General features: G+C 51.8%; 12 protein-coding genes across 12 annotated transcripts in view; 3 read left to right on the plus strand and 9 right to left on the minus strand.

Annotated features, from left to right (window-relative positions):
* Window positions 1–1,185: 1,185 nt before the first annotated feature.
* On the plus strand, window positions 1,186–20,905 carry LOC100897616 (synaptosomal-associated protein 25). Its single transcript, XM_018641830.1, has 7 exons — window positions 1,186–1,423; window positions 10,387–10,428; window positions 13,647–13,695; window positions 17,092–17,209; window positions 18,256–18,384; window positions 18,812–18,956; window positions 19,996–20,905. The coding sequence occupies exons 1-7, from the start codon at window positions 1,292–1,294 to the stop codon at window positions 20,059–20,061; spliced, it is 681 nt and encodes a 226-aa protein (XP_018497346.1). The 5' UTR covers window positions 1,186–1,291; the 3' UTR covers window positions 20,062–20,905.
* Window positions 20,906–29,776: 8,871 nt separating this feature from the next.
* Window positions 29,777–36,537, minus strand: LOC100903635 (phosphatidylinositol-binding clathrin assembly protein LAP). Its single transcript, XM_029113119.1, is given in 14 exon segments — window positions 29,777–29,986; window positions 30,198–30,384; window positions 30,865–30,876; window positions 31,160–31,238; window positions 31,515–31,556; window positions 31,649–31,796; window positions 31,911–32,057; window positions 32,743–32,751; window positions 33,138–33,282; window positions 33,582–34,033; window positions 34,143–34,310; window positions 35,079–35,171; window positions 35,275–35,495; window positions 36,399–36,537. Coding segments are annotated over 14 exon segments (1,881 nt in total). The 3' UTR covers window positions 29,777–29,947.
* Window positions 36,538–39,360: 2,823 nt separating this feature from the next.
* LOC100903774 (lysine-specific demethylase 9) lies at window positions 39,361–42,293 on the plus strand. The gene is made up of 5 exons (XM_029113113.1): window positions 39,361–39,544; window positions 40,424–40,589; window positions 40,748–40,933; window positions 41,029–42,069; window positions 42,194–42,293. The coding sequence occupies exons 1-5, from the start codon at window positions 39,361–39,363 to the stop codon at window positions 42,285–42,287; spliced, it is 1,671 nt and encodes a 556-aa protein (XP_028968946.1). The 3' UTR covers window positions 42,288–42,293.
* Window positions 42,294–47,264: 4,971 nt separating this feature from the next.
* On the minus strand, window positions 47,265–51,455 carry LOC100903918 (pumilio homolog 2-like). Its single transcript, XM_029113114.1, has 6 exons — window positions 50,854–51,455; window positions 49,985–50,745; window positions 49,068–49,879; window positions 48,643–48,953; window positions 48,005–48,527; window positions 47,265–47,837 (listed from the first exon to the last, which is right to left on the minus strand). Exons 1-6 carry the CDS (start codon window positions 51,453–51,455, stop codon window positions 47,265–47,267), a joined length of 3,582 nt encoding a protein of 1,193 aa, XP_028968947.1.
* Window positions 51,456–55,096: 3,641 nt separating this feature from the next.
* On the minus strand, window positions 55,097–56,321 carry wbl (endoplasmic reticulum protein 29-like protein wbl). Its single transcript, XM_003738787.1, has 5 exons — window positions 56,211–56,321; window positions 55,980–56,118; window positions 55,655–55,822; window positions 55,363–55,559; window positions 55,097–55,285 (listed from the first exon to the last, which is right to left on the minus strand). The coding sequence occupies exons 1-5, from the start codon at window positions 56,319–56,321 to the stop codon at window positions 55,097–55,099; spliced, it is 804 nt and encodes a 267-aa protein (XP_003738835.1).
* Window positions 56,322–57,323: 1,002 nt separating this feature from the next.
* LOC100904209 (calcium-binding and coiled-coil domain-containing protein 2) lies at window positions 57,324–59,466 on the minus strand. The gene is made up of 9 exons (XM_003738788.1): window positions 59,388–59,466; window positions 59,107–59,252; window positions 58,786–58,959; window positions 58,507–58,664; window positions 58,292–58,373; window positions 58,102–58,191; window positions 57,901–57,978; window positions 57,609–57,782; window positions 57,324–57,475 (listed from the first exon to the last, which is right to left on the minus strand). Exons 1-9 carry the CDS (start codon window positions 59,464–59,466, stop codon window positions 57,368–57,370), a joined length of 1,089 nt encoding a protein of 362 aa, XP_003738836.1. The 3' UTR covers window positions 57,324–57,367.
* Window positions 59,467–61,361: 1,895 nt separating this feature from the next.
* On the minus strand, window positions 61,362–64,446 carry LOC100897761 (alpha-N-acetylgalactosaminidase). Its single transcript, XM_029113118.1, has 8 exons — window positions 64,376–64,446; window positions 64,053–64,300; window positions 63,377–63,551; window positions 62,962–63,136; window positions 62,624–62,877; window positions 62,284–62,481; window positions 61,973–62,089; window positions 61,362–61,799 (listed from the first exon to the last, which is right to left on the minus strand). The coding sequence occupies exons 2-8, from the start codon at window positions 64,229–64,231 to the stop codon at window positions 61,446–61,448; spliced, it is 1,452 nt and encodes a 483-aa protein (XP_028968951.1). The 5' UTR covers window positions 64,232–64,300; window positions 64,376–64,446; the 3' UTR covers window positions 61,362–61,445.
* Window positions 64,447–69,717: 5,271 nt separating this feature from the next.
* Window positions 69,718–114,383, minus strand: norpA (no receptor potential A). The gene is made up of 15 exons (XM_018641829.1): window positions 114,300–114,383; window positions 97,463–97,609; window positions 83,133–83,315; window positions 82,682–82,855; window positions 81,300–81,595; window positions 80,601–80,763; window positions 79,662–79,776; window positions 77,784–77,991; window positions 76,547–76,683; window positions 74,346–74,699; window positions 73,599–74,229; window positions 72,906–73,238; window positions 72,445–72,639; window positions 72,078–72,222; window positions 69,718–69,786 (listed from the first exon to the last, which is right to left on the minus strand). Exons 1-15 carry the CDS (start codon window positions 114,381–114,383, stop codon window positions 69,718–69,720), a joined length of 3,234 nt encoding a protein of 1,077 aa, XP_018497345.1.
* Window positions 114,384–127,945: 13,562 nt separating this feature from the next.
* LOC100904494 (uncharacterized) lies at window positions 127,946–132,728 on the plus strand. The gene is made up of 6 exons (XM_018641821.1): window positions 127,946–127,963; window positions 129,479–129,612; window positions 129,751–129,891; window positions 131,302–131,426; window positions 131,557–131,950; window positions 132,126–132,728. The coding sequence occupies exons 1-6, from the start codon at window positions 127,946–127,948 to the stop codon at window positions 132,385–132,387; spliced, it is 1,074 nt and encodes a 357-aa protein (XP_018497337.1). The 3' UTR covers window positions 132,388–132,728.
* Window positions 130,070–131,105, minus strand: vnc (GNAT family N-acetyltransferase vnc). Its single transcript, XM_003738750.2, has 3 exons — window positions 130,684–131,105; window positions 130,382–130,515; window positions 130,070–130,271 (listed from the first exon to the last, which is right to left on the minus strand). The coding sequence occupies exons 1-3, from the start codon at window positions 130,938–130,940 to the stop codon at window positions 130,087–130,089; spliced, it is 576 nt and encodes a 191-aa protein (XP_003738798.1). The 5' UTR covers window positions 130,941–131,105; the 3' UTR covers window positions 130,070–130,086.
* Window positions 132,679–134,244, minus strand: LOC100897909 (5'-AMP-activated protein kinase catalytic subunit alpha-2-like). Its single transcript, XM_003738749.2, has one exon. The coding sequence runs from the start codon at window positions 134,242–134,244 to the stop codon at window positions 132,763–132,765; it is 1,482 nt and encodes a 493-aa protein (XP_003738797.1). The 3' UTR covers window positions 132,679–132,762.
* A 3,683-nt stretch (window positions 134,245–137,927) lies between these two features.
* Window positions 137,928–139,129, minus strand: part of LOC100904639 (carboxypeptidase D) — a 9,058-nt gene continuing 7,856 nt past the window's right edge. Inside the window, exons 6-9 of the mRNA XM_003738791.2 lie at window positions 138,683–138,778; window positions 138,412–138,495; window positions 138,208–138,279; window positions 137,928–137,980 (exon numbers count right to left, since the gene is read on the minus strand). Of these exons, the coding sequence (XP_003738839.2) occupies window positions 137,928–137,980; window positions 138,208–138,279; window positions 138,412–138,495; window positions 138,683–138,778 (305 nt within the window). The remainder of the gene's footprint in view (window positions 137,981–138,207; window positions 138,280–138,411; window positions 138,496–138,682; window positions 138,779–139,129) is intronic.

Consider the following 139,129-nt stretch of genomic DNA (forward strand, 5'->3'; position numbering starts at 1 on the left):
CTCGCCCGTAGCAATCAAAGCCCAGCTACGACTTCAGGGCTCGCAGCTCACAATGATGGCACAGTCGATATAAAACTCTTTTGAATAATTGTCGGATGCTGTCAAGACACGTCATTGTGAAGCCCCAGCTGTTCGATCTGCCCTCTCTCGTACCCTCCCTCCATCCCTCCCCGCAATGTATATGTAATGTGGATCCGCGGCAAAACACAGAACCCACCCTCGACGTCGGTAACGACGTGCTTGCCGCGGATCTCAGCGAGCCAGCGGGCTAGCGAGCAAGCGAACTAGCCTTCGAGATGACCCGTGGCCTCGTCGCTCGTTGGCTGACGTCAAGTGCTCGAAGGCATCGAGATCGACAGTGAAATAATCCACGAGGTGTTCTCCCGGGCGCTCGAAGGATTCGCTGCCGCTGTTTCTTGTGCGTCGATAGCTCGTGGCACGAAGGCCTCAAATGTGAAAACTTTAGGCAGCGACGCTTCGCTTTCCGCTACGAATTACGGTGCTTGAAGCCTGTTGTAAAAGTCTCCGACGACAAGCGTCGTCGGCGACTGGCTTACTAGTGATTCATCATTATCATCATCAACTCTCTCCGCATTCCTCGGAATTCAATGAGAATTCTGCTCTGTAATAGTCGCGATCGCTAGACGTCGAACCACGACGCCAGACCGAATCGAGCTCTCGGAGCTTCAACGACAAACGCGGGGAAATTCCACCGCTAGAAAGGTGTACTCCCATCCATTCGACAGGAGCCGTCGCCTGAAGGTTCCGTTCTACGTCTGAAGGGACGTATCGAACACAAAGTCGATGAAGTTCTGAGGTCATTTATTCCGAGTGAACTCGAAAACGAAAACGTCTCACTTATTCATCTGTTTCATCGAGTACGAACTCCGGTTCGAACACTCACGATTCCACATAACCACAACATCCGCCGAGCTTGAGCATCGGTACTACTACACCCAATCGAGGTTGCATCTGTTTAACGAGCGAAGGTCTAAGAAGGAAACGAAGGCGGAAGAATAAAACGAACCGGAGAAAATCCGAAGTCTCACTGTTTATCGTCGCTCCAGCATTTTCTGCGACAAGCGAATTCACCTGAACGAGTGATATCCAAATCACGACGATCACTCTCGAGCAACGAACCCCGACCCTTGCACCGAGGGTAGGATCAGTTACCAGGGAGGTCTGTTTACTGAACGGGCTTATCGTTCGAGCCAAGTGTTGAGCATCAGCCCGTGGCTGAGTCATCAGCTTTAAAATTTGTGGTACATCAACGGCGGAATAAACCAGCAACATGTTTGGCGGTCTCGGTAAAAAAGAGCCGGAGCCAGAGCCGGAGGATGAGGCGACTCAGCTCCGGAACATGAAGCCGGATGACATGTCCGGAGAACAACTCCAACAACGCATAGCGAATGGAGCTCAAGACGTAAGTTCCTCTTGCCGTAGTGGAAAATTGCCTCAATCACGAGGGTGGTTCTCCGTCGCGTTTGAGGATCATTCCCTCATGTAGATGCCTCAGCATCGATAGAAGATTTTCAGAGAGTGAAGGCGCGACGCTCATCAAGAAAACCCAATGATGCTCAAGTTGCTTCATCTCTCGCGGCCGGCTCAGGACGGACTCAGACATAGAGAAACGAGGGAAACGAGACGAGCCGCTGTCTGAATCGGAGACACTTCGCGGTACTAGCTGAATGGAATGAGTGCGTGCATGGATGCGACTCGTTAATCGCGTCATCATGATGAGTGAGCCCCAGCTGCTTGAGGTGACCGTTCGCCAAGCTGAGTTATGAAACGTCCTCTGATTGAAGTGTTTGCAGGCCGGGCCGCGCCGAGATACTCTGCGAGATTGGTCCTCGCCGATATGGGGGTCATTAGCGATCCGTCGATGTCCTGTCATCAAAATGCATTCATGCTGCATAGATCGTGGGCAAACGAGCGAATCTTCGACGAGGAAGACATGGATTTCTCCGAAGAGAAAAGCGGGCAGGACTCAGAAAGAGAATAATCCAATCGCGACCGCGGTGAATTAGGTAATGGTCCAGACCGGCTGAGCTCGTAGGCTGGCCGGGGCAACGGACGAAATCCTTCATTAGAACACCGCCGCCAACGAAGGTCGTCGCGGAGCACACGTGCGGAGAAAATGCAAATGTTTTTCGCATAGCGCATTTGCCGAGCGAAGGGAAAGACAGCAAACGATGGAATCGTCGACGTCTGTCCCGACTGTTGTGGGAGACGTCCTCTGGCGTTGCTGTAGTCGGGCGCTTTCGTGAGAATCTCGGTCAGATAACAAAACCCATTTCCCTCGTATGCCCACTTAAATTCCGACAGATCTCTCCCAGAGCGTGCCTCGGATCCAAACCAGACCTGATTTTCTCATGGGTGGGATTTTCTTCGAATCTGAATAGTTCATACTGAATTCCACTGGTCACAGAGAAATGGGATGAGCGCTGAATATCTGCCCAGGACTCGGAGTCTATCCAAAAACCGGCCCAAACCTACGGAGGTGGGAACTTTTAGTCTGGTAAAGACTCCGTCCGAGCCAACCCCGATTGGGGGCACCGTGCTTCGGAAGTGGAGTCATCCTCCCAACGCTCGTAAACGGAGATCGCGAGGGCCTCGCAGAATTTCGACCGCGACCTCGAATACCTCCATCACTCGCGTCATCTCATGACCTCATGGGCTCTCCCGGCAACCTTCCGACTCAGGCCATGTCGAGCCTGAGACATCCTTACCTGTGGGAGTCTGCAGAGCCATGGCAGAGCCAGCCACAAAATAGCATCGTGCTTGCATCCCGTACGGTTGGAGGGAGGTATGATTAAAGTTTATACGGCTTCCACCCGGCAATGACGTGACGGTTATTACGTTGCCGCCAACTTCACGTCCAGGCCGCCAGCAGCCGACCGGTGGTCTGTGATTTTTCCGACAGAAGGAAATTGACTCTGTCTGGTCCATATTACCGACCCGTGATTCCTTTGAGTGAGACACAGACTATAAGTTCCATTGTATAAGTGAATACAATGATATCCAGCCTTTTCCTCAACCATCGTAGAGAGTGACAGTGTGGCAATTCATTGTCGGAAGCCAGGACCTTATAGACTTTTGGCATAAGGCATAAGGCCTTGATGCTCTGACAGATACCTTCATATGGATCTGAGTCCCTTATAGTAGAACGATACATGCATGGAGTCCAGAATGGCCTTCTTCTCGCGTCTTTAAATTATCGGAATGGACAGACGGGAAACTCCATCTCCTCTCTGTCACGGGGAGCTGTCACTAAATCTGGCGATCCGACAGCGAGGAGCGGACGTGTTTCATTACCGTCGCGTCATCCGGCAGACGGGAGCGGGGAGTTTTAGGGGAGAAATTCTTGGAACGGAAAAAGCGCTCTCCTCTCCGGAGATTTTTCTGCAGTACGTGCTCGATTGCTCTTGCAGATGCTTCCCCTGTGAGGATGCTCAGACCAGTGCCCGGGTCTCCTGAGACTCAGACAGATTAAGAAAATTATTTTCACACTCGCGGACCGGGTACACATCATGATTGGTTTCTCCGTTTGCGGTCCCGGTGCTTTTCCCTGGTCCCTGGAGCTTTTCAAGTTGTGACAAGCTTGCCCGCTATCATTCTCCTCAGCGAGTGGCTCTTCTAGTCTTTCTTCGACTCGAAGCAATTCTCTTTCGATGGACCTGGCTCACGCAATGTTGATCGGTAGCTACTTCGTACTTGGTGGGCTGTCCCGATCCTTTCTCGATGGATATATTTATCTTCAGGGAGCGAACCATGATTCACCGGGGAGGGCGAACTTGCTTTGAAAAATTCAGAGTTCGTCTTGTGAAACCTTCGATCCGGGGGAATCCGAGTTCAATGAGTTTATTATCTTCGAGATTTCAAGCGAGCTATGGATTCCCCGCCTGGGAGCCCGGTCGGACAGAAGGACTTGTGGATTCATTTATTTTTCGACGTTTCTGATTCAATGGAGACCGGCTCCGACTCGACTGCTCCCCTAATGACTCAGCAGCGGAGGCTCGCGCCTCGACCTGTTGGGTAGGGGACCGAGGAGGGAGTCCGCCGCGATTCGTGCTGTGCGTGATGAATGGAGACCTTCACATGCTATACTCTATTTCACCGTGGACCCGGATCGAGAAGTATTCGAGGTATCCCAGGATACAGAGACATTCGTCACACCCTCGGCTGGGTTCATTTGTCTTGGAGAAGCGGCGCTAGATGCATCGGAGGAATAGCATTCTCGTCTAAAGAGTTATTGTATTGGCTTCTCGTAGGCGTAGCAATCGATAGGATCAGACTGAATATTTCGATATCGTCACGAGCGTCGAGGTTGGAAGGGAATTCATCTCTCGGCCTCGCAAACATCGGCATCGATGGCCTCCTCCGAGGACAGGAGAGATTTCTCTCATGGTGATTAGTACCCTGCGAGTCGGAAACTCCCATGATCACGAAACATACAGGAAAATAACAGGATTCATGATTCCTGGCATTATTTCGGGCGAATTTCGGATACGCTCCGGCCAATCGTCCAGCCACTAGTACCTGGCATCCCTCGGTTTCTTTGAGCCGGTGTTTGCCGACTCAGTCGCTTCCTTCGAATAATATGGAGCCGCCCATTGAGTAGAATCATGCAATAGTTGTCAGTTTTTCGATCATCATCGCCATCATTGTCAGGAGAGCAATTAGCAGGCAGGGGTGGTCGCCCCAGAATACTCGCTCCGAGTTCTTCTCGCCGCTCGGACGGGAACTTCCCGGAAGTGTCAGCGGGAAAGATGGCATGATGATGCGACGACGAGGACGACGACTGACAATCAAGAGCAATCCTTTCTTCCTTCGCTGTGCCGGCAGGAGCGAAGCCCTCGACACACAGCGGCAGCTCCGGGAATAGAGAACCGTCATTTTTATCGCTCGACTAGAGAGCAAAGCTGAGCCCTTTTCCGCATGCAGAGCCGTCCGTACAGACTGTTGTACCACAGACCGTGCCACGCTCCGGTGGGAGGGTCAAGGTCAGTCTAGGAGACTGGCTCTCGGGGGTTGTCCAAAATGATTGCATGAAATCGCTCTTCAGAACTTTGTGCCCCTTTCGCGGACACGATGATCGCGATAAGACCAGCCCACTGTGGTGGTTGGATGGAGCCTCGAGAATCCTAACGCGCGGTAGTTCGCGATCGCTCCCGCGATCAAAATGATAGAAACGCAAAAATCTACCTCGATGGGGTCGAGGAATCGATCCGAGGTTCCCTACCGAGCGAGACGCCATGCGAGCGGACTCATGCTGCTGATTATTATCGAGCTCAGAGAGAAAAACTTACATTGGGCTCTCGCGTGAAAATCACAGCGAGATGAAACTCTGTGCGCGAGAACTCAGGCGGTAAACTCGGTCGAATCTGTCAATGGAAAATCCCCACGAACGTGGTTTCGACTATCGACGGGAACTACAGCAGCCTCCCACGAGCTCCTTCGAACAGCAACAGAATACGGAATCGATCGAAACCCGGCCGAACGCTCCGCTGCATCGACACAGCAAGCAAATTACTTTTAATATGAAGCCTCGTTCCGTAGGAATTCCTTCCGAAGTACCTTATTCCAGCCGGGTGCCGCCCAAATGAGGGCTTGCGCTACCCTCCTCGAGTGGAATTTTCCTCTCCCTCAAAAGTAACCCCTATCCCACGATGACCTTTCACGTCGGTGGTCCGTTTGGAAGAAAAGCCCCCGCTATTCTACTCTTGCATTCGCTGCGTGGCCTTGCCGCTTAGTTCGATGTGCTTTAGGAATCCCTCGGGGTTATCCGACGCAGGAGCTCCCCCTAGTGTTTTTCTATCAACACCGACTAGTGAGCTGGAACGCCTTGCTAACACTCAGGAATCCTCGTGGGAGTCGCCAGAATCCATTGGATAGATGCTGATGCTCCGAAGTGCCGAAGAGCTTCTCGTTCGCCCCGTTTACGGTAGTTTCCAGAACGATTGAATGATCAATGGCCCGAAAAACTCCGATCTCCGCACAGGGCTCAAAAGGGATTCTTCCGCTTGGACGGAGAGAATCTTCACCTTCATTCAGAGAAGTTTCCATCCATCTCCTCATTAGAATTGACGACCTGTCCTTCGGTATCCGGAGCTCGTCGCCCGAGATGTCATCCCGAACCCAAGCCGAAATAATACTCTCCAAGTGCGGTACTTTCTCACCTCCTACTGTTGAGGAGGCGACTCGAGAATAAATTCCTATCTAGACCCGGATTCTCGCGTCGGCGAATTTCGACCACAACGTGATCGGGCGAGATCAGTATCCATCCCATGCTGAAAGTTTCGGACGCTGGACTTGGAGATGGACTTCAAGGATGATAGTCAGAGAAACGAGTCGGAGGGAATACTTGCTATGGCATCCGGGCAGTAGGCATCCTCCGGACAAGCTTTGTCGGCCGAATCGACAGGCCGCCACGCTGAAGCACAGCCGACAATCGTGACCTCTTCCAAGGACAACTAAAAATAGGAGCTTCTAGCAGCCGGCTTGTAGACAGCTTTGAACCATTCGGATGAGTTTGTAAAATCGGGAAAGCGGAGAGCGAACTTCCTCCGGAGATTTTATCGGAAGGAACCATTACGAGCAAGTTCCTCGCACGTCTCAAGGTTCCCAACCTGCCTTAATTCCGACAAAGAGCGAGACCTCGAGACCCTTATATGTGCATATGTTCCGTGATTTCTCTTTGGTCGGATTGCCGTTCTGCGGAACATTGCCGAACGAGCTCCGCATGGAGAAGGTGGGGAGATTGGACAGAGACATTTTCGAGCGAGCATTCAAAAGGATCACCGCAAATCCAACTATGCTCAGGTCATTTGTAAGGAATAGGGAAAAATAAGGATGAGTCTCCTCTCCGGTCGAGAGTTCCGTTCTGAAGTCGACGACAGACGAGGGTTCGAGATCGATCCCAGAAAATTTTAGCATTGTAAGACCCGTATATCGTAATTTCCCAAAGCTCCCCCTCACGCTTTCCCCTCCCCCTCGAAGAGATAGTTCCCCTTGCGGCACTATATGTCTGAGCGCCTGTGGAGATCTTGTCCATCGACGGCACTCTCTTAGCCTCGAGGAGTGTTGCTCGGCAACCTGATAGAGCACCTTTGGATCGAGTGGAGGTTGGAAGTAATGACCCGACTTTTCCCATCATTATCACTTCGGCATCCATGTCCACAAAGTTCGCCGGCTCGTTGAGCCTCCGCCTCGAGGTGGACAAAGACCGATCGCTAGAAGGTCTGGATAAGTCGGAAGCTTCTCACTAATCGAAGCTAGAGAACCGTTCTCCGGGAGAATCGCCGCGATCGACCCGCGCCTTCCACTGTATACCGTTGTCCCATAGGATGCCCCTGCTGTAATCCAAGCCTTACGAGAATCTTGAATGGACAGCACGGTGCTGTCGTCGGACAGGGCTCCCCTCGACAGATGTATATGCTCTATCGATGGACAGTCCGACCTAGTTTTTTCGCTTCTTTCGTTGGATTGCACCCACAGGAGCAGTCGACTGGATGGCCGTTGAGGCTCGACACAGCTCTTTGATTGCTCTGAGATCGCTTCGGGCAGAAGAGAAGATGGGAGCTCCTCGATGAGCTCGCTCAAATTTCGATGTTCGAGGGAGCGAACTTTTATGTCGATACTGTGCTGGGAAATGTCTGGCCACGCGGATGCGGATGAAGCCTTGCGAGGGGGGGACATTCACCTTCATATGACAGGGATGAAGCGAGGGGCTAGAGCGTTACCCGTGAGCTTGACGAACGTCGGCAATCGGAGGGAAGCGAGTTTTTTCCTCTTTTGTCGGGCCCTCCCCTCTTGTACGGAACCAAGGAGTTGAGCAACGGAACCAGGACACGAGAGCTCATCATGATATATGATTGAATGACACAAAAGGAGTTTTTTAGTCTTTAAGAGTCCCGTGGCCGCGGATCCATGGAATTATCCCAAAGTTCCACTCAAGCTCCCGCTGCGTTCATGAAGTTTCAGAACCGCATCTTGCCGGAGCGATTGACAACGTGCGCCGCATGCATGGGATTTCGACCCACGGAGTCTGAAGCCGGACGTCGATTGGGCGCTCTAGAGGAAGTTGGGGAGAAAAGGACGGGCTAATATTCGAAGGGACTTGTGTTGGATCCCGTTGGGCAGGAGCAGGAAATGTCCTAAGCCCAGGGCAGCATAGAGTCCCGAGTCTTGATGCTAGACTCTTTGACGTCAGAGCTTTCTCATGTCTTCACTTAATTGGGTTGCTTGCTCACTCGCAGGCTAGGCCGCTTGATTTACAGTCTGGCTGTCAGGCTGCGGTGGTGACTGTTTTCTCAATGAGAGGCGTGAGACGTCATGCTATCAGGAGTGAGGACGCCTCCTAGGCTGGGTCAGAGCGAGGGTGAGGCACACTGGCCAAGAGACACAGAGCATGGAATTTCCCGAGCCTTTCTCTTCCCCTCATGGATGCCTAATACAATTTGGGAGATGAATACGGAGCGCCTTGGGGGAACGTGATCTCTCAAGTATCGTTCGGATGAGGGAACGAAGAGGGAAGCAATGATTCGAGCCCAATCGATGCGTCGCATGGCGATCGTTTCCGACTACGCAGAGCTCTTTCCCCCGGCCGTGCTCCCTCGAAACGAGAATGGATAGACATAGTGAGTGTTCTGCGGATTCGGTGGAAGCCAACGTGCTGGAATGGACCTGGCTTGTCAGCAATGGATGCACTGCTAACTTTCTCAGAGGGGGTTTTCTCAGACGGGCGCTCGGGAGGCGGAGGAAGCCGGGTGGGCACCCGCGAGTACCGACAAGCTCCGTCTCTCGTCCGAAGGCGTTTTCTGATCTGGGCTCAAACTTGTTGGACTCGAGAGCTCACCGTGTCAAAAAAATCGGTTTTCACATTGCGCATAGAAAGCTCGGCCCCGGGAACGCGGAGTTTTTCGAGCACGGGAGCAGCTGGATCCGCTAGAAAAAGACCGACACTGAGGTCGTGCAGACTTACAGACTCCCACAGAGAATGCATTCTCGAAAGTCGCGTCTCAAGAACGATCGGAATAATAAATCGCGGCTGGCGCGAACAGTCGTCATCACGTTCGAGAGGAGAATGTAGGTACTCGTTTTCTGTTCCGCACATCCGGTTCGTAGACTTGGGGATTCCCCCACGACTCCCCTGACGTTTTCGCTCCCCTTCCTCCAAGCTATAAGCTGGCGGCAAACTCTGCGGGAGCTTTCAATTCGGGATTACTCGGGGCCCCAGCAAAAGAAGTACCCAACTCCTATTCAGGTAGTCTCGTCGAGGTAGAATCCTTCCGATTCCATTGACTTGGAACAGAGACGCAAGCAGCTCTGCTCTGGAGCAATGCCAAGCGAGGCATGACGTTTCGAGTTTGCGGTTCCTATTCGAGTATATTTACTCGATCACCCTTCAGAGGTCTATCTCCGGCTGGAGAGAGCATTGCTGGTTTCCTGCTGAACGGAGCGATGCCTAAATTGACTTCTTCCTAATCATAGGAGGCAGAGCTCACGTTAGATTTCTCCTGCGAATCGATCTCTCGGCCGATTGGAAACTCCCCCGACTCACCGGGGCAATCGCTCCCATCGCCGTTCCGGGTCCCGTCTACCGTCTGGTGAAAAGAGAAGCGAAGAACAGACCCCTCAAAGAATTCCGGCATTGCGGATTACCGACGAGAAGCTCCCGCTGTCCTGCATGCTTTTTCAACCGAATTTCGGAAAGGGAAATTGGATCAGTTTCATCAGATGCTGCTCGAGGCAGTGTATTCTCCACCCGGTCTCCGGCTCGACGTTATCGGAGCGTATTCCTGGTCCTCGACAAGAGGACGCTGTATGTCAAAGTTTCGGAGTTTTTTGGCAACGGAACATCCACAGCCGGCTCCCCTCAAAAGAGCTTCACAATCGCGTGAAATGATCGGAGGAGCGGAATCGACATTCCATCCAATGTTTCGCACGTTCCTGGAGGGATTAGTTTTTGGAGCTGGGTTCGCCCTGCAAAATTTTCCTTAGCCGCATTAGCATTTCGATAACTTCTGAAAACAGTGTCGAAGGGAAGCTATCGACGATGGAATATCTGCATTGTAATATCCAAGGAGATGTTCACGACTGCGGATGGATCGGAGGGCGAATGGAATAGATATGGGTATACTTATCCGATATCTTCTCCCTGGACGATAGAACCAGACGCTGAGGATCTTCCGCAGACCGCACACTTCCGGTCATCTCAAGGGAACCACAGCTGCCCTTCTAGCGATCGCTCCCGAACGAATCTCGAGTGAAATAAGCGTCCGACGGAGAAACTCTGGCATTAGCTCGTACCCCAGATCTCAATCGACGAACTTTTCCGAGCCCGATCTCGTCATCCTGAGTCTAACTTCGTGTTTTTCTTTGCAGTCTCTCGAGTCGACACGGCGCATGCTCGCACTATGCGACGAGGTGAGTCTCGGAAAAATATCTAATCAATACAAGTCCTAATTAGTAGTTGCCCTCAGGGACATTAAGTAGTGGGGAAAAATCAGGGAAGATATTAGCTCTCGAAAGAAGCAGTTATTACAAGCTGCTGCTGCTGCCGCTGCTCCCTCTCCTTCACGAAGAGATTCTAGAGAAAGAGCAACAATCCAGCCCTATGCAGATTGCTCATTACGAAGATATCAGCCCTGCCAGACTCCACAATCGGAACGCGTTTAGATATTCCTGCTTCGGCTCATGAAATCGTCACGAGCTCCGATCTAAACGATGTCCATGCGAGGACAGCGTCGCTGACTAGTTATTCCAGGATCTACTCGAGAGAGCGGCATCTGATGCGGTCAGATTGGAACGAGTGCGGGATTTCGTTCGAGGACGCCTGATCGGGACTCCGACAATGATTATTCTGACCACACGTAAACTCGTTGCGTGGTCTCATCCGTTCGGCTGAAGTGCTCCCCCCGTATATTCAAGACTTGGCAGGCGGTCTCGCTCGGATTCGAAGTCCCATTGTTGGAGGGCTCCTTATACAAACGATTGCTGGACACGCTCGATCGAGGGGTGGTCGTAGTGAGGAAATGGTCGAGCGCCATCGAAATCCGCCGACATTTGAAACAGATCGAAGCTGTACGCTGGGGGAAGAAGTCCCGGGATTTCAAATCATGTTCGCCTCCGGACTAGAGCTATTGTTTCGCCCGCCTTAGACTGGCGCTCAGACTTCTGGATGAGTGAGGGAGTCGGGAGCTAGGCGGAGGGAATGGACCATTGACCGCTATGTCTGACTAGGAAATTCCGAAGGAAATCCCTGAATTGTTTGTGCTCTTTCGCACCTCTTGAATTCGTTTCCCCAGGACACATAGGAGGTACCCAGCCATACCCGAGAGCATTCCCCACCAGCAGTGAGCCACTCTTTGATGAGATGCTTCCCGAAGCTCATTTACATACCTCGGCTTCTGGGGCAAGCTCCATATCTCTCTCCGTTCGTCAGGCTTGAAAGCCTATTTATGCTGAATTTCTATCAGACTCCTTCTCGCTGCCACCAGCGTAAGCATCGTATCGTGTAGGATCCGAACTTTTTGCCGTAGCAACCGAGTGAGATCTCAGGGCTCTTCGCTGGGCGCAGATACAGGATTTGCAGCTGCGGAGAGTCCGCTCAGATAACTCTCACTCAGAGAGGATTCTCCAAAGATTTCCGATGCTAGAGGTTTTGGTTTTTTCCCGAGCGGATGATCGGAAACGAATTATTTCCCGGTGGCGCTTGGAAATCCCCCGGATGCCCGATCCATGGCGAATCGGAAATATGCTCCATGACATGAAGCCATGAGAGGTATCAGCCGGCGAACAAACGGGATGTGTGGGATCCAGGTTCCAGAAGCGGGGAAGCCTTAAAGCTGAAACTTTCCGTACTTACCGCTGGTCATGAATCCTTTAGCATCCGGTGCGGGCGGGAGCGCGAGCGCCCGGAGGAGGAGATTGCTTCGAATCGAAGGGGCATCTCCGATTCCCGAATTTCCGAAGACTGTGCTGAGATACAGCAGAACGTTTCGCTTGCCTCGACAAATAAGTCACAGGAGTACCGACTGTGGGAGACAAGATAATTTCTCCCAAATCGGATCTCGGAAAAACCGAGGTCCTGCTGATGGAACCTCGAGCCTCGGTGCGCTTCCCTGTCGAAAGTCATTCGAATGTGAGCTGGTCTCAGACAGCTCGAGAGCCTGCTGTCTGCGATAGTTGGGATTCCTTTATTTTGTGATAGATTATAATCTTAATAATTATTAAGAGATGCGCTCGGGGAGTCTTGCGTAGGATGAACGAATGACTCTGGTCATCAGATCTCTTTGTCAGATGGTCCTGACTTCGCTTAGCTTTATGCGAGTCGTTTACCTTGACCCATGGCCCCAATTTCCCCACTTTTCCTCTATATGGGTGTCGCGTGGAGTGAGTCTGACCAGATTAATCCTGTTGCTACGTTAGACGGGGAGCCGGGGGCGAACATGGTCAGGAAGGAGCCTTGATGCAATCGACCGCATAATAGGCGAACCCCTTCCTCGCACATACGATGGTCGAGCGGGAGCAAGGTTCTCAGCAGCGGCTTTCGTCGAATATTTCCGTCAGGGAGGGTTCGAACCTCGCTCCCGGCGAAAAGAGCAGGTCGCAGTCGTAATATGTACAGTCGGGCACTTCTATTAGCGGGATCTGTCCTCAGAGGCTCTTCCGCTTTTCCAATATCTCGGTGCATTTCTTTTGCTGAGTGCCGGGGACGTTGAAATTCGGCTGTGAGGCCGGTCCGAAAAGCAGAAGAATTCTTGAGCCATCTCGGCTCTATCGGAAAGAGACTCGAGTAAACTCTGGTTCTGCAAGGTGAGTCCTTGATGACCCATGATGAAATATTCCACTTCTCAACCGAGAACTTCCTGCAGATGCAGACCAAGAGCCTCTCCGAGCCTCATCGCTCATTGATGGCCGGGGGGTTATCGGGGAGGCTGTTCCAGCCCCTTGCGTTGGTGAGAGCGGCTATCACCCATTGTTTCGGGTCAGACTGGTCGATTTCTCCCGGATAATATCTTATGAACGAACATTGTCGATTCCTGGTTTCCGTGGTATTCCTCGAGAAGGCCTCGGATTCGGATAGTGATCCCTCAGCTTCCCCGAGGTTTCAAGGGGTAATTCTCGCCGAAATCTTCACCTGAGCCGGCATGGCGAGAATCGTCTTGCCCCGCCCAGCTCTATGCTCGCTTCGCTGGCTGTGATATCTCTTCATCTTTCCGTATTGTTTTCGTTCCATGTTGTAGCTCAGCGCTTCTCTTTAGCTCGTAAATCCATTAGGTTTTATGCTAGAGCAGCCATCGTCGCACTCCCTCCGGAATAGAGATGGGTGTCTGTGCGGAGCTCGACACCGGAAGAACTCCGAGTTCATCATGCAGCGACCCGGCAGTGTCGCGAAGCTCCTTTCCTTCGTGTCACCCATTGCCGAATTTTCGATCTCGAGGACACTGCCTGAATTCGGGACGTCAGAACCTCGGGGCAGTTTATCACATATACCTTTTAATTCAGATAGGGTTCTCGACGGAAGCATTCCGATGAATTCCTCAGCGGCCGTCTGCTCATCCGGTCGTGGATATGCTGGATTCTGACGAGAATTCCCGGAGAACTGTCTTGATACTAATCCTACCCTCACTAATTTCCAGAGCAAAGAAGCCGGCATTCGAACACTTGTGGCTCTCGACGAACAAGGAGGTGAGTTTGAGTTATTTCCAGGGAATTCAGAGGGAACTGCGGAAACATCCCGCTATGAGTCGTGACCGCGAGCAATTCTTCTAGTCTGACGCCGCGCCGCCGCTAGTGCCGTTTTCTCCATCTGGTGGCGGGGCGGATGTCAGGGTTTCCGTGACGGCTCCCTCCAGGAACGAATTCGCCTTACAACAAAGGAATACGAGCATCGACGGATTTCTCTTCCAGTCGAGAACGGTTCAATGACATCTGTTTTGCTCAGAGCCTGAGATTGGAACAACTCGCCAGAATTCCGCGCCTGACGTGGGAGGCCGTATGAGAGTGTTCCTGGAAACATGAAACTCGTGTCAGGTGTTCAAAGTACTTTCCCTTCGGATCCCTTCGGCTCCCGTTTTCGACGTGGGATCGAAGCTCTGGACCGCTTTCCTGGGGTTCTGTCATGAGCAGAACGACAGCCAATCCCGATTCGGCCTCAAGTTGGGGTCGCTCCTCTCATCGGTCACCAACAGTCCGCACAGGTCGACGCTGTGAGCTGTCGCGACCCGCTTATGGAAGCTCTGATTCTTCCACAATATTTAATCCGAGGAGAATGTGTTCGTATTCCGGAATAATTCACCGTGATCTGCTTTGATTCTGCATGCAGAACTCACCCGACAACGTAACTCGGACCTCCAACAGAGGCTTGCCACTAGAGCTTGAATTCTCGTGTTGGGACATAGGACATAGGCAATCCTTCAGAAGCGAGAAGTATTGGACCGAGACGAACGCGAAGCTCCACATGAGCAAAGAGTTGGAGCATCCCCGGAATCCTCGAATAGATCACTTTTTCGGATAGGATGCAGATCTCAGTCGTATCCTCGCACCGTGTTTCGAGGCTCCAAAATTTAGGACTTCCTCTCGCTTTCAGGCTCGGTAGGAGCTGAATAGAGTCGAAGATGAATTCCTGGTTTGAGCGAGGACAGACTTCACATTTGTTTCTACCTGACCGACGTGAGCGCCAGACATCCTCAGAATTTCAAAACTGACGGGACAACGACGGTTCCAATCGTTGACGGAAGTTTCGGCAAATTCTGGCTCATAAGACGCGACGCTTGCGCCGCGCCGTCGCTCGGACTGCCCATTGGTCTATATGGGAATGGTCCCACTCGAGAGATCACTCACTGATTTCTGACTTGTGTGCTCATAAATAGCTCGCTGCCGTTATCAAAGCAGCCCATTTGCACCTGAATGGGAATTTTCATTCACGGAGAATCCCGCACTCTGAGAACTACTCGTGGGCGGAACCATCTTCTGCGTGGGCAGGAGGTGATCTTGGTCCACAGAGAACGGCCTCCGACAGGCAGCTGAGTTTGCTCGTTTTTTCTCGAGGATCCGTGTACTTCAAACCTCGTTTGCAAGAGAGGGGATTGTGCAGCCGGATCCGAATTTCATGAGGATTTCCGGAGTTTTCCTCCCTCACGTTCGACTAACATCCGAGGCTATCTCCACTTGATAGGTATACATATTTCGGTTTAGGGGAGGGATTTTAGGCGCGAACCGTCCGCGCGAAACCGTCTACTGCTAGCGGCCCTGATTTGGGCGGATGCGTCGATCGCTGCTCTGATTCAGGCAGCTGCTTCTCTACGATTCGATTCGAGACGCTCTCGATCACCCAGCGTGGGTTATGGAAATTCTGTTGCAGGTACACGAAATACGCGTGAATCATTCTCGGCTCCGGAGCGGAGCAGCGAGGATAGGGGTCTCCATCCTCGTTCCGCGCGGCTCTGTGGTCGCCGTATGTTGTTCCGGGAGCTTCCGAGCCTTCACGCTTCATCTCGCGATGATTCCCCAGACCCATTTGTCTCGGTCACAGAGCTTGATTTGGAAAAAACAAGAAATACTCTGCAGCCATCATCCAAAGAACCTGTAGCAGCTCGATGCTGCCCACAAGAATTACTTTCCATTATTCACTAGGGATGATTTACGTCGCTCGAAGCCACGTCGGATGAATTCCGCAAATATGGGTCCAGCTGCGAAGTTCTCCCGGCATCACCGAGATTTCCTGTTCGGGCACCGAGCGCGCGGAGCTATGTCTTCGGGGAGGAAGCTTCTCATGATTCTTCAGCCGGACGTTCAGCCACGCGTTTGCGTGTCGCCGGTTCCAATTCCTCTCATCCAATGCGTGAGGCCATGCTGAGCGCCGACTCCGCGTGAGAACAGGTGTTGCGATACTTCATGTGGGCGAGGCTCCCGCGCTCCGGTAGGATTCGAATTTCGCAAGATTTGATTGCCACGCGGTCACAACGGGACCCGCTGGCAAGCGCGATACAGGAACAGATTGCTCACAGCAGCGACCATCCGCTCAAGGACGCCCGGGGGAGATTCTCCACTGATTGTCGCAATCAGGCTGATTATGAGCTTGACTTGCGTACCTCGAGCCGCCATGCAGGCAGCTCCCCTCGAGCTGCTCACTGCTCTCCTCATCGCGAGATGAGTCCTTAGATTTTTCATGAAACCCGAGTGAGCGAGGTCCGTGTCAGTGATCTGTTCAAACAGGACTGTTGAGTTTTCACCCGGGAAATAGCCGAGCAGGAATATCTTGCCAACAAAATTCGAAACATGGCCTCAGGCCGCTTGCTCGACCACGACTTTGGAAGCGGTGCATCTGGTCCGGCGACTTGAGGCAAGGGATGAGGTCCTCGGCGCTTCAATCATAGGGTTTGCTCGGGCCCCGTCGAGAACGTTCAGTTCCTGTGATCCACGGCTTCGCATCAGTCTCATTGCTTCTCTTGAGGGCGGGTGATACCGATCATGTTTCCTCTCGGTGGTCCAAGTCCGCGAGGACTTATCTGTCACAACTTTGACATTCACTCGAATACGTACGATTTCTGATTCTCCGACGGCAGCCCTGGCCGGAGGTTGAACCATAAATCCGTGGAACTCATTCCCGAGGACGGAATGTAGCGTTTGTTCCTCTCCTTCGGAGTAAGCTGTTCGGTGAACTTTTCCGATTGATCGTGTTTCTCCCGGAATTCTTCGATTTGGATTGCGGGCAAAACTCTATCCTCTTCAAGATCGGCTTCAGCCGCTCGAGAACCTTCGAGCAGGGAGGGAATTCTTCCAATAACTCCCGAGGCCCATTTCGAGCCACCCTAAGAATGAAAATGGTACTCGAAGTGATTCGGAGAGGCCCTTGGGACCGCCTCCACCTTATTGAACTGATGGAAGCTCCGTATAGAGGTATTACTCCAATCCATCAACGGGATTGTCAATGTGTCGAACACCGGAAGTGCGATGCGGAATTCTTTTGCGAGTATGACCTCGCCGGGGAATCGAACTGAAACGCAAATAATAAACTCGAGTTGCCGGCGTCCCTGGCAGGAGTAAGTACGGACAAATATGAAGAAATCGCCTTTCTTCCAGAGCAACTCGACCGGATCGAAGAAGATATGGACAAGATCAACGCCGACATGAAGGAAGCCGAGAAAAATTTGACTGGAATGGAAAAATGCTGTGGTATCTGTGTTTGCCCCTGTCAAAAGTGAGTTTGAATTCTTTCCTCTGATTAATCTTGCGGTGCACGTCAAGGTCAGACAAGTCAGCGGGGAGCGAGCGATGGATCGGGTGGGGGCGCAACGGAATCTCAGCGGTTCCGTTCTTCCCCCTCGCGTTCCCGCGGCTGCGATCATTTCGAGGATGAGGTTCATGCGGGAAAGCACGCGGACCTCTCGTGGATATTGTCGAGAAGAAGGATCTCGCCCGAGCTCTGGGTCGACAATGAACTTTCCCTGTCGACGATCGAGATATACCGTGAGACACGTTCCTCCGATTTGAGGCTCACTCAATGGAGTCGGACGCGAGCAACGGTAAAACCGAGCTCAGGACATTACGAGCGAGGAGCGTGCATGCCCGCAATTTCGTAGCGTCGAAAACACTTGGACGTTGCACCAGAGGATGAAAGAGATAGCATTTGCGAAACTTGCGGAGTTCCCCGAGAACGTCGGTCACAACTGAGCTGCCTGTTCTGCGAAACTTTCAGGGCGAACTTTATCATTCTTTGAGAGCAGGCACAGTTGGGAACTAGCTACATGCTTCACGAGAGATGTTCACCTGTGAGGGAATTCACAGACCATCTCTATTCTCCAACTCTGAATAGAACCGAGTGGAGCTCGAAAGCGATATTTTGCCTCGGGCCTCGCCTGTCGGACCGAGTCTAAAATTTGCTCGAAATCAATTGGTGGGGGAAGCTCGCCCGAATCGCAATACCTGCTGACCTTTACGCGAAGTTTTCGAAACGTCATCCGCCTTGTGAAAGAATTCCAGTATCACGAAGAGAATAAACCGTCGCGTCGTTTCGCTGCGACAAACTCCTCTTGAATGAGCGTCGGCTGCATACGTCCGGTTGGGTTTTTCGCAGGGCTTACTCAAATATTATGGCATTATATTTCTCCACACCATCCGAGCTCTGCTTGTGCTCTCGCGGAAGAGTCGGAAGCGGCGCGGTCCAAGACCATCCTATCGAAAGGACGACGGGTCTTTGCTGGTCGATCCCGGTGATTTCATGTGATCTGCATATCTCCTTCCCAGGGGTAAAGAGTTCAAGGAGGATGCCAGCACTTGGAATAAAAACGAGGACGGCAAGGTAGTGAACGGCCAGCCAGCCCGCGTCATGGACGACCGCAATGGAACGGGACCTACTTCAGGATACATCGCCAAGTGAGTGTATCTACGTCAGAAGGTGTTTTTATTCCCTGATTGCTCGGGAGTTCACGACTTAATTAGACGCGACCTTTCCGCCGGGACTCTCGGCGGCCAGGAGGGCTGAGGGGTGGGTTCTCAAGATTTTCAGCTTGTCCGAGAGGGGAGGCGCCGTCCCGCGCAGACTTTCACCTCGAAAGTCGCCGACCTTCGAGTGAACCTTATCGGGGGCTAGTTTGATGGAGGCTGGGTCCTTCAAAAAATGACCGAATCCTGGCTATTCCTAGGACAATCTCTGTTCGCGCACTGGATAAGCTCATGAAAGCGGGAACTACGAATAGATTTCGGATGTATTGATAATCTCGGGAGAAGTCCGAGCCGGGAAGCCGAGGGAGACGGAAAGGAACAATTACATCCTTTTGACGAGCTCTGATCGACCTTCCAGAATAACCAACGACGATAGAGAGAAAGAGATGGAGGATAACATGGGACAAGTGTCGACTATGATCGGCAATCTTCGCAATATGGCTATCGACATGGGAAGCGAGATTGAGTCGCAGAACCACCAGATTGATAGAATAAATCAAAAGGTAAGCGTGATCCCCATCAAAGAATCAGAGCAGGAATGTCGTCACTACGTGTCGTATCATTCACCGTGTCGACAAACCGAGACCTTTGCGTGTATCCTCGTCCTCCTCCCCGTCCGTGGTGCATCTGTATTCGCACACGTCGGCGTCTTCTACGTCGTGCCGTCATTCTCGAACGGAATTATCCGTCTATATGTTTGTCTGTGTACCCCTTCACTAAGCGTGTGTGTCTGTGAGTCCATTCATCCAACCGACCAACCAACTAACCCCAGTTGAAGTCCTCAATCGAATGCATAAGTTCACCTTTACCAGCAACGTATCCTACTACCACCAACAATCTTCTCAGGTGTGGTCTTTCCTCGATCAGAATGGAGCTTGTTCTTTTCACTCTCGCCTGTTTCTGATTATAAATCTCGCTTCGGTTATTCGGGGCTTGGGGTGTTCAAGGAGTTACTTTCCTTCTTCGCATGCTTCCGGTAATCATCGTCTGGCATCTTTCATTGCATGCTCTGACCTTCAACCGGACCGGCCCGTGTGAATGGAGGTTGAAGGTTCATCTATGGCGAAGCGCTTGGTTTTCATTTTGGAACCGAGTTGAAATAATTAGTGCGGTGAAGAGAACGGTGGGGGCCTCTGCTCGGTGTTCTTCCTGAGTTCACTTTCTTCCCATTCCTCCCCTCTGACTAACTCGATGGGACGACCAGCCTACCGTCCCTGAATGGCGTGTGGGTGCCCATTTCACACTCAGGTTGAGTGCATCATGACATCATGACTAATGCTACGGTGTGTCCCCAATGTTGATGTCGTCGTACCCCCGCATCGTACCATGGTCCGTTGGTCATGTGCCTGGAAGATCTGACCATCTTCGTCGGTTCTTCAGTGAGCCGTGCTCTCCGGAGCCTAGGGATCTAGACTTGAAAATCTCCGTAGAGGAATCTATGCTCTCACCTAGCTGTCTGTTCACTGAAAGCTCTGAATTGGAACAGGATCCGCGAGCCGTCGTCGAACCGAGCTAAGAAATATCTTCACTCTTTTTTCATAGGCGGACTCGGTCAATATGAGGGTCAAGGTGGCGCAGGAGAAGACCTCGAAGCTGCTGAGTTCTTAAAGACTCATCTGATATCTACAAGGCCCAAGACCCCTCCGAGACCTTACCCAAGAGAACTTCTTTTCGCAAATTGCCCCGAAACAGACTTGATTCGACCGCCCTCCGCGCAACGCTATATTCAGTTTGAGCTTTTTGGAATGGCATGGCGCAACACTGAAAATCTCACCAACTCAGGACTTGGAATTCCACGACACCGTCGGAAGACAGAAGGATTCGAAAGCGAATCGCTGCCTTGGCGTTCTATCATTGCTCTCCGCAGAGAAATTGAATGATCGGCTCAAGTCAGATATTTCATCAGCGCTCTCAGGGGAAAACCCTCGTTTCTAAATTACGCCCCGATTCGAGATGACCCAGGAGCATGTCTTCGGAATTTAGGGCTAATCTTTCATGGAGAAATTTTCGAGCTCCTCGCTCGCAGACCTCGCTGCAAATAAACTCCCCATTCCTTAATCCATTCGCACGCAGTGTACCGGAAATCGACGAAAAAATGAGAATACCGTGCTCATATTTCGAGTTCCCATCGGTGATCTTCGATCCATGAGACGCGGCATGATCAGAATTCCTGGCTATTCGCGTACCCGCCGCCGTTATACTCTACCCGAGAATTCGCCATTCGGGTGTAATTGTTGAGCTGTTTTTTTTCGGCTTCTTCCGCAAGCCTCAGGAAAGCAATGGGCACGTTCAGAGAGGAAATTATGCAGTTTTCTTAAAATATGCATGTTATCAGGCACCCGATTCGCAGCGTGTGCAGCAGCCGCAGCAGTTTTGAACAATTTCGAATAGCCGGTCGGACTAAGACGGATTTTGTTTCCATGTCGAAAATATTGCAGAGCACTTGGACATAGATTTACGATAGGTGATCCGTACTATACATGTAGCTCACAATCGGATCGTGAGGATTAGACCTAGGAAATACGAGGTGCCCAGTTCCTCCTCGAAATGACAGGGAGAAAAACATTCTGGGATGACAGGGAAAGATGACTTTTATTTTTACCAGCCAGCGATGCCACACGTGACGGTGTTTATGTATGCAGAGTATTGGGAGACAGCAAGAAATTGTTGGAACATATCGTTCTTCTACGAGTTCGTTAATCGAACTGTGCGAACCAACGGCTTTGGTCGCGGTTTCGCCGGGTGTTTTTGCCGGGTCGCTTAGTCGATAAGCTGTCGTCGTCATCGTCGTCGTACTATCGGTGAATACAACGTAGACGGGAAAATATATAGGACGGAGATGTGGGACTTCGGAGCACGCCGTGACCGGGACGCTCCCCCGTTGAGAGGTGCTGAGGGATTCGCTTAGCCAGTCGAGAATCGCAAAAGCTTCGCTGACCCTGATGCATGGTCTTCTGATGGCGGACGCGACGCCTGCGAAGACTGATTACGAACTCAATTATCGAAGCAATAATCTCCTTCTATCGAGAACTTTCTCGCGCATGGAAAGAGAAAACGTTGTCCTGTTTGTTGTGGCGCCCTGTGATGGAGTCCTGAAGTATTTCGGGTGGATTCGTCCTGTTCGTTCACGGCGATCGCGGCTTCTTTATTCCCTCTCTCAAATCATCGTCGTCGTCTCCCCTCGCGGCCTCTCTACGGAGGGTCTATTCGATGAGTTTCGCCAATTAGATAGGGAAAGCGTATGTATGTAGGAGGATAAATCGGGGACGACTACGACTTCGATCGAATATAGCATGAGCGGTTGCGTTCGACGCTGAGTCCCGACGTGTTCGTTTGTGATTTCACGTTGATCGGGTCCTAATTCGAAAATACTGACTGGGACCCTCTATCAAGTTTGAAGGGGAACTGATATTCCCTTTCAACTTATCGAGAATCCAGGCCGCGATCATCAGGCGGGGGAGGGGGTCTCATGGGAGTTCTACGAGCTTCCCGATGTCAGTACTTCTATATATATATTTATTTTTGTGAATTCGCTGTCATACACAGAGGAACCCTCTCAGATCATGGGTTTTCACCCTTTCTATTCGGTATGCTCCGGCTGTGCGCCGCAGAGCCTCGAGTGAAAACTAGGATATGGGACGGCCACCTAGTTTCGCTCGCTTCAAGCCAAAACCGAGACTTCTATCCTATTCGTTTCTCTTTTTGTACTTAACATATGATGCAGAAATAAGTCGGGACTCTTAGTTGACCTATCACTGAATATCAACGAATTTTCCCCCTCTTTTCTGTGATTTGGAATAAATCGCTTCTAACGTTACGTGATGAAGGACGTTGCTCGTTTTTTCTTCGACATCAGTCTTCGACAGTCTTCGCTTGGAATCCTCCATTCATCTGAGGGGCGAGTGTTCGTTCGCTCGACTTTCACATTCTATGCACACGACGACGTTCACTGCTTCGCTCAGATGATCGCATATTGAGTATTTTATGCCAAATATCACGATATCACTTATCAGCTAGCTACAAAAAGCTATTCAGGAAGGACCGGAGCACCGCTTCCACTGCATGCCGGGAGCTCCGCTTGATATTACCCTCCGAGATAATCGTAGATCGGAACACCGCAAATGAAAGTGAGTGCAGAGTGAGCGGACCCGCATCGAGATCATGATGCGGAGACTCAGACGCGGGAAGCAGGAGGAGAGTCTTCGGTGCGTTCAGGGATCGGACCCCGCCTTTTTGAACAATAATGATTGCGTCAGATACATGTATGTATGTATAAATGTATGATGACCGAATGAGAATGGCGACGGCGTTCCAATCAGAGGCGATGCTTTTTCGGCGCCGCTCTCACTAGGAGCACACGTCGTCATAGTTCTCTCTTCTACATCGCCCTCACAAGCATTCTCTTCAATATGTGCCGATCAGATCTCGGATTCAAAATACCCGAGAAAAAATATGATCACACGGAAGCAATCCCAAGACATGGAGGGTCCTCGTTTTTTGTGAGAATCGCGGAGAGGCTTGTGAAACTCGTGGCAGCGGCTGCGAGATAAGGCTCCTCGACGAAGCTCGACGCTGGCATGTGGAATTGGCAGCTTAGCAAGAATTAGTTTCCAGCAGCTTCCGCTGTTTCCATTTATTTTCCCCGACTTCATTCTGATTCAATCGGAGACCGCACTGCAGAAACTAAAGCAACATGTGAGACTCGGATCGAGGAATACAACGGGGAGCCCACCCGTTCCACCTAAATCCCTTAGCCGGGTCGAGTGATCCGTTCGTCCAGCTATTCTTGTCCCCTTCTTCATTCTTTAAGTCTAACCCTTTCTACTAACATCCCACCTTACCTCAGGGTACATCAAACGAGTCGAGGATCAGCGCTGCCAACCAGCGCGCCCAGAAGCTGCTCAAAGACTAGAAGCCAGAAACTTTTCCAAAACCACCGGAACATACAATCGTCAGGAAGAGGAACGGGGTGTCCACCACTGCGGCCGCACTTCGGCAGGATCCGAGTTCACTCCGGATCAGATACATCAGGACGCCAACGCAGCTTTAGGAAGAAAATCGGTAGTCTAAAAATCGAAAGAAAAGACCAAAAGCTGCCTTTGAAGTGTCTACACTGTTCTTCTTCCGACTCGACGGCTCACATATCTGGTGTAAAGACTACCTATTTCTTGTTGTACTATTTGTTGAAACAGAAAGAACGTAGCCAGCAGCAATAACTCCGATGAGATAGACTCGACCAAACAGATCGTTCATCGCCTCACTCGTATATCGTCATAATCATCATCACCCTAAGGACGATTTGTGAAAAGATGGATACCGGCAGAATGAAGTGATACTAATTCTTCTCTCCTATCGCAAGCTAAGCCTTACCGGAGACACGTACGATGCGCCTCTCTCTCCAGCTTCACTTCGTTTGATCTCTATTGTGATACTAAGACAATGAATCTTAGATTTTTCGAGAGGATCCTTCTCGGTTGAGTCATCTAGGAAGGATCGTTGCGCTCCTCGTTGATGAGGGTGCAAGTAATATTGTCCGACTCATATTTCGCTGATTGGCATCGCTACGCAAATGTCGCCGCGGAAAACGCAACTTCAGTACCGTCCGCTCGCCGGATGCCCTCAACTAGGCAAGCTTTCTTGCTCTCTCCTCGAGGAAACTCTTCACGGTCTCCTCGCTTCTTGAGCGCTGCCGTAACCACAATCAATAGCCAGCGAGGCAACCTGCTAGAGCTTGCGGAAGACGCAGCTTTCGCTGACTTCGGCTTTGGTGGCGGGGGCATAGTGCGTTTGAGATGGTTTTCTCGATATCTCGTCGCCGATGAATGCTTGTCAGTCGTGGACGCTCTATCGAACCGTCTTGAACAGTCGTTCCCGGGATTCGAGGACCGAGAATGGTTCCTCCGAATTGTGCCTTCGCTTACCGCCTCAATGAAAAAAAATTCTGATCACTTCCGAATGGCAGATTTGAATCGAGTTTCCCATGCCTACACACCAGGATGGCAAAATTACGTGAAAAGATGAACTACGAGGGATCACTATCCCTCCCCCAACATGCTGAATTCCTCCTCAGCGTTCTTTCGTTCCAACCCATCGTTTGATAAAGATCAGCTGACGATTGGCTTTCCTACTACATTTGTACTTCTGATACTACGGAAACCTGACCTTGTCGAAACCCACTGATGAAGTGGAGTCTTCTCAGCGAGGCGAAAGGTTACGCTGTCAATGGAAAAGAGGAATTTCGATCTGAGCCATCTTTGCGACATACGATTTGACGAGACCGGGGAGCGAAACGTCACATGCCTCAGAATGCAGAGTAATCAAGTTCTGACGAGACCTCCAGCGTGATTCTCTTACGAACCAGAAAGTGATCACGAGTTACAGTGACCCTCTGAAGAATCTGAGGCTCACCTGTCACAATGTTCCATGACCGCATCATCTCTGCGAGATTGGCTGATGGAGTTTCCGACCTTACCTTCCTCGAATGATGAAATCAAGATGCAACCGACAGATCTATCTCCTATATATTACGTTGAGCACTTCATCATTTCTAGAGAACCTCGCAGATAGAGTCGCGATTACACCACGAATTCAAGGCGGAATCGATTCCGAGCTTGAATGCCCTACGACCCTCATCTCATACAAATAATGTCGATAAACGATGAATAAAATTTTGAGATCGTAGGTGCTGTTACATCGAATAAATCCAAAAGTTACGAAAAATGATTCTGCGCACTCACTGGATAGTAGGGGGAAATCGCTTGACCACAAGCTCTACCTAGAACACGAGAAAGCCAGCATTCGCGTCTTCTGCGTGGGCATTCACCATCGAGCAGGGAGGCGAACCGCTGGTACGCGACAACGTGGACGTCGGAAATGCCGAACATCGAACTGAGTGATGTATGCGATCCTCCCTTGATCATTATCAATGATAAATTATTTGCTTAAATTTTATCATATTTGATTACGTGATAGGGAGGCCGCCCCTATTCGAGGTTGATGGAATCGCTACTCTTGGCTCTTGGGGAATGTCAATCCGCCGTCGAACGAATTCAGTGCCCGTCGCTCGTTCGCCGACTTCGCGAAGAGATTTTAGAGCTTCGAAGGACGCTGGAAACTGCTCTGCCTTCATAGTCGGCAAGTCGCGGTCCCGATTTGGCGAAGGTGCGCAAAAAAATTTACTTCAAATTTGGTCAGTTCCGGTTCCTGTCTGCCTGGCGGAGCTTGCGACTCATCACACAATTCTTCGATCAATACCATCTTAAAAGATTCAGGCGAAAACTGTAGAGAAGTCACCGGGGTCAGAGAATGGTCCTAAGGGTACTGCCCAAGGCCCATTCGGACCGCCCCATCGAGTCCGTATTGTCTCATTATTTTCTTCGTAGGACAGCATTCATATTTTCCTCTGCCGATGTGCCTTCTCTCGAAATCCTAAAAGCCCTTGAATGGAGGGATGTGTTCTATATTGAGGCCCCGGAAATCACCGACGAGCGATGAGGAACTGACTCCGACGACGAATCAAGGCCGAGAGCAGGCTGTTCCGGGGGGAATTTCGTGAACACATTCGACAGGCAGCAGGCGTCGAACCCACGCCATCTCTCGAGCGAACGGCGTCATACCAGGAATAAGAGTGGCTCTTCACGGAGCGCACACGTCTGCACGAGAGGCTGCAGACGTGCTGACCACTCGACCACGAGTCTGTCTTCAAACGATCCCATATAAACCCTCAATGACTGATAGTCCGAAGAGCGATGATCGAGCCTTCGCGAAGCATGACGTCTAGACTCGAGGAACATCGATCCCGAAACCGTGGAACGAACATTCGGCCCCAAGTCCGGAGGAGCAGCGGTTTTCGTTCCACACTTCCATCCTCACCCTGCGGTCTGGATGTTGGGGATGTCAAACAGGAAATTCGGGCTTCCCAGTGGAGATTCCACGAAAATTGCTCGCGCCCGCCGCTGTCGCATCATCGTGCCTCTGAGGATCACATTGACGGGAAATATTCGCGGTCTGGGCGATCCGATGCTCAGAATAAATGGAGTTTCTTAGCCTAGCTCGAAGCTGTACGTCCAGAGAGAGGAAGCCCCTGAGTACTCTCCAGAAGCCATTGGAATCGTTCGTAGTCGTCGGATTTGTGAAGACCATGGAACGAACATTCCGAGTCCGCCCTGATGGAATTCCTCCTGAAATGGAGCATAGACAAGATATATATTGCCATATTGCAGGCGGAACCCTTGAAATGCCGTAGAGTTGATGTGTACATACTGTTGATGACGGTGTCCTCCATTTCTGAATTCAAAGATCCAGCGGATACTCGGGCCGACGATCTGGTCGAGTGGCCAGCGCCTCGGTTGTCGGAATGTGAGCATTCGAGTCCGTGACTTGTCCTCGTGGAGAGACTCGGCTCGATCCGGGGCTACATTCCATGAAGGTTCCCCGTCAGGGTTCGCTCCCGGATGGCTCGGCTCCTGTAGCCCGCCGATTCCCCTGACAATGGAGGGCAGATCGTATTGAAGGTGCTCAACAGTGAATAACCGAGCTACGCGGTGAAGTTGCGACTTCCAGGTACCTACTCGAACCTTCCATCAAGTCGAGAGCAGCCGTGGAGGAGATCCGACCGATCCGCTCCGCGGCGAGGACTTCCGAGCGCGAGGGACGGCTACATCTTCCGGACATTCAGCCTCAAGTCGGGAGGAGCAACGATCTTTGTTCCATTTTGTTATTCTCGCCCCCAATCGGGATGTCAGAGATAAGAAGCTCGAAGGCCGATCTTTCCAGAAGAAATCCGATGGGAACGTAAGTTTCGCCTCTTTCGATCTTAGCCTCCGCGACTTCGGCGATGATTTGGTCCTCCGTGCACAGGGCCGAGCCGTAAGGACATCGGCCATACTTTCCGCCGGGATCCGAGATTATGGAATGATATCATGGAACTTTGTCTCTCCACTCCCAAGATCAGTGGAGGGCATTGAATCGAGGAGGCCAACCGAACGCTCTGTCGAAGGACGACACACCTAGTTATCGGCTCGTGGGCGAGTCGCTCGAGCCAGGGGTCCTCTCTTTCCCCCAGGTCTGGTCAAGATCCCATGCAAATAAGGAGGACCTATTCCTCCTCGATTTTGCATCTGAAGGGTGCTCGCCGGGAACTCATAAGCGACCTGGTCATGACTCATAGCGCGAATATATATTGCTGGAATCGTGCCTAAGATTCACACCATTTCGGGAGTCTTCAGCCTCCGAACATCGGGAAGCGCTACGGAACATCGCTATTTGAAAAACCAATGGAGCACCCTCGCCAATTGCCGCATCCTTTGTGGTAGCACCCTCATAGGACGAGCTCCCGCTGAGCTCAAACTCAACTTATTAGACATCGGTCCGCAACTCTTTTTCCGAAGTTCTACGTCGGGTGGATGCTCCCTCTCTCGTAGCAACCATTGCGTGAGCAACACGTTGCGACAATAAGGCCTGCCGGGAGCAGCTCATTACCCCCAGCATAGAAAGAAGAAAAAAGCTTATTCCGGTTCGCGTGAAATTTGCGTCCTTTATTCCGATGATGATATACTTCCAGATCCTTGATACGGGCTTCCCCACGAGATAGGCATTCGATTTCAGCAGATAACGCTGATAAATTTAGCTATTCGGCTAGACTTCGAGAAGACCGACGACTGGTCTAGGCTCGTCGTCGGCTCTTCGGTCATCGATTCGGTCAATCGTTCCTTAAACACATTGCACTTCATCCATAGTTAGTACACCTCTATCCGCTGACTGATTACACACTGTTCCAGTCCACACACAGTGATGTCACAGTGATAGATTTCAGAGCCCTGGCAAATTCTACGACGTAAACAGATGGGTCACGCTGTGTTTGTCTTTGCTTCGGTTCGCTCGCTACCAGCTTAGACCTAGGTGCAGCTCCCATGGCTGAAGATGGAGGAAGCGAGGTGTCTTTTCCCGCCGGCACGACGCGTCTACCACTGCTAAAAATCGCCAATAGCGGGCATGCTTTCGAATGTTGTCTACCCAAGTTTCCAAGCGCATTCAGGAATCGCAAACGGGGACTACCGTCGTCCACGGTTCGTGCTTATTATACTCGGTATTGCGGGTGTTGGAATGAGGGTGTCATTGGCAATGGTGCTAATGCAGGCACATCATTGGAACAAATGGTATTTGAACGATGTTTCTCAAATTCGAGGATTCCTCTAAGAATTTTGTCTGAGTCCGTCTATACCCCATTCTGGGTCGAAGGGAACAGATCGTCAACCGGAAGTCATCATCCACACTCTGGCGCTCTACGAGGTTCTCTGAATAGCTCTGGAACTTAAGCTCGGATCAGCCGATCAATCACCGCCAGAAAACCAAGGTCTGAAACATTCGTTCAAAGTAAGCCTCAGTGATCTGGGTGGTTTCTGAATTGACTTCCGAAGAGTCGACAATCATCCGTTGGTCTGAGCACCCGTGTGCCCGCCACGGTGCCTGCATCACTTCACCAATCAGAGAACGTGCGCCGTGCCGCGCAAGTACGACAAGAATGGCTCATGGCTTCGTCAATGATGCCGGACTCGGATTGCGGAGCATGCACAACATGCGGCACTATCCGTGATGATAAATAAATTCGGTTTCTCTCTCGAACTCTCGTGCCCGTATGAGCTCTCGAAGCAACGTCCACTGATGAGTGAGGTCAGTGGACGGGGTGCACGTTATAGTTAATATATCTTGCTGTCTATCGGCTTCCTACTCCACGAGGCGGCGATCGCCTACAGGCAGGAATACTGTCGACTTCGCTGCAGGCTTTTCTACTCGACTAATCGTACAACGGACCAATCTAATGTTCATGTGATCACTCAATCCAGTTTTGATAATAGTAATGATCATAATAATGCACACGTCGATAAAAAAATTGGTGACGGTTTAGAGAAAAAATTCTATAATGAACGTTCCCTTCTCGGTGCGCTGTACATCAACAAAGGCTTCGGATCGCTTGCGTCCAAAGTTCACTTCCTCCTTCTGTGAGTTCCTCAGACGCAAAGCGTCCGTGACTCCGCCCATCTACCGTTTCATTCGTGTCAGAGAGGAGAATCAATATATAATAATAACTTAGCATCGAAAACGATGAACCGATACTCGATATGAGAATGCTCTTGGTGGTGTTTGTGATCAACTTCGGTACGAGTCCCCTCGTGCCTTCTCCCATCGTCCAAACGGCATGCGACTCGTCAGTCGGTCGCTTGATGGGTCAATGTGAGCATTGATTCATCACAGGGCAAATTAGCCAGCCAACCAACGACCAATCAATCAATGACATCATCGATCAACTCTCGAACTTATCGGGTGTAGCCGAAAGAGGCACCGGTCAATCGAACTTGCATTCTTGACAGGGCTTGCGAGTTGCAATGAATGGTCATACGGGAGGGCGTTTGTTGATGGAAAACTAAATCATTTTCGGGGAAGGGTTTCTGCCCGACTTGCAATGCCATCTGCGGTCGCAGGAAGATGTCACAACCTACAGATTCCCGAAAGGGTCGTTGTTCAGCGGCCGGGCCTAAAGGGAAATGAATATCAATGATAAACAATAACCTCCAGAACACAAGGAAACCATTTGTACAGAAAAGCCTCAAAAATCGGGGGCTTGGATCAAGAGAAGCGGAACTAGAACGCTAAGCGGAACAGGCAAACCGAAAGTCAGACAGAAAATGTAGGAGGAGCTTGCCAAGCAGAAATCAAAGCTACTCAGTGGTTGACGGATTGCTCACAGGAACAGCCGTGTTGGTCGAGAACAAGTCCGGGAAAATCATCGCATCTCCCGCTCCGGGAGCTGCTGGTGCTGCTGGTTGCGGGTTTGCGGCCCCAGAGAAGTCGGGGCTCCAACCCGCACCCGTTCCCGCTGTCATCTGCTTAGCCGAAGACATTTGAGCCAATGTTGTCGTTTGTGGTTTGCTCCTGCAATTCGTTGCATTGTCAATTAAATCTCTTCGAGAACGCAAATGCGATTCAGAGAGGTCAGGTCTTGGTTCAAAGCATTATCGACATGAGGCGACGAGGAGCATTGGCATGCGAAAGCTTCTCCGAAACCGAAGCGGGACAGCCATGCACTTGAGATCGAATCGCTCGATACAAGAGGACAAGTCGGAGACTTCTTCGAACAGACGAGTCGCTCCTGGTTTTGTGCTTGAGAATGATTAGGGAGTACACTCATCGTTAGATTGAAAGACGGAGAAGGGGGAGGATTCAGGCAATTCAAGGGGGCGGAAGGATGCTCTTTGGGTTAAGTCAGCCCGACCCAGAAGTTGAAGGAGCCGAACGATGGTCAGCGGACAGTTAGAGAAATGGATAACCGAAATTATACTCTCTCTGGCAGTGCGATACGCTTATTTCGAGGAGTTTCGAGAAATGCTCGACATTCGAAAGAACATAACTTACGGAGTGCGGAATCTGTAAGTAAGAACAATGAGGCAGTGCTACTTTCGCGTGAACCAAATGTGCGGAGGATCTGATTTCAAATTATTATCTCTATAAATTTCGAGCAATTGAAAGAGTACTGGAGTGAAAGAGAATATCCGAGGAGCCGACTTGGACATTTTTCTGGATCTGGACCGCTTCCACGCGCTCCACCACGTATCCTTCAGAACGGACGGTGCGACAATCATGCTCGGTAGCGCTTCTGACAGCGCCCTAGTCTAGTGATAGCAGTGAGGGACCTTCTAAAGAAACTCACCTGTGAGCTGGGCTGATATCGAGGTTAGAGGCTAGGTTGGCGAGGGTCGAATCCAGATCTCCCTTGATGATAGAATCAGCTTCAGGGAAAATAAAGTGAACGTTAGATTGGGTGTATTTCCCCCGGGGAGAACAAAAAGACTCGATAATCCGGAGGAGACACGGCTCAACAAGAGGAGCAGGGAGGAGCTGGGGAATAGATTCTCCACAAAAGCTAGCTTTGTGAAGTCTGAGTGCAATGAAACATTCCCCTGATTTTCTAGAGTCGTGTTGGAACGCTCGTTGCTCGTTCCGGAGAGGGGAGAAAAGGCTGATAACATTTTCTGATAATACAGACGAGCCTCTGATATACTGACACTTCGCATTGTTAGATGCTTCATATCGAGTAACGACTGCACCTACAAAGGCGAACGCAACGAATTGGGTTAAGGCCGAAACCAAGTATGAGGGGGCGACTCAATAGGGAGGCGAACGCTCTACGGAGACGTACATGGAGCCGCAGGCTGAGCTGGAGCTGCTGAGGTTCCGAAAAGGTCGTTTGCCACCTGATTCACAGCGTTTGTCGGCGCGATACCCGTCGGTACGGAGAAGAGTCCCGGATCGCCGAATGGATTCAGGCCCATGAGATCATTTGCGCCCTGTAATGATTCGAAGCACGCGGCTCGGAGAATGTTCACGCGGCTCAAAATAAAGACGACGGTCGTCGTCGATATTCCAGAGATCAGGTCATCTCAGCACGGATATATCTTCACCATTGTCGGTGCGGGTGGCACCGGCGGAGGCTGTTGAGCCGGCAGAGGGGCATCGAAAAGGTTCATGATATCATCAGACTTCTTCGGTTCGGACGCCATGAAAGGATTCGATGCTTCGGCGGATGCACCTTGAGCGACATGCCGCTGCTGCAGAGGAACAATTCCGACTTAGCGAGAATTAGCGACAGCAATAAATACTGGTACGGAGAGGGCCCAGAGAGGATGCGATGCTTCAATCTGATACCAAAACGAATCGTGTCTCTATCCACTGGGATAACTCGGAACGTGCAGAAATGTCACGACATCGTAGAACATCACTATCCATGTGACATATCACCGTAAGCTTCAGAAAGAGCGGCGGGACCAACAACCAGTTCGACGACGACCACACGGAAAAATTCACGCCGTGAAGGACTGCACAGCCTTCTAAACGATACGGATGACGAGTATGAAAAATGCTAGGAGATATTTACGATTGCCGGCAAATAGGCGTCGAGCGGTTCGAAAAAGGGTTTCGAGTCGCTGGTGGTCGAATCTTCCTGTCGTGGAAGAATGTTCGAAAAACGAAATTGAGACAGCATATTGTATCATCATCAACCAATGAATATACAGATAAATACATAAGAATAATAAATCTCGTTATGAGTTTTCGTGTGGTATTTCGCAGAAATTATAGTTTCGGAGAAATCTTGCGTCGCGATGGGGCTCGTATAGAGGAGGCCGTGTCGTACGGAGAGAAAATGACTGTGAGGCTCGGGGTGTCTAGGAGGGAAGCTTCAACTATCGGGAGAAACTCGTGCAGAAATCGGGGGACTCCGATGGAGTGTCTTACCTCCTGTTCCTAGAGGAACGTCGATGAAATAGAAGGTGTAAAGAATTTAATGGATGAAAATTTAGTCTGTCGGGCTCTCATCCAGTCATCCGTTCATCTAATCGTCTCCCACATGCCATCTTGGATTCGAAGCCGATACGATTTCAAATCCGATCTCATGCCTCAATAAGCTCTATGAGCTATGGGCCCCAAACGATCGTAGGATTCCTCAGTCCGTACGATCCGAGAAGTCCCATGCTCCGCTCCGAGAGCAATTGTTACTCGCAGTAGTTCGAAAGAAAGGATCGTTTCGGTCAGAGGGGCGACGTGGCATGTCGCGTAGCGTTCAAGCTTGAACCGCCTCCCAGATAGGGGTGAATAATCCTATTAGAAGCTCGAAGTATCGCAGAACTCACCTTCAACTTGCTGAGAGCTTTCTCCTCTTCGAGAATTGCCTGCCTAAGAAACTCATCCTGTGAGAGGGTTTTCCCTAGTGCTGCCGACTGCGATGATAGGACGGAAACTGCATTCGCGAATCCATTCGGAGGGTTCGCGTTCCCGCTGATAAAAAAAGGGCGAAAAACAAAAAAGAACGAATAAACGAAATGACAGGGATGAACAGCGGTCCAAGGAAAATACAAAATCCAGACCCGAGGAAAATTAGCGGAGCAAAACCGAAATCGAAAATCCCCCTGACGGCTGACACTTGGCGATGGAAACCTCTCATGATCAGGCTCCGAATCGGCGAAAATCAGGAAACTCACTCGACAAAACCCATATCCCTCCCTCCAAAAGAAGATCGAAACAGAGCGAGGGTTTCCGCATGGCAATCAATCCGATTGGGTGCATCCGATACTCACTTGGGAGGTGCCGCAGAAGATGGAACATATTTCCTCCCCTCGAGCGTCGCCAGATGCTGCTCCAGAGCGTCCAGAAGACTCGACGGAGCCTGAGAATTGAAACATGTAATGAATTGAGGAAGGCGATAAATGCTGACCCGTGTTTTCCTCGCATCTTGCCTTCGAGCTGTGAATCTGGAAGGCTCCGATAAGCAAGGCCACCATGCAGCGGAAAGCCGTAGAGATGGTCGTCAGCGAGGGATCTGACTCACCTTCGTGAGGTCTGGTATATCCCCTTTGTCGATTCCGATATTCTCAGCGACCTTCAAGAACTCGGCCAGACGATCCATTCTGACCAAAAACTTCTTGTAACATTCGAGTGCCTCTCGGCATTGTTTCTTCTGCAGAGTGAAATACTTTCCGAGGATGTTGATGATGCCCTCGTTGTAGCAAGTAAATAACCTGATGAGGTCCTGGAATTCGAGAATTGCTCCTATCGAGACGTGATGGTGCAGGCCTCCTCGGAGCTGTTCTGCCGATCGCCTCTTCGCAATGCTCTTCTACGCAAACTCTCCTACTCACTTTGAAGAGCAACATGAATGCCGCAGTGATCACTGAGTTGCAGAGGTCAGACGGCGACGCATCGAATTCCAAGAGGTAGTCGAGCTGTTGTTGTAGAACAGGAATTGTTTTCAAGAGCTTATCCATGGCCATCGATCTCATCTCGCCAGGCTTCTCGCTGCGCTTCACCTATGAGTAAGAGGAGAGAAGCGTCATGGAAGCGCTTCCCAAGCAAGATACATCACTGACCTCATGGCGTATCTAAGTGAAAGCATTACGATTTTTCCGGTAATTTTCATGTTAGAGTATTTCACTCACGATCGACTGTGAATTCGAGATGAACGATTATTCGGAAGAGATACTACACATCCGAGAAGCTCTTCCCAACAGCCTTACCCAGGACAAAACCCCGCTCGAGCTAGGGTTAAGGATCCTGACCTTGGTCTTAAATCGGGATGAGCGCGACAGCATGGATTTGCGAGCCCAATGGCGCCCAGAATGGAACTTCCCATTCATAGAATAATTTCTCCCCCGCGAGCTTGGAGATGTTCCACCAAGAAAGATGAAAACAACATAGACGGCATGTTTGACCCTGCTGCGCGGGAAAGGTGTCTTGAGAAGTGCTGGCGGAGCGAACTGCCGTGAGACGCCGCCAATCGCTCGAAACGCCCAATAGACGAGCAGGGGATTGGATTTCCTCTGCCTAATCCAAGCTCGAACGGAGTTTTCAATGGCATCCGCTCCCTCTCACATCTCAGCGAAGCTGGACAGTCCGAAGTCGGATTTGATTTTCGAATTTGACCGTAGTTGAATACCGCGGAGTGCATGCTTCTCCGCAGGGGAGAAAGGATCCTCCTGTCGAGAAACTTTCCAGTCTCGAGCCCTCTAGTACTTAGTGCACGAATGTCGCGGCATCGCCCGACTTCCTCCAAGCGTCTGGTCTCGAGTATTGCTCACCTTGCAGAAATCAAACGCCACCATTCTGTATGAGAGGGCTTTCTCGTTAAGGTATTTAGAATGACGCCTGATGAACGTCGCCATCTCGGTGCCCTGCGGATTGAATGAGCATGTGAAATGAACGTCGATACGAAGCGGGTTCGGGCCTCCATAGAGCGATCGGTCCTCCGACGATGTGACCACACGGGAAACTTACCTGTGGCGTGCCCAGTCTGTCGTTGAAAGTCGCCAAATTGAATGTGCAATTTGACGAGGCGAGGTACTGGGTGAACCGTTCACTCCCATAGCACATCAGGTGATGCACCGTAACGAGCGATTTGAAAACCACTATCCAGGATCCGTTCTGTGTTCGCTCGATGAGAAGGTTCGCCAGTTGAGGAATCGAGACATTAGGCTCATTCGTGCAATGAAGCAAGTCTGAAAAGCACCGTGAAGATAGAGTCAGTTCGTTGCCACAGGCAAATGGCCAAACAATAGCCGGCTAGCGCTCCCGATGTATGCATAAGCTACTTTTGATGTTCGATGCATTGAAACAAATATCGACGAGGTCGTCGGACCGGGCGAGAATCATTCTATGGGATGGGCGAGTAAATAAAGACAAATATAGAGTTCCCGAAGCGACAGAACCTCCGAGGATAGTCCACAGTCGCTTGCGGAGGACATGCTGCTGGCATCGAATAGACTCCAACGGGGATCAGCATTCGACACATTTGGTCATTAACACAGGGACAAGATGCGTATTGTGTCGGGTTTTTTCAGCGCGTGACTTGATAAGCTGACTACCGAGCCGAAACATCTTCCGAAATAATATATCGAGCATCAAGTCACACTGCTGGACGCAGGTTACGACTCTTCGGAACCCTTCTTCCTAAATAACTAAACTCCCGTGAAATTGAGATATGTGGGACGACGTGATAATCTTCTGCCATGAAACTGAATCTGATTAGAGGAATGAATATTGTAGATCCGGGGGGAAATACTAGATATTCCGGAATCATCTCAAGAAAAAATGAATGATCACTAGGATGAAGTTAGTTTCGATCAGAGGGATTAGTTCGGCAGTCTACAGCTGTTTTCCCCGGGCGGATTATCACGTCATGCCAAACGGAACCGAAGACAGCCTGAGACCTTCGAGCGAAGAATCAAGCCCTATTTGAAGAACGAAGAGTCCCTTGTCATGATAGGGCCCTCTGCTTCCTCTCGCTGCATGTCGATGATTTAAGACTTCCACTTTCAACATATGCCTCTCTGACGCTCTTCGACAATCAACTCGGACGGAGCTTGGTCGGAAGTGTTTTGTAATGCTTTAAATGAACTCACAATCGAGATGCTTTTTCTTCGGAGCCATTAATTCCTCGGTCGTAGCTTTGCAAACTACCCTGGCGAGGCCTTGGCCCGCGAGAGTGTAGCGAGCAGCCGTGATCCGGTCATTGAGACTCTGTCCCGTAGGTCGATTCATCATGAAACCAAAGAGTTGTCGGTCCGAGTTGTCACTGAAACTGTTCTGCGTGGATGCTCTTGCAGTGGTCGAAGTTCGTTGTCGCTGCCGTGACAGCTAAGGAGCAGACAGCCTACCGGACAGCGACGACAAGCTGAGTTGACGTTACGCTCTCCGTACTCCGTATTCTCCTCAAGAGAAACAAAGGTACGGTCCTCGTTCGACGGCGATGATGGACCGTAATTCACTTTCTTCGCAAACCAGCAGCAGCGTGAGAGCGATTCAAGCACCACTCTCGAGCACGGCGAACTACCGCTGCTGATGGCCGAAACACTCGCGAAATACCTTCTCTCGGCCCGCCCGTGAGACTGACGTGACGACCGACTGCAGGACTTACTGACCGAACGACGGCTGGACCGACTGACTGACTTACTGACTGACACCACCAGCAGCAGCACCGTCTGTCTGTCTGTCTCTCTGCTGGGTGGACGACTGTCAGAGGATGGTGGCGTGAATGGAAAAGCGGGCGGGTGCAACATCAAGCCCTCGGCCGAGTGGCGGCAATTTCGAAATCTTGAGCCCTCTCGACTCGAGGAACCCTACATTCCTCTGATCGGAAGATCGCGCTCGCTCTATGCCTTCGATACAATCCCCAAGGTCCCCTGCCATCTTTGAGGAGGGAATTCGCGAGACGTCCCCCGGGAGCTCAGCGTGTGAAACCCTCGAAGGGCGGCATCCGGACAGCAATGGCAACCGAACGCTCCTCGCCTCCCGAATGCTGGCGCTCCACTGCGAAGGTCCTCGGCGCGACTGCGATCGCGGGCGGGTGCGACTAATTCTCCAGACCGCAAGCTGACCGAGAGCAGCAGATCGACAGAATTCCCTTCCAAGTCTCAATCGGCGAAAGCGATTCGGCGCTGAGTTTCGGCACTCTACCTACGACATACATGCTTCCAACGGATTCGAGTTCGAAGCAGAAAGCCTGATCACATCCCAGATTATCGACTCCATTCATGAGCAATGAATCATCTCACGGTCTTCTTTACCTCGTTCCGGCTCTCCCTAATTTCGCTTCACCGATTGATGAGTCAGACAAACTTGTGTTCTCTCTGAATGCGGTGGAATCCAATAACAGAGTCTGGGTCTCACCTACCTGAGTGTGATACTATAAGAAGAAATTATCCCAAAACATGCCCCCTCCCGAAGTTTCAGAGCTCGTCAAAATTTTTCTGGATGGCGAAATCTGGCCCCGAGAACATCGGTGAATTTCTCCTCGTTGAAACACGGAGACAGGAACGGTCCCGAGAGGGATATTTTATTTGGAAGCTCGTTTATTGCTATCTAACGAGATTGCTAAGGGGAGCGATTTCTCTCTACTCCTCGTTCCTGCTAGCTCTCTACTTGAGGATAAATCAATATCACTCCGATACGTGCAAGTCATCGATTGAGCGGATAAGCAAGTGGAGGGATGCTCTGTGCACGGGAAAAGTCGCTTCTTCCATCAGAGTTTGATTCTCTGTATAGAATATCCCATGTCCTGCGGAAGTCTTCCACATAGGTCGCAATCCAACTTTCTACAATTATTCTATCAACGTCGCGATTCCGCGATAGTTGGACACCGGTGTTCGGCGCACGGGGCTGTTGAATCGCCGAACGCAAGGCGATTTGTCGCGTAGGCATCTGTGAGTCGTGCTTCGAGAAACAGGCCAATCCGTCCCGCCGGCAGAAGGAACGGATCCCGAAGGAGCGCTTAGAGTGGGAGGAAGTAGGGAAGGGAGCGCCCGACTCGATCGAACTCTCAGCAAAGATCATCGACGGCATCGTCTAGTTCGTCTGTACTGTTCGAGCTCTGTCGTCGTCGATTCAGTGAAACTTTACATCGTAGTTCCCTTGTACGCATCTCTGAAGGACTTGACGTGCACGGAACCGAACGCTTCCTGGAGAATACGTTGAATCTCACTCAGATCAAGCCGTTCTCGCATATCAGCCGGATTTCATGGCCATCCGGGTGTATCGGTTGTTGTTTATGGTGGTCGTCGTCGCGGAGGGAAACCTAGAGGAGTGAGGAGAATCATCGACGTCCTACCGCCGCCGCCGCGGTCGTCGTCGTCATTGTTGTCGTTGCTGCCTTCCTTTCCCCTACTTCTAATTCGCACGTAGCGCTCGCCTCAGTAGGCTGCGTATGTGACGACTGGCTTCTTGCGAATTACTAGTACTATAACGCTGTTACGAGCGGTGCTGTGCACCTCAGCCAGCGTGGAGTGACAGTGTCAGCGTGAGAAACGTCGAGCATATCGTGATGAGGGCTCTCTAATGAGAAGAATGCAGGTCCCGGACGGGATAGTGCATCGGATGCTGAAGACCCGCCGAATTGGAACGATGTCATCCGTGTATTCGTCATCCTCGTCGTTAGCTCCGCCGCCGCCGAAGTTGCCTCCATCGTTCCTGTGGTCTCAGACTCGTTTAACTTCGACTACTTTCCGGAGTGATTGTTGTTGGCGGTAGCAGGAGTGGGACTCTCGTCTCCGCCCAAACCGCTCGATTACGTCGCCGCGGTCTCACCACAATCGACTCCGTCACAGTCGGCAGCAGAGTCGGGTGTACTCATCTCCGGTCCTCACTCCGTGGCCTCCTCGTCATCATCGTCATCACGACAATCAAGTCGGACACCTGAGAGGTGTCTTGAAATTGAACGGGCGAATCGAACAAACGACCAAAACTCCTAGCGTTGTCGTCGCCGTCGTTCGATGAGAGTGCTTGAGATCTGGGGAAGAGAGCTCTTGCGACTGAAGTAGATTTCGTCTACCGTCGAACTTTCACGCGACGTCTACTTCGGTGTCCATAATGGTCTCCATGGGAGAGCCAGGAGCCAACGGCATCGAGCGGCTCTCTTCAGCTACATCGACAGTCAACAACGCGTCGACCACGACCATCTCTCCAACATCTACGGCGACGAATAACGCCCAGTTGACGAGGAAACCTAACGAGGCGGCTTCGGATCAGAATGCGAGCGACAACTCCTCAGGAAGTAAGTGTGTCCATGTGCTAATGCCGAGCGTATATCGATCATTTCGTCGTCCACATTCGCGTTCGACACCCCTGACTGCGTTCAGAAGCTCCGAGGAAACTCTATGTAGAGACTCACCGAGGAAACGACCGCGTTTTCCGCCCAGCTTGCCCTCCAGACTTCATCGGGGCAGGGACTCCTACAAAGACTCGGAATCCTTCAATGCATCCGCGTTTCGCTAAAGCTTCGGCGGCGCGGTCGAAAACGCAGCGCAGTTTTTCCCCGGTGTGCCGATGATATGATGTTTTTGCGCTCTCTCGGCTGGCCGACTCTTACCGACGGAATTGTCGGCTCACCATGTGGTCAGTCTGGACAGCAGCTCAGTCTCAAATGTTTTTCATATCTCCATTCGAGTAGGCTCGCTCAGTATACATCGGTTCTGTCGGTTCAGGGCTCGGCGCGGCGTCATTCTTCCAAAGGGTATTGAGATTCGGAATTGCTTACGAAATCGAGAGCTCCAATCCTCATCTCATACCAATCGATCTCGGAGTAGAGCCAGAGCTCCACGAAAACAATCGCTAGAGATGTCTCTTCCTCCCGAAAACGCTCGAGCTAGGCCCCAGGTGTTTTTTCCAAGCCCCTTGTAAACCATGCACCAGACCACGCTCGTATGAATAGGGCATCGATCACGACGCAGAAGACTCTTTCGACAGGAGGAACAAGAGACGAACAATCGGTCACAAGTCGGAGAGGAGTTGTTAGAGATTGTACAAGAATCGGAAACATCGAAATCGAGCGGCAACCATCGAGTGGAGGCGTGTTCGAAGAGGCGTAGGGGAAATTTTCAGAACATGGTCACGCTTCAATTGTGGCCGTCTTTTCAATGACAATAATTTCCAGGACAGTACACCTCTCCGGTCTGCGGGTTGCAGCTCGATATAAAACCAGAAGTTTTGGCTGAGGTCAAAGTCGAGCAAGCCGAGGCTCAGTCCGAGAAGAGCCATCGGAAGCATTCTGAAAAAGCTCACCGCGAACGGCACAAAGATGAAAATCGACAGAAAGGCAGGTCTGTACGATTAGGATAATAATCTAAAAGAGGACGATGGGATATGCGATACATCATATTGTGGATATGTATATCAGTTTGGGTATAAACATCCTCCCGAAGAGTACTACGGACCTTATGTTTGAAGTCGGCCGGATTTATATTTCCATCTTGGATAGTTACAGGTCATCTAAGGATGGATCTTCCCGATGTTCTCGGTGTAAACGCCGACTGCAAAAAATGCGCAACTGTAGCATACAGTGCAAACGGGACCGGAGTACGCTGCCGCTGAAAATAGAACCCAAAGGTCTGCAGACGGCGCGCTTCCCGGAAACCCTGGAATACGATCATTACAAGTTCGGAAGGTGAGTTGAGGATCAAGCGGCTGTACCGGAGAACGAAATCCTGCTCCTTCTCTCACTCAGTAGGTCTCACGCCGGATTTCCCTCACTCCCCGCAGGTTCTTCCGACGGGAGCGTCATTCGAACGGCGGCGCAGACATCCTGCATCTTTATTTCGATGAAATCCAACACCTGAACCCGGAAGAGATGCAACGACTTGTGAAGGAGTACCTGAAAGAGACTTTCCGTGAATCGACGCAAGGCTGCGCAAAATACGTAGTGTCGGTGGTCCACAACGGAGCATCGTACATGCCAGACCTCGTCGACTATTTCGCTGCGACACATCCTCAAATGAAAGTCAAATGCGGAATACTTGGCAGACAAAGTGACATCGAGACAACCACCATGCGCGAATTCAAGGATCTCGTAGAACGCACGTACAGTTGCGGTACTTATCGCGCCGGACCCCTGCATCAGATCTCTGTGGTGGGAACAGCCCAGGAGGAGACGGGGGGCTTCTTTCCCGATTTCCTGAAAATGTTGGAGCAGAGCCCCTTCTTGAAACCGACAATGCCGTGGGGCTCGTTATCTGTCGAACAATTCGACCCCCGGCACAGCAATGACGGTCCAATTGTTTGGGTCCGCCCGGGTGAACAAATGGTTCCGACAGCCGAAGTCAAAGGATCTCCGATGAAACCGACTCGCAAAGAACTCAAGAACCTTTATTACCAACCTCTGCGTTCGACGGAGCCCCGTGAGATATTTTTCGAGGACCGAACGAAGGCGCACGCGGACCAGGTTGGTCAGGGTCTTGACAGAATGACGACGGCTGCCGTGGGGATCCTCAAAGCTGTCAACGGGGAGAGATGGTGCAATCGTGTTACCAAGGATGTGGTGGCGTTCCATGCTAGCGACTATTTGTCTCTGGTGGAGAAATTGCAGCTGGACCTGCACGAGCCTCCTGTCTCTCAGTGCATACAGTGGGTTGAAGACGCCAAACTCAATCAACTACGCAGAGAAGGGGTTCGCTATGCAAGAGTGAATCTCTGTGACAATGATATTTATTTCCTTCCTCGCAATATCATCCACCAGTTCCGCACGGTGACCGCCGTGGCCAGCATAGCCTGGCATCTTCGCCTCCGGCACTACTACCCCTCAGCGTAAGTTGCTAGTCGCTTGCTCGAGAACGTCTAAAGACCACTGGCTGGCGAGCGATTTTTTCTCATTCCGAGCGACGGAGCTCGATGCCTCGTTTATTACATTCCTCGATTTCGGAATTTGCAGGGAAACCGCACCGCTGACGGCGAAGACCACGTCGAGCTCATCAGCCGAGTCGAAGGACTCCGAGGAAACTCCGATGGAAATCGAGGTCAAATAGCGTGGTGGCAGAACTGCGAACAGGTGTATAGGTTAAATAGGATTACGGAGTCGAGTCCTCCGACGGGCTTTCCGTGCGCAAATTCTGATATAATATACAAAAAGCGATAGCGTGTTGCGGTATATTGCGGCTTTCCCCGTGGAGTGAAACCGCGTAGTGATCGCGACTATCAGCAATTCATCGTATTTTAGCAGAACGTAACTTATTTTCATCAATAGCGATAAGCAGCATATATTCTTCAGAACCTTATCTTTTACGGACTGGTCGAAGTATTTTTTCGTCCGTTTTGAGTGAGCTTTCTCGGCGATCCCCGTTCCCAGGGAATCAATCCAGAGATTAAAGGCATTATCTGCGCTTCCCTCGAATTCCCGGAACCTCACGCCTCTCCGGGAGTGCCCGGAAGTAGCTCTTCATGTAATTTCCTTGACGCCGGTTTGGATCGGATAAGTTCATTGATGGAGGACCCAAGGCTGCCGCGGGAAGGATCTACGAATGGGCTCGAATTCCGATCGGGACGGGTCAGATCGATCCTCGGTAGATAAGTGCAAGACTCCGTCCGCAGCATATGCGATACGCATCGAGGCGCAGAACTAGTCGCATCGTCACTGAGATCTCCCCTCGGGAACCCGGAGCTCTGATAGGCGCTTTCACTCGGACACCCGCAGGGGCCACTACCGGAGCCGTCGCGTCGTCCCGATCAAGCAGTCAGCAATCATTGTCCAAACCTCGCTAATAACTAGTTGTTGTCCCGCCTACTGGTGGAGACTATTCGAATTCGCGCTTGTGCTTGAGATTGAAGCCAGGAAGGCTCGATTGTATTGAGTGAGTTCATGACCGCAGCCCTGTCTGCGGAAGCGCCCTCTCCTCCGGCGAGTCAGATCATGAGGCGACCTGGGACCGCGTCGGGGAAAATCGCCAATGACGAGCTAGATCTGTATTAAGATGTAAATAAGGCCCGAATGCCCATACAAACTCTGTTATACTGTACACTCGAATGAGATCTTCCGACTTCTGTGGAAGAGCTCGACCCTTCTAAATGCAATGCGGAAGTCCCCGGGGTAGGGGTTCCCCCCCTCATCAGAAACGAACCCACGCGACAAAATAATGTATGTATAATGAAGAAGATCTTGCAAAAGAGATAATAAATGCCTATCTAAAGAAAATCGTCTTCTTCTTCACGCTCTCCCCAACATGAGCTCCCCTTTCGAAAGGGGCATTCGGAGGGGCGCAACGATCCAATAGAAGAAGCAAGCGTCGAGGAAGTCGGGAACGAGGACACGGAGATATGACTCTTGCATTCGAATTTATTTCCATGATGATGAGCTAATATAGAATTGTATAACTTTACAATATGTTTACAATGTTCTTACACAAACCATCAAGCCGAATATTTAGATCCTGTGGTTGGTATTCTTGTCGTTGCGAGAGTCCATTTAGATTTAAGGCCCACTGTCTCTCTATTCCATGACATTAACGGTGTGAACAGTAGGGATTCTAAGCTACGAAAGAGTAGTCATCGATCAAAAGCGCCGATTTTAGCTGCGTTTCTCCCTCATTCGTTTTGGAGCGTCCCCTGCGCACCGGAATGGTCCGACGAGGAACAACTTCGCAACGAACATGCTCGTTTGACGTTCCTTCGTTCTACTTCCGACCGAGATTCGGCCAGAGACGCAGTCGTGCAGAACGAACGAGTCGCCAGGAGTTTCCCGTGGCAGCGATCGTTTCCAGAATGACATACGTTCGAATGACGTTCATCTTCCGTTCAATTGTTACTTCATATCTATAGAGATAAGGCGGGCAACCTCGTCTTCATGGCGTACCGCAATTAGATTTTTCAAAGTTGTTACATAACTCCGTTTGACTTCAGTCAAATTTCCGTCGTCTTCTCCTCACGTTCATCTATCATACCTCAATACAGTCGTATCCGATTGCCGGAAAGAGGAAAAACGCCCAATCACTCAAGTAAGCGCTTTCGTGGTAGCTGTTCAATATCCGTGGTGAGACGAGTCGGCGAAGTCCTTTCAAGGTATCACATACGAAGAAGAAAATTCTGATGATGATATCAGTTTTTTCGGTTCTGTGCTCGTTTGTCTTTCTTCCGGGAGCGTTGTTCCTGTTCAATTTTGGGTTGTTTGATCTATCTACAAATGTACACGGCCCGCTGTTGAAGGTGTCGCGTCTGCGCTCGGCTAGTTATTTTGCTTGCTCCACGGTGCTCGTCAACTGGGTCCGATCAACGAAGATCTTCCAAAGCTCCCCATTGTGTCACGGTTAGATACTTTCACCACTGACCATGAGAAGAATTCCAATCAGAACCAGTACAGTCCGAGTCGGGTCAATGTGGTTGAACCCCGATCGGCACCGCTCGCTCGGAGTCCGCGATTGCTCGGAGAGCAAATAATCTCGGCTTCGACGCCAGAGCCTGGAAACTTGATGTTTCGGATTCAGATCACTGACGAGACTCACCGTCGAATATTATTTGTTCCTTCGGCGCGGGACCGAAATTCCACGCGAGTTCGAATCGGAATCGAACGGAGTCGGAATAGATTTGAAGCGTCCGGCGGTCGGACGCACTCCTTTTCTGTACACTCAGTGGAGAACAATTGAGAACATTGAACATCTGCCCGATGGAGATGTCGCGAAGCAGTATGACCAGAAATTAAATCAAGGCCGAAGAGACATAGCACAGACTCGAAACAATCTCATCAGACACTTTACGAATGAAGTGAGAAAGCGTCGCTATATAATGCCAGCATTGAAACGCCGGTCCCAGTCGCAGTGATTTCTGCGTGTTTTTTCCTCTTCTGTCTCTTCACGCTCTCTGACGTGTTGTCGATGTGACTAAAAGATTAGGCCGCTCAAATGCGTCGATGTTGTCTCAGTAGAAGTTGGTTGAAAAACCTCTGGTTCTCTTTCCGTATCTCTTGTGATTCTCGACGATATATGCATCTTCACATTGCTAGGTATATGGTACACAAACATACAAATTTTACAAAAAATCCCCAACTGTCAGCTCGGAGGAGGCTAATAACAGTTGTCAACTCGACTGTTCTGTTCGAATCCGGACAGAATCGTTCGTCTCCGACGGAGTTCCCTCGCCGAGACGCGTTCTGCCGGTAGACTCAGTCGTAAAGGTTCAAAAGCGGGATCCCAGAGAATCAATCCTCTCCAAAAAAATTGCTGTGGTCCTACTCAGAATAGACCTCGGAGTTTGTTCCGACCGCCTTCCGAAATCACAGCACCTAATGTTCCGACTCCCTAGCCTCTTCTTACAGCAGCAAACAAAAAACAGCACCTTCACAGCGACCAGTATATCTACATCTGGCTCCTTCGTCTTTCGGCGAGTCTGCCGGTATTCGCTCCCACCACGGCCACCAAGACAACGGAGATGAAACAACTGAAACATCTCTTGCATTATTAGTAATGTATGGGACATCGCCGTCTTGATAGGAATAATAATTATAGTATCAATCCTGTTATCTTTCGGGTATCGTCTGTGGTAGTAGTAGTTGTAGTAGTAGTGGTGATAGTAGTGGTAATTGTTGATGTTGTTGTTGTGTCTTTTTTTGATGCGGTTTCCTCTTGCTGCTGTTGTCGTGATACACAGGACCATAAAATCACTCGAGTTAACTAATAAATATCGGGAGCATATGTTTCCTACATTCTCAATCTGTACGACGTCCCAGAAACGTTCATCAGCTTCGCGACTTTTACGCCGTCAGGGGTATGTGGGATGGGTCGTCTTTTTTTTGTGGTTTTCCCTTTAAATATTTCACATGGGGAATATGCGGTACACATAAGAATCAATCCTGCGCTCGTATACCCGGCTGTTGACTCAGTCATCTAACAGAGCGCTCATCAAGCGGAATCTCCACTATGTCAACTCCGACCCCTAACGTGCTCATGCCTATCCCGAAAGGATGGATCGCATCATGAACACCTCGGGGGTCGTATCGAGTACGGGATCCACGTAATCTCCATAGTGTCCTATTCCATGTCAGCGACTTGCGCAAATGTATCGTTCAGTGCTCGAGATACAGCACCGACTCCAGTCCTGGGAGCGATGCAGCATCCGGCTGGATGATTCCGCGCCAGAGAAGCGTGGATAAATGTAAGAAGTCTCTTATGGGGTTTCAGAGTCGCTTGGCTCGGCGCACGACAGAACGTTTACCGAACTTCAGCGGGATTCCGAGAGCGCTGTCTCCGGGTGTACGAGGAGTTCCAGGTGAAACAGACAGCCATATCATGTCCGAACTCACGGGAAATCGACATAGTCTGCTCCGCCCGCCGCTGACGTTCCACGTGAAACTCGTATGCTTTCGGGTTTTGGATCTGGCCGCTCGTTCTTCGCCAAGACAAAAAAGCTCCGGCTCCGGATCTCGGAAGTCCCCCTCGAGAGGGATGAGACCCCCAAATTCGATCCGCTTGAAGCTCGACGCAACGCTTATCCAAGTTCCCGCTCTTGTATGGGTGTGTATGTTTGTCTGCTCGTTCCTCCGTTTCTGTCACAATTGATCCATTCCATGTATCCATGTTGTATGAACGATGTTTTCTCTTCGGACTTCGAATTTCAAAGCTACCCAGATATTCGAAACCTTTCTTTTTTCATGAAGCCGTGTAGAGGGGCAAAGCTGATTCCTCTCAGCGTTCCAAAATTGAAGTCAAATTGATTCCTAAGCAGAGTCAAGTTAGATCTGGAGTTCATCGGTGTTCCATGACTTTCGTTAAATGGGTTTGACAATGGGAGCGTCTCAGTACCACCGCGTCGAAGGATAAATTTGATGGACAGACACATGATTCCAGATGATGTGGTGAAGGCGGCACTGGTCATGGGGAAGATTCTTCAAAGGAAACGCACTCAAAAATTGTTGTCCGAATGGAAGCGATCGATTGAGCGAGCTCTGGTTTGGGCTCGAAGCTGCTCGTCTCATCGCTGCTCGTCTACCAATCTTATGGACCGTCCATGTTACGGTTCGCTTAAGGCGCCGCGTGGGGATCTAAGGCGAGATTACCACCTTGCGCTGCACCCTTCATGAGATATTTCTCTAGTTTGCCTAAGATGTGTTTTCCGTAGGTGTACTTGCGTAGAGAGGCCATATGAGGTCGGATCTTCTGCAGGAGCAATTTACGTTGCGGTGGCTCGGCGACCTCGATCATGCGTTGCACGACGTAATTGGCATACTGATCCTTAATCATTGTGTAGAGAGCACTTCCGTCAAGGAAAGAACAAACCTCTTCGATAAGCAAAATGCGATCTGGGCGAGAGGCGTGAGTCACACATTTTTCGACGACGTTCGAGGCGAATTTATGCTGCGATAAGGCGAGCACTTTCCCTCTGGTGGCAGCCACGATCTGATTCTTGTCGTCGGTTCGACCGTGCTCCAGCACGTGTTGGATCACGTAGTTTCCGTATTGGTCTTGCACAAGTTGCTCGGTGTGCTGATGGAGTTCTTCAAGAATAGGGGACGTCTGCTCGGACGTGCAGTGTTCCAGAATTCTTTGGATGACACGACAGCCGTACGGATGCGTGGATAATGCGAAAACCTGGCCCTGGAGAACACGATGTGGATTTCAGAAAATCATCCTCGGTTTCTCCCGCTGGTTTCGCCGGGCAAGGGGAATGAGTTCCCCTTGAAATGACCGGAGGATAGGCTCAGGACCCCTACAGGGAGGTCCGACAGGATACCACGAAAAAAGGAAAAGGAGAGAGGTCCTACCTGGAAGGCATCAATGATGAACTGCAATGCGAGGGGGTCGACGCACTCGATGCACTTTTGTACGACGTGATTTCCGTTCTGATCCTTGACGCATTTGAGAACGTGGCCGTCGAGCTCCCTGACGATCTCCTTCTGTTGTTCGGATGGTATACTTTCAAGAGCTTTTTGAATCACTCGACAGCCATACATCTGCAGAGCCAAAGGAAGCACGTGCCCCTTGACACGCGCAGCCAGCGCCTGCTTTTGCTCAGGAGTTCCGAATTCGAAGAATTTCTGGATGACGTAGTTTCCGAAGACGTCCGTCATGAGAGAGTAAGCTGAATTAATGATTTCGTTGAACACCAATTGTTTCTCGGCCAACGTCGCGCGTTCGAGCTTCTGTTGAATGAAGCGCGAACCGTGTTGATCCTGAGAGAACTCCACAATGTGATTCAGGAGATCGCGGAGCTGGAGGTTGGGGTAGCGGTTGTTCCGAAACTCCTCAAGGAGACGGGACCGACCACTATTTTTCTCAAGCACGCCACTGCAAAGACAATGAGCTTTAGACCGAAGGTCCGAATTCGATTTTTTTTCAATATTTGAAATCGCAAGGGCGGCAGACCCGTCCTCGATCAGTGGATGCATGGGATCGGACTCACTTCCTCGGCATGTTGACGGGATTACTGTTCTGCGAGGCAAATAGAGACGACCCGCCAGCCTGCCCGAAACCGGCCATTCCCAACCCGCCATTTCGCACGAGCGGGAACTTGGAGTCAGGCTGACCACCCGACACCAGTCTAGAGGTCAGCGTTGCACCCAAATTCAAGTTCGACGTAGAGCTATTCAGCCCCGGTAGAGGAGGAGTCAGGCTCTGAGTTGGAGGGACAATACCAAGCGGGTTGTAGTACTGATTTTTTCCAGGAGGGCCAAAAGGCTCAGCGAATGAACGTTGGCCCTGGAAAAGCAGCGACTGTCGGTTCGGTTAGTTTCGACGAAGTCATCGGTATTGGATCAGTCGATTCCCTGTCGTATGAAGCTCCATCTCATAAGCTCGGGATATTCTCATCGAGGAATCACAGCTCACCTGATTGCCGAAATCCCTTCTGTCGAAAGACTCCCTGCGTCCTGGATGTTGAGAATCTAATCCCGTTCCAATAGGTCCCATCGGAGTTGTTCCGATTGGTCCCAGACCAGCCATCGAGGTATTCTGGCCTCCACTGTTGGACCCAAAGTTGCCAAACGAATTCAAGCTGTTGGCACCGTTCAGTGCGTTCCCTCCCAGTCCTGAGGGAGCTGCTCCCTGACCTTGAGAGAAAAGGTTGCTCGACGATTGACCCGAACCGCTGATGCTGCCGTCGGCATTGTTCTGCGGATTAAGCTGCATCTGCTGACCCTGCGGATGGTTCATGAGCATGTGACCAGCAGGTGGCTGAAGCAGTCTAACCCCTGCCTGGGGATGCGGATGGGGGCCCCGACCAGCGCCGGGATGTGGGGCTCCCGGATGGGCCCCTGGATGTGCCCCCGGATGACCCATCATCATGTTGTCGTAGTAGCCTCCTGGCGGGCCTCCCATCATCGAGAACTGGCTGCCAGGTGGACCTTGACCGCTGTCCCCATTCACGGCACTGGGCGTGATTGGCCTCTGGGTCATTTGTGGATGCGGTCCCCCTGGATTAGGTGTTCCCGCAGGGTTGGGGAACATGCCCCACGGCGGCATACCGTAGTATTGCGCAGGTAAGGGCATCGCGGCTGGGGACAACAGACCCATCGCAGCGTAGGGATCTTGGTTCATAGCAGCTGCGAGATACGGATTCTGATGATGAGCTTGGTACTGTTGTGGGTGCGGGTGGGCTTGTTGAGTTGCCATCATGTGGTGGGCGAGCATGTGACCCGAGCCTGCGAACGAAAGAACATAATTTCATCGATGGGGAAAAACCTTCAATTATCTTCGAAAAGGTCCTCAATAAGGCTCTCGTGTCCAGAAGCCCGGCGCACACCGACCTTGAGGAGGTTGCTGTCGTTGCTGGTTGCTCCCGGGCGGATACGCCATTGTCTGTTGGCTGGTGCTCAATGTCGGATTACCAGGATAGTCAGGAAGCATCGAGCCAGTGGCGTCGAGCGAGCCGATGAGACCGTTGGCCCCATCGGGTCCGGCATGACCCGAGTAGTCGAAGCCGATCGATGGCTGAGCACCCATATCGAATGTTTGAACGATGACGTTCTTCTTATCGAGAACTTCTTCCGCTCCGGCGACTTGGGCTGCATACTCATCGGCCATGACGCCGTTGCTCATGTGGCTCGCTTGCGCATGCTTCTTGACATCCTTGGTCAACGACTTCTTGAGACCCAGAGTGGTAGGGCTGGATCCTCCCAGGACGTACTCGACAACTTTTTCGGAAAGTCGACTATGACCTTCGGCGGGAACCTGCTGCGTGTAACCCCCGCTCCAAGTGGAATCTCTCCACTGGTCAACGAAAATGCCTTTATTCGCATCGTCTTGCATTTGTTTCTGTCCCATGGCTACTCCTGCTATTTGGCTCGGAGACATCGGATCCAGAGACCAGAGTTTCTTCGCAGAGCTGGGGGGCATCATTTGCGAGTGTGAGCCCCCAGTCTCGAGGGCGAGCGCTTGAAACTCGCTTTCGAGCTCTGCAGCAGTGTTGTCTGCCGCTCCTCCAATGCTATCAGTGCCATCGCCAATAACCCATCGAGAGTGTTTCGTGTAGCTTTGGAGATCTGAATCAGGCCGCTGAAAGAAATAGCTGGAAAGACAAAGCAGTTCTCGATGATTCGATCCGATCCGATTTAGACAGAAAAAAAAACCGTGGACGGAGTCGGGCGGTTCACAAGGACTAGCGTGTCACCCTCACCTAACCATGGCGTCGTCCTGACTGCGATGTGGACCTCCTGCCGGTGCAACCATCGGCGTCGACGCGACCGATTGGCTATTGAGACCAGCAGCATGGTTGTTGTTGTTGCTGCCGGTGCCGCCATTGTTGTTGATGTTGTTACTGCTGTTGTTGCTCCTGCTGGTACTGCTGGTCAGAGTGCTGGTGCAGGCAGAACTGCTGTTGCCAGTGCCAACATTAGTACTGCTATCGCCGGTGCAACTGCTTGCGCTACTGTCCGTGGGGCTGCTGCCGGTGTTCTGATTGCTATTGCCTACCACTCCAACTGTATTGCTCTCGTTATCAGCACCGCCGCTGTTGTTGTTTATGCTGCTGATGCTATTGCCGCCACCGACGGGACCGCCACTGCAGGCAGAATCGTTCATGTTTCCACTGTTGTTGTTGTCCTGGTTGATTTCGGTGTTGTTGCTACCGCTGCCACAGCCGATGTCGTGGCTGTTGTTGTTGTTGTTCCCGCCGCCGTTATTCGCCACTGTTTGGGGGGCAGCAACGGTCCCATTGGACGCCCTCTGAGGAGCGCCAGACCCGCGCGACGCCTCTGCGGCCCCGTTCATCATCTCCATCCCGACTGCTGACGCCCACGAACTGCCCTCTGTTCTGCAGTATCTGATTTCTCAACAGTTCTGGGACTGAATCGGGTTGTACGACGCTCGTCGATCTTCCACCCGTCGCCCGGATGGATCGGCGGACAGTGATTTTTGATTGTTGTCGATTAAAGTATTCGTCGTCAGATGGATTGATGAATGAATTCACTCTCGTTGTGTTCTGATGGGGACGCCAGTTGTTCTTCGGTGTTGGTTGCCGTTGATGTTATCAGCTCCTGCGGAAGAAAATCTGTTTTTCGCATTGTGTCACAAGAGCCCCATCAGTGCGCGAGGGAGAGGCTCCACGGTGATTAGTTCTCGCTCGTCACGGAACAATTCTTCTTCGATGCCTCCTTCTTTTCTTCATTTTACCCAGAGTTCTCACAGTGAGCAGCCGTATAATGGTGGAAATATTGTTCGATCCTTGGGAGCCGCGGCTACTGGGGACCCGAGCTGATGGAAGGAAGAAATTCTTCTGGTCATAACGAAAGAAGGCCCCGACGGAAACACGCGAATCATTGTAGTCAGAAGAGTATCCATCGTGTAGCCTTGAGGATGACATTCAGATCTGTTCCATCGGAGCGAGAAGAACTCACAACGACTCATCGCGATGTCGTCCTCATAACACGTTACTCGAAGCCAAAGAACTCGATTGAATCTTATGGACATGCTTATCATGACGCTTGATTGTTGGACGGTAGACGAATTCTCGAATTGTCCCCAATATGTAAGTGTTGCGAATCGGACCGCTTCCCTATTGCGTTCAATAGCTGAGTTTATCGCATCCGTAACTGCTCTTCTCTCAGATCCCTCCATCCATGAGCAATAGGAACCAGCGGCATGGTATAAAAATTCAGAAGATCGCTGTTCCGTACGGAGCTGGAGACTTCGTCTCAGCTGGATGCGGATCAGACCCATACCGACTGACGGAAGGGTGGAGGAGAGAGCGAAAATAATCTGAAAAACATCCGCTACCGGAATTTCCGAAGAAGGTTCGAAGAAGCACACTCGCTCATTTGTCCTTTTGCCAAGCTGGCGACCATCGCCCATTCATCTATTCTCGATCTACGGAGATCTGCTCGAGACCCCGAGAGGGCCTATGAATGACCTCATCCGAAGTCCCATGACCTAAGTATGCCTACTCGAATTCCACCGCTCGTCGATGCGACTCGTTCGATCGCGCCGTCTCTTCAGAATTCCACCAAACTCGAACATTCGGCACCCGAAAAGGTTTGACGGGGATGACCTTCGCTCAATCTGCCTGCTTTGCGAACCCATGAAATATAGACCTACACCGCTGCAATCGAGCGAGCGAGAGAGCTCTTCGGTTCCGAGAACGCAACATGACATCAACGCCATGAGAGTGTTTGTCTGATCCGCTCGGAAATCCCTACTCTCGGATCGAATATTTTCCGAGCGTTGTTTCTAGCAGCTTCGAGATCCCGAGATAGATGTTACGGGAAAACAAAACGGTTTCTGGTTGTTGGAGTCACAGAAACGACTGGAGCCCAGAAGATTCAGAAGATATAGGTCTGCAGCTCGCGAAAACATCAACAAGCGAGGGATCGAATAATAATACCGATGAGTAGTATTTTCTTCGAGGGCGACGAATACCCACAACGAAGAAGCATCTGGACTCGATGACGTCATCGAACGTCTCGATGAGGCTCTGTGCGATGAAAATCGTGATGCGAGAGTCGCGGAATCGGATTTCCGCGATCTTCCGAAAAACGGATACCTCGATCAGAGAGGTCGCAGATGTTTCCTCAATGGGAGGATACAGAAGAACCGCTCATTCATTCATGGACGCTAGGAACAAGTTGCGCTGAACGCGTTGCCAGCAGGAACTGCGACGGTGCTCCGACCTTTAAAGAGACCCGAAAATGGAATCAACACTCATGACACTCAAGCAGCGGCTAAGCGGCGAAACTTGGGCAGACGGGCCTTGAATCGAGGAGCATGGAGCGGCGAGCAAAGTTTCTGCTTGACAGAGAATGGTATTTTGAGGTAATCGAAACCGTACCAGCCCAGAGACCGATACACGCTCGCAGGCGATCACGTCTGCAGCTCCCAGAAGATGTTTACGGACGGGATACCCGTCAGAAGATCCCCAAGGAAAAGGAAGGAGTCGAGAATGTAGCGACTCCATGACTGCTCGAGCTCTCGTCGAAGTTCTCTGCAGGAGAACGATTTTCACTGCACATACACATTGGCAGACGCCTTCGAGAGACCATAATGGATAGGGTCCCCACAGTAGTAGCTAACCAGCTAGCTGGTCACTGAAACCGGCTAGGCTTGACGTCTGAGGTAGACGATTCCGACGGGAGACGGAACCGAATTTACGTGGGATGTCACCAGAGGCTGAAGAGACTTAGAAAGCGTACTCCAGGAGGCAAAGGGTGGAGTATCGTGAGTAATGGGGACGAATGCCCTCGGACCCAAGCAGCGCTCTGCGCAACTGATGACAAAACGATGAGCATCCATCAGCGATTGAACACTTGTGTCACGTACCTGAGGCGTGCCCGGGTGCCGCAAGGGTTGCACTATTTACAAGTATTTACACCTGGCTATGTACACCGCACATACGCTATATACACAACATGGCCTTTGAGGCTTGGCCAGAGTTGATCGCTAGTCGAACTTCTTCTTCGTCGTCGTCGTCGCGCCAGCCAGGGGTCACCTGACGGGCGGATGCACAGCTGAGTTAGGCGCCATTTTTGAAAATGTCGCTGCCCGCGAGATTGGAAGGGCGCTTCCTATACAGAGTCGAATCGATGCTCTGACTCGACCAAGTGCCGTGAGAGGCCCATCTGTCGTCTCCGTTTCCCTCTCTTTCCGCTGGATTTTTCCCTTGACATGTACTCTGATAATTCGAATTTTGAAGCGCTTTCAGGAAGCCTCCAGAATCACCAGCGTTGCTTGCACGAGCTGCCGGGAAAGCTCTAGATCTCCAAGTGTTACGGCTCACCAGATACTATATGCCGATCTGGGATCGGTGAACAGACCTGCTGATGGAAATGTCCGATAGACCCGTTGACTGAGGACCAACGTCCATTCTCAGGAACGAAGCGCCGTCGTTCATGCAACTCTGCGAGAGCAGAGGGACTCCATCCAAATCCTGCCGGAGCAACATGGAGGCCAGGATTTCGCTCAAATTCTTTCCCCTTCTAGACCCAACGCACATTGGAGTTTGGGTCCGGAAGATGAAGCGGCAGTCCCAGAGCTTAAGACGATTCTCTTTACGAATGTTTTTCGGGGGAAATCTACGCGGCGGTGTGCCCGAGTTCGCGAGCGCAGAGTGTCATCATGACAATCTGATGATGAGGTGCTTGGTTTCACGGATACCATGGGTTTAAATATTTCCGTGAACTCCCCAAGTGCCCCCCGTGTTGTTGGCTGCGACTCGCAGCCTGCGAGTCACCGATTTAGCACACGGTAGCTGACCTACAGAAAAATTCGACTTTATTGGACACGTGGGTAGCATATCATCCTAATGTTGGCATATGCGGTCTTCGCTGGCGATGAAAGTGTAACATTGCGGAACAGCCGCTTTTCCTTCTTTTCTATTCTGCTAGAGCGTAAGGATTTGATCAGGCTCCCTCGAACGAGCTCTGTTCAGATCATAGTTCGTCTCTTTCATCCTGTGCTGACCCATCGGCAATTTCCTCTTCCTGGAAGCTCCACAGATTACCTCCGAATGAATAGTAAAGGATGTCCACGCGTTCTTTCAGCAGGACTTTCTTCGCCTTCGGGAGTTTCATCTGAAGAAGTCTCACGACTCGTTGAGATTCTTTCGCGACTGCGGGTTGCTGGAAACGGGAAAAACCGGAGAAATTCTAGGACCGCTCATCTCAGAAACTTCGACCCCATCGGCAAACGCACTCACCCCCAAGTCTAAGATTCTTTCCATGAGTTTCAGATAATAATCAGCTGTGGTGCTCCTCTTATCGGTACGTGGGAGACTGGCGATGAAGATCTTCGTCTGCAACACCATTTGCTCTGCCAGCAGAGTCCTGTCGAACAGATGGGCTTTCACTAGCCGATCCAGTTCAAGAATGCAAGCCGGACAGCTCCATTGTACCTCTGAATCACGAGAATCGTGTCGCTACGAGGCCTCCGAATCCATCGGAAATATTTCGGCATCTCCCGGGAGTAGGGATCATGATGAGAATACCCACCGGAATTCTGGTTGACGAAGTTTCGGAGTCTGTTCAAGCTGAAGAAGCCCTGATACTTCGCTGCCCACGACATTGTGTCCCGCGCGAAAATGAACAATACCGGCCAGTGTTCTTTCCGCGGAACATTTAGAAATTCAGCCAGATCGGTGTTCTCTTTTTCGCCGAATTCTGATTGTCGCGGGGCGTGCGAACATTAGCGTTAATGATGTACCTCCCTCTCGAGAACAAAATGGAGAACTTATCCCGCTCATGTCCAGACATCCTGGGGAACGCGCGTTCCGAATCCGCCCGCAGAGCCCAGTGTCAGACATTCCGGCGCCCTCACCTTGCACCCCGATTTCCGCGACGATCGTGTGCTTGTCCTGCGACAGCAACCCGACGAGTTTCTCGAACTGGGTCTGATTGCGACCGTGGGGATAATCCTTGTCCACTTTGACGATTGCACACGGAAAATGTGGAATTATCTGGAAAACTTTGAGACTGATCCAAGCGCTTCGAGCCTTAACGATTCATAGGCTACAGATTGGAAAGTTCCGACTACTTGTAACAAACATACTTTTTTGAAAGTTGACATGTCCAGTTGTATGCTGCCTTTCGCGTAACCAGCCTGTCCGCTGCGGATGGAGCACAACAATAGAATCGACGGGAACGTTCTGGCCAAAATCATGGGGACGAGCTCACGGAAAGGATCTGTTCACTTCGAGGAAGACGGCGAGCCTCTGGACACTGAGACGCGAGACATTCTGAGTGACCGGCTTACCGCCTCAGCCGAGGAGAAACCCGTCGAAGAAGCCAGCGAACCCGACCGAGACCGAGCTGTTTTTATGCCGTCGACAGACGAAGTCGGGAACATTTACCCGAGCAACAGAAATCGCCCAAATCCCAGACCCTGAACCTCGACAAATAACACGCTGGATAGCTCGGAGCTCTCGAAGGTATCCCGTGAAGGAAGCAAGCATATCTGAGTCGGGGATTCCTGTTCTCACCGGATCCCAATTATTATTGACGTGAAAGAGGAGAACGGGGGAATACTGAATCCGACAGGCCGCTATCGGTGACCTCTGACCGATTCGGTGGTCATGCCGTGCTCGACCCTGAGCTGAAGAAGACTCCGAAGGGAGACTGAGCCCCCCCAACGGAGGCGGCCACAAAGGCTCGCGCAAGGGAAGGGGGCACTGCTCGAGGCCTCCGAAAATCCAGGAGGCTTGCTCTCAATATGCTAATTCTCTCTTATTCGGGTTTGACACTCGAGAAAGTTCGGCGGCCAGAGCTGATTGGGTCAGATGTCACAACAGAACGAGAACGGCTACGATGAAGCCGATCCAGTCGACTCGTGGCTCCCGACCCCATCGTCGAAGCTTGGTGACGCCATATAGACGATCTCCTCCTCCTCGCTATTTCGGCTCGATCGGCTCTGGAGTCGAATGCAACATTTTTGTTCTATGGCCATTAAATTCATTTTTGGTGTTAATATATCTATATGTCACAGTTTATTTTTATGGTTCAGTAATATTAATTTTCGAAATGAGAGTGGCGCGAGATGCTGACGTGATGAAGGCACATTCGCTGACGGAAGAAAAGCAGAAGTGCATTTTCGGCGGCGCGAATATTTTGGAAAAGTAGCCATTGAGTTCCCGACGTTCCGGAGACTTCAAACGATATCGTTCCGAGCCCACTCCACTTTATGAACGGGCTTGTACTCGCTACACCATCTCATTGCTGGGAATCTTCCAGGGATAACTTCTCAATCCCACTCAGGGTCTCTTCGGATTCGCCTCCCTCACTCTCGGATCCGAGGGCGAGGTCCAATTGTTGCCGCACCTAGGAACGGACGAGAAAATTAAGGATTGTGCGGAGTCGTACTCGAACAAATACAGGAAACTCGTGGTCAGAACCACAATACAAGCATTGACGGCGGGTAAATGCCCGGTCTGAAAAAAGACGGCTCTTTTACCTGCGCACTCTTATATGACGATCTTGAATGGATTTGGTTCAATGTCTGCACGAACGTCGAGTATAACTCGTCACGCTCCTCCGCGGCTTTCTTGAAGTACTCTTCTGCGAGAAGTACTTCTGACTTCAATAGACGATTCTCCCCGGCCAGCTTGTATGTTTCTTCCCGCAATTGCTAGAAGGAGGGATATTCCGATTGGGATGGGTTCAACTTCCCCATGATCTGAGCACCCATCATGTTGGATAGCCTGGGATGCAGGATGAAAAAAACGACCTGCTCGATCGAAACCTACATCGAACTTGCTCCGGTTGCCTCTAATCTTCTCCAGTTTTTGACTCAGCTGTCTATTTTCAGTCAGGAGTTGTTGAACCTTAATGAGACCGGAGAGCGGAATGTTAAAGGATTCAGATAGGTCGGTAATGCGAGGAGCGTCTTACGTGGAGAATGCTCGAGTCAGCGACAGCGCCGGCTTACTATATGAATAGCTACGTACCTTTTGCGTTGCGAATTTCAGTTGACGTTTCAGCAATTGATTCTGCTCGTCTAGGTGATCACAACGCGAACGCGTAGAGTTCTGTTCGGCCTGTGGACGACAAGATACAGACTACACGAGGGGAAAAAACGGAAGAGAATCGCTGGGAGCGCGGGAAATAAAACTTTCGAAATAAAACTTCCGAACTAACCTGTAGTTTCTCTATATAGGCCACGTTCACTTTGAGAATGTGTTCGCAATTCTCTTTGGCGTCTTCCAGGGTTCTCTCCAATCTGCGGAAGGATCCCCATGTTTCAAGAGTTTCGAGAGCGATGCAGAAAGCCCTCGACGGCATCTCGGTCTGAGAGATCCTCCTACCCCTCGAGATCTTGAGGATGTTCCCGGGACAATTTGCAGTGACTCTACCTGTTCTGTTCACCGTTGACAAGCTTCTCGAGATCCTGTCTGTATCTCTCCCTAATTTTCTGTATTTCATCCAGTTTCTCCTGCTCAGCTGTCAAGCGAGCTTGTTCGATACGGTTCTCCGCTTCGAGCCGCAGGGTTTCGAATTGCATCTCATACCGCTGAAAAACTTCCACTCGTAACTTGAGCGGATCGAGATCCTGCCTTCCTGGCGTAGAGTCATCCGAAATGACTACCTATAGGTTCGAAAGTCACAGGACTATCCATACGGGAACTCCATACTTGGACTAGATGATTCATGTGGGTCTTGTGCTCCTTGGTGAGGTGTTCGTGCAACTGCCTCATTCTCTCCTGGAGCGCCTCCTCCGCGAGTCTGCGCCGTCGCTCTGCGTCTTCATCCCTTCGCTTCACGGCTCTGTTCTGACCCTCGATCAGTTCTGCCACCACATCCACGAGCTGGAATGATAGGGTCGAGTCTCGGATCAAATTCAGAGAAACCGATGCACCCGAGCAGTTTTGGTGCTCAGTTCGCTCAAGGTGTATTGGATGTGGACTATTAGGCCTTGAATGAAGATTCTTGTGGAATGAAATAAACCCGCCGACCTGAGATCGAGTCATTTTCGAAGCAGCGATACCGTCAACGAGTACCGTCGTATCGAAGCGGCTCTTCGGACTCGCTTTTTCTCGTAATTTGTCCCTTTCTTTCCTCACCCTCATGAGAGTCACTAGAGGCAACACTTTCGGGCGGTCTGGAAATATTCCGAAGATTTTCATGATTAGATAATAGCAGAGTTTCAGAAAAACAAGAAACTATAATCCATTTCATCAGCGATCCCGCGCTCCCTCCGGCAGAGCGTGAATCCATGCACCGATTCAAGTCTCACGTCTCGTCGTCCGAGAGTTGCGTCTGACAAAGAAACCTCCCAAATACGTTTTACCGGATAGATCACATGCCGTTATCATTACGAAGTTTCGAGTGAAAAAATCTAATGGATCATCCTCTACCGGAGACGATAGATCCCGCAAAAGTCAGTCCGGCTCTCGAATGAAGAGCGTCCAATTTCCTCAAATGAGGTTCTGTATCCTGCCCTGGCACCTGTGGGCTCTGTCCGTCTACATCATCATCTGGCAGCGCGAGTGAAATCGCAGGAAGTATTGCTAGCGACGAGACGGGCTGTCACGGCCACTACGGCGGGAGCGTCAGCGGCGCCGGCGTTGGGTATGGACGATACGGTGGTGACGGCGGCGGCAGCGACGACGACGACCAGAAGGCTCATTGGCCGAAAAGCAATGAGAGTGACCAGATGCCGTCCGGCGACGAGGTTTAAAAAGTGGGGGCTCCTCAGTCAGTGGCTTTCCGTGGGAAGAACGCATCAGTGAGCACGACAACTTACTGCTGCCGTGTTGTCGGCTCTGTGACTACCGTGGAGTCGGTCGCCTAGGTTTGCCCGCGTGCAGAGCATATGCCTCGCTCAGGAGGACTTGCTCCAGCGATTCTGTCCTACAAATATGCTACCCGTGCACCGTGCTGGGTTTGCGAATGAGGTATCCAGTCGTCGACGGCGATACGTCTCTTTCCGCGCACGTGTCCAACTCTCAACCGCGGATGAGTCGAAGATTTTGCTCCCTGAAGATCAACACATTTTCTCAAGCCGTACTCCGCGCATGTCAGGGCTCGCTCTCGCGGGCTGCGCTTCTACGGAACGTCGATCCGGGCAAGAGACCGCCGGAGCCTTTGGGGAGAGACATTGACAGTCCTAATTTACTGCCCGATTATCGTAACAAGGATCAAAGTTATGGACCGACCGCAGTGACGGAAAGCCCAATGGGCCAGGCTCTCGTTATTTCCTACGATTAGGTTCGCACGAATACTCTGAATAATTTCAAAGGTCACTTGCTCCAGGAACGAGAGCTACGGGACTGGGCGTCACTCAGCCGCAGTCGACCTTGCACCGAATACTTCGTTTGACCCGGGTTTCGTCAGGTGTCCCTCCTTGACAGTACATGAGGATATAAAAACCGAATAATGGTAGTGCGGGATGCGAATGACCGTACCTGAAGGCAAAAGGTGAATCTCCGGAGCCTGACTGGCGAAAATCCCGACGGACACTCCGAGGCGAGGAATGAGTCGAGATCGAGAGGAGCCAACCGGTGGACGGTCTGAACCTACCGGACAGCGCGATCCGGCTGCGGACGGCAGGACTCGATCGATGGATAAATCCAACGTTTACGCCGCCAACACTCTGAGAGATCCGAGGGAATACGTACGATGGGAACACGTTCACACTATCGGTGTCATTTGTTTTACATGCACGAAATGTTTTGCCTGGAGGCCACTCGAGTTGCCTGGATACAGTGGACAGACACCCCACTACGGAAGGTGAGGGCAGGCTAGCAGACCGGCGAGGGTTGTTCGTTGACCGGATACTCTGCACCGTGCACGCTATCCGATGGGGTGGTTCCCGTTCGTTGGAGCGACGTCGCATGCGAGCTTCCCAGTTTTGTTTCTGTTTTCAATAAACGAGACAAAACACTCGCGACGACATCGACGTAATGTAGACATAAGCGGCTCCAGAGGCAGATTAAGAGAGCATGCCAGCATTATCGGCGCGGCTCGCTCGGTGTTCACATCCATCGCCGCCACAACCACCACCTGGGTGGAGCATTTCAGGTGACTCATTCACTCGACGGAAGAGAGCTGTGTCGAGAATGGTTCCTTACATAAACTCGTTGTGCGTGCCATCGGGTCAGAACTTTCTGTAAGGCATGAGTGGGTCTTTCCGTGGAGAATTCCGCGAGAAGGAGGAGCCATTCAGCGCTCGAGTGGACGGCAGGCGTTTGAATACAAGAGTTTCGGATCGACATGCATTTATTCGGAGGATTCTATGGACCACGATCGTAAGAAAATGATCCGGCATAGGGAATATACGGTATCGTCAGTTTCACTCGGTTTCCCGTCCGGATGGATGTCCTCCCGATTCGCTGAGGGTCTCTCGACTCGGAGGATCTTCTGTGTGTATTTCAGGACCACCTTCCGTTTGCGACATTTGATAGCCTTGACTTCCGGAATTCGAGTGACGATCTCCTTTCCTCGAGCGATTACGTACGTTCTTTGGCGCCGGCGTTGATTGTGCCGCTTCATTGACCGTCGCTTTGAGCAACACCACACCACTCGGGTTCACGCGCACCGCCAAGTAGTCGTCAGGGGTCATGGTTTTATTAACGATCGTCTTGTCGTAGAGATCAGTGAAATTGTAGCCACGCTCGAAGTTCAATCCAATCGAACTGAGGGATATCTGTGAATGAATTATTCGTCACTTGCTTCCTTGAATTATGTCTCTCATTCGTCGAGTTCCCAGACGAGCTCCGCGGAACGACCGTGTCGTAACTGGATCGCCTCATTTTCTGACCTTCCGGTGTTTGCGCATCACGGGAGCCCGACTTATTCCGCTCCAAACATTGGACTTACGTTGACAAGCCTCGCACCACCCATGTCATTCCTGTTGTGTATTGCCAGGGCAGCCGACATTGAGCCATCAGAAGCCCTCGGTCCGACGGGACGGATCCAGATTTGAATAGATTTGTCCTAATTAAGGGGATCATATTCATTTAGTTGATGGAGAATCACAAGACAAGATCTCAGGATGGCTCTGCTTGCCGAGTCCCCGCTCCTAAATCGAGTTAGGCTCATCCCGACGGAAGTGCTATCAAGAAATTGCTCCCATAGGACTGGAGGAGGCGTCCAGTGTAAGCTGAAAAATCCCTCGATCGAAGACGCACGTTGAAGATTCGTCGACCCATTCGGCCATATTCGTCCTGATCTACAGCGATCACGTCCCTGTTGAGGAGAATATCCTTGAATTTGGGATCCATTTTTCGAAGATCTGCGGACATGAAAAGTGGCGCAGCCAAGATCGACCAGATCGCCATCTGAGTTTTAGCTTGATCGATGCTCAGACCGAAGTCACCGATGATGAGCTGAAACGCGCAATGAATTACAAGAATTTTCCATTTTAGGCCATCCGATTCCCTTGGACGATCCGATCCTCATCGTACAAAGTTCCGAGATCATACGTATCGCATCAGGAGATCGCGGCTGAGGACTTTGAACATCACTGACCATGTCGGGGTCGCTCCAAGCGCCGGGACCACTGTAGGGGATCAGATCGTCCTGGACTTTGGCGTAGTAGTCCATTATTTTCGTGACGCTTTGCCAAGAATCAGCGATATCGTCGAAATTACGCCACAGGTTGCAGTGTTTCGAGATGCTATTGTAATCTGGCTTCCGTTTGTCGAATTGGTAAGCTGGCCAAGAGCAGGAGTACACCATCGACCGACCCGAATCGTGCAGTGCTTGTGTCATTTGAGGGTAGACTGAAAACGTCATGCCGTCTAAGGGGCTGCGGCAAACAGCAACTCGTCCCAAAGAGAAACCCATCTCTAGAATTCGTTACTAACTCTCGTCCATTTTGTTCGGATCCGCGTAGCAACCGTCGAGCTTCAGCATGTCCACCCCCCACGCAGCGTACGTGTTCGCGTCCTTCTTGAAAAATCCTTCGCTTCCAGGGTAACCGCCGCAGGTCTTGGTGCCACAATCTTGGTAGATTCCCATTTTGAGGCCGCGGGCGTGCATCTGTTGGAGCGAAATAAATTTCACGGAGCACGTCTAGCGTTCCACATCAGAAGAAACATTTCGGCTCATGGAATTTCGACGTGGTTCGAGTTGGAATCTCTACGAGCGTGATTGAGCGAAATCGGCCACTTTTTGCAGAGTTCGGAACGAAGTTGAGGGTCCGAAATTTTTTAGGTAAGGGATAAGCTGATGACCACCCGCTCGGAGGTGGAACAGGCTATCGTATTGTGGCTCACGTACATAGTCTGCCAGCCATTTGATGCCATGCGGGAAACGTGAGTAATTCGCCTGGAGCGTTCCGTCGAAATCTCTCTGTGAAGACATCCAGCAATCGTCGATATTGACGTACTCGTAACCCGCGTCTCGGTAACCTTCCTCCGTCATCACGTCGGCCATTTGGGTGTACAACTTTTCGCTGTGGATATGAATCGTTCGAGTTAGGCGCAGGATCGTTTGAGCTCTTTTAGGGTTCCGGCGATCCGCGACACCGAGCTCCAAGAAGTGAATTCCCTCGAAGCTCCTTCTTATACAGAATCAATCTCGTCTGATTGTCCGCAGTGAATCGCCATCGCATCGTCGAATCGTTGGGCTCCTATCTTCGACTCGGGAACTGATCCTGAGGATATTGAGGGAATTCCATGTGATCGGCACCCGACTTGGCTGGGGCGCGAATCTTTATCAAATAGCCGTTCGACCAGCACGGGGCGTGCATTTATTCTCGTGTGTCACAAAGCCGCACAGTCTTCAGAAAGAGAAACTGTCGTGGAAAGGTGAAGGTTGCCACAGAGAGATTGAAATTTTGGCCTTTGAATCCGAAGCGCGTGGGATTCCCTGCGATCTGCAATATGCTGGTGGAGCGCTCCGACATGAGTGAATTTTCAATGTCTCGAGTCACTCCCTCGCGATTGGAGCTCACCTTATACATGAGTCGGGATACTTCTTACAATCGACCTCGCAGAGGAAGCGTTCCCACGAGAGCCAACCCATTGGCGGAGTCTTGGCCAAACCATTGCGCCACGCACTCCCCTCTTGGACAGGGCCGAAGACGGCAAGCATCAGAGCCGGCACGGAGGCGCTGAGATGCCACGAGCGCATCTTGCCGAGAGCTGGGCAGATATGATTCGTTTGGAAGCGATGCACGTCAATCACGAACCGAATATCGACCTAGACGGTAAGGGTGATCTCGGAGTTGGATTCTGCAGATTCAGTCACTTCTCGAGTACGCAGGAAATAACTCACGAATCTTCCCTGTCGCTCTCGCGTGATGCGCGACTTTTGAGTTTTTGGATGGTGGAGGCGGCGGGCGCCGTTTTGAGCAAAGACGCTCGCAAGACACTCGTCAACAGCGTCGAAAAGGAGAGAAGCACGACAGCGATGATAAATAGAGAGAGAGCGTGGAGATGTACAAGAGGCAGCACGCCAAATCGCCTCAACGGCGACGGTCATTCACCGTCGTCGTCGTCCAGTCTGCAAACAAACTGACGTACCGTCGTCGTCCGTGACTCTCGTCGCGAGAGACTCGCGCGCTTTGAATCGAACGGAGGCGCTCCAGAAGTGAGTTCAAGTTCGCTCGCACAAGAACGAGCCATTGTCAAACAAAGTTCAAGACTTCATTAGTCGAGGGAAAACCTCCGAATCTGAATCAGAGCGGGAACGAGTGCTCTTAAGAGATTACTCCATCGCCAACGACCAGATTATTCGTAGCCTCGTGACGGCGCTTCTCGCGCGCGAGCATGAAAACCTAGCTTGATTGGGTCGCGCTGCGTCCAAAAATGCGGGAGTGAGCACGGCTAGGCTCGATAGCTCGGAAAATTCTCTGGATTACAGTGGGTTGGAGCGAAACATTTGTTTACGTAAAAATTTCGAAACCTCGGGAAGAGGATCGAGTTACCTCACCGACTCGATCCTCGAGCTTGATGAGGATTCCTCCGCTCCCTGAATCCCTCGAATTACGAGGTCTCTCATGAAGCATAGTAGCTGCAGGGGTCGCCTGAAGTAGGAGTTAGTTTTCTACTGCCATTATTCTTGGCAGCGAGTAGCGGAGAGATTGAAGGAAGATTCAAGGCCACGTATGCTCTATGAATACTTTATTCAAGATAAATACTTGAAGTGCAAGAAGATCTTGCGGATTACCTACTCAATAGGTATGAATCACTAGTTGGAGGCCCACGGATATGCAGTGGAGCCTTAAGTATATTCTTTATCATCTTCATCATCATAATAATTTTCCACGACTTTTACAAGTTCAGCCGAACATGTCTCCATGATCATCATGTTCATTGTCACCTTTTGTTTCTCAATGCTCGCTCTCTCAGTCTTTCTCATTATCATTTTTACATTTCAACGATACTTAAAATTTTATTCGGCACCAACAGACAGCGTCGACTTGTCTTAAGCATATTCAGCGTCTTCCAAGTATGTCCACTCTATTCACAGATAAACAGAACAATCTCTCCATCGGACGATCAATCGCAACTTTCTCGTATCCTCTCTCCATTATCATCATCGACTGTTTTCATGAATAATAACTAAATGCATGAAACGTAATACCGACATCGAATAGTTCGGAAATCCCGCCGAATAATTATACTCCCAGGTTCGGAGTCTTCATAGGTGAAACACCGACTCAATGGCCTTGTGGAGTGTTTCTGGCAGACGAGCCGCGGAAAACGAATGCGGAGAACGCTGTCAAGGCTCATTTCAACGCATACATATTGGATGGACTCCGTCGCGACCACCGAATTCGACAGCAGCGGCTCGCCCGAGCTGTTCGTTTCCACAGACATCAGTGAATTGAATGAGGAATACGATAACGGACATTGTTCTCATCGTAGTCGGTAGGAGATTTTTCATAACTTAAGCTCATTTGCTTCCCCTCCTTCTTCGTCAGCTCAGATCGGTGGTGAGATGCACAACAACTACTGCATCGAAGTGGTTCGAAGTACGTCAAATGCGTCATTCCACGCGAGCAGTCGTAGAATCGAAGGCTCATTTCGGCCGAATTCCAGGTGAGGCAAACGCCTTTTATTCTTTAATCGATGCGCATCATCCAAGCACCAAGCGCGCTAATGTTGGAAAAGTACGCCGGCGTTGAAAAATCATCATAATAGTAATAGTAATGGACGGTAATATTCCTGCGGCGGCAGTTCTATATCGCGGTAAGAGATTATCCAGCGAAGTTTGTAGACATAGGCAGATCGGTTCGAGACAGTGGCATGACTAGGCCGAGTGGAATTCCCCCGATGAGCTGGGGTGTTCAGAACTCGCAAAGCTTCCCCCGCAAGTTTATGCTCAAATCTTCGTTCCTCTTCGACGACGGAGTCGATAGTGGCGCCTGCCCCCTCTTGGTTACGCAACAGGTTCGAGCGCTCAAATTTAGGTGAATGGGTAAGAGTCGTCCTCCGACTTCTCTAGCTCAGCAAAGTATCAGCGGCGAGAAACTTTCGGTGCGAAACCAGTGTCTGCGAGACTCATCGACGGAGGAAAGGTAAGCCCGCTTGGAAGAGAATTATTTCAAACATCATCCGCTCGTGGTTTCTTTTTTCGTAGTATGATACTTTGGCCGATCCGACCGAAACCATTCAAGTCTAAGGACCTCTGGTTTGGAACACGGTGTCGAATAAACGGAGGGTGCGGATGAAACGATGCCAAGGATAATTTCGGCGGCCCTCTATGCGGATGGAAGGCTCTAGTGCCAGATTAGATCTTCCGGTGTATTCCGGATACCAACGCTAGTCCCGGGAAGTACTTTAAATGGGTGATTTTGGCTCCAGTGCCTAGCTACGTGTATGCCGTCATGATGAAGCTTTTTCTCGCTCGCTCGCTCAAACACTCGTTCATTCACTCTGTCAGTCTGCTTGCCGTTCGTACATGCATGATTCGATTGCTCAATCCTAGCGATTCCGACCGGCAGCGGCGAATTGCTTGCGACAACGACCCCACAAGAGGGCTGGCACGTTTGATCGCGTACACGATGAGAAAACATCCGCGGGCCGCAAACTGTTCGCCTCATCATCGTTTCGGTTTAGGCTCTGAGAACGACGAACGATTATGATATCGACGACGACAAAACATCCAGACGTCACTTTTCTGCAGTTCTAAACACGGACACAAATATCACGTCACGATTTGAAACGGAGTGAAGACGCAGTTTTTCAGGAAGCATCGGGCTGTTAGAATGGGACGAGCTTTTTGGCCTGAGGGTCAAAGAGGGCGATGCGGATCGTCGAGGGTCAGCGGAGAGGAACTCCGTGACCCCGTGTACCAGGGAAGAAATCAATTGGAAGACGCGAAAAACATCTGTTTTTTTCCGTGAATTAATTATTATCGGTGTCTTAGTCGTCCGGACGGTCCGGACTTATGCTTGTCTTGAATCCAGTTAAGTTATCTCGTTTCATTCGGTCGTCTTTCTCTTGGAATTCATTTCGCTTTGAATTTTCAATCGCTTGGACACCATTCTCGTTCTTTCGAAACGTCTCACAGCCCGAGATCGCTGTCCCGGTTTCGCGAACATCAACTGGACACTTAGTTTACGCGGTGCGCGGCGCTCCTGGTTCGTTCTCTTCGATGCTTGGCGACAGCGTCAGCTCGATTCTATCCTCCGGCTTCCTAATTCGACGATTCCTCATGAGCACAGAGAACATGACAACGATAATCGAAGAAGATAAGAACTAGCTCCGCTAAGATTAGGAGGAGGATAATGATGATAGTCTGGTCATCACTTCACCAATCTGTTCTGATAAGATTCTCTTCCATTTTCGTCCCTTCCCTCTCTCTCCTTCTAATGCCGGATGGGTCGCACGCACCCATCGTCAACTTGTATGCTGTACCTTCCTAACTTTCATATCTTAGTATCTACATACTTACTCGGTCAGCCAACAACACGTTTTTTGTTTCACATTCGTCTTAATAATACTAGTATCTCTGCTATACGTACTCGGTAATATCAATGTTATCATTCATTGTTCGTATCACCTTATGATCCAACAATATTTCATCAGTCATTCCCGCTGCTTGATTCCAGCCGCATCATGGACCTATCTAAAAATCTGTCTATTGATCTAATAATCTACAAATTTGCTCATCTGTCGATGTCAATAACCACCAATCATCGTTCTCCTGGAGTCTCTGACCTCTGTCGGCAACATTCTCGATTACGTCACCTCCGTTCATCGACATGACCATCCTCTAGTCATAATATTCATCATTCGCTCGTACATTTCGTCGAACGCCCATATCCGAGCGCCTAGGGGAACGACTACATAGTAGGTATTTATGGTTAATTTGAGTATGGATAGAGATTCACTTTAGTTCGTTGAATCGAACGCCTTGAAACCCGGATACCCATTTCAGGTGGAAGATAGGAACATAGAGTCGCGGAGTTCCCCCTCAAGCCCCGCGGCATGTGATTCGATTAGAGGTGGTAGGGCACTCGGTTGGTTTCACATACAAGAATTTTCTTCCCGCGATCACTAGACATGTTGAGGATTATTTGGTGACGAGATCGAACTATCCGTCAGATGTTCATCAATGCTCTATCGTTCTACCTACCGACATTGGCGATGGAAATTGAGTGCGCGATGGACTCAACCGCCATCGAGCTGAAGGATGGTCTTGAATCGAGTTTCATTCAATTCGGCCGTGGAATCCCAAAGAGAATTCACGCTCCGGACCAGGACTTGTGATATGATTACGAATTCCGCGGAGTACCGCTTCGTCTACCGAGACGAATGTCTCGTCGATATAGAGATAGAGGACAGAAAAGTTCTGGAGCAGTTTTTTGTGTCGATGTCCTACGCTAACGCGTCCATGATAATCTTCCGTGGAGACGTCATTAGCATAGGCTCGCAAAGATCAGCCTGAGTCCAGGGGTGGCATGATTTACTCAATCAACCCCTCCCTCCCCCGGCCCAACCAATGCACCTCCTTCGCGGATGTACCTCTCATGTTGCCGGAGAATTTTCAAACTTTGGATGCTCGGAAAAGTTGTGTGCGAAACCGGAAAGACCAGTGCCCCGCCTCTCGCTCCCCGTATCGATGCTCCTAGAGTTCCGTATCATCAACAGAGACTGTGTGATGCCTTAACGGTGATTCTGTAGACTCGTTCTTCCAGGAATGTTGATCTTGTTCAGTGAGTGGTCCGCTGACGTTGCGGGACCGTTAATGAGTGAATGTCACCCGCTCTCAGAGACGTTACCCGCAATGATTATTATTAGTTCATCTATTCGATTGATGGCTCAGTGGATGGACAGATTGATTGATCCATCAGCCCTTTGACTGCCCAATCGACAAATCTGTGAGCCGAGCGATCGATCGATCGAACGGTCGAAACCCTGCCAGACTAATTGACGGATCGGTAGGCAATGCAATATCTGGGAGGACGGATCCGCCGCCGCCCACTGAATCCGTCGGCGTCAGTCGCGGGATCGACTGGTCTATCAACCGATGGATCAACCGATTGAATCGATGAATCGATTCTTTGAATCGATGAGTGGGAATTCATGTGGTCGGATCGGTTTGATTGATTCGATGTCAGTTCTTTTCGGCCTGATCGGAGGAATTACGCCTTCCTACCTCATCTTCTAGACGTAGCATTCTTTTTTAGCATTGAGGAGAATTTCGGTCTCTGTGGCGTTGTAGCGTTCCAGGCTCTGAAAATTCCAAAAAGAAACATGGTTGTTGCTGATGTTGGATTGAGATGTTCCCATACCCCGGGCGTGGGGCCTTCGAGTGCTGCGTACACACAGGAATATTGCTCTCGAATTTTCGCGCTCGATCGGTGAGAATTCGGACAGTGAGAGTGACCCGGCACGCACCCAATCCCGGGAGACTCGAGTCGAAAACTTTCAAGAACCACGAAAGCATTCTCCTGTCGATCATAGTCATCGAACTTATTCCCACTTACTCGCCGCTTTATTTGCATTTCTCTTCCTCTGCTCATTCTCTACAATTGATTGGATCGTCTCAAACAAAAACAACTTAAGCATTGGCATACGACACATGCTTCTGTCGTGACGCGAACGAGGGTTCCTGCTTATGCTCCGCGAACGATCCAAGAACCTCGACCATAGGGTCGAAGATGATTGAACACTCCAGATCACGATTTATTACAAGTGAATGATACTATCCTAATCATAAGCAGTGAATACGCAGAACACACACAAAAAGACACACAATCGGAAAAGAATAATCACCGTTCGATGATTAAATCTGGAAGATCTGCTCTCTCGTCGGTCGCTCAGCATGCAGAGAAATAAAGGGTTTTCAGCTTGGGAATTGGGAGCCGTTCCGCGGGTCCAGGTCGGAGGCTCGTGTGAACAAGGGCATCCCTCCTGGATAATCTGCGTTCCCTCCGGTCGTCTTCATGCATGCAGTTCGCTCGTTCCAGCCGCGGTGGGATCCCCCGTGTACGAATTATGTGCTGTTGTAGTCTGCTAAGCGTTTACGAATGGGACGATTCCCAGTGTTTGTATGAGGCTTTACGAGGTTCGTTTTGGGATGGCTTCCTAGGTAAGTAGTACACTATTCAAACTTCCCCGCCCAAGATCCGTGTATCCATCGTCTGTGTGCTTTGCGGGACGGAGCGACGTAGTCTCTTTATAACAAAGGATTACTCTAATACTCGGTATTTGCCCTACACTCAGGCACGAGTAATAATCGAGTCGGTGGACGCTCGTAAGATACGTTCCCATGGGCTTCCCCCCATAAATATTCGGCACATATGGACCGTTTGAACAAAACCCGGAACGACCCGAACGGGCGTTTCGGAGATTCGCAAGTAGGGCACCCGTGGAATGATATCGCAACTTTTTCTCGTGTCGGTTTCAATCAGTGAAGTTTTCGACGTATTCGAAATGATCGGTATGGTGTAGATACATTTTCATCTTCCTCGATCGGAAGCGATTTCATCTGGGAAGAATGAGCTATCCAAAAATTAAGTACTGCTCGATGACTCCAATGCTCCGAGTGACGACCTCGGACATTATTCAAGGTGATGCGTCCAAGTCTCTCACAGATAACGAGAGGCTCTGGAACACGATATTCTACTGACAACGACAATAATAAGAATAAGATTCAACTATAAGATCGGTGTGCGTCCTATTCACCCTCCTCATTCTCCGAAAAAAGGTGCATTATTATTGTTATTATTATTCAGGGACGATTGGGGTGAAACCTTCGAGCGGGTCCTGACGCGCCCTTGATCGGGACCCTTCTACACTCTCTGTTGGTCGAGGAAGCTGAATCGATCTTGCACAAGTATCAGACCGCCATATGTACGGGTGTACTCGCGAAGGCGCAAAAGAAAATACTGTCGCCGTCTTCATTCTGTTTGTCTGTTCCCCAATGTCAATGTCGGGTTGTCCTTGTCATTGGACTGGTGGGATACGGCACTGAGGGGATCGGGTTGGAACAGAGCCAGGTTGAGATCGAGCTCTATGTCCGACGTATACGTAGACGTCAACTCGTTAGAGATACAACTCATTCGGTCGGGAAGTACTACCGATGTGTTGCTGCTCAATTCCTGCAAGTTCTGTAGAGGGCAATAATGAAACAGTTAGAGCAGGGAAGCCATGCAACGCAATTCGTAGCCAACCTAGGGGAGCGCAATCTGCTTCCGACTATAACTCAAAACACTACACCAAGTCTGATATCTCGGGAAGATATTACGTTCAGCCAAGAGAGAGAGGAAAGCGGAATATCTACGACAACATGAGCACATCGCCAGAGGGTAGATGGAGGCAATAATTGGGGAAGATAAATATACGGCAATTGGGTTGGAGATCGAAAACGAATAGCGATATGATGGCTGATGAGGTCTACGCTGATGGACGGGTCTCTGCGAAGAAGCTCGTGGGGCGATCGCATCGAGTCGTCTTGTACACCGTTGGCTCGAGAGAACTCCTTATCATATCGTTGTTCTCGATGACGGCTCTCTACTCACATTGTCTATCTCTCGCAGGAGATCGTTGAGCTGCTTTTCGTGAACCTTCCTAACCTTTTCACGCTCTCGGTTCTGTTTGAAGGCAGCACTTTTCCTTTCCTCTATGAATTTTTTGGTGTTGTTCGAGTTTTTCTCACGTAAACGCCTGCGTAAACAGGAAATTTAACTAGTCTGTGTCTCATGAAACGCTCCCATACCGGAGCCCTCAGGACCAGAACTCGGGTCGCTTGCATGCGAGGCGATTTTACGATCTCTGAACTGGAGTTCCGGCTCTTGATCCTAGCGCCGTCCCAGTAGGCTCCGACGCGTTGAACCCTTCATTCCCTTTTTATCGCGTAAAATAATCCTCTGGAACAGAGCAATTCACCTCTCGCGTTCGGCCTTGTTGCGAAGGGTCTTGTCACCGGAGACCTCGCGAGCGGTCTCCACTGAGACCCGGGCCTGTTTGGTCTTCATTGCTTTGTTTTCAGTTTCAAAACGGCTGTCGAGCGCTTTCATCTGTCTCTGCTGCGCCCGAACCAAAAGGGCTTTCAACACCACTCCCTGCTGCTCCGTGTGGTCCCTGGAATTTTAATGAACAGCTCATGATCCTCTGAACTCTGCTCGACTGTCGGAGAAGGGCTCTGACGCACCACTGGGAGCGAGTTAGGCAGAGAGCCCGAGCTCAAAGAAGGATGGGACGTAAAAAGTGAAGCATTCCAACGGACCGTCGCGTCGTCGAGGACGGCTGCGCCCGACGCGGGATCGATCGTCGTCTTACGAGGCTATCCCTTACGAGACTTTCCGCTAATGTCGAGGGGATTTTGAGCTGCGGCTGTCGATACGAACCTCAACAATTTGAAATAGTCCTTCGCGTGTTTTTCCTTGAGAGCGCTCCATTGGTCAGCATGGTCCCCCACGAGACTCTGAACGGCGTCGTCATTGGCACTGAGTTTGTTGGCAGATTGTTTAATCATTTTCTCTATGGAACTCGTCTGATGCTTCTGGATGGAGTGCTTCTCTTTCGACTGTTTCTTTGTCAAGGAATCCAACTCTTTCTGTTGTTTACGCTTGAGTTTGACAAATTCCTTCGAAGCTTTCAGTTGGTCCAACGTGATCGGTTCGAGCTTCGGCGCGTCGTTTTGTTTGTCTTGGTCCCTGGTGGATAAGAATGAAGTCCTGCTCAGACGTCATCGATGTTCTTAATTCGACCATCCGGCGAAATCAAAGTCTGAACGGAACCAAATCCTGCATGCGAGGGATTCCCTCTACGTGGTTGGCTCGACTCGACGGAAAAGCAAGGCCCGGAGAAGAAGGCACCCCCCGCGGGCGGGAAGCGGAGGGGGGGCGGCGGGCGATTGATTATTCACTTCGAGAGTATATTGGATGTTCTGGGCGGTGACCGGGAGGTGAGGAATTCCAATCTACCTAATCCGTATGCCTTTGCCGATGGGATACTCTGCGAGCTTGCGAACGAACCTTTTTGCGCCGGCTGAACCGCCACCTGAAGGTGGACCGGTGAGACCGGAGTCACCTCCAGACGAAGCCACAAGGTCGGCATCTTCAACTCCCATAGCTCTCATCTGGACCAGTCGTTTCTCCTGGGCACTGAGGAAGGCCCGGGGATCGCTTAACGCATCCATTAGATCGCCCAGGCCATCAGGTACATAGATTTTCAATTCGATGCAGATGAACAACATTGCCAATGACATAGGAAAATTTCCCTCGGTTCGGAGTGACACGTGCCGATAGCCCGCCTGTAGACCATCCATAGGCAGGATCCGTTGGCCGAGCATTTTTCCGTTCTCGTCGTACACGGCTATCCGGATCACGGCGAGGTCGGGCAGGACCACTTTGCGGAAGACGAAGGGTTCCTCGTTGTAGACCGGGTTCAAACCATTGTTTGGCACGATGCGCGTGCGACACTCTTTCCGGATCGTGTCCGTTGGAAGTCCATACATGTCTACTTCGACGTAGGTACCGACTTTTTTGTCCGAGAGGAATTGGCCGGAGATCACGCGAACGCTGCACTGCGCCGCGATCACCCCGTCCACCGGCGATTCCGCAAACGGATCGAAGGTCCTGTCAGGCCGCCGCATGAAATCGGGCTTCAGCAAGTAGCCACAACCCCCGTTGTATTCGAACTTGCCTTGATTGAGCTGCATTGGAAGATCTGCGACGGGAGGGACGAAGCGGAAATTCGGTTAGCGTCCCGTCAGGGGGTCAAAGGAACTGAGCGCCCGACTGGTCTTTCGGTTTTTTTGAGAGCTGCGCTCGCGAGACACTCACCTGGTGTTTGGAAATTTAGAGCAACCATCTGACAACCGGCGTTCCAAAATATCTGTGGCAAAAAATTGGACGAATCTGCACGCGTTCCCTTCGGATAGATGCGGGACAACTGGCGTTTGTTATAGTTTACAAACTCAATCGCCTGCGACTTCAAGTAGCCGAGAGCATTGTTCTCGGCAAACGAGCTCATGCAGTGATGCACGTTTTTCTCCTCGGCCACATCGAAGCCTTGGAACTTGACTGGCTGCGCGTAGTTAACCAGAGATGATAGGAACGGGTGCACGTGAGTTGTCGCTCCCGTGTAACGATAGTGGGCCATGGCCTCTTCCACCGGAAGGGCTTCGGCCTTCTTCTCTGCAACGACAATTGAACGGGAAAATCAGTGTCCTCCCCCGTATTCTCCGGCAGTCAGATGATGATGTCACGAATTGTGGCGTGTTCGAAACAATTGGTATGTGAGTTCTACTGTGATCGTGGCGTGTGCACGCCCTCGAGATCGAGAGTTTGTCTGGCTCGCTGTCAGAGTTCTCTATAATGCGGGGTGCTTCGATTTCTCTCAAGATTTCCTACCGCGCGAGAACGGTCGCTATGACAGTATTTTTCTTCCTCTCCAGCTTGGTCATTATAACGTCCAGCTAGCGAATGCATCTACATATCTGCTCTTCCCGGGGCCGGAGAGGAATAATTGAGTCTCAACGGACTTTTGAATAGCGGGCACAATAGCGAGTCTAGCCCCACCACACCGATATGAATACCCATAACAACGACACCGAGAGCGTACGGCACAATCAAAGACGGTGACAGGAAATACAACAGAAGGAAAGGAAGAGATTTTCAGCTAGACACTCTTGCACGGTATTTTCGAGTGACTACGACACACATACGGAACAAGGGAAGAAGCTTGTACTTCCTAGCGAGTTCTAACCAACACTTACATATGTAGTGGTTTTATGCCTAAAAACGTAAGCTACGCTAAATTTTGCTCGTCATTCATCTAGCACACGGCGTAGAGCGAATTTCTAGCCTTTCAGTTCCCTCGAAAACTATGCCAAAAAACACCGAAGAATGTTAGGAGCAACCGGAGGCGGTAGTTGTAGTAGAGCAGAAAGTAGCAGTGGTGGGAGTGGTGGTAGTCTTGGTAGGTGCAGCTGTTGTAACACTCGGAGTAGTTTCCGAAGAAGTAGTTGGTCGCCACAATCCTCACGAAGGTCCGCAGCCACCCGCGGCATGGTTGTGGCAGTTCACACCGACGGATGCGGACAGAAAAATCGGAGTCTGGCAATTCTACGCCAATAGAACACACACGGAGAAAGCCCGAAGAGAATAAAGATCGCTGTTGCTCTTAGCGCGGGACGGATTTTTTTTTCACCCTCAGCGAATGACTGATGGTGCGTTTCTAGTCAACGTTCACGCAGGACAGAGACAGGAGGAAGTGAGTGAGTGAGTCAGTCAGAGTGAGTGGGAGAGTTAGTAAGCTAAATGAACGTGGTGCATCCTCACTTTTCGTAGATCCACTCGAGCTGTTTGTGGGAGACCATTGCGTGGCAGGGGCGTTCCCCGAGCTTGCTGCTGCAGCTGCTGTCGCTAATGCTGTGACTGTTGCGGCGGCGACGGCTGGAGCGGCAGGGGTTACGGCAGCCGCTGTACTTGGAGCGGTGCTAGTGTTGGAGGCCGCAGCGGAATCAGACTTGGCGTCGTGCGCTTTCGACACTGTCGTCGAAGCGCTTGCCGTGGGAGAAGCGGGCGTCGTCACTTCTTCTCCTTCTTTGTTGCTCTCGGTGACGGTCGCAATACCCGAATCTCCATCTAATTTGTACAGTGAGTGACACGAGTTCAGTTGGGTTGTATAATATTTCGTGTTCGAAGAGGATTTTCGTCATCCCTCTTCGGTCGAACACTCGTTCCCGACTACCCATGAATACAACGACAAATGATGTACAATATGTGTCGGGGTATCCCGATCTAATGCCGAACAACGAGAACGCTCTACCCCTCACTCCGCCGAAAGTTCCAGGCTCTTGGAAACCTATCTGTTCAATATTCTGAATATCTGACTGGTCTAGGATCAGTATCCGGTAATGTATGTAGATTGTAAATGTGCCAACTGAACACTACCCAGGATCGTTTGCACGGCACTCCTTGGTGGCATCTCAGAATTCACGGTAGCTTACGACGTCGGTTCGCGCTAACGCTCTCTTTACCTGTGACGTTAATGGAGGCGTCATGTTCCTCGGCTTCTCCGTCGCTCTCCTCATTCTGAAGCTGGCCCTTCAGCCACAGGTCCATCTCGCGTCTCTCATCGTCGGGCCTGAGCCGCTTATTCTTGATAAGGATTTTCCTGCAACGCGAAACAACGGGTGAATGGTTTCCGACAAGATCGCAAGGGTCCCGTAACATTCATGCGCAAAAGCCTCGAATCTAATTAGTGTTCCCTTTAACGGAAATAAAACATTCTGCCCGAAGAAGACTCAGCACTTCGGATGGGGGGATATAAGAGATGCCTCGCCAGGCAATCTTCCGCCTAGACTCGTTGAATGCATGACCTTTTCGCGGACCTGGGTACGCAACAGAGGAGGGTCTGCCGTCTGGAACTTTCGGGTCAGTCTGTGCACGTGGCTGATCCGAATCAATTCGTCGCACAATTTTCTGCGTCCCGAACGTATTAGGTTTCCCTATTCGCCTCGGTCGTTGGAAATCGGGAATTCGAATGCCGACAGCTGACCGGTAGGCTTTCCGGAGGTTCTCCGAGGCTCTAGTGGGATTTGGCTACGATAAGGATTCACAGATCAGAGAAAGACGAGAGGAAGCCAATCCAGTCGGAGAGATGAGCGTAACGGAGAACACCGAAATAACCAGGATTGAGGAGGAGGGAGGAAGGGAACGGAGGTCACCAGTGGGAGCAGGGAAAACAGAACAGGAGAAATGCGTTGTCAATATCTGACGGCGAACACTTCAACAATAGAAGCAAACGATTCGACCGAAGACAGTTCGCCATGGCCGACGTTGAGCCAACGGCGTACCGAGGAAACAACGAGAAGCGAAGCAAACACGACAGCGGCGGAAGAAGGGCTCCGTTGTTCCTCGGATGACTCTCTTCAATTTCTAAACTCGGAACGATGAAACAAATGACGCAAGCATTCAGAAGTCGTCGTTCAGCTCGACTCCGCGAGACACAGCAATTTTCTAGCCTCTGGTTCAACGAGAATTCCCCTCGCCCGCGTATCCCGAGCGGCTGCCGGCGAATGAGCGAGACTGGAAACGAGGGAGACGTTTTTCGCTCGACGGAGCCGATGCCGTGTCATCAATTCTGCGCAGCGTCTTCTTCGACAAATCGAGGGAGAAGGGGAATTCCAAACAACAGGACGGGACTCTCCTCCTGCGTCAAGTCGTGCAGGTTTTCCAATCAAAAAGTATCTAAAGCTCTTCTGACTTACTCACCTTTTCAAATCGTTAGGGCTCGGAAGAGGCGCTCCGGGCACCAGTGGGTGGGTTACCAAGGGCTCAGTCAGCAGGAGCTCCCCAAAAATATCGTAACAATACTTGGCCAGCTTATATTGCTGCCTCTTGGAGCAATGATTCTCGAACGACAGAATCACCGGGTAGTCGCTTGTCAAGAAGGCGCAGTCTCTGATTGCGTAAATGACATCTGCGGAGAAGGATGGGGAAAAAATTGTGAACGCCTCCTCGTAGGAATCGTTCGCTAGCTTTCGACAGAGTCGAGGCCGTTTCGACAGCCGTCTCGAGCCCTGCCGGGACTCCATTCTCTTCCGAAGACCCCCACTCTGATGCAGAGTCGCCAACAAGCCTATCGTGTACAGTCGATTCCGATCGCGCGATTGCGGAGAGAGATTTATTTCGAGGATCCTGATCGTCCTTTCTAGGGACTGCGCAGATCCGAGGAACGCGGAATTGTGACGAATGATCCTCTGGCGAAAAGCACTCTGCTCGGATGCGCCTGATTTTTAGGAGCTCATCATTCACTAGAGCTCTTGTACTATAAAAATAATTTTCAAGATACAGATTAGGTAGATGTACGAAGCTCTCTCGAGCGCTCGGAGATAAGTGCTCGCTCCGAGAGGCTGTGGCAGTGAGCAGAGTTTAACTCGGTGAGTAACGAGGGCGACGCGAGAAGATTACTGACTGAGGGAGAACAATGAGGAAAGAGGAGTTTGTCCGGGGAAGGAAGATTTAGGAGGGAAAAATCCTCCAATGGTCGATAAGAAGTCTGGACGCGTGCGGCTTGTGTGCGCTTTCATATGAGTCGTTTCCTGGAAACGATCTCACTGTTTCGGTTTGTATACTCGGCTCTCATGAGCCGCTGTTTCCGAAAGACTTCGCGGACACGCCCCGACATTATGCGCCATCCCATGAATCGGCCCTCAGGCTCGAGTCACACCTAGCGCGGATCATGACTCGCGGACAGAGAGACGTGTTGCACAGCCGCGCAGTAGCGTTTCTCTCAATATCATCGAGGCCGAGGACAGCGACCGCGAGTATTTACGGGCGCTTCGAGACCTGGCTCGAATAACATGGGACGCTCGATTCGGGAAAAAAATGTGATCGATTGCTTTCATCGGTGGCTCGCAGAGGCGAAACAGATCCCGTGATTCATCCGCACTCTAGAGGAACCTTTCCCGCCACCCGCTATCCCTTCGAGAGCTGAGCGAACTCGAGTTTCACACCTCGGTCTGTTTTTGGGGAGGTTCAACGAAGTTCTATCTGTGTTACGTCCACAGATCGATTCCGCGCATCCCTCATCCTTGTCCACTGCGCCATCGAGAGCATGGCGCCTCAGGACGAAAGAATTAATCAAGTCGACTCGCTTGTGGTCGAAGTATTCAGCTACGGACCACTTAAGGGGTTCACTCTCCCCTGCCCGCTCCTCTCTCAGTGTCGCTGGTTTCGAGTGCGGATTGCGAAATTCCGCTCAATCCAATCTACACTTGAACCACTTCGATGAGATGAATGAGAATGGATCTCTGACGGCTTTGCGGCAGACATTGTGCATTCAGCACAAGCGAGCCCACTCCTCATCGAGGAAGGGTTCTCGAGCAAATTGAGGAACACACAATGGTGCCAAGATTTCTTCAACTGACGCCAAAGATCCGAGGATCGATCGGGCCGAAATTGAACACCTGTATCGTGATCGATTCCCGCCGGCGGCTGCGTATCGAGTCGGCCGTCGCAAACAATCCAATCATCGGATCATCTGGAACGCAGAGCCAACCAAGCAAGATATCGTCGAGCAGCTCCCAGGCTAGCGATCCTACGAACCTCCTACGCGGATAAACACTAAAGAATAAAATCTTGACGTACCTCTGAAAAGAATGTCGGTACACATAGCTTTCCCATGGGTAATGATAGGCTCTTCGTCTTCTCCTTTGCCGTCCCAACAGTCGAGTTCGACGCATCGGCATCCCGCTATCAATACCTGCAAAATAGGGTTTTTTCCTCTTTTAGGAAGACGACGTTTGTTCTCCTCGCGGAAAACCTCGACGAGAATAAAGCTCCACGCTACACGGCATCGTCGCCACTTATCGCGCCCTCTCAGCGAATAATGCATATGTATAATATACGGTGTCTGATGGACTTTTGTCCGCGCCGCCGCCTGCTCTACGTTGATCGGATGCGACCTTGTATTCTCTCAAGCGAAACTTCTTATGTGCGTGGCGATGGCCATCGATCTGCTTGTGTTGACCCCATTAGTGAGCTAATTCCGGATATTCCCTCATAGGTTTTCCCAGCAGTCCAGGAAGCCGATTCTGCTCCTTAGTCGTATCCTGCGGGCGCCTATTATTGCTTGGCTTTCTTGCTTATGAGGTCGTAGCGATGCCACTACGGCTGCTGCCCCCTGCCCCATGGGCAACTAACGCCATACGGCCAAGCGAAACAGAAGAGCCGCCAAGGGCGCCAGGTTTTCACTCGGGAGCGGCAGCAGCTGTAGTGGCGGCGGGAGCATCAAGTATAAGATAAATAGCTGAGGGCCAGAGACCACTTGCCGATAGAACGTACGTACGTACGGGAGCGTAAATATGACCGATCGAATCATCTTATCGGAGACTGAATCGAGGCTCCTATGAGAGTTTCGAAAGCAAGGGATGTTAAGTCAGCGGACCGGTCGACTGGCCAAAGAATGGGAGAAGCAGAAATGCAAGACACACTAACAAGCGGACGGACTCTCGGAAGATCAGGTCGCGAGGGCTTAGCATGCCCAACTGAGCGCTGTACTAAGTAAGAGCTGTTGCGGGTACTCACTTGTCTGTACATCTCAACAGAGGATTTACCTCCAAACTGTCTTCCAGTCAGGTACGTGTTATGAGACGAGTTGATGTAATAGTGCGAAAGAGGCTGGTCCATGTCCATATAGATGTCGAGCCGGTCCAGGAACACGGGTGCGTTCTCGTCCGACATTAGATACCTTGCGGGACAGAGTTCCGTTAGGTTCAATATCCGACGGAGCTAGGGTGGATTACGGATCGTGCATTTTTTATCGCGATGTCGGCGTATGCGGAGTTATCGTGGGAATATTCTCGAGATCCGGTTCCATACGAGTTTTCGGCAGACTCTACCCGAACGAACCTCCCTCTCCAAAAGCGTATCATTCCTTCTTCTATGTATAGATACAATAAATTTCATGTCTTTATACGTTTCTATAGTGAAGATTGAAAGAAAATAAAGAATGTAGATTTAATTATAATAAAAGCCCTCAATATCGACGATAAATCCGAATATGCCGAGATATCGAGCAGGGAGGACTCTTATCCCCTTCACGGAGGGGTTCTGGGTATTATGTGAACGTCATTGCCGTTTCCCGAATGATTAGTATCCCTCGATAATAAGCTCCGGCGATACACGGAAGCATATGGCAGGCGTCAGCCTCGACCCTGAGAGAATGCTCGCCATCTCATCTCGATGGTTCGACTGCTTCGGCGGGATGTTTCCGAATGAACTCACCTGCAGAGGCCCTGTTGACTTAACTTGTGCTCGGCAACGAACTCCGGATTGGTTTCATAACGGGAAATGATTTCGTTGGCTCGGCGTTCATCGTAAAACGGATAAAGAATTTCATTAAGCCGAGGATCCCGTTGCTTGTCGTTGAGAAAGTTCACCAACTGCTTCGTCGTGATGAAATCCTGCTTGTCCTGAGTTATCTGTTCAAAAAGTTCTTCGATGTCGTTGCGAGGACAGACGCGCAGGTAGAGCTCTTCAAACTTTTCCACAGGAAATTCTGCCGGATCGATCACGTCCGTCTGTAAGGAAAAGTTGATTTTGTTCTGTTACTTCCGCCGGATATAGAGCGAACGCCTCCGTATCCGAGATTTGAGGCTCTCCCAGATTCGCCGAACAGAAAACAATATCAAGTTTTCCGTCCCCCGGCAGAGCTCAGAAGTTCGAAGTCTATTTCGGTCGGCAGCCGATATCCTCGACGCGCGACGATTCTCTGGTTAGAGCACACTGACGCCTCGATCTTTCGGGAGAGGATATCCCTCAATCTCGCTCAGGCTTTTCTTGAGATTCCTCACTGACAATCTGTTCTATCGGAGTGCAGGCTCGACCGAGAACTGCGCCCGCAACCCCCGAGCCGCAGCACCATACTTAGATCCGTCAAATGAAGACACAGACATAGATGAGAGGGAAGACGGTAGCTGGAGTCAGGCCAAAACAAACTTCAGGATCACGAGGCGAGTCGTCGAATATGTCAACCACGGGCCGATGAGCCGTAGGGCTCGAGTATAGTCGCCGACCCTTCCTAGGACGGACTCAAACGTATTTCCCTATTCCGACGAGCGGTCCTAAGGGAAATTTCCTCTGATCACAGTTCCGGTCCCGTCGGCGATGGCCGCTGCTCTTACGAAGCCAGAAGAAGTAGACCGGACGAATTCCGCTTCGATACTCCATCCGGCATTATCGGCACTTCATGATCAATATGGGACCGTGAGAGACGGCGTTGGTGGGGTTTCTTCTCGTGTCCGGCAGGAAGAGAACACACTGTAAGGATTCGGCCGACGAAGCTCCCATTGGTCGCAGACTCATTCCTGCCAGAGCCGTGACGGTCAACTCCGGACCCGTGCTCGTTGACGTTGGCGTTTTGACCTCCTAAACCTAAGTGACAACTACTTGCTTCGAGCGGATCCCGAATGCTGTCGGCCGATACCGAGAGGAAATTCCTCCGAGCCCTCGTAGGCTCATGGACAGCGAAGTGTTCGCGAGCTCTGCTCGAATTGGCGCGTCGGCATTCGTAGCCCCGAATTCGATCCTGAGCGTGGAAGTGAGTTTTGCTGCCGGAGCGATTCCAACATGGATCGCGGGGGCGACGGCTCCTCTCGACAACTCACCTTCCCATTTGGCAATCCGACTTCTCCGATGCACTGGTATACCAGCTTCTCTGTTTTGCCAGACGCAAACGTCTGGGCTATTCTTCGCACTGGAAGTTTGCCGTCCGGATCCACTTGGAGCCCTAACTTAATCCAGTGCTTCATTAGGCACACCGAGGGGCAAAGGTTGTTTGCCTGAAAGAGTTGCCATCGCACAGCATTAGTTCCGCTGTCGCTAATTTCCTGTCGGACGGAAAAAAACACGATGAAACTCGGGCAAGCAGTGGAAATATGTTCTACGCCATGGGTCGAGGCATTACCGTCCGATTTCATTTTGTCGTCGTGTCGCAACCAAAACTCATTCAATCGGCGATTAGAATCCTCGTCTAGCGGGGTGTTGTTCTTTGAAAATCACTCAAGTTGCATCCGGAGCGAGCAATAATCCGATTGGTCGATCTTCCATGGGCTTTACCTTTATGTTGTTCGTCACTCGGCGGAGTCCTGCCTGCCACGTGATCGCTGTTTCAGGATCGGGGCAGACGATATGTGTGTAATTGATGTTCACCATATCCGCACCCGAGCAGATAGTTAAGGAAATATCCTCCAAGTTGTGAGAACCGTATTTAGCAAGCAACTCCTGTAGAAGTCGTGGATCCTGCAAAGCGAAACCCAGGAGATTAGTTGAGCGCGTAGAGTCGACTGTGTCCCAAAAATCACATCGAAAGGACGGACAGGCCTCACTGAATCGAGCGAACGTCGGCGTCGTTCTCGTGCGATATGACGGCCGTCTAATCGAATCATAATTCGCGATTCATGGCGTAATTGGCGTCCGCATGAATGTTTGCATTACATAGAGAGCTCCGTGGTTCGCGTATTCTAGGCGAATCTTCTCGTGGAGCGGTGGAGCGCGCTGTGTACGGAACCCGATCACGATTCTCAGAATACACGGAGGAACCGGATTCAGAGCAACCGAATGCAGAGCAAGATTTCGATTATTTTCTCCCTCATCGCGACTACTACACCGTGCTGCGGGCGCTCGCTCCGCGCTGATTCCGAGCATCCACTCTTCGGCAGAACTCCCTTCCGTGAAAATACACTCGGAGAAAATTCCCTCGCCCCATGACGGAAAGCCAACGTGGAGCCAGGACAGCTGCGGGAGGCTCAAGATGGCGCGGTATCACGTCGGCGGAGCCGTTTCAAGACCCATCGATAATTCAACAGTAGCGCAGCAGCACGCCTCTCGTAGGCTTCTCTATCGGAGATTCCCGGCTTGCTTTGTCCGCCGTCAGTGCGTTTGTTTATCAGTCTGCTCGCAAAACACTCTTGCCAGCTAAGCAATTCCGACGACCTGGGCGAGTGAGAGCCGGATCTTGAATCGAAACCGACTCGCTTGAACGACAATCAAGCGTGGCGCCGAGCAAGGGCCTTCGATTGCTCTTCGTAATGAATATAGATTGAATTACTTTGCGGAAGAGGTGTATCTTTATATTCGCACGGCGATCGCCTACCACTCCGAATCAGCTCACGCCGAGCGATCCGGATGGTCAGCCGCCGAGGAGGGCTCGAGGACTATATCGGACGCCTGCCTTTCAGCTCCGGAGCGATCTCGGAAAATCCCTCCTTCAAGATACTCGATCCTGCGCGAGAAACAAGGCCCTGGCGAGCCGCCTATGGGATTGATGCCTGTTTTTCATATTCCGGATCGCGGGCAGCTGAGTCCATCCTCGAAACGCCCAGGATAATTCGCAGAACAGCCACGCGAGCTCATTCTCTTCCGTGTTGGGTTTTCTGAGCGCCTTCCCACAGTCACGTTTCCACGCAAGTTCCGGGCGCCTTACAAACTCTGCTGAATCACGTCCGTGCACTCATATATCGGAGGAACTTATCTCTGCGTTCTTCGTTTTCACATCCACGATACGATCAAGTCACCGACTCGTTTCCACGATCTCAGCGGGGCGTTGAAATCATCGGGGTGCCTGATTTTTCTGAGTTTTCGCATTACTATTACTAGTCGACAGTGACACATGGACTGGCTCGTATGCAGATCGGTCTTCGCATGACCTTCAAAGCAGGAGCTTTCTCCTCGGGTGCGGCGGATGTTCGAAAGAGGAAATATGGGAGCGACCGAGAGCTGCGGTCAAACCTTGTCCTGATCATACCCGGCGACACGATTGCATTCAAAAAGACCCGCCAGTCGGAACTCGGCTCGCCGCGGCGTCTTTGTTCTGGAATCGACGCGAATGTCATCTAGTTCATCAGGGGCGAACGGAGCGAACTCGTTTGACTTCGATTCGAACAGTGGATTCTTTCGCGTCTTCTTTTCGGGGGCTAGCGTGCTCCCAAGGAAAGACGTTCGGCTCGAGATTGCGAAGCGTCTATTCAGAGAAAGTTCTGGAAGCAACAAGAATTCCCTCTCGTTCGGTTCGGGAGTGGGTTCTCAACGAGGCACAGGGGGAATCTCTATCCAAGAAGCGGTCCGCCATGTGCGAATCCAGGAAGTTGACTCGGATATTTTTCAGCGTATGCGCACGTCTTTGTTCGCCAACAGAAGTCAGGCCGGCACCGCCTATTCTCAGACTCGAGAAACAGAGGAAAACATCGATTGATTGAACTCGTAATTTCCTAGTGTTAGCCCACACAGCTCTCCAGGAGTGTCCCGTTCGGACATTCTGAGCATGGACCTGAGGAGAAGGTCGTAAGCTTTGTGGATTGTGGCGTCGCGGTACGGCACCCGAGGGGTCGAGGCTCCCCTTTGAAGTTTATACAGAAACGCCCGGCCGGATCGCCCTCCGGCGAGCCAAAACGTCCCTACGACGACAAGCAGCCTTCAGAAGGGAATGCAAGCAAACACGCGCCGGTTAGGGGGGGCAGAGGATTTTGAAGGGAGGCGGACGGAGCGCCCGAGAGCTGCAGGAAAAGTCAATCAAATTCCTCGTCGACTATCAGGCAGCTGGTCGGGCGGTGAGCCATTCGCTCCGTCGCGTCGTTCTCCTTAATCGATATTCTCCTCCTTGCGTTCCAATTCATTCCATCGTCTTATTCGTTTTTTCCTCCCCGAATTCGCCGTCGGAACCAATGACGCACTAGATCGCTCAAGTTCCTCCTTTTCCGGGCCGGGGACCGAGCACTCGTCGCAGCAAGAGATGGCGACATCGGAGAGGGAGGGAGAGATACCGTGAGCTGCAGGGCTGAGAGCGTCGAACACGACACGAACAGGATGCTAAAATGGTTACTCCTTCCTTTCGGCTCTCCCGTTACTTCTCCTGAGCGTCGAGGTCGTTCCTGCTGCTCTTGGCAAAGGAGTCTTCTCGCCAGCCCGGATCTACGGACATCCGCAGTCATACTCTGTTTTCACTTCATAGTCTGCATGTCAGTCCAAAAGGAATCGTCGACGCGATACGCGGCCACTCGTCGCAAAGCCTGGCGGAGACGTCTTCAATATATTACACCCACGCTACAACAGGCTCCCTCGGACCGTACCCATGAGCTGGCATGCCCGCCTCCTGTTCCTTCTCCTCGAAAGCTGCTCTCCTGTGACGTCAGTTAAGAAGTTGAAATTTTCACCAGGCGTTCCTGGGATACTCAGTCGTTTGGGCCGAAACTTCTGAAGGGATTGCTGGGATCGGACTGACTGACCGACCGACCGACTGCCCGCTGCCTCCTCTTCCGCGAGCCGGGGCTCGAGTGCAGGTGGCGGAGAAAAACTGACATGACGTGAAGGCAGCTCCACTCAACAAGAAGAGCCACTTCGGAGGGAGATTTCACGACGCTCCTCGGAATGTGAGAAATTCTCGTACATGAAGACCGCTGGCTACCCAGTCGAAACCCATGGAAGGGGGGTGGGGTTCGATTCCCGATGCATCGACTTTCGATTCCAGCGAGCTCCGGAGCGTTTTCGGTCGATGGAGGAAATTTTCCCCGGTGGACCATGGAACGAGAAATGAATTCTGAGCCAGACGCCGCGCCGACAGTAAAATCTAACTCTCCGGACCTCCGGGGATTCTCCCTCAACTTCGCGGAAGAACGCGGAAGCCTCAAGCTCCCGGGTGCGAGAGAGGATTCCGGAGCTTATTATTTATCCCCCTTCCCGGACGCCCCCACATGAACATTCACAGCCCATGAATATGAGGAGCATTTCCCCCGATAAGCTTTCGATCAGCTCCCAACAAACCATTGCTCGTGTTTGTCGCCTAGTTTCCGAGGGTCCTCTTGTCGTCTCGGAACACCGAGCCCGCCGAGTCAGTCAGTCAGAAGAGAGAGCAAATTACAAGACAGAACAAATTACTGTATGACTTTTCTGGGCACTTGTCTCCCTGGATGAATTTTCACGCGGCCTCAACCAGCGCTGATATACTCGGTATGTGGTTCATTGATTGGATGAGGCGCGCGATCCATCCGGTTTGTCGTGCTTCGTCCGTTTTGCGAAAAACCGCTCAATGGCTGGAATTATCCGCTGTGATCATCATAAGTAGGTGCTGTGGTCCGAGGCTTCGCTCACAGGGATCGTCAGACTCAACGTATGCATGGCTTCCTCGAGGACACGCTGCGCAATGTTCTCGGAAATACTGCTTATTCGGGCCTCAATGATGCGAAAAAAATAAAATTAAAAAAAAATATTTTCATCCCCGCCGACGTCTCCATTCAAGCCAGCAGCGACGGGGATTTGCGGTACGGCGACGCCGACGATTCTTTCTTCCTATGCTCCGTTTTCGATTCTCGGCAGAATGAATCGGGTTTCATAAAGCCTCGCCACGGGCCATTGCGACACATGCGCCCTTCGCGGAATATACGGAAGGAGAATTACGGGAACGAGCCCTTCAGCGGCGTTGCTAGGCTTCGGGAGAGGTCGACCGCGATTCGTGGCGAGACCTGCAACCACCGACCGCCAGCACGATTAAGTTTAGCGATAGTCCGAAGCGGAACCGGCCGCATCTGATGGCGTGCGGTCCTTTTTCCTGACTGAGAGGTCGAGAAATATTTTGAAAGAAGATGACGAGTCGGCCGGCGTTCTGGGAATTGCGGCTCTTCAAGCCAATATTAGCACAGACGATTCCGTGGACCGCCAAGTCTGACTCTACTTTGGCCGAGGTTCCCCGTGCGGGACGGGCAGCGAATAGACGAGCTTCCTCGATAGGCTCGATTTGGAGGAGACTCGGGGCGAACCTTTGCTCACGTCTACCACTCGCATATTCCGTTCTGGTCCTCGTTTTTTTTACGTTACTCCCTCACCTCATGCCTCGAGAAGAGGACTTGAAACGGCTGGGGATGCTTATTGAGTGGATGTCCGATTGGTTCACGCTCGTGTTGCTCCGATTCCAATCGTCGAGCGGCCGTTCGAGGGCTTTCGGTCTTGTGTAGACAGACATTCGTTTGATCGGGTTGGCAGACTCTCTACCTCCGAACCGGTCGCGTACAACATGGTCGGATACATTCACAGCTGGAAGAGGGGAATCGGCTCGAGCTGTACTCTATTGCTCTTTGATGATCGTCGGGATGATCATAGAGATATCGCTCTCTCCATTCATGGTGTCGAGTCTTCTGCGGTGGTCTCCGCGCACCCGGAGACTTCGCGAAATGGCCAGCTGACGGTACTCCGTATTCCATTTGTTCGGCTGTCCGAAAATCTCGCTTTCAAGAGGAGACGAGAGCTCCGCATGAATGGAGAGAAATCATCGAGAGAAAGACCAAATCGACATCCCGGTGGGATGTTACATGTCCCGGAGGAATCGCGACGGGACTCAAGGGGAAGCTTCCCGGGCGGTCGCCACAACTCACGGAATCGACAGATAGCCGAATGCTCCGACCTATGGCTACTGTTGAGTTTCGCTTCTCGATCGACCTCAGGCCCGAGGAACAAGCGGCCGCCACGCATGGCCTCACACGAGACTTCATGACCGCGGGCATTTTAATCAGGACAACGATGATATACTCGCGAGCGAAACTCGTTCTGAGACAACGGAAACGAGGGATGATCCGAGGAACCAACAGGGGTTAATTGGACGTTCAGCCGGCGCCAGCGGAGCTGCAGGAGTCCTAGCGGCCGTGGTGCTTGTCGCAAGGACAGGGATCGTTGGCAGCCGATTAGGTGGGACTACGCACAAAACGCTCGAGAAAATGCTTCATGGGGCTGATGGAAGATGATTTTTCTCTTTCTCGCCATCCACTGTTGAGCCACGCCGTCCATTGCGTGGATTCTCGAAGAGGACGAAAACTTTTAATAATGTCTCTCGAAAAAATAAGTTCCCATGCCGCACGCAAACTCGGCCTGAGAACATGCTCGCCGCACTTCGCTTTCAAAGCTCTCAGTCAGAGATAATCATCCGCCTTCGAGTCTCCGCTTCCCCTGAGGGGAGAAAATTTAGTTTCTCCGCTGGGTTTTCGACGGAGGTGTACGAAGTCCTCAGCTGCATCATTTGAGAATCGCCTGTTCAGGGCAGGTATGGGAGCTAGCCAGCCAGGAGGAGCGATTTCTCCTCAGGGAGCGATGTCCCTCTCGATCAGTCAACCTCAAATTATTCGCGTCTCAGTGTGATTTCATGGTTTTCTTGAGAACCCCGCGAGGGCAGAGGTCTCGAGGAGAGTCCGACTCGTGCAGCTTCGCATCAAACGCTAATCAAGGGACAGGAATCCGACATGAGGGGGCTGAACCCTCGGGAAAGGGTGGAGGCGGGAGGTCTCCGTGCCTCCCCAGGTCGGCAGTGGAGTGGCATGGACTGAGCGGATAATCACGTCACGTAAAACTGATCAATCAGAGCCAAGTGGGAGTAGAAAGATCCACGACGACGTGCCGACTGATTCATGACAACTGAATAGATTCGATGGCCTGCGACAGATTATTCGTCCCGTCCGCGAACTCTTCCATCATCCGGATGGCGAGTCTAGAATCATAATTACCGAGCCGGCCGGTCTTTTCTGAGTCGGCAGACGAGCCATATTTCACTTACGGAGGTTCAAATGGAAGGTCTCTCGCTCTCGAGACTTAGGCGGCCGATTCCTCGGAAGGAGGAAATTTCGTCGCACAGAACTTTCTGCCGGGCGAGCCCTACGGAAAAAGCGAGGAGCCTTCTTTCAGTTTCTGAATCGTTTGGGGTACGATCTCGTACCCCAAACGGGCCCGGAGGTGCCTGCGAAGTTTCTACGAATAGCCCGAAAATAAGCGAGAGACGGCGAGAGCTACACGACCGTTGTGGTTTCGACATGCATCGCACAAAGTAATTGCTTCTTCCCTCATGCTTTACGTAAGCCGCAACAATGACCGGGCGTCTACGGCGGTGACGACTCTGTCTTTCCCCACGGGTCGCTTTCGTCCTCCCGTTAAAATAGGGATTCGCTCCGGAACGACTTTTCGCCGGCCGAGTATCTCCCTGGGAAAAGGAGTCATTCTGCTGACCAGGCCAGCCGCTGGATTCGTCCAGCAATCTGTCATGGTTCCGCAGGGGAACACACGCATGAATATCCCAAAGATGAATTCAGCGAGGCTTGTCGAACACCTCATTGGAACTCCGGGACAGGTCCGAAACCTGCAGAAATGAGGAGCGGCCGGGACCGCGGCAAGCGTTATCGTCGTTGTCGGAACGGCTCACGGCGACGGAGGGTGAACGGCAGTGTGAACAAAGCTTCGGCAGCTACTCGGACGGGATATTTGCGATATGAACTCGATTGTGTCAAAAGTCAGTCACCGAGTCCCGTGAATTCGTTTGACAGCATGGAGGCGCTAGCGTCATTCGCTGCTATCGTCGTCACGCCAAGCGCTAACAAGAACCGCGTGTCCAGGTCTGCTGCCGTAAAGGGAGACAAAGGCCGGGACGACGACGACGCGACGAAGCGACGTGGATCCGGCACATATCCCGAAGGCTGATATCTTTAAGGACTGGTTGGTTGGTTGGTCGGGCGGTCGGCTGACTGGCTCGGTGCTTGACATGCTCCCTCGCTCGCCAGCGAGGCCAACGTGCGGAGAACTGCGCTCCGAAAAGACGATCTGACCGACTAACAGAGCAACCAGCAATTGAACGAACCATCGGTGTATCTGTCGGCTTCAAGGAAGCAAAGGAACTAGCTGGGACCAAGGCCACGTCGGCGTGGCCGTCGATTCCTCTTACGTCAATGAATGTCTAGTGCCAACCCGTCACAGAAACTGGCCGGGACCGCTGGGGCCTGGAATTTGATCTGACTCGTTTGCTCTCCGATCGTCGTCGATCGAGGTCCCTTAGCGTGGTCGAACTATCACGATCAGCTGTGGCACCATTAGAGGGGTAGCCTTTCGCTACCCCTACCTATACGTGGATGATGCTGCTCTCTCTCACCAGAATCAATGATTCTGCGCCGGAGCTTCACACCTCTTGTGCGGCGTCGGCCATCGAATTCGAACCTCGATGAGCCGAAATTCCCTCAGCCCACATCGACGGTCCCCTCATCCCGCATCGGAGATTTCCTCTTCTCTCTCTCCGTCTCATCATACATATCACACTGTCTTCGTATCTCTATCTCCTCGTTCGGGGACGGATGATATCAAAAGACGAGCGGCAGGAAGGCCGTAAGAACGAACGCGAGACGAGCCGGAGCGCGGAACCCGAGTAATAATGACAGCCTAAGGCGGAGAACGAGGATAGGCGAGACGAAACAAGGCACGCCACGTGGTGAGGGGTTTTATCCACTCTCAAGTGGGACTACCATTAGTCTTCTGACAATAGGTTGCTCGGTGACAGGATTTGCAGCTCAACCTACCGGCTCACCGGTTGAAGGGTGAAGGGCCGCCACCCGTTGTGCAGGCGCACGGGAGGCTCATAGAAAGAGCCCACGATGGGAACCTATGAGTGGATACCAAGGGAAACAAAGGGAAAGATCCGTTGTGACCCATGAGAACGAAGGAGGGAAAACAAACGCCAGTCACTTGCACTGTCAGCCCTAATAGGGTGCGAACAATCGACCATGCGGTCCTGAGTCGGGCAGCGTCTTCGTGAGAGAAACATTTCCTCGCAGACCGGGCATCCCAGATCGATGACGCGAGCTCCTGGGTCTCATGCCCTCCTTCATGCCTCCGCGTCTGCGACCGCGTAATTTGCGTCGAGAGAGAAAACGTGTGCATGGACGTCGGAGGCAGAAAGCGCTGTTGAGCCTCAGTTGTGAAGAATGACAGGCTGGATCTCCCGCGCACCCATTCCCGGAGTTACGTGCCGCTCTCGCGTGCTGACACGCCGGAGGCGGCACGGAGATACGAAATATCGCAGGGAGCTCCTCGCTTGCGAAAGAAACAAAAAGAGAAACAAGAAGAAGGAAATAGCGCGAGGATGAGAAGAAATGCTTTGCGGTGCTGGTCACTGACGCTCACAAACAGCAACGAATTGCCGAATGGGGAGCCATAACGTCTAACTTGCTCGGTCTCGCGGAGGAGCCGACCGGCCACACAGCGAATGTCCAGCTCTATGAGCGGAGTACGAGTAAGTTTGAGCACAGTGGAAACGGCCGGCTGACCGACCGACCGTCCTACGAAACAAACAAACAAACAGACACTCAATCAATCCGCTAAGCAGTTGACCGTTCTGCGAAGAGTCGGGGTGCTTCGCCGGAAGCTTCTCACCGAAACACTGCGAGAGCGAGGATCGATCCACCGAAGACGGAACGCCAGAAAGAATTCGCCCCAACCCCTTTCCACTCTCTGGAAGACGCCGGCCTCAAACCAGCGGTCCTTCCATTCGGCGACGCTTCCGTTGACTCCGAGAGCTGTTTTGAATGTGAGGAGGTCTCCTCGGCTTTTCCGTGCGCAGCCTCCCTCGCCAGCGCTGCGGCATCGCCGTCGGCCGACTGATGCAAGCGAGCCAGACGGTGGAAGGAAGATATGGCCGATGGAGCAGAGAGGAAGACGGAAGGGAGCCGAAAGTCGTCTGTCCCCTCATGGGCCGCATGTAAGAAAAGTCACTTGTTTGGTGGTATTCTTGCCTCCCCTCCAGAACGCAAGGGAGCGAGCAAAGCGGCCCGCCGGCCTGTGAGGGTAAGTCAACCAGCCAGTCCGTCTACCCGCTCGCCAGTCAACGGAGCCGGCGAGTGCAGTTAGGGGAGCATTTCCGTTTCCTCCAAACTCCTTCCTTCCGCCAGCTGCAAGGCGGCGTGCAGCAGTTTGCCCTTTAAAAGCAAATGATAATCAAACCCTGGTCGACTTCTCCCGGAGAGACTCTAGTTAACTATGTACCAGAACGGGCGGAGGTTTAGCCTTACCGATTAGAATCGCGAGGGTCGTTTAATTCCCCTGAAATCTAATCTCTCGCATCGCTCACAAGGAGACTTCAAAAAGCCCCTCATCGAATTCCGCTTCCTAATTTCGATTTTTCTTCTTCTGACTCCGACGGTCACTGCTCTTAAATTGACGGGAGATCGCGACTGACCGAAGGCCCGGGACCAACGACGGAGCGCGGACCGTGTCGCCATCATCAACCGCCGCCGATATATTTTTCAGGGAACGTCGAGACCTTGTGAGCTCCTGTCGGATCGAGTCTCGAGTATCGCGCACAGGAGACGAAGTGGAGAGAAAGTTTAAATTTACCCGATCGTCGGTCGACGTCATACGACGGACGATGATCATAAAGAGAGCGGCGGAATACGATGGGTCCGGACAATATTTACGGCGATAGGGGAAAAACAAAAACAACAACAACGACTCCATATCCAAGGTTGGCTCCCCGCGCCGATGCTCGGCCGGTGCTCAGTTCCCACTCAGCCTCCGAAGGGCCGTCTCACGGTACACAAGAGCGGCTCCATCATCCATCTTGGAAGAAGCCGAGCCTGCCGCCAGCAATCCGGCCGGACTTGTCGACGTTGTGGGGCAGCTCACCGACTGGTCAATCGGTCGGTCGGTCGCTCGGTCGTTCAATCTGTCCGTCCGTCCGTCTCCTCGCCCGTCCAGCGTCCTAACAAAGCGAGATAGTAGCGAGAGCTCGGTCGACGACTACGTCTCGGAGCTCGTCGGCAGCGGCCTTCCGGCCCGAAGAAACCGAAGCGACCGAAGCGAGCGACGAAGGGCGAGTTTAGCGTTTTATTGACCGTTGTTATCGTTGATAAGGTTGTTGAAGTCGAAGCTTCTTGCGTCTCCATCACCGCCTTCATCATCACCACTGCTGCCGCCGCCGCCGTCGTTGTCGTCTCCGTTTCTGAAGTCTTCGATAGAAGAGCAGGAGCAGCGTACCTCAGACATATTGGCGCCGATAGGCACGACACAGGAGATCGGATCGTCGCAGTGGCGGACTGGCTGACCGGCCGGATACAATAAACCTAGATGAATGGCATCCAAGGACACCATTTGTGCAACAGCCGGACTTTCCTCTTTTACGCTCATTCTCTTCGGCGGTAGCCCTTCTGCTCGCAGCCTCCGTCCTTCTCGTTTTCTCCCCCGTCTCAACTGAACTCAGTCGGAATCGGCAAGAGTCACTTAGTGATGCGACGATTATACACACGGCTTCTCCTCGCACTCATTGTCCTCGCATCCCGTATTTTCTCTCTCCTCCGCACCGAGACCCTCCTGTTTTCCCGGAGCCAGCTCTCTCAGCTCGGGACCCTCCTATCGAGCCAGACGGACGCGTCGGGAAACGGACACCTCGACCTTGCTCGGCGCTTCGCTAATAGTCAACCCCTGCATTGTCGGCTCGCTTTCCCTTGGCGATCACACGTAAATCATCGCCGGCTAGGCGGCCGCAATGCCAGTCGATCCTTCTCCGATGAGAGCCGTTTCGCCACAAGTAGATCGTCGCCATTCTGCTCGAACGGCCCGCTTCATCGGTAGCGGAACGAATTGCCTGGCAGATTCTAAAAGGCCATGATTCCATCCACTCACTCAGTCAGTCAGTCTCGAGGGAGCAGACTACCAGGCGTTTCGATGCTCACAATTGGAATGGGAAATCTCCGTTGCTGGAACCATGCACGGGAAAAAAACAGGCTGATCCTGATATAGTGAGAGAGACCGAATTCCGGGAACACTGTCCTCCTCTGTTTTCCTTTTCGGGAGACCCAATGATTGTCTCGGGGGGTGGGCTTCGCTGGAAACGACGGCTTGGGACTCGTCCCGATAATCTGAGAGACGGCGAATTCAGACGGATCTCAGAACCCTCTCTCTCTCTCTCTCTCTTTCTCTGTCGTGTGCAATGCCCTCGGTGACACTCAAGTCGTGAACGTTGCCGTCGTCACTTCGGCTCGCAAAGCTCCTCTATTATCCCAGTCAGCCAGCCGGGCGGCTAGTCGACCAGAGGCCAGAGGAGTGTAGCGGCCGACGCAGAGCACAAGGAATTTCAGAAGGACGAAGTGACCGAGCGGCCCTGCGAGCGGCTGGACCACCAGCGAACCTAAGTCACAAGAGCAGAAGAGCTGTCTCATGGCCCGAGAAGCGTCCGCTCCGGAGTGATGATTATCATGTGGAGAATATGAAGCCGAAAACCAAGCATTCCGACAGAAGGCAACGACGCTTCTCATCTGACCAGATTGTCGAGTGGTCTGCGCGTCCAGCTCCTCGAGAGCGGAACTCGCGGAACTGCCGCTCCGAGGAGAGGCGGCGTTTCAGGCGTTAGTTTTTGGTCAGGGTTTTTCTCCAAGAGGCTCTTCAACAGTGTTTCAACAGCTTTTCCGCCGAGTTCCCAATGCCGTTTTCCATCAAGTTTCCGCCCCGCTTCCCGTCAGCTGTGCCTTCTGGGGCCCTTTGCTCACTCAGTAAGTCCGTGAAGGCGAACTAGCCCAGGTGATACCGTGGACGTGGAAGTTCAGCTTCTCAGTCAGATCCGAGGGGTCCGGTGCGGGGAAAATGATGACGGCGGGCACGCTCAGCCAAGTGGGTGATTTGACCGCTCCATGTTACCGCCAACATGTCATCAGCAACCGGAGTTGGGCCTGGTGGATACAAAGACGAGGGCGAGACTTATCGGATAGCATTCTTTTTGACGTTTTCCATTCAAGCGTTCTGGTGCCATGTTATGTGAGTATGCGTTGACTCCACTTTTGAATGAATTCCCGCGAGAGTGAGCGCATATTCATATATCATCGGTCAATAGAAACGCAGACTTGACAGCAGCCCTCAAAACCTTGATGACGGGAATGATGTCAGAGTCGGAGTCATTACCATTGGACTCATTCCAAAATCTCAACGTTTCAACCGTTTTTGCGTGCGTTCCGAGCAGGCAACTCTCGTCAGGCTTTTTCGGTACTGTCAGGATCGGAGGGAGCTCCGTCGCGCTCGAACTTGTCGCAAGCATGTGCGCACGGTTCGACCTCTCGCTGGGGACCGACACGAGGCACGAGTGAGTGAGAGGCACGAGATTGTTTCAGATTGTTCGCATTCAACGTCAAAAAAGCCCAGTCACCGAGGGCGCGCGACGGAGACTACTCCATCGAATGGAACGCTCTCATTTAGGAAAAGACGAAGACGCGGTTGATACCATCCGAGAGTTTGATGGAAAGGAATACCGATCGACAGAGGAGAAAGGAGTTCGACCGGATCTGTTACGATCCCGACAGCAGGATGCGCATCAGGCAGCTTTTCCAGGAACCATCTGGGCAGACAATGGTCGCATCGAGACCGACCGAAATGGAAATTCGAACATTGACCGGAGGGATCGGACGACTAATCGAGGCATTGAATGAGGGCTCGAAATCAGGGGACTGGCGGCTCGGCGGATAGCTCAATCTAGAAACTAACAATCTAATAAATGTTGCTTCCCACCGGCTCGCCTCTCTGCCTCCTAGTTCGCGGCGAGGGAGAGACAGCACCAGCAGCAGCCGCCGAAGTGGCCACTTCGGCCCGACTAATTCCATTACTCAGACACAAGACAAGCGGTTGCAAGCGGGGCGCCATTCAGCCAACCGCTTCCGTGGTGCCCCGTGGTCGTAAGCACCGCATCGGCGCGAGCCCCCATCATCCAGTTCGTTAGACGCTTGACTGCACGAAGAAACACTCACTCTTTCAGAAGCTCGCCCAGGAGTAATAGAGCGACTGACCGACCGACCGTCAGACAGGCAGAGAGCAGCACACATAATGCGTATTCACGGAGGAGTTGGGTCTCGTGGAAAAAATACAGCGCACAGGAAATATCCCCACGGACGAAGTCGATTGAGCAGAGGTCAATCGTCGCCTCCGATCCTCATTCGCTGCTCGTTTCCCTTTCATTGACGCGGATTGGGTTTCCTTGTTCGTCGTCGTCATCGTCGCGGTCGACGACTCAGTCCGCCGGCCAGTCCTATCCGCGAAATCGAGCCGCTGCGTAAATGCGGAGCATGCCCGAGCACAATGATCCCCAAGTCTTCCTCCCTTTCCTCCATCAGGACTACCCAAGCACTGGGCTTCAGGAAATCCGCATGGACGCGACAGAACACGAAAACTACGCGTCTTACGGACGTCGAGATCAGGCCTCCCTCTAAGCATTGGTTCAGATTTCGAAGGATCGCCAAGAGGTCCAGGAGGACCGGACAACGACGTTCGCTTCCTCGTGACGCCATTTTCGATCCTTGAGCGACGGAGTCACCCGTCATCAATACAGACGAGTTTGCAAACCCCTCAAGCCTCAAGCCGCTCACAGTCTTCAGCGGCGACCCGCACGAACGATCTATTTTAGACTTGCATCAACGTCAAACACAATGGTCCACAGCCGACATTCGTGGTCGGAACAATCATCGTCCGAGTTCGTAAGGTTGCCCATTTCTCCCGACACGTCTCGAAGATTGAATCTTCGCCCTTGCGCTCAATACGACCCCGCAGTGCACGATAACATAACACGTACACGCGGGCTGGAAATTCCTGTGAAAAATTGAAACCCACCGCACGGGACAACTTACCTTCGGCACGCCTCCCCGTCGGATATCGTTCACCTGAGACAGCTCGAGTACGGAACCGTCTTTTCCGTCGCTTTTCCAGAATATGAAAAAGCCACAGTCGTCGACTTTGAACAGCGCGTTCTGCTCCACAACGATCTGCTCCTTCTCCTGCAACAATCGAATTAGGAACAGTTAGTCCGACAGGCGACCACTTCATTGATCCGCACCGACAAGGAGCGGCAGCTCTCGAATCGATTTGTTTCGCGACCCGATTCGTCCGAGACGCACCGAGTCCCGTTTTTCTCATGGCACTGATGGGGGAGGGAGTAGATGAGAAAGTCCCGATATGACGACACCAGATCCCAGTATGGAGAAGATATTGGGAAACTATTTTTTTTCTGTCTCGCGCTCCGGTGTTGTGGTCTCAGCGAATACTTGTAGCAGTAATACGTAGTAGCAGTAGCAGCACCGAAGCGGCCGCTCGTGTTTGGAAATATATAAGCATGCATGTCATGGAATGCCCCGCAATTCCTAAGAGGCATAGCGTGCCGCTTTTCATCCGTCGCTGGTGTTAACGACATAAGAGGTATGCCCGCACATCTGAGCGAGCGTGTCTGGCGGGCTCCTGTCGACCCGCCGGCCAGTTTGGCTTACTTAAGGATTCCGCTCGCTCCACCCGCGTACACGGTAGCTCGTCCTTGCTCCATCATTGGAGCAGCGGAGGCAGCTCCTCAGACAGTCCGCCAGTCACGCAGTCGGTCTCTCCGTCCGTCCGTCCAGCTCTCCGTGAGAGTCTTCTTGACGGTGACTGCGGGGAGATCCCCTGGAAAAGTTCGCTGTCCGAATCTCCCTGGGGTATCCATTTCCCTGCGAACATCGACCTTATCTTTCCTTTCTTCGAACGTAGCTCGGGAGACGAGGGCTCGCGTCGCAGTCGACAGTACGCCTTTTCTGGACTCAGGCCGCAGGTCGATGTTGCTTCTGAGCAACGTCGAACTCAACACCCGTCGCGGTCGGTCTCGTCGACCAAGCGGGCGTTGATAGCACCCATCGGGACGCACCACAGCGGAATTCCATCCTAACTAGAAAGCGGGGAGTTCTGGGGCGGTTGGGAAAGGAAATTCTACGGGAACCGGTGCGCTAACGAGAGTAAGGGAGCAGGTCTACTCATCGCCCAGTGCCCTGTCGATTCTGTGAGCCGAGCGCTGCATCGGGTTGCCTCCGGATGAGGGACTCTCGACGGGAGGACGCTCCCAAGGTCACCGGAATTCAAAGGTCAGATGTCTCCCGTCCTACATGTCGGCGGAAAGGCCCGACGAGCTGGTTGGGAGATGAGAGAGAAAACGAGGTTGGAAGGCTTGGACTTCGCCCGTAGGAGTATTCCAGCGCGAAATCGAATTCTGGACTTCTGAAAAATGGAAGAGGGGCCGCTGCTAGCGGGAGCAATCCACCCGAGCCCTCTCAATAATAATAATACACACTGCCTGTGATTCGCTGTGGAGAATACTCGCATGAGACGAAAAAGACGCACTTGGGAGCGGTATCCGACCATGAATTTCATCCGTGGAGCAAATCCTCCGTCGGAAAGCCTAGGTGGCGCCCAAATGAACATGTTCTTTCTCGTAGAGCGGACAAGATTCTGACTTAATGTGGTCGGGGACAGCTGATTCAGCGGAAGGTTTGAGTGACGGACCGAGGCTGGAAATTGTGCTGTCCCAGCAAGATGATTGCAGGTGGCCGGACAGCCCGCAGACCTCGAAGCTTGGACAAAACGCAGTCCAGGATGAAAATCGGGAGGCGAATGCAACCGATGAACGGACGAGCAAGCGGCCGGACGACTGGCTGGCTGGCTGGCAGGCACGGATAACTCCCTATAAGGAGCGCACGGAAAAGGCTTTCTACGCCTCGCGTCCAAGTGCCTCCCTTAAGTGGCTGTGTAATCCAATCAGCCCCCGTGAGCGAGCAGGGTAGAAAATTTCCCCTCCGAGCACAAGCGCCAGACAGGAAAGAGCTCCAGGATAATGTCAACGGTGCAGTCGCACGTCCAAGCAACAATTTGCCAGTGGAGTCCTCAGAGCAACAATGACATGCTTTTTCGAAAAAAAAAAGAAGGAGAAGTTTGCCGGTAGACGGCCAATCAGTCGGGCTGGGCTTATTTCTGCACCATGACCTTGTCCAGAGACAGTCGAAGGAAACCAGAGGAGTTCAGTTTTGGTACAAAGAAAAATCGAAACTGCGCACGGAACAATGTTCGGACGAACGGGGACGAGGGGGAAAATTGATTCAGCCGACTTCAGGCGCAATAATAACAAATCTATAAAATCGATATGTACACTCGTAAACCCGAGAGGTCGAGCCCGCGCACCCGGAAAGCAAACTCGAGCGTGTGAGCATAGGTGATTCCGGACCCGTAAGTCGATGCCGAGTCCGCTAAGTCAGAGCAAATGAGTCGGAAGCAGACTGGAAAAGAGACTGGGAAACATCTTAGAGCCCGAAGGGCTCGGCACCGAAAGGTCAGGAGGTCGACGGAGAAGCCCGGGAGTTTGGATTTCGAAGACCCGAGCGAGGGACTGGAGGATATCGGAAGGGTCCGTAGCTCAGAGAGCCGGGCTTGCAACGCGGGGCTCAAGGAGTTAGGGCCCCGGATAGCGGAGGAGATGGAATCGGAGATTGTCGAAGTTTGAGGGAACTAAGGTCTCGGAGAAGTGCCCGTGCAGGATGAGCGGTCGAGAGCACGCGAGCCCGAGTTTCGAACTTGAAAAACTCGTGGATCGCCGCTTCCCGAGCCCGAAATTTCCAAGGCTCAGATTCTCAGTGCTGAGCCTCCAGAATAGATATACGGGCTATCGGAGGCTCCCGTGCCTTAAGTGCTGAGAGTATTAGGAGTTTGAGAAAGTGAGGGATATAAGAGCGCGGGCTCTGAACCGTCTAAGGAGAGGGGGGGGAGTAAATCATGGGGCGGGTGAGCGATGCGGCAGCGCGAGCCCAGTATGCCTCAGCTAAGGGGAGGATTCCGAGAAAAGAAAGGAGTACGAAGACGACGACGCGGCAGATGGGAGATGTTGAGCAAGCGGGGAATTCTTCTTTCCTCTTGTTCGATGATTAAATTCATCGTTATGGCGTGCATAGAGAAAAGGTGGAACATCGGGGACGACGAAGAAACGAGAGAGGGCCGCGAGAGGAAGGGAGTGGAAACGAAAATTACGCCGCCAGGGAGAGACCAGCGAAAAAATAATGAAGCAAATCGGAGTGGAGAACGATGGCGAAGGTCAGAAAGAGTTCGCACAATTATAGGGAGGAATAGAGCGAACGGACGACGATTGAGACCTGCGTAGTGATCTGATCAAACACTACAGCCCTTTGAGTCACCGAGGTAACGCAATCGTCTGACATACGAATTCCCCTCCAATACGCGCTTTTCCGATCCATGACTATGCCCTTGCCCCTTTGCTCGACCTCCTACTCTCATCTGAAAAGATCCCGTATCTACTTCAAATCCACGTACCTCCATCGTGAACATCGCCGATTACGGAACAAACGTAATCCAACGATTGAGGGGAGGGAGAGATTTCCAGCTTCAAACCGGAAGGTCGCGCTTGCTATAATTCATTCCATTGCTCGACATCAAGACGCTCGAAGCAAAGGGTTCGAGACTCTGAATGACGAGCCGGAGGGCGGCTCAGACCGGGTGTCAAACGAAAATTCGGCTTCCTGCCAACAGCCACGGCTTTCCAGGGCGAACCGCAAGACAAATTAACGCCATATCCAGCGATTTTGGTAAGTTCGCCGCAGACGCAATTGGCGAGGCTTGGCGCCTTTCGCCCGACCAAGGATCTATCGCGGTTCCCGTCGCTTCCTCTGCGCCAGTAGCGGCCGTGACAGCGACGCGACGCAGTCGGGAGCCGCGATGTTGAAGAGCAGGAACGTCGAGGACGTCGCCGTGTACTCGATGACAAGAAAGCTCTCGCCCCCCCGCCTCCCCGAGATCGGTGCGCCCCCCGGAATCCGAACAATATAAATGATTCGAGTTTGAGCTGAATGACGACGGGTCCACCCGGCAGGAAGCGTCAGTTTCTGTGAGCGATCTCCAACAGAATTCCTCTTGAGCGCGTTGTCGTGCCGCCAATGTGTCATGTGCGCGAGGTCGGGAAAGAATTGTGACGTTCTTGGAAAAACATTCGAGAAACACGAATAGAGGGCGATTTCAGCCGTCGCGGTCTCTCCTCGAGCAATGCGGCACGAGCACACTATCTCGATCGAGCACGATTGTACCGACGGCGGTCTCGGCACGCACAAACGACAAGAACAACAACAAGTCGAGGTAATTCCGCGGAGCGCGGCAGCAATGCTGCCCTGACTTGCTCGGAGGCATTTATCCAGACGAGCATAGTCCCCGATGGGATTGCTTCGCGAGTTTCTCGATTCAATGCGGACGATTGTCCCGCATCGTAAAAAAACGAAAATTCCATGCCGGAGCTCTTCAAATTTCAAACTTCAGACGAGACCGAACAAGCCTTGGCCGTTCAATGGGAGGGCCCAGCGCCGGGCCTGGCGGGGGGGATTTCCCCCGAAGGCTTCGTTCGACGACGTCGAAGCGACGCAGAGGTAGTCGTGTCCGCTCTATCCTGCCGAGAAGAGCAAAGTGTTCTCTCCCCATGCTGTCCTCGTCTACAAGCGGTACCGGGCGCCGAAAGCTTCCGTTCGTCCCCCGGGATCCGGCTGGGTGATGTACTAGCCGGCCTACGTAGAACAGTAATTAGGCCTCAGTTTTCTCACTCCGATAGTGTCTTTCCCGTGAACAGACGGGCAACGCCGAGTTCGCTCCAGCGCATCTCCTCGTTCGTACGCTCTGGCTCCGCTTCTACCGCAGCATCGGCACGGGAGTGCACCCTCAACTTTTTCGGGCTGATCCACACAGCAAAGGTTTAACGTCCCGGGTACTGTTGTTCACATTGCTTCCGAGGACGGATCCATAGAGCAAATGTACCCAGGAGGATCAAGGCCGAGTACGTGCGCTTCCGAAAGGAATATTTTTCCGGTAGCAGGGATCGGACCCACACCGCCCCCCGCGCGAGCGGCGTCGTTGCGGCATTTCACGAAGTGAAACGCACGCTTGCACGAGTAGTGACAAACGCGCTAACCACTCGACCACCTGTCGGTACGGGAGTGCACCCTGCGAGTTCTGAATAACACTCCGGGCTTCGAACTCCGGGCTGAAAAGCGGAGTGGCAGAGATCCCGGAACAGTCTGAAGGAGTTTTTCTAGTGACCGATTGACAGTTGTATACTCTGATCTAAATCACCGCAGCGACATCACGAGGCTCGATCTCAGTGTTGACGATGTCCGTCGCGTTTTCCTGCGAGGTTACCAGCGGCGGATCGACCTTCAGGGATTGCTCGACTCGAGCCGTTTGATGATAGGCTCGATGCCAGACATGAGCGTTGTTCGGGGTTCCCATCCGCCACAGATGATGCTTCGACGGAGGGCGCTTGAAAACGAGGACAACCTTGGAAGGCTCGACGGAGAAAAGCCTGTCTCAGTAGATGGATAGATGGATGAGGGGGATGAGGGGTGACAGTGAGGAACCTGAGTTCCCGACGTCGAGGGCCTCCAAGGTCACCGCTGCCGTGCATGGCCAACGCGGCACAAAAACCTTTCAGGGCGTCACGCCCCCTGCCGATAATAGTCTTCGGTAAATCGTTGTTCTGTTCAGTTATTTACGAGCCAAAGCATCTCCCACGGCCTACGAAGAAATTCCACCCTGTACACCGGAAGGAACCCAAAACTTGTTTATCCCCTCCATCATTTATTCTCTTCGTTATCGATGCGGAATACTATCCCCGCCTCTACGGTTCAATCAAGAGCGAGGCGAAGTCACGAGTAGCGCCAAGCTCGTTTTCACAACGGCGACTTCTTTTTACGAGAGGAGAACGGGGAAGAGAGAGAAGGAACAAGAAATTCCACACAATGGGGAGGGGTGGGGAAAAGCGTATTCCAGATAGGCGAGCAAGGGAAACGGAAACCGGTGCAGTTCGAGAGACTGACGAGTTTTTCCCTCTTGTAGGGTGGTCGAGCTGACAATCAGCCAACGAACGGTCTGCACGACTCGCTTTTATATGCTCAGGCAAGCCCGAACAATACCACTTCCCTTGACGATCTTTTTGATATTCGTGTGACTCGGAGTGGAGGGGCCGACGTTCGTAAAGATAATGACAGACGTATAAACAGTGGACATAGAAGCCTTTGATCGAGTAGAGTAGATCCACGGCAGTCCTCTCGCTGCGGACGAAGCATACTCACAGTCGGAACACCAACTGAATGGGCGACGTACGCGCGCTGAAGATATGTGTTCGGCTCAATATCAGCCTCCGCGATGAGACCCGGTCGTCTTGGTATGTTTTTCATAAGCCGCTGATCGATATCTCTCGTAGACGGCTCCTCATGAATAATGAACATTAAAGCTTAACGAGGTTCTTAATCCGCCGACTACGAGTTTCGTGACAGGCAGCATTAATCGCCACGAATAGACGGATGCTCTGCAGGAGCCTCGTTCTCGGCGGGAAATGGAAGCGGGCCACCTCGGACCTTAGAGTTCCTCGGCGGTCCGACCAGCCGGGACGGCCCAAGCGTGGATTGGAGCAAATACGGAGAAGGGTTACAGCGAACGAAGAGGCTTCTTCCTCGAGTTTCCAGCGCCGGGCTTCATTCAGAAAGATTTATTCCAGATGCATCGTTCTTGGGGTCTCTATTCATTCAAACATCTTCCGGCCGGGGCATTCCTCGTCTTCGGGTTTGACCGGACGGTGGATGAGCTCTGCCTCGGATGGCTTCATTTTTCTCGAGAAAACCCATTTTTCCACGAACAGACATCGGAAGGGTGCTCGCCGGCAAGAGACGTTCGCCGCAGTAAGCGGAACGACTAACCTCCGGAGCAAGCATCGGCAGCTAGAAAGGCCTTGGCCGATCGTCACGACACAGGGGAACAGGACGGTGGAGAGAGCGGAAAGAGGAACAACAACCATCGGGTCGAACGTCGGGATTCAGGATCCCTTCCCGAAAATTGAGTTCCATCCCGGACCTGGAGCCCCGTCGACTCGCGGAACCTGTCCACGGGTTTGCGACGATTTCGGTTTGACTCGTTCCGCGAATCTAGACGAAGGACCGCTTGAGCGGAGCCGATTCGACGACACTTCCTGAGGCTTGCTCGCACCGAAGTTCCCTCGCAGCCGCGGGGCTTCAGTCCTTGAATTCTCGCCGGGAGTCGCTCGGAAGAGTCGGGAAATTCCTCTCTGTACCAACAGCTTTCCCTACTATCCGGAATCGCTCCCTGGATCCGTGTCTGTTGCTCACGGGGGAAATCGGGTCTCGCTTCCGGTTACGGAAGCGCGCCAACTTTTTCGTAGATCGGAAACCTTCGCCTCCGGCTGGTGCGTCCAACCCGCTCGCCAATACATACATATGTATTTGGATAACGCTTTTTATGGCGTACCGGTTCCATATGAGAGATGCAGATCCGCCGTTTTTCTTGATGTCACTGGAGCATACTGGCGGCGCAACAATCTTTACCGGTCGGGTTAGACGCGCGCAGCCGCTCCGACGAACCACTATATTTCATCTCGCTGTCATTTCGCATTGAAAGACTCGATCCATGGAACGTTGCTCGTGGGCCTGCCGCATCAGGCCGATATTAATTCAGCTTAAGGTGACGAATTATGGGGAAAAACTTCGTCATCGGCGAGGATCGAACACTCAGATACGTGAATGAGGTGATATCCGGCGACGCGGTTCACCCCATGGCATCCGCGGCCAAATGGGCGCTCTTTGCGGAACCCGAAGCGATATCCATCAAGGGAAAATGAACAGTCGGCTACCTCGGTCGCGGCTTGGCGCTCGTCCCGTATGGGCGCCCGTCTGCGCCGTAGACCAATCGAGAACGTGCGCTGTGTTCCTGTCGTGCTCTTCCTGCTGTTACCGTGGCAACTACACAAGACAGTACAAAAACTTTCCCGGGCAAAGCTCATCGTCATCCGCTTCTTTGTGCCATCCGATATCACAGACAAACTCCGTATACATGTGATCCTGTCTACGTGATACCCATCGGCGTCTCAGTTCGTACCGCGTCGGCTCTCACGATGCAGGGCACATGTCGGTCCGTCGTTAAATCGATCAGATCAAAGCAGTCGAGCTTAATTCAAATTGGAAGAGCCGAGCATGGTGTAATTGAAGTTTCAAAAACAAGGGACAGACGTGGGCCGTTCGTCCTTGTTCGATCGACGGGGAACGAAAGTCTCCCCAGAACGCCCGCCATGTCCATCTTTTTTTTTCGATAAGTCGATCGGTCGACTGCGCACAGGAAGATCCAATATGTTATTCGTATAAAGTCCCCATTGATGATTGGCCCAGCAGCAATGATAAGATCGACTCATCCCAATTAAGACATCGATGGATCTGGGACGGAGTAAAGGTCGAACGTACGAGGGCATACGTTTTCCCCGGTTTTTCTGCTCCTCCGGCCGAATATCCGATCGTCAGTCCGCCCGTGCGCTCGTGTCGCAACTTTTTCCGCCGCGGACGGCGGCTAGGGGTCCGGCTGGAGGGACTCGTGCCGCGGGCATGATCACGAAAATCGTTGACACATTATCAGTGCAGATTCAACGAAGCAGCCGGGATCCACTGTTTGCGCCTCGTAGATTCCACGAGTTTTTACGAGGTTCCAGCCTGCTGTCTGCCGTCGTCGCGGACGACGTGGAAAACGTCCGTCGGCCGTCGAGTATGCGTTGCAATCGATCGAATGCTCGAGAGCGTAGTCGGCGGGAAGAAGAACCACAACCACAACCGGGAAGGAGGGAGAACAGGGTTTTGCAACACGGTGGGAATACTACAAGAGGACCGAACATGGCTGGGGCTGCTGCTCAACGGAATCCGGTTTCGACTTATCGGACAAACAAGGGGCGTCAAGGCTTTCTTCACACGGAGCTTGTTGAAGCCCTTGGGACGCGGATAAGTTTTTGTTCGCGAACAATCGCCGATTCGGGCCCTTTTCCGCACCGATTTGGCTCATTGAGTACAGATTAAGCCCATTCTGTTAATCGCTGTTTCCTTAAGCGGCTAGGACGCGCCCCAATCGACATGCTCCACGAGTCGGAGCTCTGAGCTCCGGAGCGGCCGATATCGTCGAGCACATATCCAAAGGAAATAACGCGTTTTCTGCACGGAAGGCGCCCGGGCCGCCAGTAGCGTCCGGTATCCTTCGCCAAGTAATACCGACGATTATGATGAACGAGCTTTGCAATTATAATAATTCCCTCCTAATTTCAATGTCACGAACGCTCGAACAATGGCGACAAACGACCTAACGCCCCCGGAGCGCTCTCGAAGGGGGAACAAAGAGAGTACTCGACGAGTGAGGGTTCCCTCTCGGCGCCGTACACGTACTCTCTTCCCGTTCGACGGTGTCGCGTTCGCACGATTCCGAGCGAAATTTCCGCTCGCAAACGTCCAACCCTTCTCGACACGTAAACGCGATGCATGCGAAAATAACTTTAGATAGTGCCCTAAGAGAGGAAGTCGACCATCTCTAGATGTCCCGTACATATACATACATACACTCGGATGGTGGCAAACTCCCAGGCGAGCATGAGGGGCATTATGTTAAACCAGGAGCAAAATGAAAGGAATCTCGTGTTTTAGTAATGTCGAGCTTCGGGAAGACAGCGACAAAGACTCAATGGAGCTCACTTCCGACTTCCATTCCTCCAGCTCTTTGCTCGCCTCTTTTCGCTGTCGACCGCTCGCTGAAGAATAGATCGTACGGAACAGTGTCTGGAGTTCAGATCGCGACCTTCCGGCAGAGTCGCTCGCCTAAGCGAAGCCAATTTTGCCACGATTACCCTGCGTTTTGTCGATTTGTTCCTTCTGACGAGCGGGCGGGAGAGTCACGAAAATGACTGGAAGTACGTTGCTTGCGTGCCGGGAATCAGACATAAATTCAGAGTCCTGAAAGCCGTCGTTGCTCTTCCTAGATCCAGCGGCTCTGTCTCGAGCGCCGAGCTCGTAATGCTTACGGCTGTCTGACTTGCAAGTCGCTTGCCGGCATGTCTGCTCCTTTGACCGCCTGCCCCGCCGACCGGTGGGCCGGCCGGTTGGTCTTTCGGCTCACTGACTGACTGAGTGAGGCTCAGGACGGCCCGCGGGTTTAATATCACTTTAAACTCTATGGAGCTACGCCAGCAGAGACGGAGGAGCCCGAGAGGAAGAAACGCTGCTATGAGGAGACGCAGCGTTTTATGAAGCGGGCCCGTCAGCAATTTTATCTTGCATTCAGATAGGAGAGAGCTTGAGCGGATAGACGGGGCGATACCGCGCTCATGTTCCTCAGACTCCTCCCGGAGAGAACATCTAGTCCCGATTAACGATCGGATTGCCATGAAAATAGTTCCTCTCATGCGAGGAGATCAGCATGGAAATGCCTACTGAGAGGCGAGACGCTCGACTTCGTATCCGAGCGGCAGTGCCCGCAGGGCCCTCCCTCCCTGGAGTGCCTGTAGCCTAGAATTGTCATTATAACCTAGACAGGGAATTGCAGGATCACATGCGAGGCGCGAGGCAAAAAGTACGGCGACCTAATTTGAAGCAGAACACAATGTTTTTCCTCAACCGCGGCCGCTTTGTCCTTTCCAACCGCACCTATGGTCTCCCGACGAAGACCGACCCAGCTGATTGAAGGTCCGATATTTTCAATGGAGAGCGGAATAGGAGAATTTTCGGATAAACAGAATGTTCCGGGGGCTTCGATCCTCCCTAGTCGACTATGTAGACAGATCTCTCCTTCGACAGGAACGATGTTGATTGGGGAGGGCCAGAAGTGCTTTTGATGGAGCAACAGTAGTAGGCAAGAGAGTATACATCGGTGTCCACGTCAGGGCACGACTCACGACCCGAATTTTCCTCCTCCCCGATTTCCGGGATGCTGCGCCGGTCTAAGTACTGACATGGATCTCTCGGTGGAGCGAGTGGACAGCCGTTCGCTCAGCGGTCTCGAGTTCGTATGATTGACCGACTGACCGACACGCAATTGGCCACGACAACGACTTCGGACGCTGGTGCGCAGCCCTCATCTTCGGGCACGGTCTGGACTGTGGCCAACCGATATCGAGGTGAAATGCTTTTTCTCCCCCGATCCGACCGAACAATAGCTACTGCTCGGCTGCCGCTGTGTGTTCATAACTCTTCGCGGCAGAGTAAGCAAATCCTCGTTTGGCGCACGATCTGCTCGAGCCATCGCGTCGTCCTCCATCGTGCACTGCATGGAGACACCAACAACGAGTATGTGTCATTGTCTTTTCATGCCATTAGCATGACTGACGACAACGTCCCAGCCGGCGGACTCGCATTGCAGATTCCAGTCAGTCGCTGCTGCCGCCGCCCAAGAGACACAAGGATCCACCCTTTGGGCCCTTTGTCTCATCTCTCGGCCGGAGAAAGTGGCTCGCCTTCCCTTCCTTTTCCCTTGTGTCCTTTTTTCTTGCTTCCAATCGCCTCCCATATTTCCCTCCGCGACCGGTGCCGCCATCCACTCCATGTAGTGCATTCAATATTGTTTGTCCTCACATCGTAAATAAGGCTATGTTGTCCGCAATAACGAATGGTACGGCATGAGTAGGAAGCAGCGAGATGAGTGGATCGGGGAATTTCTTGCGATAGGGCGCTCCCCAACATGAAGTAAGCCAGGTGATCATTCGCGACAACGGCCCTGTCGCTCCGGCGGAAATCCCGAACCTATTCTTCAAATCCCTCACACAGGGTGTTTACCGTCAGATGAGAACTTTCTTTGGTGGGTTCAGGCGGTCATATCTCATTCAGGGCTCGCTGCATTTAGGGAAACTAGGTGTCGTTGGGGAGATCTCGCGCAGACGCACATTCCCGGGTCCAATTATTGCTGGGTCCCCAGCCTCGTTTCCGAAAGTTCGGCGACGAATCTGGGTTCCCTGTCCTGCTCGTTCCACGATGTCTGCCATCGGGAAATTGTTTGCTCCGTCATCGATTGAGTCCTAAACTATCGGGAAAGAAAATCCGATTCAGGAGAAAAATTCGCCGAAACGTGCAGACGGAGTTGGCTGAGCACGGAAGGAATATCAGCCCGACGCGTAGGCCGAATTCGTCATAGGCAGGACGAGGAAGCTCGTCGACTCCCGAAATAATTCTTTCCGAATGGTTGCACATCTTCCTTGCGTCCCGATGCCTCCATTCCAAAGCTCATGCGGGATTTTTCCAACGACACCTAATTTTCGAACATCCACGGAACCTTGACCGAAATATGCGCCTCAGAGCAAGCACGAAGAAAACTCCTATTCTACGACGGACGCCCTGTAGGTTCTCACCGTCAGGGACAGTGGCGGATCCAGATTTTTTTCTCGGGGGGGAACAGCGATTTTTTCGGTAGAGGCCAACCGCCAATGATGTTGGGTGGGGGCGCCCCCACAGTTTTGATCCGCCACTGGTCAGGGTATTCCACCTCGGATATTCCTCCCAGCACAAGTCGAGAGGGAGTCACGTTCCCGGAGTCGGATCATAGAATAGATCGTCTCCATCATCGCTCCCTTGCCAGTCGTATTGTACATTTATCCTTTCTTGATTCGATTGTTCATCAGCCGCAGATGGAAGAGGTTCCCGGACCGATCCGGGCGGAAACGTTCCATTTGTTCGTTTATTAGCATATAACGCAGGACACTCCCTTTCACCGCTGAGTTGGCCGTTCGCTCACTCATCGCTCGCCTCCCAGACTGCCCGCCGACCCGCAGGAGGCGTTGTATAGTCTCCGATGTCTCACTTTATCTCCGGGTTAGGGCTCGCTTATTGTTTCCTGACGTCAGTCATCTGATTCGCAGGCCGTCGGCCGGAAGCGAACCGCGCATAAATTTTGATGGAATTTTTTTTCCTCTTGTGCCACTCTCTTCGAACCGTGCTTGCTTGTGTCGCATTCCGTGATAGGCATCCGACGGTAGCAGTCTTGCCAGTATTGAATGTCTCCCATTGGACCGACAGATGGACGGGTGAGCGGGCGCGCAGACAGGCAAGTCGCCCGACCTTGTTCGTCTCAGTCAGACGCCATCGAAGGAGTGAGAAAGAACATGGGATCCGGAGGGATCGGCAGACCTTTTAGTTGTCTCGCGAACGATGTTTCGCCCGGCGCGGGACGAGAAGGCCACAGGAAGGCACCCGACTCGATACATGCATTCGAGTTCCTTCCCCTTGCTTAACACGCAGCACCCGCCGCGTGGATCGAACCGTTCTCGCCAATCGTTGACCGACGGATACTTTTTTGCCTGGTCCAATATATCCGACCGATAGCCTCTGACCTCTCCGGATCCGGCAACTTCGAGGGATTTTTCCACAAGCACGACGAGCTCAGCTCTGCCTCGCCTTGACCCTGACGTCGCCGATGCCGACCGCAGCAACCACCCTATCTCAGTCACTGACGGCGACGGTGACCGCCTCGACTCCGGCTAAGACTCTTTTTGACGTCTCAACCCTCACCTTAACTCAACCTTGACTCCTACAACAACAACAACAACACCTAGAAAAAGTCGCCGAAACTCCCAGCCCAGCTTCGACCCGCTTCTGAACACCACAAGAAATGACGCGTGATATCGACCGCCCCTCTGCTGTTACCTGCGCGAGATCATTGCTCGAAACGAGCGGCGAAAACGAGGAGGATGACTGACGCAAAACATGGCGGGGCGAGATGCGAAGAACGGAGATCACGTCAAGAGGAGAGAACCATGAATAAAACACATTTGTAGTTTCCCGAACGTCGCTCTATCGTCTTTCGCTCCTTTCCCTTGGTTCCGAAAGGGAATATGCTGAGCGTCGAGACTCCCAAATCCTTTCGACCAGTTTTGGAATCCGCGCTCGCAATGAGCGGATGAGATAGTCCGGGGACCCATCGTGAGGATCACCGGGTAAGCGAATTTTCGGTGTTCTACTCGGGAATATGATCTACTAATTATGGTATTCCAGCCGAACTTCAATTGGCCCGGAGGAGCAACGCCTCGCTCTACGAGTCTTGGACGAAGTTTTCCCCCGTGGAAAACTCTGGACATCGGAAGGCGATCCCATTGGTCAGACAAGTAGAGAGAAAAAGGCGCCGATGATTTTGTCCGCACGGATACCATTTTATTCACATGAGCTGTCTATGTATACCGGACGTCAGGTCGCCTTGAACCAGTGCATGAATAAGATGAATGATTCCGCTCAACAATCATCCCCCAAATTGAGTTTCTTCCCTTCCGGACAAGTTCTGCTCTTCAGATCTGGAGCGTGATCAGCTTTATTCGGAAGGGCCAAGACCAAGTAGCCAGCCATCGGGCATCACACCAAAGTGTCGGAACCGGAGCGAATCCAGATTTGGAATGAACTCCAGACAAACTCCTAACGCAAGGCTCGGGGCTTATGCGAATTTCCTAACTCGTCTCGAATAAAGCTAAAAATCACTTCGCAATACTCCTGCATGATTCGCGCGTCATCCAGAATCGCTTGCAGAATCATGTCGTCGAATCGCTTGCTTATTCAGAGCTTCCGTCTCCACTTGCTTCGGCCGAAGAAGAGTGTGGCAATAAAGATTCTTGAGAAATTCCCGACCTGCTGTAGCTTCTGCGCGTGATGCGCCGGTCGCAGACACCGTTTCTCCACGTCAAAAACATCAGAGCGCAAGGTCAGCGTATCAGACGGGGCAAAGAAACAACGGAAATTTCAGAGGCCGGCCCGTCGCGCTCCACGTCAGCTTTTCCCTCCGTAGTGCGGCATGCATGCGTGCACGCGAGCCTGTCAGCTGAGCTCACTCGCTCAGTCAATAGCTCCGAAATCTGCCCGGTTCAACGTACCGTCCACCATCCCATCGCCTTTGTTGTCTCGGGAGGGTGGTCGGGCTCGTTTTTAATTTGGCTCCGTTTGTTTGTCTCTCGCCAGCCCGCAGAAATTCATTGCTCGCGTTTTCAGTCTTCGCTCACTTTTCAGTCTGGTTGGAAAAAGCCATCCCGTCGGAATTTTCCAAAAAAATGCCGGGAAGTCGTTGTCGTGTATGGGACGATACAATATGGCACATGGAGAACAAAGCGAGCCGCCGGAATACGCGCCGCTACTGAATGAGAACTTGATTCCGACAGAAGAATAACGCCCTCTGGCTAAGACGACCGGCCGGCCCGCTGGCGGGCCCGTACGTCCGTCGTGGGCTCGCTGTCCGCGACCGGCGGGATGCGTCGCCGGCCGAGGGTGGTGGCGGCGGCGGCGGCTAGGTAGCAGGGAAGGAACAGGAGAAGGAGGAAAGAGGTGACTGTGTTCGCGCTTGCTGCCGCCCATTCTTCTCGCTGTAGCCTCAAAGCACTCACGGTCGGGGCTGTCCGCTTCCATCCCAACGATAGTGGCAGGCGCCAGTAGCGACTGAGAGGAGGAAAAGGAAGAAAACTTCTCAACAGAAGAAATGGGACGATTCGGTACGCGGAATAAGATTCCTGTCCCGTGCACGTGAGAATGGTCTCCCCCCCTCGCTCACGATTTCGCACTGTGATTTTGGGGTCCTCCGCGACCGATCACGGAGTGTTTGGGAACAATCGCCTAACCGTACAGGGGCAGACACCAGGATGAGCGATTCCGTCCTCCTTGCGGATAGCATCACGCGCGCATACCGAGCAACGACGAGTTTCCAATTCGATATGTCGCAAACGTTGAGTGAGTTTACGAGTCGGATAACCACGGGATCTGATGTTTTCGGCAGACCTGGTATTAATGGAATATATTTCCTTGATCGACTGCCCGATCGCGGACGGGAGCAGCGGACACAGGCGGAGCGAGTCCCGCGTCGACCCGCGCTACTGCTTGCGATCAAACTCGAGTCTCTCGGAGTATGGGCGAGGTGGTCGGAGGGTCGTTGCGTCTTCTGCGAGGGGGACACCGCCCGCTAAGGTGACGCATTCCGGAGCGCCCCGATGTGGCGAAAACGCCGGACCTGCTGGATCCATACCTCCTGGAACGGTCATAATGCCACGAACGAGGTCGCGTGTTCCTCTACCCATTCCAGGCCTTCGGAGATCACGCGAGAAGCCTCCTGTCATTGCTCCTAGTTCACGGAAAACTCCCTGCTATCGCATTTGGGGCATCTTTCGCAAGGCCCGAGAGAGCGACCCCCGCGAGAACCCGAAGAGTTCTCGAATCCCGCTTCGATTCTGGATCTACGATCCGCCGCCGCAGGAACGAAGCTATTTACAGCGCTCTCTTTTTTCCGCTCTTCGTCGCCTTCATTCCCATTGCCCCTACCGCTTCGTCCTGTTGTTCGATCCAATTTCGCTTATTGTCTTCCCTCCAATGATGTCGCCGGTTGACTGGCGAAACGACTGGCGGTCTATTTCGGTTCATGTTCGTTTGGATTTTGAAAGACTCACTCAGATCGCGGCCAGAGAGTCAGCCGAACAGCCACCACGCCACTGAGTCATTCAGTCGGGCTTCGGTCGGAAGCTAATTTCTGACGCTGGCTTCTTGTGAATCTCGTCGAGTCCAAACTGCAGCCACACCCGCGGGGTAATTCCGAACTCGCTTTCAATCACAAGAAAAAAAAACTGGGATTACGACCTCTTTTCAGAACTCGCTCAGGGAGACTGGCGTGAGAGCAAACGAATTCGCTTGCGGCGCGGGAAGACCTTTGAGGCGAGTGATCGCATGGACGACTTGCGAAGATTCATATCATGGAGAGGATCATTTATCAAGAAAAACTAGACTGTATATCGAGGACAGGGAGCGACGCGACGCTTTCCGAGCGAGGTCTGCCTGAAATAACAAATTGAGGAAGAACTCGAGACGTACTCACCTCTTCCCAACGATCGAAAATGCAGCCTTGCAGAAGCGCTTCCGGTACGGCTTTTTTCCAGTTGAATTCGTAAGCTTTCGTCATTTTCCCCCGTTTTTTTCCTGTTGCTGGAGGGAATTTTTTTTCAGCGGCGTGATCTAATCGCTTCTTTTCCTGGTTTGACTGCCCTCGACGGATAGTTCTCTCCCTCCCTGACCGTCTCAGTTGGTTTTCAGTTCAGTCGCCCTCCGCCACGAGGGCTTCCCGCGCAGGGTGCTACGAGTTGCCCTGCGGCATCACCAGCCGATGCGGTCGCTGGTCGTCGTCGTCTTCGTCGGGCCTTCAGTGTTCTCCTCAGCGTGAGGTCACCGGCCATTTATTGGAGTTGTTGAAAATTCGCACCCATGGCGATCTCAGCTCGCCATCAGTCCAAACTCCGTCGACGCCTGGAACCATAAAACTTTTGAATTTCCTCTCCACGATGAGTCGACCCAACCATCTGCGGAGCGAGCATCTGATCTGACGGGAAGATATAGAACAATGATCTACGCCGAGCCTGAATCTAATAATAAGAGCACCCGAAAGCGTTCTGTCGGATTTTAGCGTTTTCAGTCCATTACATCGAGCAAATGAGAGGAGCGCTGAACTGAGGAGCGCAACGGTCTTGCGTTCTTCTCCCTCGTTATCTAGAGCGGGAGGCATCGCAGAGTAGAATCTAGGAGCCTTCCGCGCATCGTGTGAGCGATCACGAGGCGAATCATGGGAAAATATCAGTTAAACACAATGGAACTGGTCTTATTACGTGACGGGGAAGACAGAGGTTGTGTGATCGGGCGTATCAATCGACAATCAGGCTCCGCTTCCGTACTCGTCGTTTCGTCGGATATTTTGATGGATAGACGGAGCGTGGAGCGAGCCTCGCGAAAATTCCTAGCCCGAAGCACGTTCGCGGCGTTGGAGAAGGGAAAAAAACTTTCAACACCGACGAAGCATTTGGCCATTATTTTCCGAGGACGCAATAAGCTTCCGTCAAATTTCCGCTTCCAGGCCGGTTTCCCCGGGCTTTGCGCTCGGAGAGCCAAACTGGAACCTCCCGACAAAAAGTCAAGTGATTCGTGAAATGACGAACTCAATCAAGTTTCCTATGGCTGCAGCCGACTGGGAGAGATACGCTCAACATCATCATTATTATTTACGCCGAATATTCTTCATAGTTCAGAAGAGAGAGCCGTTTTATTGTCAGGGATTCGCATATCCAGAAATGAGGGGATCTGGCAAAAAAATGGCCGATAAGTAGGCTTAAGCGGCTTCCGCAGCGAAGAAAATCCGTTGGAGCCGCTCCAGACTCGCCGAAGCGACCTCTAACAAAGCAAACTCCATGGGGTGGAAAAATCACGCATTTACGCCTCCACGACTCTTTGCGCTAGTCCATTGATGCAAAAATGGATCCCCCGTACCGTACGGATGCGAAGAGGTCTCGTGAATCGGGAGAGAGGTATCCCGATCCTAATCGGCCCGGTTCTAGTGCCGGAATCGATCTCGTACGATTGAGTGAAACAGCTCGTGAATCCGTGAGGCTGAACACAGTCCTAATTACTTCAATATTCGACCGTTATCAGTCTTCGAATATCCGATTATTCTCCAATCGAGAGTCGCTTTTTATTGTGAGGGGTATGTCGATTCTGGAATGCTAAGTCTCTTCACAGAAGTCTGAAAACGATCTGAGCCATTTTCGCTGATCACGGCCGTGTGCGCGTCGGAGTTGAGACATCGACTTTCTCCGCCTGGAGATACATCGTCGAGGGATTTTCCGGTGGATCTTTGTGGAGTGCTATCCTCTCGAGCGCCTCTGTCTCAACGAACGATTTTTCCCGCGGAGCACGACGCACGCTTTCGTGTTCGTGCCGGTATCGACTCGCGATTTTAAAGAGCAATGGAATCGCTATCGAGAGCGCACGGGTCGCCAACACTCTGGATCAAAACCGCTCTCCGAGATATATCCTGTCGAAGGAGAGACGGAAACTGGAATGAAAACTCCTTCATCGATCTCAGCTGTCGTTCACGTGAGCCTGATTCTTCAAGTAACCCCACGAGCTCGGAGAATTTCTCCGATTGGGAAGCCGACCGAGTGTCTGGGAACGAGGGATCACCCGGAGAGCATCGCGCGAGAGAATCCCACGCCGAGCTGCCAAGCGCTATCTTCACGTTCGAGGCTCCCTCTCCAGTCTCTATAGGGAACTTTTGTGAGGGGACAGCGATCAATTCAAGTACCTAATTGAGAGAAGCGCTCCATGTGTGTTTTCGAGCGTCAAATTGAGACGAGCGTAAGAACGAGCGAAAGAACGATCGGGCTAGAGAAAGAATGAGCGAACAGATGGGACTCCAAGGTCAACCTCTCGTGTCTCTGGGGATGGTATGAGATAATCTCGGGAAAAAAACTTGAGCTTCATCATCGATCTTCGATAAATACCATCAACGGCAAAAAAACGTCAACGACTAAGAGCTGCCGGCTCGACTCGTCGTTCGGTCGGTCGGTCGAGCGCACCGCGGAGTGCAGGCGGAACAGCCGGCATCGCGGAAAACGAGCAAGGCGTCCTCATCGTTGTCGCAAGAAGCGTAGGCTGTTCTTTCATGTAGGCACTTCATCAACTGCCCAAATATTTACAGATATCTGTGTCTAAGAGCAGGGACGGTCTCTCCAGGGCGAACAGGCTCATTCCACTGACTCGCTCGATCGTTCACGGCTTGTCCGTCGCGACTCTTCGCAGGACCGGTCTGAGTAGCATTTCAGGGCAGACGAAAAATTTCATTCCGGGGCAGAGGAAAAGTCAGAAAGCCCCAGCTCATCCTTCATCGGTCACGTCGGTGAGGTTGGCTGGGTCGATCAAGACTGCGGCACCGAACTCGTTTCCGGAGTCTGATGAGAACCTCAAAGCCAATGACACAACCGTGACGGTTCGCTTTTCGGTGTTGTCAGACAGGGAGCACTCGGAACCGTGTCGGGGAGACGTCCGGTACCGTGCTCCATTCGCATGAAAAAGCGTGACGATCGAGGGAGACGAGGAGCGATTCTTGAATCACCTAGATGCTCGCTCATCGAAAACAATGCCTCCTCGGGGAAGACTCTTCTCGCTCGATCAGTGAAGAGGACAGACAGTGCGCAGGATTTTCGCGAACCGACCATGCCGCCGGGAGGCTCTTCTGCTCATCGTTTCCCGCGCATACTACGATTTCCCCTAGGACGGTATGTGTAAGGAACCCCGGGTAGACCGATCTCGCTATGAAGCGCTATCTAGATAGACGGACTTCTCGCGTCTCAATCTTCTCGCGGAAAAAAACCCTCGCAAAACTTCACAAGTCAGAGAGGTATGTAATGATGGGTTTGATGCTCATCGCACGCGTGGCGCTCCGCCTGGAAAGATCTCAATGCGGGCAAGTCTCGAATTTGCAGCGCTCCTTTTGCAGGAAGCTCGTTACGAGAGATTCTTCGCGCGTGTTATTCGGGGGTACATCGATTCTCGAGATCGCAGCAGCTAGGAATGAAGACGTACGTTGGTGTTCGGTATGCAGAACCCCCCAACGCCGAAAGCCGCTTCAGAGACGACTCCGAGTCGTGTGTCGCTCCGAGGAAACGCATCCCGTTCGATTCGTCGGGAATCCGAGTAGTGCGCCGCTGCAGTCCGTCTCAGTTTACATCGAACGAACGAATGAATTATTCAATCCTTTCGATTTCATTCACCGCAGCTTGAGCTTAGTGTGTATAGATTTAGAAAGCTCACCAATCACAGGGCTCGCGCGAGATTCTGCTGCATTTTGAGGATTCCGATTTGAGTTTCTTTCAAGTACCTTGGTTCTCTGATCAACGAATCTTGTATTGCAAATTGCAACTGCTACACGACTCGAATGCCTGGAACGAGCTGAGCCGTGGGCATCCGAGTCGATGTACTCCAGTGGGTTTTCGGTATGGAGCACTTTCGCCAGGTGGTACTCACTTTCTACAGGAATCGCACCGAGTCAACGTCACGGGGGATCAAGCTCCGAGAACTCTAGGGTTCACAAATGTGGATGCGAGCTCAATTCATCCATGAGCTTGTCCATAATCATTTCCATGATAATCAACAGTATTCAGAAGCATCTGGGAACAGAAGTAGGCGCAGCCGCTGCGGTGGAGATTAGAAAGTTTCAAGCGCACGCAACGTTTCACCGGCGAGAACCTTTTACGCCACTGTCCGCAGTGAGAGCGGCTTCGGCAACGGACACTTGGCTCGACGGAGGTCAGAGAGAGTAAACGGAGCTCACCGATGCTCTCGCCTACCAACAACGCAGTCCCGGGCCCAAACACCTGCGGCACGTGGTGATGGCGAATTCACGGAGACAATTCGATGTTTAGAACACCTAAAGGTTTTCGACGATCTCTCGTAGACGTCCCGACAGTCGAGCCGAGGAACAATAGTTCGCCGTCCAAGCGACCAACCACGGAGCCAGGACCGACCGACCGACCAGCTGACTGACTGAATCACTGACTGACTGACGGACGGATGGGAGAACGGTCGGACCGACTGATTCGTCTGTCGATCCAATGTCAGCGATCCAGTCGCAGCGCCAGTCAGAGAGTCAGCGAACCAAGTCAACCTGCATTGGAGTCACTTGGACAGCCCTACCTAGACGCGGACGGACGGACAGACACACAGACGAGCGGGCGGGCGGGCTGGCGGGCGGGCAGCAAACCTGTCAACTTGGTCCCTGGATGGCTGACTGTGACGGCGGATACAGTGGCAACGTCGGAAGCCGCGATCGGTGGCGGCTATTACTGCAGTAAACTCAGTGAACCGCCGAATTCGAAGACGATGAGCCCGAGTGCCGAGGGTCTAATGGCTTCGTAAGCTCATGCTCATGTACGAAGCAGCTCTTTTCGGAGCTTTGATCAAGCTGTTGAGCGCTAAATATAGGCATATTGTCAAACAGCAATTACTATGTGGTATGCTTCAGTGGATCACGGAAAGTCGACGGCTGCCGCTGTTGCTGTGCTTCGGCCGAACTGGGTCCGACGCAACTGTCGTCAACGTCGACTCGTCGACGTCAAGTCATCGAATGTTGATACGAGAGATCAAAGGATACCCGTCTGCGTGGTGGAGAAGTTCGCAGCCGTGTCGGAAACTTACTTATTCACTTACTATCGCGATAAGTCAGTCAGTCAGTCCGCCTCGCGATAAAGGATCGAGAGTCTAGCCTTTTTCGTTCGCGCTATTCTCGTTCGACGGGAAGGCGAGCATCGTTAGCTCGGATGTCGGACGGAGTCGTCGGAAACGAACAAGCTCGGAATAATCGAGTATAGAATCGTTCGTGAGAGAACAAAAACCATCGAATTTCAGCGTGGGCGGCGGCAGCAGTACGAGAAGTCGATTGTGGGTGGCGCATACACACTATCTCTTGGCGCTCAGCTTCGGTCGGAGCGGCTAATGGATCGAAAGGGAAACGTAAAAATATCGCTGCCGTTTTCAAAATGGCGAGACTCGGAGCTCATTTCAAAATTAGCCCGGAAAATAATATCTCCAGTCAATTTCGAATTCGGCATCTGGCCCCGAACGGTGCACGGTCGCAAGGACGGACAGACCGACGGATGAACGGAAAGACGTACGAACGAACGAAGGAGCGAGGGGGAGAGCTCCTCTCGGAGAGTAATCTCTTTAGAATTTCTTGCCGGTTCGGCCGTCGTCGATACGCGCTGCGAATACCGCCACTGTCAGATATTCAGCTGCTGTGGCTGCAGCTTCTGTCTCTGGTGCTGCTGCTGTAGTGAGAGCATGTGAATAATCAGAGCAAATGGATTTTGAAAAAGAAAGCTATCCGGTGAGCTCTCTGAGAAGGGGAGGTCTGGGGAAACCGGCGAAGATCAAGGCAGCTGCTCGGCGCTCAGCATAGACTCCGAGATTTTAATGTGCTCCCATCTCCGCCGCTCACGAGGTGTCACAGCTCGCGAGCTGGATGATGACAGAATAATTTAGGGAGCATTAATCTCGTTGAGTCGGAGTAGGCACGGAGCATTTTTGATCTAATAGCATCGGTCATCGCTCGCGCCGACGTCGTGGGTGAGTTCACGAGAGCTGCCCAGGCCGTGGAAGAGCGTACAGATCGTTCTCAGGCGATTCCGGCAGTCGCACTCGGAAGGAAAAAATGAATACGAATGATCCCTGATTGTAGATGACAGCGCTCCGAGAGCGAGCGTAGGACAGCGCTCACTCGGAACTGACTCATTCTCTTCAAGCGGAACAAATATCCAAAATCTGGCCGTCTTATCAAGGCGCTGATTCCCTTTCACTAGCGTACTTTTCCTAACTCATTAGACCCTGCAAACTACGCGTTTGGAATGTCGCGTACACTCCGCTGACGGGCGTGACGGGTGACAACTGTTTTCCGGAAAAAGGCCCTCGTCCCCCATCTATCTCGGGTTTCTGATAGAGCATCCCCGCCTCGCTCCTAGAGCTGACTGAGTGGAAAGTACGGAAGGGAATAGGGAACTTCACGTGTATTCATTACGTGGGCTCCGCCGATGGGACCAGTGCTCGAGCATTACGCGAGCGAAGGATGAGCTCATCGAACGAATTCTCTCGGCGTAGGCGACGCACGGAATTTTACGTTCCAATCGACCACATTGATTAATGAGTCAGCTCGAATAATTACAACGGTGGAATTTTGTACGCTTCTCATTTACTATGTATATTCTCTGAGGCGAGGATACCCTCCTGAATTTTGGTGTCTGTGAAAACCGCGCAGTCTCTTCTTATTCCCCCTCCCAGTCCGCGAGCGCTCCTGTGGCTTTCCTCCCAAGACTGCCGGCGTTTAGCGAAATCGGGGCGAAATTCTACCCACCATTGATCTCTCTCATTCTTACGATCTCATGTTTCACGTACATTCAATTCCCTCGATCTCGTTCCTGGGATTCGGGACATTCGACGCACCAAAAATCTCAGGAGTTCCGAGCCGCGTCTTTCGAATCCGATGGAAATTCATGAGTACACATCTCAGCCGGACATGCAGCCAGATGGATCGGAGCCGGGCCAATCCCGCGCGCTCACAATTGAGGGCAGCTGCCGCGAGTCTTTCGAAGGTCTCATCAGAAGGGATTTTCCGACAAAATAGGAAATCAGAAATCCCGAAACTTCGTCCTGCACTTGCGCGCGTGAAAGCGTTCTGTCAACGAGCGCCGTCGTCGGGTGAGAAAGTGATGGAAAATGGAAAAGGACACTGAGAGGAAATCGTCATCAAGGGATGCACTCGAAACATGAGTGAGACCACTTGTGAATGTTTCATCTGCGGTGGACGATCCACGATCATACGCAAACGTTCGAATGGGCTCATTCGTGCCGGGCGGCCACCGGAAGGCTGCCCCGCGCGGAAACAGTTGAGCATCTTCGAATGAGCCAGGAACTCTGTAGTCGGAACACGCAGTGGCCTCAGGTGATTCTGGTAGCGTTCTATTCGAGTTCGAGCCGCCACCGAACCGAAAGATCGACATTCTTCCACAGACTCATCATACACAGATGAGGCGACGAATGAAGCAAGCTGCTCACAGAGACACAACGAGAAATTTTATATTCACGCAGAGAGGCTCTACTGTGAGTCCGAAACCAGCGATGCCTCAGAGCACCATCATCAACGTCATGCCTGTTTGTAAAATACGATGCTCCGTCTTCTATCTAAATACACCCGACCAGGAGAGCGGCAACAACACAAACAAGACGAACGAGATCAGAGAAACTGGCCACCTATCCCACGGCACAAGTCCCATGAAGCATCCGGAAACAATATTCCGCAGATCATCGAGCCCGGTGGTCCTGAACTTCTGCTCGATTCGCCACCGACCGCTGTCAGCGCAGCGCCGGCTGATTGCCCGATCGGATTGGGGAAACGGAGAACCGAAAACATGTGTGACACAGGGAACGCCGAAGTCTTCAGATGTGCTTTACACCATCGACTGCCAGCAGCAACCAACTGTTTGGTCACATTCGGTCCCCGCGGAAGTCTGCGTGAGAAATCTCACTTTCCCTCGAGCTTTCTCCGCGAGCGCTAGCTCTCGCGGTCCACTTGGTCTCCGAAATCCGATCCGTTGATCCACAGCTCAGGTGATTGACGGATGGAATCGAGATAATAAACCTTGACATTTGGTCGCTGGATGTTCTTGCGCTTGGGGCCCAAATCCGAGTAGACACCAACCAGAGGGAACTATCACAGAGCACTCACTTGATTGGGGCCGTGAGCTCCATTCACTTTAGTTCTATCATGTTGATCCTATTCTAGAGAACAGTGTTCCTCCCGCTTCGAGCAGGTCTCGAGTGTTGTTGCGCAGAGCCCGCTGGCTTTTGGCTCCGAGCCGTTCTTATAGTGGGTTGTGTTGTCGTTGTCGTTGTTGTTGTTGCAGTGGTGGTAGTAGTGGTGGTGGTGGTGTTGTTGTTGTTGGTGGTGGTCGTCGTTGTTGTTGTTGTTGGTCTTCTATCCCCACTCACTGCCTCTCCTTACGCACATACGAGCAGCTGACGAGCAACACTCACTGCCACACAGAGCTGCTCCGTTCACTGGCAACCAATCCGCCAAAACGGCGGGCACAGACCACGAAAACGGCCCTTACCACCGCCCTCAGAGCTATGAGGAAAGAGTCTCCGAGGGAGGAGGGCCACCGCGACCACGACAACAACAACAGCGAGCTCCTCTGGCGCGAACTTTCCAACCAGACAACTTCCATCCCCCTAACCCGTCTAGAGGCGCCAACGCTCGCGACTGACGGTGGCTGCCGATGGTTCCGAGCCTTGCCTCGGCTGCCACAGACGAATCCGCGACGGCAAACGCTAGAGGAACAGCAGCAGCACAGAAAGCTGCAGCAAAAGACGGCTTTCACTGTGAGAAGGTCTCTGTTGCTGCGCCGGTCGACCCCAGGGAGAAAGACGTGATTCGAATGCCGATCGCGAACTCCGCGCGGGCCGAGGAGCGGTGGACCTTGTGTCTCTCCAGCTCGCGATCCTTGTTCCACAGCCGGTCGGAAAGAGTCGGCGCCGAGCACGAAAACCGAGTTGATTCCCCAATCCCTGTTCCCCGACCTTCACGGCGTGAGCGGTACATGTCTGCTCCGCTGATGGACCAACCACTTACGATTTCCATGTGGATAGGAACGAGACTACATATTCGGGTCATTGTCCGCGGCCGTTTCGTCTGAAGCGACAGACAGGCGCTCATACACTCGCTGCTGACGTTCCTGTCGAATGCGAGCCGACTTTCGAACGCAGACGATGAATTTTGATTTTCTGGACAAAATTGCCATAAGAGAGCGGATGGGTTTTTCGATTTCGTCAAGGCGTCATCTTCGATGCTACGCGTGTCGTTTCCTTCAGTCGGGACTCAGTCAGATGTTCCCGGTCCCTTGACTGAATTGCGTGAAACGTATGCAATAGTATTGATCGATGCCGCCTCAAAGACGGAACTAAACGACATAGGGACGTCTTGAACGAGCATGACTGCTCCGTCTCGTCGAATTTCTCGTCCGACGGCCGATTATGCGATCAGCTGGCTATAAATCATTGTTCATAGGTCTCGTTCCTTCACTGAGTGCCTCGCAAGCTGGATCGAGGAGCTTCATTCGTATTGTAATCGGAGCGTCATCGGTAATTCATTAGGAGTACTGAGCAAACAAACAGGAGCTCCGGTCGCGTCGAATCGACATCGGGTCGAATCGATCAACCGACTGTCGGAGCGAGCGAGGACGGAAATTCCTCGATCCAAGCTTTGTATCTACAGGTTGCGGAGTGGCAGTTTTTCTAGGTATGCGAGCGCTCTCAGACGTGGCGGAGCGTGACGCAGAAAGCAGATGTCACCGAACTGTCACGTATAAGTCGGCAACCAAGTTTGTCCGGGACGATCCAGGCCCTGAGTGACATGCATCACGAAAAAGAATCCACGTAGACGACGGGAATGGCGTTCTCCTCGCCAACGGTGCGTTACTGTCTGATGGCGCGAATTCGATTTTGTCCGCCAAAACCTCTCTCGGGAATTCACTCGTGCGGGAGACCGTATAAATATCTCTGAAACGTCGGGCTGCGACCTTTCGGTATACGGCAGCCACGAAAGCAGCTCCGCGCGACCTCGGGAAAAGGAAGAGAAATGCATGGCTCCGACGCTCGAGTTCTTTATTTTACTATATTGTTTCTGTGTGCGTTTCGGTCTGCGTTGCCCTGCCGAGCTTCAGCCGCAGAGGAGTCCTGCAGTTGTCCTCTCGAATCCCTCCTCCATTCGGTTGGAGGCCCGTCCCCTTCCCGCCGAAGTCTTTACCCTCCTCTTTCCTTTCCTTCCATTCCAGCACTGCCGCCTGTTGAGTCCGCAGTACACGGTCTATCACAACTTCATGATGGCAACACCGAGGGCGAGGGATAGAACGACAGCTGCAGGCGCCAATATGAATCCGAGGAACACGGATGATTAATAGGGGGGCATCTGCAGGAGACGGCGGATAAGCGATATTCTCCTTTAACAAAAGATGTCTGCGAGCTTACGAAACCCCAGTCATGAATGGAGACCCCAAATTGCGCCATTCGTCATTCCCTCACACGTAGCTCGAGTTGTCTTTACGCATTGCACCGAGCTACCGCACGGCGTACCGCCCTGGGCGTGTTTGCATCCGGAAGAGAATTGCCGTAATGAGATGGAATCATACGCCGACACTGTTGTTCCGATCGGAATCCATCCTCGATTGCGGTCCCTCCAAGACTTCTGCGTTGGAGCTGATACTCTGTGATGGCCATAAGCGCGATGAGCCGCGAATTAACCGCAGACCGCATGACTTCGGAAAGGTTTCAACTCCGAGAGGAGCGCCGGTCAGGGGCGGAATCATGGGGAAGGAGTCTGCCCCGGGCAAAACTTCCAGGGAGCGCCGTTACCGACTTCAGCATCGAGAGAAAGAAGATTTCGCGATAGAAATTCAACTCAGGGAATGTCATTCGCGAGGATTGCTCGGACACACAACGGACACCCAGGAGGGGGAGGCCGAACACTGCTTAGGAGCTCCGAGAATGCGAAACTCTCCGAAGAGCTCCGGCTCCGGTATCACGTCACTGTGACAGCGCGCCATAGTAGCAACGAGATTGCCGCTTGTTGAGCTCTCTCAAATTGGATATCTGGATGTCTTCCCAAGTCGGTTTATGTTACGAACGTCAGCTCTTCGATTACCAGCTATATCCATCGCTCACAGCTCGTTCCTAGGATCACAAGGGTGGGACTCTGTCGCCTCATTCGCCCTTCAGGCAGAACCTGATGATCACAAGGATTGACTTGATGACATGCTTCACCGTAAGTGGGCGAAAGCTGAACATAAATTGTGAATCGTGGTTCCGCAGCACCTCTGAGCCCCGGAATGAATACCGAATGAGTTTAGGTCCCTGCCTCCGCGACTCGGGCATCGGAATGCTTCTCCATGTATGCGGTTTGTTGGATTCGGTATTCCGATTTGTCCGCGCATGCGCTTCTTCGCTCAAATCAAATCGCATGAGCAGCGAGTGAAGCGGACATCGAAGATTGCTGAATCATCTTCGAGCCACCAATCCGTGCCCTGAGCGATACACAGAAGGCAACAAAAGATATGGATGAAGATACGATAACTCTCCGCTATCTACCAGATTCGGATTTTCCAGAGCATCGCAGGCCTCCCTGGAAAATCCACAGTCCAGAATCCCCGCGCTCATAAACGGCTTCCCTCTTGCATGACTAATGCAGAGGTGTCCGCGTAGGTGAAGGGGAGATATCCACGCCATCGGGGGATTTTCCCGAATCTTGAGTGCAATAGGGCTCCAACTCGGCCTCGGATCCTCTTTTCAAGACTCTATGTGGAACTCCTCCAGTCTGGATATCTTCCGACGATACTCCCGTCGAGGCGCACTCACCTTCTTCTTTCACTCCCTTACAGCTCCATTTTTTCATTGGACGCGGCTATGCTGTCTACTCAGAGTCTGGAGTCAATTATTTCCGCGGCAATGGGATCACACTGAACAAGACATCGACGAGGCCGGCGGAGCTCCGAATCTCATCGGAAATTCTCAGCACGAAGCTTGCCCCATTTCAGTGGCGTGTCACGCGAAACACGGTTTTTGGCTTTTTGTATTTTATCTCGAGAATTCGGGGTCGCGGATCGATTGATGGATTCCAAATGCTAAGAATGGAGCTAGATCAGATCCATTAGCTCCGGAGTAAACCGAGCTATCGATTACTCCCTCGAGCCATGAGCTCAAGCGCACTGGGAATAAATGAGTCGGGGCAGAGAATGAAAGCATGCAAACCGTCGCTCGATGGTTCGTCGTGGCTGTTTGATGGCGAGAACAGGATGTCACCGTAAGCAGTGACGTACGATGGAAATGTTTGAATGATGGCTCCGCCGCTATCGCTTGAACGGGGATCCTAAGGCAACTGTTCTCTCCTGACGTCATTCGATCGTTCCTCCTTGTACGAAGAAGACTCGTGGCGGAGATCTTCTGAGGATATAAAAATCCATGAGCATGCTCCTCACACGAAGCTCAGGTTTTGCTCTTAGTTCATCCAAGGGAGTCGCGTAGATGAGTCTAGGGAACAACCATCAAGGTCAAAAGGATGTCGGAAGGAGCTCAGAGTGTAATGCTGACCTTCAAGGAATAACTATATTATCAGGCAGCGGGAATAGTCCCACGTGATTACTTGACTCGCTAACCGGCTCCGAGCGGTCGCTTAGTACTCAGGAAACGTCCAAGTCTTCGCTCAGGGAAAACAGATAATCTCTGGTGTTGATGCTATATAGCTCTAATTCCTGGACCTGAGTTTTTGTTTGCTCGGAGAGCAGTCATTCTCGACCAGTCCGCGTTCAATGGAGAAGCGATAGAGAAGTCTCCGCGCGCATTCTTCTAATCGAAAGCTGTCGGGGTTGCTCCGTCAACCTGAGTGAGCAATACCACGTCGCGCCGATGATGAAAGTCGGAAAGTTTCTCTGCTCTGGGGTGATCTATAGATTGAAAGGGCTTTTCCGTTCTCCTCTAGATTATTGTTTTTCCTTTCCGACATCTCATAGGATCGGTCCCGGGGACTCCTCGATGTGCGAGGTCCTCGCGGAGTCAGTGACTACCCATCGGTCTCTGATCCATCCTGAAGTTCGTGAACTACCCAGCCCATACTCACGAGGCGAAGTTCACGCGGTTTGTTCGGACGACAGAAATTCCATGCTTGAGTTTGACTCTGCACATCGATTTCATTCCGCCCGATTCAGAGTTAAATCTCACTTGGAAATGAAGGCGGGAAGCCCTCTTCGAGATGATTCTAATCGGTCGTGCAATCTGAAGGATGGCAAACTCTGGGACCCTCCTCCTCGTTGCTCCCACAGCCCTCAACGGTAGAACTGTGATCCTCCAAAGTCAGCGATCTCAGGTTTTCTTCTCGATTCATCAAAGACAGAGGGCTCGGAGTTCTTCCCGGAAGTCTCCGGTCACGCTTCTTGTTCGGAATGAGCTTGTAGGTAGAAAAGGTCGGCTTATCCCGGTAGCACCCCGCAACGGTAGCGGCGAAAACGGCACTCCTTCCTCCTTAATCTCTCACAACAAGAGTTACCTACAATAAGCAGGTCGAAGCCTCCAGAAGTCGGCATGTGAAGATATGAATTCAATGGAGAAATGAGGAAATGGAGGAAGGTGAGGCGCGGGTCCGATTCCAGAGAGCAGGATAATCGGCGAGTTTCGTCGACTAGGCTCATCGAGCTCAGTCTCTGTATTGGATGAAGACTTCCTGCTTCGCCAACCGAGGACAGTTCTGGTGACGTTCGATATTAGCGAGACGTCTATGACTGCCGTCGAGCGATGTATCTGCGAGAGCTCGTGTCTCCCTTCCCCTCACCGTGCTCAATGAATAGTCCAGGAGACATTCCAACTTCGCACGGAATAAATTATTAATCTTCTGCTCATCAACATCATTTCACTGCCCAACGGAAATGAAGGAACTGAAAGACGCAAGTGTCTACCGGTCCACGCGAACCGCCAAGTTCGTTGTCGGAAGCATTCAGAGCAGAAGCATTCAGAATAAATCAGACAACCGACTTGAGCGCGCGTGCTTGAGTTTCCCTGAGTGTCACATTTCTCCTCGAGAGGGAACGAAGAAGTCCGTAAACAAGCTCCGCTAGAATTCGATTCCACAAAAAAGTGTCCGCATATGCGCGTGTCTCCAAAGAGAACCTATGAACATTCTCGACACAAATCAACAGTGATCGAATAATAGTCTGCTGCCCAGGATTCGAGCATCACCGGAGAGACGCAAACATCGGGAATTTCCGTGATGTTTCCTTTCAGGGGTGAGTTTCCTTGCAGAGCTGTACTGATTTCCGTCAACGCGAAACTGAGAATATGCTCTCAGCTTACTTTAGTTTCGAGCCCTGTAAAGCTATCAGACGGGTTTCTTCTCTCTCCTGCCAAGATCCGGGAGGAATTAGAGCCCCCGTGCCTCTCTGGCACTTCGAAAGACCCGAAACCTCCACGGAGCCCACTGCCCGTGTCAGCTCACGTGGCTTGTTCAGGAACCTCCCAGATGGGGTACAATTACCGACTACGAAGAAGGAGGTAAGAGATGACGAGCAATTAACCGCTTCGGGCAACCTCGGTTCTTCACGTTATGGAAGGAATCCCTCTTGTGTACATTCTGGAGATTTTTTCCAGGTCTCGAGATTTGGGAAACGCAGAAGAGGGCCTCCCGAGGCCGGGTCAGAGCACCAGCTGCTTAGTCGGCCGAGTCACAGCGAACAACGTCTTCCATTCTATTTACCATGCTATGTGAAAGCGAGACGGAGGCTTTTCGACGATCACGAGGAATTCGAAGCGCGTCTTAACGCACTTCACAAGAAGGATGTGAGTCCGCTTCGGAGCCCGAGATACGTATCCTACCCTCTATTCCTCCAGTCGTCACGGCGGTAATCATCTAAGTTTCCTGTCGTCGGCTCGGAGCTCCAGTCTCGACCGACCCTCTATCTCATGGGAAAGCTATAATCGAAGAACCAGCGATGAGGGGATCGCGATGTTCGCGCTTGCCCGAAGGGACGAGGTCGCTCAGTCGCTCTTCCATTGAGTGTGCATGTTCTACAAAGCACCGGGACATCGGTGCATCGGAGATGAACATCCGCATGGGGCTTGCGAATCTTGGGAATAAGGCTCTTCTTCCAGGTGTGGATCCGCCCGCTGGATGTATTCCGGAAGAAACTCGAGAAAGCCATGTCGGAGACCGATCTGGAACCTCTCAGTGATTTGAGAAGAGGGTTGCCCATTCTTGTCGTCCCTGACGGTGGTGTGAGGAAGAGGTACTCGGAGCTTTGTTCCGAAATCGGCTGAATAACCGAAAAACTGGTTTCGAAGTACACCCTGAGAGAGCTCAAGCTAACCTCAGGAGTCGCGTCCCTATCTGGTGTCTAGCTCTATCTATCAAAATCTCTCCGCAGGGGACTTGTAATGTCGCAGGATTCCGCTCGCAACGAGGTCGAGTTCCTTGACGTCGATAGCGGTGCCATTGAGAAAACCGGCCTGCAAGCAGTCTTTCTTCCCTCTACAGACTTATTGGCGATCCCTAACCAGGCCATCAGGTGAGACAATGCTAGGATTCAGAAATCGCGAATTCTGATAAGCGATCCTCCAAAATTATCCTCCATATATTTCTTGATAATATTTTAAACCCTGAGAGACACGCTTCACACTTCTGATGGGAGCTACACCTCTAGGTCGGACATTCAACGCATTAAACGCTAGTCGGGCGGTTTTTTGATAAGTTATTTATTCACTCAGACAGTCTGGTCGTGCGCTAGATTTTCTTTCTTCTTGCCGCCCGTTCGAACCTGGTTGAATGTTTCTGGATTGGCAGGCGTGAGGTTGAGTTCTGAGGCGAATTTACCGAGGTCTCTTTGCATGGCGAAAGCGTCTTCGCCATCCGCGTAATACTTGGCCTCGATACCGCAGGTGGCAAAGCCTGTTTATGGAAATTAGAATACGTATGTCCCCTTTGGATATTGCGCCATCGCGGGCTCTTGGAGCGGATAAGGATTGGGGAAAATCATGGAAATTATTCTGACATCTCACCTAGAGTATTTTGATACAGGTTCAGTGCTGCTCGGTTACTCCTGCGTACGTGCAGAGAGACGTATCTTGCGTTGAAACATTCAACCATTGCGCGGCTGCTCTGGTCCATGAGTTTCTTTGCTAATCCGCACCGCCTATAAGAGAGATATACTCTCAGCAGAGCCTCGCGAATCATCGAAGTTTTCAGCAGATGTTCTCTCAGCATTGATCATGGGCAGTTGCCGAGCTATTTTGAGAATACGTGGACTCGACCGAAACCTTAAATGAGCGTAGGTTATCGAGCGGTCATCTGATAGCATTACCTGTGAGATCTTTTCACCGCGAGTGAAGTTATGTGTCCGTGAGGTTCTGCATCATCACGCTCGTTCTCCTCTTCCATTTTTGCGAGAACGTAACCGACGATGTCGCCCCGCTCATCTTCGGCAACGTAACTCAATTGCGGCCAGCTCAGCCCGTGGTAGAAATAGTATTTCATCTGGTAGTTCTCGGGCAAACAAAGCAAATTGCAATGCTGCATGTTCATGAGATCTTCTGTGGTCGCGCATCGAATACTCGCCATGTTCCCGGCCTCGTGCTAGCTCACTCAATCGCAGACAGCAGAATCAACGGCCGGAGAATCCGGTCGAACCCAAAGACGGATCGGAGACGAGACAGTAAAGCAATATCCGTCCCGAAAAGCTCAGACCTGAATTTGGAACGTCTCTCAGGTAGGCGGCCGAGTGCGCTCGAGAGACTACGGCTGACTGTAAACAGTCTGTTTGCGGGACACGACCCGATATCCGACGGTGTGTGGGAGGCGCGTGATTCAAGCCTGGAATCGGTTGGGACTCAGGACCTTGCGAGATGGCGAGAACAAATAAACCTCAAGATTGTTAGGTGTATTCAAGATGGAGATAAGAGATCGATAATTCTCGCCGCAGATGTCGCCTCGAGACGGACTGTCCGGACTCCGAGCTCCTGTCCGTTTGGACCAGGACGAGGGTGCGAATCATTAAATGGGGTTGCATACCCGTCGTATCCTTGAGCCTTCTCGACAGCGATTTCGGTGAGTAAGGGAACCCAGCTATGCTTTCGGATCCGTTCTCCCCGCACTCCTCCGATGTTCGAGATCAAGTGTCTCCGGGAGACGAGCTATCGGCCCACAATGAGTCGTACAAATCTCACGCATCTTACAGATACCAAATCGGAGATCGTGCCAGAACGCTGCCCCAGCCGCAAAATCCAGAGGCTTCATAAACTACCCGGCATTTACCTCCCGCCAGCGTATAGCATGCTGAGGAACTGCTCAGTGTTGCATGTCGAGCGCTTGACCCTCTTCATCGTACACAATGCAGCACCGTTTGAGAGCGATGTGAGCGAGATCCCGGCAGAGGATGAGGAGAACTTGCCTCCTCCCCGGAACGTCGGTGACCTTGGATTAGCCGAGTTCAAGCATCCCGATACGAAGAAAGTCTCCAAGACGAGGGTCAAGATTGAGGAGTTGCGAGGATTAAGAGCTGTCGTTCGCTGCGTGGACACCGGCCAGCCCTTCGAATTGGACTACTTTCGTTTGAAACCTCTAAGGAAAAGGTATCGATCATTTAGTTGAACTAAGGACCTATCAATCATTCAATTATCGACCAGTTGATTCCCCTCAATCGGAAGGTTTACGAGTTTGACCCATCACAATGCATATATCGAGCGAGGTCCGGTGCTTCGCTTCTATCTGTGGATTTATGACGACTGTGCTCGTTTCTGATTGCAGGGAGCCTTCCCTTGTTATGAAGGTAATCTTGACCTACGAATACAGCCGCCTCGATGAGGAATACCTTTCTGTTCTCCTCCGGACCGGTGTTTTCGACGTATTCTTTGAGGATAGTAATCATGTGCCATCGGTGCGCCTCTTCACACCTCAAGGGCTCGAAGTGATTGCCTGCGCGTCTCGCTTGCAATCGAACTCTGTTCGGGAGGCTGAAGATCTGTCGTCGACGGATTCGCTTTCCGAGGAGTCCGACGACTCATTCTGATGCAACTCATCCGAGTCTGGTGCGGCTGAGAGGAGAGATGAATTGTGATCCTAGCCGGTCATTCCGGCCAGAGGGAACTGGTCCCGGAAACATCAGATACAGATCAGCTTTCTTCGTTGTGCTCTTGCCATATTTCGAATACGAAACGCCGTGTTTAAGATTTGATATGAAACGTCGACTCCGTCATAGTAGCCGGACGTCGACAAATTCGAGAGCATGGAATTGTATTAGAGTTTTTTCGCGTAATGATAGAGCTTGCGAGATTTATTCTCCGGAAGATAAGTCGCTGCTTTTTACATAAGAAAGAAGTCTGAAATATCAAATGTCGATTTTAAATAACAGTCTATTGGAATGATTTTCTTCTCTCTCGATCTTCTACCGCGCGAGCTGCGTGATCAGGGAAGTACACATTTCGAGGAATCCCATGTGATTGTGTAACGTCAGAGGAGCTTCATTGAGTACATTCGGATCCGGCACCTGCTCGCTTGCATACGGGAGCGATTTGAAGTCCAGAAGGTAATTATTGCCATCGACTCTGTACAGCTGCAGCTCCATACACGTATAGTGTAGCTTCGGCAAGGTCTTCCGTCGAACGCGCACGTTGTAGTCATTCACGACTTTCCATTCGAAATCTAGCGCTTTAATCGCCCGATAAACCTCCTTCATGATCTCCTCAGGTCGTGAATGCGACCGTATGCCCAGATGCCACTTGGCCCTCCGCTGGGCTTCCCAGAAGCGGCCACCGGCGAGCTTCTCTGGATGCAGGTGACCCGCGGTCATCGGATCCAAGCAGCCTGAGTGTGCCATCGGACTGGACGCAACGTAGAACTCCTTGAATTTCTCCGTCTCGTTATCGATTCTCTTGTTATCGACAATCAGATGATAAGCCGTCACTAAGGGCTCCTGTACGTTGTCGCTGAGCAGAGCGGAATGCACCTCCTTGTCTTGGACTCCGAACTTCCGGCAAACATCGTCGACCGCATCGAGGTCAACGATCGAAGCGTCGAGCGTTTCGTGCGGGGGGGAGTTCAGATACGCCGGAAGATCTTTCTTGAACCAGTCGTGGCTTTTTATGTCATCGACGGTTGCCCTCCTGATCGGGTTCACTTGGAGCATGTGCACCAGCAAGCTGACCACGGGCTTCGCGAGATGATCGGGTATCGAGAAAACACCGGCATTGATTTTCTTGAACAGGAGCGAGACGTGCTCATCGTCGAACGGCAGTCTCCCGCACAGCAGAGCGTAGAGAATAATACCGCAGGACCAAATGTCTACCTCCGGCCCGGCGTAGAGTTTCCCGGATATGACTTCGGGCGCAGCGTAGTTCGGAGAGCCGCAGGACGTGCGCAGGAACTCTCCGTCCATCATGAAGTTGCAGAGTCCGAAATCGGCGATTTTGACGTTATTGTTTTTATCGAGTAGAACATTCTCAGGTTTCAAATCGCGGTGCACCACACGATGGCGATGGCAGTAATCTACCGCTGAGATAATCTGCTGGAAGAGCCGGCGGGCTTCACTCTCTTTCAGCCGTCCTCGTTTGACTATGTAGTCGAATAGTTCACCTCCTGAGATGTATTCCATCACCATGAATATATCGGTCGGGGTGGATATCACTTGATACATTTTGATGATGTGAGGGTGCCTGAACAGTTTGAGATTCTGGATCTCTCTCTTGATTTTATCGACGACATCTAGGTTCTTGATTCGTTGACGGTTGAGGATTTTTATAGCGACTTTGGATCCAGTGAGCTGGTGTTTTCCGATTTTCACCTTGCCAAAGGTGCCCGTCCCGATGGTGTGCCCAAGAGTGTAGTGACCGATCTTGACGTACGGAGAGTTTTTGGCTCGTTCGCTCATCGTCGGCTGCTCTCAGAGGTCCCGAAATCGTAAGTAGTCTCGGAATATCTGTAAGAGCGGGCAAGATGTATGAGGATACTCCCCGTTTGCATAACACGAACCCAAATTCGACGGCATGGACATTCCGAGATTCCTTCATCAGCATGGAGAGACCTAGATCCGGAGAGCCTCTCTAACATATGCACTCCAAGTTTCGCATTGTCTGAGACGCGCCCGAGCAGATGACTACGTCGCAGAGACTCGGAACGACGATTTCGACCTCTCCCGTCAAGATTCCAGGTCAGGGAGGGAAGTCGTCCCAAGAGTCGGCTTGTCTGATTGAGTATTCCGTCAGCGCACCGGTAGAGGAAAATGCGACATGACACTGAAAAACAAACAGTATGGTGCCTTGACGACGTTCAACGAACGGATCATGATGACCCTCTCGCATTACCGAGCGGTGTATTCTTGATGATTCGTTCGCTGAGCCATGGCGAGTCATCCGCGGTATATTTCTGTCATCCTAGACATCCCTTGTCCAAGGCTCTTCCGAGTACGGCTCTAATAAATCTAAACCTTGACCCCCCAACATTTGCAAGTCCGTGCCTTCTCTCGAGGAAGGAATGTGCAGCATGTACGCACACATCACGATCGGTAGAGTGAAGAACTTTTTGTAGGATTACCAGCTTCCAGGCATTCGGATCGACGGAACTCAGGGAACCCGCGAAAGCACCGTGTGGATTTTCGTAATCGGAGCCCTCCAGGGGGATTTTCAATCGATAAACCCTGGTTCACTCACCACTCTCCTCCTTTTCCATTCGTGACGGAAATTCGCAGCCCTCGATCTCTTTGCTTTCATAGGTAGGGATCGCCGGGAGCCGCTCTTTCCTGTGCGGATTCTGTGGATTTTCGCTGCCGGAGGGACTCCATCGCGCGATCTCTCGGACACCGTGGAGGGAGAGAACGCTCTGACTACGGGTTGAAGGACTTAGCCACAATCTCTCCGGGAACAACTTAAGTCTTACCATCGATTGGCACTGATCCGCGGAGGTTCCCGTTTGGCTAGAGATGGTATGGGCTCCCGGGAGCGCGGACACATTGTCCAGAGATTGGAGCTGGAGAGGGTATCGTTGAGAGCGTTTTGTCAGACCAGATATTCCGTTCATCACCCGCATGCTCCTTTTACGCAGTCGGATGAATGAATCATAAACTAAACAATGTTCGCCATTCACGGAGTGAATCTGAGATGTGAACATCTGCTCGGTAGTGGTAAGAAATCGAATTAATGGCCGTACGCTTGTGCTCGTGTTGCGTCATCGGCCTCTCCCCGACGGCTCGCCAAGCTCGCTCAGTGTTTCGCACATTGTTACGCGGAGCCAGGAATAGTTTCTTTGAATATAAGACGTCCCCGACCGTGATCTCCAGAGCTGGATCCTATATTTCATACTGGAAAATATGTCGAATCCGAGTCGAGGATCCTTGAGCGCCGTCAGAAATATCGGGGGAGCCCGAACTCTAAGATGCGCATTCTTCCGTCTCCTCCCGGATCGCTCAGGGGAACCGCTGGACTCGTGACTACCTCAATCGAAACCACATGCACCGCATGTCTATGCTTCGACAGTTGCGTAAGGGGCAATTGAAGTAGTCGAGACCCCGGATAGAACAACCGTTTTCCATTCATCTTTGTGCTCCCGATCGCATCTCGGCGTGACCGATTAAATACTACTTTCACCCAGGTGTTTACAGTAAAAGCTCGTTACTACGAACACGAAGGTATCGACGGAACTGCTTCGTTGTACCGAGTTTTCGATGTAACGAATGCCGCTCAACACTATCCCTATGGCGAGCTGGCAGAAGAAATTCCTTGTTCGTTGTACCGAGGAATTCGTTGTGATGGGAGTCGTTATAATGAGCTTTCACTGTATACCATTTCGATCATGGTATCATGTGTCTCCCGATTCTCTCTATCTTCCGGAAAGGCATACCCGGGTGGCACCTTGCTGCAGTGGCGAGGATGCATTGCTTCCTCCATCTCGCAACTGCCAGTCGGAACATACTTCAGTGCTACGAAGGGACTAACCTGGTGAGCCACAGCGCTCATGTTCTCTCTGTGAGTTTGGACGTTCAAGTCGAAGATCTGAATGAACTGGCGGTGCGCATTCGCTGACATTAGCGCTCCGCTCAGAGATCGGGAGACTTCGTGACTAAGCGGCTCACCTCCGGAACCCGGCATCTTCTTGCCTCGCATGTGTTTCCTGGGGAGGGGATCCTGGCTCCGCTCCGGACGAGTGTCGTGAGCAGAGCGGAAGGCATATCGAGGTCGAAGGCTCTTCCTCGGAAGAAAACCTCGCTTTGACAATATGCCGTCGGTAAGAGGGTAAGTTTCTTTCTGCCTGTCGGGACTTACCGGAGCCCTGGGATTTCCGAAGCGACCTCGTTGATTTTTTCGATTTGCTGTGGAAATTCGAAACGGTCAAAGTATGGATTGCCTGGGCATTCTCAGTACTGGCTGGGAAAGGACCGATTCACTGACTCGGAACGACCGACCTGACGACATATCAAAAGTCTTGTGGAATCCCCAGTAGCAAGACAGAAGCAGTCCCCGAAAACTTTCGCCACAGTTGTGTGATTGAGTCTGTCGACATCGTCCTGGCCAATTAATGTGCGTAACGGCACCATGAAAGCAGCAGCAGGATCAGTTGACGATATTTGTCGATGGCTCTTTCGCCTGACCGAGAGATGTATTTTTGGTGATGATCTGCGGTTCGGTGAGCTCTTGCGAGTCTCCGCTGTATTTTTCCATCGTCTCACACGGTGAGCGGCCCACACTCCACCGTGAACACTTCGATGACACAGAGCCTCGACTGCCGTCGATCAGACTACAGAGCTGATCGCTGTCGATTCTCGCTCCCGTCGAGCTTTTCCAGAATCAGAATTAAGTTCCCGCATCTACGGCCGAATCGATCAAATCGGACGTTCAGTAAACTCTTCTAGATTCGGAACTCGTCATTATCGCTCTGCTGTACAATTCGTTGAGAAGCAATCCTGGAAGGTGGAGCACCGTTTCCCCGAATCGAGCGTATATGCTCGCCTCGATATGTGTACATATGTGACGGAAACTCTTCCGTATTGCCCACAGAGAGAATATCCCTCGATCATCTATCCAAGAGAAGCGGGAGATAAGAGGCTCGATGATTGTTTTCCCACCCGGAGCGCCCCTAATGATCGCGTGGGGCGAAGCTTTAGAGCTTTACGATCGATCCGTCGAATGCTGGTGAGGAACGTGAAAGCAAAACGAAGCATAAAATAGGGGCTCCGATACTTTATTTTCGGCCGCTCATCCATGCGGCTACAACTGATTCGGAAATTCCAACTCACGACGGTTTCCAGGCTTCAAGAAGTTCCAGAATATATCAAGTCTCCCTTGGCTTCGTCTGACCAAGCAACCTTGCTTATGCATCCAGCTGGATTGAACACTCAACTCACGGAGATTCCCCGATATAGCTGTTCCGATCCGACGATTCGTCCACGCATGATCTTTCGATATCTCAGAACCTAACCCAAAATGCAGTCAGCCTGCTTTCAGGACCCGAACTAGCTAAGTCTTATGGAGCTCCAACCAGAAACCATGAGATTAATTCAATATATATCTATGTTGTGAGAGTTTGGCTACATGATAGGGTTCGATGTTCCATCGATCTGCATCAACTTCTGCGAGACGGATTCAAGAACGAGAGGAGCCGTCCTGCCCAGGAAGCTGCGAAATAGAATGTTCGATCAATGGAGGCCATAAATGCGGCGGAACGCGAGAGCCACGAGCTCCTACATTCCCCGAAAAAACCATTCATCGATTCGAGGCGTCGCGAAATAGATTTCGATGCTTGGCCGAAATGCGATAAGTGTACTTATCCAGTTCGGGAATCGCTACCACGGAAGCTCATACGGAAATATTGAAAAGATCCGGCCGAATGACCGCTTCTGAGCACGAACCTTTCGGGGTCGAAGCGGCTGGTACCGGTTCGTAGAAATGACCGAAATGATGTCCTGTTGCGCTTCCTGATGGAAAAGTTGGAGAAAAAGCTCAATTAGGGAGATCGAGAGACTATTCCTAATTGTGGCTCTGTGCGTTGAATCCTCGCAAGGTTGCGTGGAGGGAAAAGATTCAGTCGTGCTCGTAGAAAAACTAACCTGCCAACTTGTCTCCGTCGCCCACGAGATAATTACTCGGGTGGTTGAAAGCCTTGAGTGTGATGTTCAGCACTGCACTGTGACCTGAAAGACGGAACTTCTTGTCAAGCAGCTCGCTCAAAATTCCGAACCTGCGAATTAAGATGCGATCTAACATTCAACGGTCCAATCACGATGAATGTGTCCGAAAAATCAAGAATTGCAGAAACGCCGTCATCGAGTCCCTCCTCGGACGCTGGGAGATTTATGTGTTCATGCGGCGGAAACTAACCTTCGACGATTGTGAAAGGTGTCTCCGTCGTTTGGAATCCTTCGGCGGACACCAGCAGAGTGTAAGCGCCCGGAAGTAGAATCCGCCAGAATTCTCCTGTGGAACGACGCAGTCGGGGTGATTCGATTGTGAAAAAACGTTCACCTCACATAATATCACTTTTCTCGAGACGCCGGGAGATAAGCGGATGAATGGATGAAAATGTATGAAGCTCAATTGAGGCGAGCTTCCGTTTCCGAATCGATATAGACTTGGCCGTTCGATATCGAATGGAATTTTCGGTGCCTTTCAATTTTTCTCTTGACGTCTGCCTCGGAGACCCGATGCAGAACGGCATCGGAAGCCATCCACGAAAGGCGAAAGCTCGCCATTGACGGAACCGATTCCCTCAATGTCGGCTGAGCGAGTATTCGGCGTTGATTATTTGTCTTGATCCATTATTCCGAG

The sequence above is a fragment of the Galendromus occidentalis genome, unplaced genomic scaffold (assembly GCF_000255335.2).
Source record: "Galendromus occidentalis unplaced genomic scaffold, Mocc_1.1 scf7180000076319, whole genome shotgun sequence".
Lineage (NCBI taxonomy): Eukaryota > Metazoa > Arthropoda > Arachnida > Mesostigmata > Phytoseiidae > Galendromus > Galendromus occidentalis.

Excerpts from the sequence above, each read along its gene's own strand:
- LOC100897616 (XM_018641830.1), top strand. The coding sequence starts at position 1,292 with ATGTTTGGCGGTCTCGGTAAAAAAGAGCCGGAGCCAGAGCCGGAGGAT. Across the intron at positions 1,424-10,386 it reads TAGCGAATGGAGCTCAAGAC|TCTCTCGAGTCGACACGGCG; the intron begins GTAAGTTCCTCT and ends TTTTCTTTGCAG. Across the intron at positions 18,385-18,811 it reads ACTTCAGGATACATCGCCAA|AATAACCAACGACGATAGAG; the intron begins GTGAGTGTATCT and ends TCGACCTTCCAG.
- LOC100903774 (XM_029113113.1), top strand. The coding sequence starts at position 39,361 with ATGGTCTCCATGGGAGAGCCAGGAGCCAACGGCATCGAGCGGCTCTCT. Across the intron at positions 39,545-40,423 it reads GAGCGACAACTCCTCAGGAA|GACAGTACACCTCTCCGGTC; the intron begins GTAAGTGTGTCC and ends AATAATTTCCAG. Across the intron at positions 42,070-42,193 it reads CGGCACTACTACCCCTCAGC|GGAAACCGCACCGCTGACGG; the intron begins GTAAGTTGCTAG and ends CGGAATTTGCAG.
- LOC100903918 (XM_029113114.1), bottom strand. The coding sequence starts at position 51,455 with ATGGAGATGATGAACGGGGCCGCAGAGGCGTCGCGCGGGTCTGGCGCT. Across the intron at positions 49,880-49,984 it reads ACGACAGCAACCTCCTCAAG|GCTCGGGTCACATGCTCGCC; the intron begins GTCGGTGTGCGC and ends TTTCGTTCGCAG. Across the intron at positions 48,528-48,642 it reads CCCGTCAACATGCCGAGGAA|TGGCGTGCTTGAGAAAAATA; the intron begins GTGAGTCCGATC and ends TTGTCTTTGCAG.
- wbl (XM_003738787.1), bottom strand. The coding sequence starts at position 56,321 with ATGATTTTGGCCAGAACGTTCCCGTCGATTCTATTGTTGTGCTCCATC. Across the intron at positions 56,119-56,210 it reads ACATGTCAACTTTCAAAAAA|ATAATTCCACATTTTCCGTG; the intron begins GTATGTTTGTTA and ends AAAGTTTTCCAG. Across the intron at positions 55,286-55,362 it reads AAAGAATCTTAGACTTGGGG|CAACCCGCAGTCGCGAAAGA; the intron begins GTGAGTGCGTTT and ends TCCCGTTTCCAG.
- LOC100904209 (XM_003738788.1), bottom strand. The coding sequence starts at position 59,466 with ATGATAACGGCATGTGATCTATCCGGTAAAACGTATTTGGGAGGTTTC. Across the intron at positions 59,253-59,387 it reads CAACTCTCGGACGACGAGAC|ACCGCCCGAAAGTGTTGCCT; the intron begins GTGAGACTTGAA and ends GAATATTTCCAG. Across the intron at positions 57,476-57,608 it reads CGTCATATAAGAGTGCGCAG|GTGCGGCAACAATTGGACCT; the intron begins GTAAAAGAGCCG and ends GTCCGTTCCTAG.
- LOC100897761 (XM_029113118.1), bottom strand. The coding sequence starts at position 64,231 with ATGCGCTCGTGGCATCTCAGCGCCTCCGTGCCGGCTCTGATGCTTGCC. Across the intron at positions 63,137-63,376 it reads TCAAATGGCTGGCAGACTAT|ATGCACGCCCGCGGCCTCAA; the intron begins GTACGTGAGCCA and ends TCGCTCCAACAG. Across the intron at positions 62,878-62,961 it reads TCCGAACAAAATGGACGAGA|TCTACCCTCAAATGACACAA; the intron begins GTTAGTAACGAA and ends TGACGTTTTCAG.
- norpA (XM_018641829.1), bottom strand. The coding sequence starts at position 114,383 with ATGACGAAAGCTTACGAATTCAACTGGAAAAAAGCCGTACCGGAAGCG. Across the intron at positions 80,764-81,299 it reads AGTCAACAGGGCCTCTGCAG|GTATCTAATGTCGGACGAGA; the intron begins GTGAGTTCATTC and ends CTGTCCCGCAAG. Across the intron at positions 79,777-80,600 it reads CTGTTGAGATGTACAGACAA|GTATTGATAGCGGGATGCCG; the intron begins GTGAGTACCCGC and ends CCTATTTTGCAG.
- LOC100904494 (XM_018641821.1), top strand. Across the intron at positions 129,892-131,301 it reads ATCCCTAACCAGGCCATCAG|ATGTCGCCTCGAGACGGACT; the intron begins GTGAGACAATGC and ends TTCTCGCCGCAG. Across the intron at positions 131,951-132,125 it reads TTGAAACCTCTAAGGAAAAG|GGAGCCTTCCCTTGTTATGA; the intron begins GTATCGATCATT and ends TTCTGATTGCAG.
- vnc (XM_003738750.2), bottom strand. The coding sequence starts at position 130,940 with ATGGCGAGTATTCGATGCGCGACCACAGAAGATCTCATGAACATGCAG. Across the intron at positions 130,516-130,683 it reads GCGGTGAAAAGATCTCACAG|GCGGTGCGGATTAGCAAAGA; the intron begins GTAATGCTATCA and ends TCTCTCTTATAG. Across the intron at positions 130,272-130,381 it reads CCTGTATCAAAATACTCTAG|GCTTTGCCACCTGCGGTATC; the intron begins GTGAGATGTCAG and ends TTCCATAAACAG.
- LOC100897909 (XM_003738749.2), bottom strand. The coding sequence starts at position 134,244 with ATGAGCGAACGAGCCAAAAACTCTCCGTACGTCAAGATCGGTCACTAC.